Source organism: Lycorma delicatula, chromosome 10, assembly GCF_047948215.1.
Source record: "Lycorma delicatula isolate Av1 chromosome 10, ASM4794821v1, whole genome shotgun sequence".
NCBI classification, from domain to species: Eukaryota; Metazoa; Arthropoda; class Insecta; order Hemiptera; family Fulgoridae; genus Lycorma; species Lycorma delicatula.
This window is the reverse complement of record NC_134464.1, coordinates 36,102,514-36,246,692: the sequence shown is the minus strand read 5'-3', so window position 1 is coordinate 36,246,692 and position 144,179 is coordinate 36,102,514. Positions and strand designations below refer to the sequence as shown.

At 29.2% G+C, this 144,179-nt stretch overlaps 1 protein-coding gene across 6 annotated transcripts; it reads right to left on the bottom strand.

The window, feature by feature from the left end:
• Window positions 1-28,136: 28,136 nt before the first annotated feature.
• Window positions 28,137-103,905, bottom strand: Sms (spermine synthase). Of its 6 annotated transcripts, XM_075376449.1 has the most exons (9): window positions 103,623-103,905; window positions 95,070-95,128; window positions 57,942-58,242; window positions 48,105-48,216; window positions 44,172-44,294; window positions 41,286-41,440; window positions 35,602-35,691; window positions 33,003-33,194; window positions 28,137-30,161 (listed from the first exon to the last, which is right to left on the bottom strand). In XM_075376449.1, exons 2-9 carry the CDS (start codon window positions 95,087-95,089, stop codon window positions 30,003-30,005), a joined length of 1,152 nt encoding a protein of 383 aa, XP_075232564.1. In that variant the 5' UTR covers window positions 95,090-95,128; window positions 103,623-103,905; the 3' UTR covers window positions 28,137-30,002. The 6 variants fall into 6 exon arrangements, with proteins under 6 accessions (XP_075232564.1, XP_075232566.1, XP_075232565.1 ...); XM_075376451.1 differs by lacking the exons at window positions 95,070-95,128; window positions 103,623-103,905 and adding an exon at window positions 81,939-82,022; XM_075376450.1 differs by lacking the exons at window positions 95,070-95,128; window positions 103,623-103,905 and adding an exon at window positions 75,158-75,285.
• Between the last annotated feature and the right edge of the window lie 40,274 nt (window positions 103,906-144,179).

Genomic DNA, 144,179 nt, shown 5'->3' with positions numbered 1-144,179 from the left:
GCTATGGTTTGAAAATTATACACAGAACTTTAAAGATAAATCTTAGTGCATAGCATTACGTTAATGTATAACACGTAAAGCTTTACTTTGTTTTACTAAGTTAATTTGCAACAAAATAAGTTCTTTACTTACTAAGTTTATAAATAGTAATATAAATATTACTAAGTTTTTTAGGTTAAAATTATTTCTCGGGCAATATCAGATGTAAAACTTCATCGTCATTTAAAATTAAAAAGGATTCATCATATAATTTAAACAGATTAGCTATCAAACATAATTAAATATTCATTTAATTTATAAAATTCGTATTTTTAAATAAACTATTATAGCTTGTCCAAGCCGAATTGGGACAGATAAGAACTAGGCGATGGTTGCCTAGCTAGCGTGGGGCTATAGTATGCTACGTAATAAATTTTACGGTACATATATATATCTATATAAAAACAGTGTATAGTGGACTATGTATGCGAGATTCATGGAACATTCATATGCGTGATGAATGACCTAAAGAGTGGGGTACACGCACCCCACTCTTTAGTCCACACCTCTCAGGACAAAGGCTGAAAAACGTAGCACAAACAGTAGACATCAACCTTGTGCGCGTTTGACTTTGATATTTTATACAGTTACAGAATTTTGAATAAATACATTTAGGGCTAAACACTAATCAGTAACAGCCGATTAGTCTGCATAATATTGCATAACATATCTATTTCATATATAATAAAGAAATAAATTATTAATTTAATAATATATAAACTCAGGATTAAATAAGTAACTAATAAATACAAGACGTGAATTTGTTCATCGATTGGAATAAACAACAGTCGTACCGTTTGTTTACATACTATCTTTAATCGAGTAGTATTATAAACCCGTGCTCGTTAGGCAGCAAGATATAACAGCTACGCTGTTCATCAGATTTGTGCCAATTCGGCTTGGACAAGCTACACCAATTTTTTTAAATAACCATTCTCCAAAACCAAGAGATCAGAAGATTTTAAAAATATATCTCTTATCTTTTTGGGTATTTTTTTATTTAATTTTATTATTACTTAAACTATTAATTTATACAGTTAATAATTATTTCATTTCGATTCGTTGTTAAAGTTTTGACAATCAAAAAACACCCTTTTTTCACATTTTTAATGTTCTAGTTCCGAGCTTATTGTATATTACATTAGCTGGTAGTACTGATGATAAAAGACAATGTTTTACAAAGCGTAGGTGTAACCAACATATTCCTTTTATAAAGCACTGTTTTTCACCATCAATATCATATGATAACAGTAACGTACATATCGCTGTCATTACTCAAACATTAAAGTCATCCACTCATGGAGCTATTCAAAAGAAAATGGAACTGGTAGCTGACTGAAATCAGCAAATTATTGTTAACTGCTAAGTGACGCAGTTCCGCAAACACAGCTAGACAATATTAACAGGACATGCTTCATTAGAATGCATGCAACGTGCAAGGCAAAGCTTGTTTTTCGTTGTAATCATAATGTCAAGTACTGATTTCAAACATGAAGATTATTAACAGAAAACGATTATCTCGAGAAAAAAAAACATCCCCTACAGACTAATTGTAGCAGCAAAAGATCTTCAACAAACTTTAAATTTGTTGTCTTCTATCTCATACAGATATAATCTTGCAACTGATTGCTTTTACCAGAGCAAAATACAAACATGAGAGGATTCATTTGAGACAATCTATGTCCGACGGATGTTACTAAGGAAATTGAAGCAGCTAGGTAACTGAGAAACATAATCGCTTGGAACTAATTTGTAATGGATTACTAATAGGTAACTCATTCTGCAGCATTCCAGCGAGTTGCATTGCAAGTGATTCACAACTAACTGATTGAAATCATTTACTTTTAAGTAGCGCATGGGTATTCTAGTAGTCATTGTTCTTTAAAATGATTTCCATCTATAATGTTATGCATCAGAGGGTAACTTATTGTTTCCAACAATATTATAAGTTAATAAAATTCCTATAATTGTATAAATTAATAATTACAATAATTTAGTTATGATAAATTAACTTCTGTTTGAAATAAGAAAATTAAAATTTTAATAACCTACCGGGTTGGTTTGATGAAATCAGCTGATTTCGAAGTCGAGGATTCTTAGGTTCAAATCCTAGTAAAGATAGTTAATTTTACTCGGATTTGAATACTAGATTATGAATATCGGTGTCCTTTGGTGGTTGGGGTCCAATTAACAACATTAATTAATTTGTCTTAACGGTCAGCCTGAGTATATTTCAAGATTTCACGTTTACAGTTACATTTACCAATGGCTTTCATTGTATTTAATTTTACCAATCCTTCTGTGAACGGGTTTACTAAATGTTTGTAAATAATTTATTTTAAAAATTAAAATTAACATTTACTAAAGTTTAGATGTAGACGCAAAGTGAAAAAGTAAACGGAAAATATATAAAAGGGGTCGCTTTGTTTTAATTTACAAGAATATAATGAGATGAAAATTACCGTCACTTTTTCTTTTTTTATTCTCGTTACTAATAACCTAAATGGTTCAATCTGCTCCGTTTTATACATTACTATAGTGTTACTCAATGAAGCGTATAGCTGATTACATGATGATTTGCTCTCTTGAGTAGTAAAGAAAAGATAATTAATTTTTTTGTTTAATACAAGTATAAAAACAATTCAATACTTAATTTTCCAACAAATGAATATTCATTTTGTATATAAAAATTAATACTCTTTTAAGTAAATAATTATTTCAAATTAAAAATGAATGATCAGGTAAGTTTTTCTTAATCAATAACAAGAAAATGAACACAGCTGTTTTTAATGCACGGCTTACACACGCAACTTAATTAAAATACTTATCATTTTATTTAAATATAATATTTTATCATTTATTTAATTCAATGAAAGCGCTCGTGCCTACCGTATTTAATTCGCGAGGGTGTGGCGATACTAGCGGTGACGGTCGGCACTAATTAAATTAATGTAATTCCACAATTATATAGAACAAATTTCGCTTGTACGGTCGGCAGACTGGTGTAGCCGCGAAACTTAACGTACCAGGTACTGAGTCAACCGGGCAGTCGAATTCAAGACCCAACCAGACGGAGTTACTTTTTTACACTTTAAATATTATTCATTCATTTAATTCTACCGCTCACCTGTGATACCACAATGTAGCAGACGACTACAATATTATTTTTTAGGGTAGCGAGTGCGATTCTGAAAATATTATTTTTTGCAATTATTGTCATTTTTTAATCGCTAACAAATGTCTACGAAAAATATGATCTTAATTAGGCGAAATCTTGAAATACTGAGGGTGACCTTGCTCTACAGCCTCACCCCCCTGACTTTCAAAGTTGAAAATTTAACGGCATCAATGCCCCGTATATAGAAGTAATCTCACCAAGTTTGGTTTGCTTGGTTTTCTTGGCATTTCTCCCGCCGCCACCCGATTCGGTCGCCCTAAAGCATAAGACCGAATGTCTGTGCCACAAACGGCTACTGAGTCACGAAACATTAGCGACCATGTTCTAAATAGCTCCTAGAGTTTACCTAACAGCGTGAGCGGACTAAGCGCGGTGCCATACACCACCGACTTACGTCTCCCAACCGCTCACTTGTCATACATTTTACTAAAATGGGTAGGCGACCCCGTCCACTACTAAAAATATATACGTCATTCATAAATTAAAATTTACTTCGTCTAGACAGCAATTCGCTGGTACGCCTAGGTCGCTGAATGCCAAAAAGTACCTGTCCACCGTATTAAAGCGCTTGGAGCCTTAATTGACTGGTGGATGTGACCACGTTTGATCAAAATCAGTCCAACAGTTTTGGAGATATAAAATGATTTAGAGGCCAACATCGAACACACCTAAATACGAACATTGACATTCGCAAAATTTTTATCTTGTTTTTTGTGTTCTTTAGATATCAAAAGGTCAAGATCTGATGAAAATCGCATATGCTCAACTTAGACCGATTATAATATTTTCGCTTCTGTAATTATATCTCTGCTGTAGCACTGTCTAGAAGGGAAAGTAAAAATTGATCATGAACTAAAAACTAATTTAATCGTGTTTCTATACGAGAAAAACTTCAAAATTCATTTAAATTAAACAATTTTCTTCTACAAATATATCTTTACATTTTTGTTATTCAAAGTCAATAAAATTCTAGAATAATAATTTTCCTTATTTTAGCACATCATCCTCCATCAAATATTAATAAATTATTTTCTCTTTTCCATATTTTATCGCTTTCACAAACTTAATGTTTATTTTCAGTTACATTCAGCGTTAACCAAAATTATTAAATTTTATCAGTATTAATATACCGAGCCGTTCTTCCATTTAAATGATTGAATTTAAACCCCTACTGTTATACAGTATTAATCCAACCAATCATTTCAATAGCATATCGTATTGTACATATGACAATACATTACCTGCACTATGAAGCTGTCCCATCGACAGTTAAATAGTACAATAGAAATGCTTTAATATAATAAAAGAAATATAGCCGTTCGTAATATTAACCTTTAAATAAAATGTATTCAAGTAAATATTTTCATATTAGATTACAGTCTGGAAAAACAAATTGTTCCTCAAATTTAAAAACCACCAAAAAAGTATTCGCTAATATTTCCGTAGTAAAATCGGTAGCACTACAGAAATCCAAATGGAAAATACCAGGTTTGAATCTAAATCAACATTATTTTCATACTTATCAAATGCAAAAGATTCAGGAGCCTCTGGCTAATTTCCTGTCGGACATGTTTTTGATTTCCGATCAAAAGTCTTGGAACCCATTTCACAAAAACTTAGTGGAATCGCGGTGCTTAATGATATTGAAATACCCGATACTGAAGCAATTTCATCAATCGTAAGATGCCGATCATCTTCAATTCAGTCACGGATATTGAATTTTGTAATCCGTCACACTAGTACTTGAACGTCTTTTGGGACTTTTAATTTTCTATAAATTCACATCTATCGTTTAAATTTATTAGGGGTAGAATTGGATACGTTTCCACCACATACTTCCAAACTGTGCACGTTGTCTGGCCAAAATTTCGGAGAGTTTGACGCATTCGTTACAAACTTCACGATAACACGTACCGACGATGAAAAACGTTCTTGCTCTGACATGATGTTACTTACTACTAAAGAAGAGTTATTCAATAAAATACGAAATGCTATTAAATTTTACGAAACGATTCTGAGATAAGGAAAACCACCGGAAATATTTCACTTCGGGCAAAGTGCTTTGTACTTTGTGAAGAAGGAAATTTCGAACTATTTCTGTAACTTAAGTCTGTTATTCTGTTACCATTTATCATTTCATTTCTACTTCCTTGTGCTTTATACAAGGAAGTATTGTAATCGCGAAAAATTCCGGTTTTCAGATTTCAAACGGAATTATCCATTCTGACTACCCCTGAATCCATTTTGAGTAATTTCAGCGTGACGTTTGTACGTACGTACGTATTTCGCATAACTCAAAAACGATTAACCGTTACAAAATCAAAAATTTCAGCGTTCTAACATCTAGTTGTGCGTCTTCCCTTTTGATTGCAATCGACTAAACCACAAGTGTCCAAAAAACCCCAAAATACAAAAAATTTGGATTTTATCTTCACTGTATTAATAAGCTCTCATTGCGAGTTTTTCAACGATACATCATAAGTAGTACTTATCTTGGTTCCAAAGTTTGTCTCACCAAATATTTGTATCTTACAAGGGGAAGGAGCACATCGGTTCGAATCAGACTTCATTTCCTGTTTTTTAACTTTTTTTTTTAATTTACATAAATTTATTAATAATTATTAAACTCTGATTATAAAAAAAGTTTTACAATAAATAATAATTCAATAATAACAAAAATAAAAATAAATAACTTTTGGATTTCAGGCTTTTTTAGACACTTTTGGTTCAGTCGGTTGCGCAATCCAAAGGGGAGGTGCACAACTAGATGTCGCAACAGTTCTAAATCCAAAATTTCAACATCCTACGGCTAATCGTTTTTGAGTTATGTGAGATACATACATACCTACGTACAGACAGAGTAGTTTCAGATCCCGCTGAAACTAATCAAAATGGATTCAGAGATGGTTAAAATTAATATTTCCGTTGAAATCTGAAAACCGAAATTTTTCGCGATTACAGTAATTCCTTTACTTCGTACAAGGAAGTAAAAACAACAGCGACTTTATACAAAAAAAAATAAAAATAAATTTAAAGTATGGTTACAAAATAAAGAATATAAGTAGACAAAGTTTTCAAAATATTTAACGGACACTTGCATAAAAACTATCATTAATTATTCATATATGAAAAGCTCATAGCTTAACAAAGAATTTTCATGTATAGTTGTTACTACTGTTATTATTTATTTTGTATTCTTTGTTGGGTTAACAAAAGATGAACGCTTAGTACGTATTTCTAAAGTAGTTGTGTTACACAAAAGTACTGCAGGTTTTATTCATTTATACGGCTATTTTTCTTTTACAAAAGTAAAGTAAATAATACATTTAATAATTTCTAAAGTTCATTTTAAAATGAATAAAAAATTTTACGAAAACAAAAGTAAACAGATTTTCGTGCTTGTTAAAATCTCACAAAAAGGAAGTTTTTCCAGTGAATGATCTGAACAGTTAATGTTGCTTACAAAAAACACACGCGCGTACGGACACACACACATCACAAAACGTATATAAAAAATTCCCATGACATATGACCTCCTGTTTGAAATTGAACGACGGTCAAATTTGAATTATAACGATTACCATAATGATAAAAAGAAAGAAAAATCGCCTTACTAAATTAAAAATAAACACTTTTTTTACAGATTTTTATACATTTCAATCGACTTTATTATCAGTACCCAATCATACTTATTTTGAAATAAGTATCAATTAAATGACAGGAATTAATGCAATAAACACCGATTATAATCACGTAACAAAGAAATTAACGAAATCCCAAAACGTCAATAGACAAAAAAGGACCTCGCTTTATTGAGGTCAAAAATTAAAACTAATATTCTCAAGGAAATTATAAAGTAACAAGAGAGGGATATAGAACAAACTGCGATATTAAAGAAACCAGGTTACATACGGCTATTACAGTAATGGAAAATTTATTGCGTTTCATGATGACGAAACAAAATAATTCACTGATACTGCACGAACTGAATAAAAAAGAACGCCGTGGCGAAATGTCGTGTACGCAATATCAACGTAGTTCACTTAAAAAGCCACGAAGTTTAGAAGACAAAATCCAAACACCTGATAATTGTACACGAACATTACCTGGTGTACAACGAGAATGTTTCGAACAGCTTGAAAAATACTTAAAAGATGGATATTAATTATACATATAGAAATAATATTATGCAATAATTTTGTTAAGCATAGCCCGTTGGTATAAGTATATATAATTTAAGTTAATATACAAAAAACTGCTTATCAATAATTTAATTCGAAACGTTCAAGCCCTTTCGAAATTAAATTCGATCTTCAGGAATATTCGTCCTATTTGTAATATTAAAAATTCACATATAAATTATAAAAAAAGTGATCTTTGTTAAAACAACAGTTTGTCGTCATATGTTATAAAATTATATCAACGTAAACGTCCTGTCAATTTGGTGGTCAACTATTGTGACTATTCCTGCCAACTATTGTGACCGGGTCTCAATATGCCTGACCGAGATTCGAACCCAGGACCTCCGGGTGAAAGGCCGAGACTTTACCATTCGCGCCACGAAAAGCCAGCTGAATATGAACTGTATAAACCGATCATTTAAATTTTACTATTTAACTTTGTTATTGTTTATAAAAGAAATTCTATTCTTAATATGAATTTTTCATCAGGTATAAAATATTTTTTTTTTTTTAATTAATTAATTAACTTACGGTACAATCATTGTATTTAACATAATAAATGAATATTTTTCTACTGAACTCATGCATTATTTAAAAGAAAATTAAATTTAATGAAAAGAAAAAAATTATAAAAATCTTTAATCTGTCTTTCTTTTTACTCAAGTTACTTTTATACAGTTTAATAGAGTGCATTTGACTCCAATTCAGTAAATAAAAACAAAAAAAAGATATCTCTAAGAAATATAAAAATTCAATTAAATTCATCCAAGTGAAAATTCAGAGGGGTTTCATATACTATATGATAGTGTAAGACAATATTCTGTCTCGGTTTCTTTCCTTTTTTAAACCTTTCTTGTTAATGTAAAATTAAATGTTAAATTACATCTTTTCTTACTATTTCTAATATTAAATTATTTTTACACTTTATTTCAGATTACTAACTTTTAGTAATATGATAAAACATAATAATTATCCACGTATAAGACAAATTCAATGAAACTCATTTTGAAATAAATTAACCCTTTTTATATAATAACATATTAATTACAATAATTGATAATCGCATTAAAAGTCTTACGAGTTTAAATGTTTTCTTTTGAGAATAAATTAATAAGAGCACATCTGCATTATTCTCATATCTCTTTCTGAAATGTTACTCTATAACTTAAGGAAGTAAAAATTCATATTTTATACGCTAAATTATCAGAAGGAATTAAGAAGCATAGAGCACTTCAAAAATATGTTTGGTGGTGACATATCCTTCTTACAGTTAATATTATCAAAAATTATAAAGGGCCAACAATTAAATCATGGATAATTTTTAAAAACTTAATTTTTTGTATTTACAAAAAAGACTCCATCGTTATTTAAAAAAAAAAAATAAATAAATAAAAAAAATGATTTTCTGCATCTTGCTTATTTTTCATTTTATAATAAGCCTTTTACTAATTTGTATTGTATTATTATAGCTGAAAATGTTTACTATTTGCCCACAGACATTAGTCTATTGATAGTAACCCACTGGGTTGATCTAGTGGTGAACTCATCATCACAAATCAGCTGATTACAAAGTCAAGAGTTTGAAGGTTAAGATCAGGTTAAGGCAGTTACTTTTATATAGATTTGAATACTAGATCGCGGATACCGATGTTTTTTGGTGGTTGGATTTCAATTAACCACATCTCAGGAATGGTCCACCAGAGACTGTACAAGACTGCACTTCATTTACATTCATATGTATCTTCCTCTGCAGTATTACCTTATGGTGGTTCCAGAGGCTAAACAGAAAAAAAAGACTATATGTAGTAATTCAACTTTTTTTATAAGTTAAGTGTTAGTTATAGGCTGAATATCTGCTACATTACGGTGGGCTCAACATGTCGATAAACAATATTATATCTGATTCTATGAAGAAGGCAACATTAAGCTATTTAACTATTCAATTTTGTTAGAAAACCTGACATTGGATGCTTATTATTCTTGATTATAGCTATGTCATTTGTGAGAGTGATTTGACAGACTCTTAAAAGTTGTGCCTTCAACCGTTAGGTTATCACAAATAACATACAGCATATATTAAGGAATGATATTTGAGCTATTTTATATAAAATATAAAGGAAATGCTCCTGTTTTCCCATTATGGAAAAAGTTATTAATGGTCATTAATGATCTCGACATGTTAAAAATACCCACCAGGTTGTTTTAGTGGTGAACGCATCTTACCAAATCAGCTGATTTGGAAGTCGACAGTTCCAGCGATCAAGTTCTAATAAAGGCAGTTATTTTTATACGGATTTGAATTATAGATCATGGATATCAGTGTTCTTTGGTGGTTGGGTTTCAATTAACCACACATCTCAGGTATAGTCGAACTGATACTGTAGAAGACTACACTTCATTTGCACTCACATATCATCCTCATTCATCCTATGAAGTAATACCTGAACGGTAACTCCCAGAGGCTAAACAGGAAAAAAGAAAAAAACATATTAAAAAAGATAATTTATAAATATTAAGAAAATCCAAAAACCAATTCCTCAGACACCCCATATTAACCATTAGTAAGTTTCTTTATAATTAAGATTTACAAAATTAAATAAAATGTTTTAACAAGATGGAATATCAATAATATAAACTTTCCTTAAATTTCATAAAATGCCAAATTTACATTACAATTATTAATATTTAAGAACCATTTATCTACCTTTATGTTTTAATTCATCATACTTGAACAAAGCTTAACTGGAGTATGATAAGTAATTTTTATTTTTTCATTATTATAATATTTCAACAGGTAGAAAACAGTTACAAAAGAAAATTAATGGAAATTATATAATTAATTAATAATTAGCTGTTCAAACTTTAGTAGAACAAAATAACAAGAATAAGAACAACTATGTAATGCTTGGGTATTACAGTTAACACTTTTTTTTGGCTTCGTAATTACATCATAATACCATAAAATATCTGCTTAAACAATATTATGTATGTTAAGTTGACTTATTAATTAAATTAACTTAGTTTACCAAAGTTGGCTTCAAAGTTGTTTAATAGATTTTGACGTAACAACATTAATAATGATTTATAACAACTTTTTTATGAAGAATAAAAAATGTTCTACTTTAGAATTAAAAAGTGAAAGAAAAAGCTTTCTACACAACATTATATAAAACTAAGTGTTACGAAGAATTATCGTTATATAAATTGAAATTCAGTGAAACTCATTTTGAAATAAATCAATCCTTTTTATATAACATATTAATAATAATAATTGATGACTGCATTAAAAATCTTCAGTTTAAATGTTTTCAAAAACAAAATGTACATTTTGAAAGTACATTTTCTGACTTTTCATACTAAACCAATCATCCATGTTGAATGGTTTAGTATTTACCAACATTTTTAATAAACTAACAATTAAAACTGCACATGTGTACAACTGCTAGTTCTGTTTAGTATTAATGTGTTTTTTCACGATAAAATTACAATTTTATAATTAATCATTTTTTGTATGAAAAAGAACAAAAAGAACAGAGGAATCTTTGACAATATAAACAAAAAAAAATCATCTAAAAATATTTAATTAGATACAATTTATATACTTTAACAAAAGCTTGATTATATAAAACATACTTGATTATAAAAATGCAATATATTTGTAACACGAGGAATATGGGTCTTATAAGTATTGACTTTAGAAAAAACAATGTATATATCCATACATATAAAAATATCATGTATAACCATGATGAAAATTATTATATTTCATGAACTAACGACACTGAAAAAAATCACTCTTCAGAGAAATGTAAGACGACAAAAAGTAATACACCAGAGCAAGACAAAAAGTAATCCCCCAAAGTTCTTCATGACTCCTTCTGGTTGGTAATCATCCTGCCCAGAATTCTTCAGGAGATCAGGGTATCTTCATATCTTCACCCAAGTTGGTAAACAGTAAAATGCTGATTTCCTTAAAGGAGGTCAATTTAAAAAATGTTGGTATATAAGTTCTTAGAATCACAAGATCTAGTAGCTGAGGAAGGTTCCCAATCTTTGAAAAGTAGATAACACCACCTTGATGATTCTATCTTACTTCCCACAAAGATCTGTTTCCATTTCTTCATGTCTAAGAATTTAAATCAAAAAGATTACCATTGAGCCAACATTAATTAGTAAGTAATAACAAGTGTTTGTTACACTTGTCAGTTGAGTTTGATGTAAACATCACTGATAGTGATTTAGTAGACATCCCACCTGAAGTCAATTTCTTGTGAAACTTAATTTAGCACACCAGGCAGCACTTTTGCAATTAAGGTAGTGCTTGAACTTTTGTGTTCTGAAAAATCAAAAGGAAGGGCATGACAAACACTTGATAATATAACCCATTAAAACCAATTAACTGGAGCCAAGTCCAGTGGGACAAATAGGCAATGTAATTGAGCCAGTTAAAGCTATTCCATCGATTGGGCAAACAATTACTGAAGTAATTTAGTGAGGTTTATGTGAGGTAATGTGTAATGTCCAGCTGGAAATTATCATCTGCATCTAATTGTAAAATGAGAGAATTTTCTACCGTATCCAAGGGCACAATACCATTAACACATTCAGTGCTGAGCACTGGTAGGCACATGGTCTATGCATATATGCAACCTGCTGACCACGCACATATGCATGGTAGTACAGCAGCTTTTCTATCTCTGCTGGGGGGGTTCAGCATGTTGCTGTTAACTTGAAATCATATGTTAGCGCATGAGAAAAGTTTATATATTGCAACTGTGCAGTTCATTTATAGTTTAATTATAGCAGCGTTTTTTGATAGAATTTTAAATTTGCTTGAACTTTCATCACTTTTTAAAGGGAATAAATTTATAATACATTGATTTAATTTACAAATTATTTGTATTCAGTTAGTATTGATTAGCCAACATGTTTTAATTTAATTTTATAATTATATATTGGTACTATTTTCATTTTAAATTAATACTTTTTGGAATTATTTATATCCTTTAAAATAAAATGTATGCTACATAAATGATTTTAATTTTATTATTTCACTTTTAAACAAAACCGTTAAAATATACAATGTATTATTTCATTATATGTTTAAAACATATATGGTATAGTTACTTGACTTGTTTGTCAGATCTATTCTAAAACATTTAAAGGAATTTAAGTAAAAACTAATTTTCAGGTCATTAACAACTCAGATGATAGCTGAAAATAAACTGTAAAGAAATTAACAGATACAAAAGTAAAATACAAAATTCTAAATCAATTATTAATATACAGAATAAATTGAGGATTTATTGCTCATAAATTTAGCACAGACTTTTACAGGTAAAATCCACAAACTTAGGTCTTTTTTTTCATAAAATGAAGAGATAAATTATTTTTACCTAATTAAAAATTAATTAGCATAAAATGAACAAGTACGAGATTTATGAAACTCCCAACCATGCATGAGCGATTGTTCAGCACTGATGATATAAATCCGGTGCATGGTAAATAAATATTGATAACCAGAACACAGAGTTAAAAACAAAAAAAATAAATCTGTATGGATGGTTAATACACCGATGAAACGCAAGCAGTGAAATGTGTTAATGCTGTTCTTAATGTTTAGGAGAGGTAACATACTTTAACATGGCTGTAACAGCACAAAAGAGTTTCCCACTAGTACAATCAAGAACATACTTCAATGAATCATGTTGATTTTAATGCCCAGATATGGTTAAGGATGTTCTTTCATCAATGACATGAAATGCTGACTGAATCACCACTAAAAATGAAATTTTCCAAGAAAGCTTGTTTCCCTTTATTTGACTTAATATTTATATATAAAATTCACAATGAACCATCTCATCTGTCTGTAATTTTTTGAACAATGGTATATCTGTTTGGTTACAAGTTTAAATATTTATGTAAAACATGTCAAATGTTTCTAGAATGGCAGTTTCATGTGTAACAGGTTGTGTTGATTTATAAGGGCTACACACAAAGCTCTCATTAGTCTGTTCCACAGCAACAACAGAAATATACCAGCTATCTGTTGATGTTTCTCTTCCAACAGAACAAAAACAACAAAGTATAATTTGCCAATTGTCATTAACTGGAAATCCCTTATCCAACTAAGTAAAAAGGTTATGTTGAACTGTAGCGGTGGATTTTGATTCTTGAACCAATATACACAGCAGGTATGCTACACACCAACGATACTAGCCATTTTGCTAGCTGAACTGAGTGAACACTACTAGCAATCATGGTGAAGAAATTTGTACAACAGCATTTAAAGACTGAATTATAACTTGAAATGTTTTATTACCAATTGGGACGATTCTTATATTTCTGTATGTTTTAAAGCTATAAAAAACTTTTTTTGAATAACCTGTAACTTACTTATTATACTACAATATTAGATAAAACATAAGATAATTTAACTAGTAAGTTTGGGGAAGTATAATTAGATGGAGAAATAGAAATAACTAAGTAGATTAGTATATTCAATAATACACCTGAAACTACTTTGAGAACTTTGAAAGACAAAGCATGAAGACAGACCCACTTAAAATATTCAAAAAGATTGCTGTGCAATCTTCTCTCTGTACAATGTTACGAAATCACTTAACATTATACATTTAGTTAACATTTCTAAAGTTGTAGAAATTAAAAGATTCATGATCTTCAGATTACAGAAGTAAAGAGATTCAGGTTCAAAAGTACATAAATTGGCTGAATCACTACTGGAGAGTAAACAAAAGACCCTCACTCTACCACAAGAATAAAAAAAATGACAACTATGTACAAGATAGAAAATACTTTTAAAACTTGAATTAAGTTTTATCAGGTTAAAGGACCTATTATATAGAGCGAAGACAACAATTAAATGTAGAATTTTCTAATCCCATTTAACAAGTACTTAAATAATACATATTCAAATATTTTTTCCAACCATTCAAAATATTTACATTATTTTTGTGCATTACAGTTTTACATTAAGATTATTTCATTTGATTCTTATTTTTATGTTGTAATATGAACTGTAACAAATTATTTATTTTAATTTATTAAATTTATATTTTGTGATGCTGTTTTGATTTTCCCATAAGCCTTACTAACAAGTTTAATTTGCAGTGTAGTTTTTTTTAATATCTATAGAGTATTACTATACCTAAAAATTCCAGACGTGACTTCTGTGACCCCTATGATGGAGTGGTCTTTCACCCAGGAGATTCTGGGTTGAGATCTGTCAGGCTTATTATTTTTTGTACCTTAGAAAATTCATTTCTTATCATTAGAAATGTATGGAAATAGTCTGTGAATAATAAATAAAATAAAAATTACATACAACTATCATTTATTAGACTAAAATAAGTATTTATTTACATGTCTCCGGGCTGTAAAACCTTAAATTCAGAGAATAGATTTTTAAAAGAGATTTGTAAGTAAAATTAAAATTGTTAAGAACACAAAATAACAAATAATTTTCAGTCATAGTCATTACCAATGGAAGATTTAGTATAATACAAACTTCTAAAATAAAAAAATGTATTATTTTGTTAAATCTAAATTTCAATTAATTTTAGACAAAAGGAAGTCTTGAATACAACCTCGTAACTCACTTTCTTGCAAAGCGAATAAAAGAAAGGAGATCTACAGTATCTTATACATCATCCCTCTACCTTTCTTGCAATATATAAATATATAGAGCCAAGAATTATATTTTACAGAACTCTTCTTTTTATATCAGTCAGTCTACATCCTTGAAATCAAGTTTTCCTATATCCCCCACCTTCTTTCCTTTTCAGGCCAACTCCACTTGAGAAGTATTTTGATCTCATTTTCCCTTCTCACATTTGCTGAACATACTCACTCCACCTATATATACTTCAACTTTAATGCTAGATCTGTAATATCAGTACCACTTAACCCACACACTTGATATGATTACATCATCACAAATTCAATCTAGAAGTGTCATTTAACAACTTTTCAAGTACATAGTGAATCTATTTCTAACGCTCTATTCTTAATCCCTTTTTTGTGCTAATGTTGTATATATCTAACCTATCCCAATAACAATGATAAAAAATTTAGTTTTCCTCTTTGTTTTATAACATTAGCTAATACATAATGTTTCCCATGTAATAGTTTATAAATACGTTTTTAAACATTTATGTACGTATTTCTGTTCAAAAACACTTACAAATCTGAGAGTACTTTTAACAATTTACATCGTCTTCAGTGAATAATTCTTATAACATTCCAAACAATTATTTTCAGTTGTAAGAAGCTTTTTTAACAGTTAAACATCTTTTATTATTGTCATCTTAAGATCTGATGTTTAATAAATATATATGAGGTGTGGCAGAAAAGTAATGAGTCTTTTTTTCAAAAATTTTATTTTATTTTTATACATCAATGTATCACCTTCAAAGCAGTTTCCATGCACAGCTATACATTGGTAGAGGCATTGTTTCTAATCTTCATAACAATGCTGGAAGGCTTCAACTGTAATTGCCACCAGCTCTTTGGTTATACTCCACTAGATGTTTTCAACAGTAATAAAATTACATCCTTTCAAGCCGGTTTTGATCCTGGAAAACAAAAATAGTCACACAGACAAAGTTCAGGCGAATATTGTGGGGGGGGGACTAAAGAACCACTGGTATCTCATTATTCATCAAAAACTGGTTGATGATGGAAATGGCCATGTGACAGGAAGCATTGTCATGGTGGAGAAAACCAAGTATTTGAAATGTCCAGTCTGACACAAAGCACATTTTTTCTTAGCCTTTCGAGGGCTCTTTATAAAAAAAACAGTTTGTACTTGGGGCACAAATTCTGTGTGAACAATCCCCCTACTGCCCAAAAAACTAATCAGCATAATTTGATTTTCTCATGTGAGCTTTCTTTGGTGGAGAAGTGTAAGTGTGCTACTCTTGAACTAATGTTTTGTTTCTGGATCATACTAGAAAATCCATGACACATCACCAGTGATCACACGACTGAAGAAACCTGGGTCATTTTGATTCTGTCGAAATCAACAAGTACACATTCTTCCATTGATGTTCAATAGAAAGGTTTTCTGGCACCAACTTGGCACACACCTTTCTCATGCCCAAAACTGATGAAGGGGTAAAACGATTCAAATTTAACACCCTACTCATCAGTCTCAATGTTAGTTGATGATCTGACCTCATCTCTTTCTACATTTTCCTCAGTTTTCAATGTTGAAGACCTCCCTGAGTTATGTTCATCTTCCACTCCTTCCTGGCCCTCCAAAGATGCTTTGTGCCACCAAAAAACTTGTGCTCTTATTAAGGAATGTTTCTTAAAGGTTCATTGCAACTTTTCATAGGTCACATTCGCAGATTCACTATGTTTAACATAAAATTTGATGGCACACTGCTGCTCCAAATTTCCCTGTTCCATTTTTGTAATGCACTACAAAAACACAACTTCACTTATCCTGCTCTAGTGATGTAGTTACCACACAAGGTTGAAATTCTCATTGAGCATATAGGAGTGGCTGACACACAAGCTATGTAAAGAGGGAGCCTGCATCATTGCCAGTTCGCTCCCAGTGTTGCCAGTCTCTTACTTTTCTGCCGTACCTCATATATGCATATATGTATAATATATAACACATGTACACATGCACACAAGCAATAGAATTCACATCTTCAGCTACAGTAATTTTATAAAATCTTACAATGCTGAAATCTCAGGTGAACATCAAAACAGGTCATTAAATATAGCCTGAAAAATGTCAGCTTTTTTTACTGCAAACAAATAAATTGACAACTTTTCTAAGTAAATCTACATTTCAAAAATATAAGTTTTATTTTATGGCAAAATAACTACCATTTCTACTCATAAAAAAAAAAAAAATAATAAAGATCTGTAATTGGGTGTATGCTTATACAGTCAATAAATTGCTGACAAAATAAACTGAAATTACATTACGAGCAAATTATTTTCCAATAAATGTAAAAATAAAAAACTGGAACTGAGAAAACAACACTAACTGAAATCCATCTACAACTATACATAAATAAATGCTTTAAAAATAGCATTCAGAAATGCTTGAAAAATCTCCTCAGAATTTGACAAATTTCTTCTTTAAAGACCTTCTTTGAATTCTTTTTTAACCCAGAAGAGGTAGCTGCAGGTCAGTGACCCGCATCGCAATTTTTTTTCTGTTCCAACTATATTGTAGGTGGCTCTTTTAGGCCACTCCTTGTACCTTCCTACCTCCCCCAATCTACACAAAACACACTTGTTCATTTAGTTTGAGTAGACTGTTGATCAAAGAGAAACCTGTGTGAACCATGACCCACAGTGACAGTTCGTGTCTATTGAAAACCTAGCAGCAGTGTGTTATATTTTTTGCTTTTGCCTTTGCTTTAGCGACTAAATAGTTATTTTTTATGCATATTTTATGATTATATATTTTTTTTAATTGAATATTATTCACTGATTACATTTACAAGATTTTAGTAACATGGATGTCAATCAATTCTTCAGATCAATTTTGGAAAATGACAAACTTTCAGAGGATGATTTTTCAGTGGAGATATGTGATATTGGTAGCGACACTGATCCTGAAGAACAAGAAGCTGACGATCATGAAAGAAATACAGATATGGAACAGAGTTCATAGGAAGTAATACAGGATGATGACTCTGCAGATAATAGCACCTCAGAAGAATAAATTCCTTTAGCCTACCAAGGATATTATATTGAAAAGGATCATACCAAATGGAAAAAAGCTAAGCCTACACAATCAGTGCACACCAGGCAACAAAATATAGTTTTTCCCCTGCATGGTTGTAAGGGCGTGGCAAGACAAGCTAATACTCCACTGGAAGCCTGGCAGTGTTTTCTACTGATGAACTCATTAAAAAAAAAAAAATTAGTTTATACAAATATATACAATGATTCCATAAAAAACTATGCACAGGAAAGGGATACAAACAACACTTGGTTTGAGGAAAGTAAAGCCCACTTTGAGTTACTTTACTATGCAGGGATATTAAGATCTTCACACTTGCATACTGAAGAACTCTGGAATGCAGAGGGTACTGGTGTGCAAATTTTTAATTGTACTATGTCACGAAAGCAATTTCAGTTCTTCCTAAGAGCCCTAAGTTTTGAAGATAAAACAGACTATAATCTGAGATTGGCTCAGGAAAAATTTGCTCATTTACATGAAAGATTCGAGAATATAGTTGTACAGTGCAAGGAGAATTTTTCAGTGGGTGAATGTACAACAGTTGACAAAATGTTGAGAGGATTTAGAGGCAGATGCTTTTTCTGCCAATGTATGCAAAATAAACGTGCTAAATATGGACAGTGTTCTCTTTGGTCGATTCTCTATATTTCTTTGTATTAAACATGAAGGTGTACTTAGGTAAACAACCTGAGGGTCAATATCATCTAGTGACTTAACCCACCGAATTGGTCTAGTGGTGAATGCATCTTCCTAAATCAGCTGATTTGGAAGTCGAGAGTTCCAGTGTTCAAGTCTTAGTAAAATCAGTTATTTTTACATTGACTTGAACACTAGATCGTGGATACCAGTGTTTTTTGGTGGCTGGGTTTAAATTAACCACACATCTCACGAATGGTCAAACTGAGACTGTACAAGACTATACTTCATTTACACTCATACATATCATCCTCTGAAGTATTATCTGAACGGTAATTATACCAGAGGCTAAACAGGAAAAAGAAAGAAGAATATCATCTAGTGTGAGCCAGAAACCAAATTCAGTTGTTCAGAGACTTAATGAATCTACTAGTGTGGGAGTGGGCAAAATGTTACTCACAACATCTAGTTTACCAGCATACTCCTTTCTCGAGATCTACTGCAACAGCACAATCTGACCACTGTAGGGACTACAAGGAAAAATAAAATAGAAATCCCCTTGTGCTTCAAACAAACTAAACAACGAGAAGTAAAATCTTTAATGTTTGGTTTCACAAAAAATTCTTATGTCACTGTCTCCTATGTTCCCAAAAAAAGGCAAGGTTGTGCTATTCAAACATGCATCACAGTAAATCAATTGATCCAACCTCTGCAGATGATCAAAAGCCAGCAATCATAACATTTTACAACAGGACCAAAGGTGGAGTTGACATAGTCTATGAAATGTGTTCTATTTATTCCATAGCTACAAAAACTAACTGATGGCCATTTAAAGCCTTTTATCATCTTTTGTGTGTTGTGGGAGTAAACGGATAGTGATTTGTGCATGGAATAACTATGTCAAACTTGTGCGGAGAAACTGGCTAATAGATCTTGCCAAGGAATTTGTTACACCACACATGCAAAGCCGTCTGATACGAACTAATATTCTTCACGTCTTGAAGGAAGAACCAGCAGCACCAAACCAAGCAGACGAAGTAGAAAATGCAGTTAGAAAAAAATAATAATGTGGGCTGTATGATCGAACAGGGAACAAATCATACCAGACACGTGCACAATGGGATAAATAAGTCTGTGGCAAGCATGCCAAACTTGCGTGTCTTAACTGCCTTTAATAAGGTATTTATGATAAACTGTTATTTTTTTTTATCAGATCTCTATTTAAATGTTTTTTTTTTAATTAATTAAGCAAATTTTTGGACTTTGCCGACAGCAAATAATGTCTTTTATGTTTTATTTACACAATTTTTGAAATATTTTTATTAAAAAAAATGTTTAATTAAACATAAGAAAAATTTATGTTCTCAGTTATCATTTAAATAACTTTTTTTCAGTAATATTTCATTCAATAATTTTTTTAATTTTTAGAAAACTTTGTAACTTCACCAGAATGTTTTTATAAAATAATTTTGTAAGGGATTTTCTGTGTAAAATTTAAATTTACGTAATAAATAAGAAACTTTTTGAGAATGCATTTTTTATTTATTTAACCCTTCAAGCCAGGTATTTAAATTTTTAAAGCCCTACCCTACTGCCGGTAATTTAAATGTCCAACCGGCAGCTGTATTACAATACTAAAAGTAAAAAATTATTGCTTCAAAACTATTACACCAATTTAAACCAAATTTTCAGCTGAAGAATCATCCACGTTTTCCCATCTCCAATCTGTGTCTTTTCTTGTACACTTCAATATCGTATTGTATATCAATATCGTCATCACTATCGCCACTACTCTGTTCAGAATCTTCTTTATTTTCATTACGATTTTCTGGCACAAAATCTTCATCACTTTCGCCACTATCAAATATTCTAATGTTACTGTCACACATCTCATCTAAACATTCAATAATTTGTTCCGATGTAAAATTACACGATGTGCTTGACCCGGCCATTTTCATTTACTCACAGCTGACTGAAAGAAGAGCATTCAACTTCATAGAACAAAATTGTATTTCATCACCGATATGCAATCCTACACAGTTATAATAACACGGAGGGGAAGAACAAAACCTCGTGATAACACAGAGCCAGTTGTTCAAATAAACATTACCAGATGGCAGTGTTATGAAGTTTTGAAGCAAGCACTGAGTGCCGCGAGACTGTCACGTCCACCCCACGACACATACAACTTAACATGTGCGTGACCTTCACGTGCTCCCTGCCTGAAAGGTTAATATCCCAAACTGTGTAAAAAAAGTAATTAGATAGCAAAATACAAAAATAAAGAAGATGAAAACAAAAATTCTTAATGTGGATCAACCCTGCAGCAGCCCAAATAGGTGACATTTTTTTTTAGGGCGAAAAACGGTTGAACCTTATCATCGCCCGGATTTTTATTTTATTAAGAAAAAAATAAATAAAAGTAATTAAAGCTGTTAGATAAAATTAAAACTTAAAACTACTATCACAGGAAACAAAATCCGGAATGGGTGTAAAGGCCCATTCTCGGATAACAAACACTAAAAAAAAAAGAAAAAACACTAACATGTAACTTAAAACTACGTTAAAAACTAACATATTAAAAATAAATAAAACTTAAAACTATTATGTTTAAAGACTTACAACTAATATCACAGACGAATTTGTATAACATAAAAAAAAAATATGAATATAAAATATAAATATGAATATATATATATATAAAATTAGACAAATTCCGATAGGGAGTGTAAAAGGTTCCCTACTCGGATAACAAAAACAATACATAGGACTAAAGTAATTAAATTTTTATGTTATGTTAAATTTTTTGTATTAACCCTATACTACGCAAAAACAGAAACATCCGGTTTAATACCTCTTTATCATTACACAAGATACCACGGATGTTTCTGGGTAGTTTAAATTTACACGCAATGCCGCATAACATATGCAGTCCACGAGTATGTGGCGCACAGACACGCGGCAGTTACATCGTGCGCATAGGGGTGCTTGTCCTCTTGTCATCAGGTACTCGTGTGTCCTACCCGCAATCGATAGAGAACTACTTCCTCACGCCGAGGTTTTCTGTATGAGGAGTCCCATGGTAACACAGAATCTTTAATCTGACGGAGTTTATTATCATCGGTAGCCGTCCAGTCACCTTGCCACCTTGCTCTTAGTGAATGTTTTACATAGTTAATAAAATCAGAAGTAGCAACTCGGGTGGTGAAAGGAGGCTGGTTACATGCTTCTTTGGCAGCGGAATCTGCATGTTCATTACCTGGAATTCTTACGTGGCTAGGGACCCAGCAAAAACTTACTTCTGTGTTGCGATTATTCAACTCTGCGATTGCGTTGTAAATTTCAATGACGATAGGATGTATGGAATAAAAGTTTTTTAAGGCTTGGAGAGCACTGCAAATAAGAATTTTTCTATATTTAGGGTTAACGATGTTTAGAGCCTTATTTATAGCGTATAGTTCAGCGGTAAACACACTCGTATTACCGGATAGACCAAACATATAAGTTCTTTCATTGACAACAAATGCACAGCCAACTGTATCGTTTTGTTTCGATCCATCAGTGTAAACAACCGCGTCTGGTTTCATCTTGGAGAGAACACACTGAAACATTTGCTGGAAGACAATAGGTAGTGTTGATTTTTTATTGTATGTCGTAAGGTCAAAAGTAAAATTTATAAGGTTTATTCTCCACGGAGGATATGAGCAAGAATACGTAGGAAAGAATGACGGTGTGTCAACATTTTTATGCTGCAGCAGACGCCGGGTACGGACAAATACAGGTGCAGTACGACGTGGATGGTCCTCATACTTTCCTACATTAGGATTTCTAAAGACTGAGTCAAAAGCCGGGTGATTTGGCTGTCCTCTGAGACGAGCAAAATAACATAATAAAAGCTGGTCTCGTCTATCCCAAAGTGATGGTTCACCACAGTCTACAAGTAAGGTTGCGACAGGATTTGATCTAAACGCGCCTGTGGCAAGCCGAAGGAAAGCATGATGTACACTATCCAGCATTTTAAGCACGGTTTGACGAGCTGAAGAGTAGGCGACACAACCATAATCTAAACGGGAGCGAACAAAGGAATAGTAAAAACGTATCATACATGACCTATCGGCTCCCCAGTTGGTGTTAGTAAGGACTCGCATTAGATCTAGAAGTTTGGAACATTATGTTTTCAATTCTTTTAAATATTTGACCCAAGTAAGACGCCTATCAAAAAATAAACCTAAAAACTTGACTAAGTAGAGATAGTAATAATCTCTCCGTTCAGAAAAACTTGCGGAATAGAAGGGTTTCGTAGCCGAGAAAAAAATTACACAATTTGTTTTTTCGGCTGAAAATGTGAAACCAGTAATCCTGGACCAAGCTTCAAGGTGAGATATAGTGTTCTGCAGTAGTCTCTCTGCTGTGGGTGTTGAACGGCTTGCAATGTAAATAGCAAAATCGTCAGCAAATAGAGAACATGAGACAGGAGCCTACACACATTTGGTAATACTGTTTATGGCTACAGAAAATAAGGCAGCAAAATAAGGAATACACTACCTTGAGGCGCTCCATTCTCCAAGATGACACTATCTGAGAGCGAATCATCCACACGAACACGAGCCGTTCGGTGATTTAATAATTCCAGGATAAAAGCAAGCATATTGTCCTTGATTCCCCATTCTTTGAGAGTGTTAAGAATACCACGTGGCCAGGCTGTGTCATACGCCTTTTTTATATCGAAGAAGATAGCGACGAGGTGCTGGCGATTGTGGAAAGCGTCTTGTATGGCTGTTTCTATTGACACTAGATGGTCAATGGAAGATCGTCCTTGTTGGAAACCACACTGTTCTGGCGATAGAAAACCATGTTTCTCCAAGTACCATGTAAGCCTGCGGTTTACCATTCTCTCCATTATTTTACACAAAACGCTTGTTAATGAAATAGGGCGGTAGCTTGAGGGGTTGGTTTGGTCTTTACCAGTTTTTAGTACTGGTATAATAAATGCTTCTGACCAGCCGGGTGGGAAGACTTGTTCGGAGAATAAACCGTTGAAAATATTCAAAAGTTGTTGTAGTGCCGAATTAGGAAGGTGTGAAAGCATGGAAAGGCGAATGTTGTCCGGTCCAGGGGAAGTGTCCCGTGAGTTTTTAAGTGCATGTAACAATTCCTTAAATACGAATGGAGTGTTTAATTCACCAACCGAATCACCAATGTTTAACGATAATACTTCTATTTGTATCTTGTACCTTTGAAAATCGTTATTATATGATGAGGTGAGAGACACCGAGGGGAAAGATTTTGCTAGATTATTTGCCACTTCCGAGGGTGATGAAAGGAGTTCTCCTTCATCAATAAGACCGAGAATAGATTGTTTCGGTGATCCGAAAATTGCACGAATTTTCTTCCATACAGTAGACGTGGGAGTAGTGCTCACGTATTTCGTCCATGAATTCCTCTTAGCGTTCAAGAATACCCGACGACACACCGCTCTAGCCCTGCGGTATAAATTTAGATGTTCTGCTGTAGGCCTATGATTAAATTTGCGTAGTGCCTGCCGTCGATTCCTAATAGCATATTTGCAATCATCGTTCCACCATGGAACGAAAGGACGTCTAGGATTACCCGATGTTTGTGGGATATATCTGTTGGCATTCTCAAGTATCATGGATGTAAAAGAGGAATATTGGTCGAGGATGTTCGCTCCATCGTCATACTGCGATTGGAATGCTTTATGGTATCCATTCCAATCTGCCTTTTCAACAATCCATCTCCGTGGCCTTCTTTTAATCTCGCAGTCTACACCGAAACCAATAATAATTGGTCTATGATCACTGCCGTGAAAGTCATCACAAACAGACCAATTAAAATGAGGTAGCAAATTCGGTGAGCATATGGAGAGATCAAGGTTAGATGCAGTACCAGATAATAAGGACATTAATGTGTGTGATCCATTATTCAGTAGGCATAGGTCAAAGTCTTGTCTCACTCTGTTTATCATATTTCCTCGAGTGGAGCAGAAAGTTGAGCCCCAGGAAATATGATGGGCATTGAAGTCTCCTACTATTAACGATGGAGATGGTATTTGCGTGAGATTTGAGACATCTAAAGCACTGAACTCAGTGTTCGGTGAGAGATACAGATTGCAGATATGCAATTTGAAGGGAATAGAGACCTTACTGCAATAGCAGGAATGACAGTGGTTAGTTGAATTCTTGTAGCCGACACCCCATTCTTCATGAAAATCGCCACTCCACCACTCTCTCTACTGTATACTAGGCAGTCGTATCTCTCACAGAAGTATCCTCTGAGTGTAACTGGGTCATGTTGTAGAAGGTGAGTTTCTTGGAAACACATGATTAGTGGATAATGTGCGTGGGCTAGTACTCTAATATCTTCAATGCGGGACCGAGTACCTGTAACATTCCACTGAATAATGTTCATAAGTGTAAAAAAAAAAAAAATAAATAAAAAAATTAAATAATTAAATTTCGGAAATTATATAAAAATTAGCTGTACGTGATTCAGTTTTTATTTGTTTTATTTTTTATTTTAAAGAACTCCGATGCCCTAGGGTCGGGTGGTTCTTCAACCATATCCTCCAGTATATGAGGTGATGGTGGAGGAGATTTATTTGAATGGGATGCTGCAGTTAACATCCCAGAGGGGGTGGTTATGTGGGTTCCCTTTACGTGGAGCTTATTAGGTGGCTTAATGCCAGCTGTGATAGTCGCTACTCATGCCGGTACGACTTTGGGAACAGGAACTTTCGTATGTATCACACTGTTGGATTCACTAACTGCGACGAAAGACTTTTTATTCATCTTTGTCAGCTCTGAGATAGTGGCTGTAAGTGAAGCTACTTGATCAGAAAGCATCTGAACAAGTTTTTTAAACTCATTGCAGGATCTGCACTGCTGATTATTAACGTTTGTAAGAGTTTGTCTTGATGTAGCGGTGGCAAAAGATACATCTGGTTTAACCAGGTTCCGTGAATAATTTAACTTTTTGTATTCTCTTCGTGCGGCTGGGAATGATAGCTTTTGCTCCGTACAGATTTTATGAATTGCCTTTTCTTCTTTAAAGATTGGGCAATCTCGGGAGCGGGCTGTATGTGGACCACTGCAGTTTGCACATTTTTCACTTTCTTCGCAGTTAGTGTCATTGTGACCTTCTTTAGCACATCGAGCACAGATCTCAGTTTTCGTGCAAGATGTTGTAGTGTGACCAAAACCTTGGCATCTGAAACATGGCCGTGGGTTGGGTATGAATGGTCGTACCCGAACCAAGAGGTAACCCACTTTAATCTTCTCTGGTGGAACAGGGAGATTGAATGTTAGTATAAGACACGGTGTCGGTTCTTCTGTTCCGTTCTGCCGTTTCATAATACGTTTCACTTCAAAACATCTTGGTGGCAAAGCTCGTCAACTATTTCAGTGATATCTATATCTAAAAGGTCTCGACAAAAAATTACACCCCGGCTCGTATTTAAAGTTTTGTGGCTTTCTGAACTTATATTTATACCACACATATTACGGAGACGTAAGATAGATCGACCCTGTTCGTCATTGAATGTTTCGTTCAGAATCGATCCGTCACGTAATTTCCTGATGTTCTTCGGGGAGCCACTTTCACCTGTTACAGTTTTGTTTATTAAGAAAGGTGAAACCTTTTGGAGGGAGCCACCTTCCTGACTATTTCGGAGAACAACGAATTTAATATTTTTAGAATTCAAGTCTAAATATTTGCAGTTCTCTTCGGTAGGACTTTTATCCTCGTCAGACAAAGCTGATCGAGGTCTCTTCACAAGACTTAATTTGGTGGTTTTTTTCAGATGGACCACCAACCATCTTTGAATTTATTATAGGAACTGAAATTTTGGTCTCACGAGTACCGGCGAAAAATGGACCACTCCAGCAGACCTAGAGCTAAGTACAACTGGGTTCACCCTGGTGCCCAGAGGACATCGTTCGAGACTCACTACGTAGAGCCATTCACCCATCGGCACGATTTGTTCCCACCTTGGGTTACGGTTGCATTTCGTAAGATGTCGCAACACCACCGAGCGTTAATGTAAGAAATATCAGTGTAGGATGTTGTTGTGTAATTGTGTAAGTGTGTATGTTGTAATTTATGTAGTGTTCTTGGTGTAGTATATGTGCATGATGTAAAGTGTTCTGCAGCTCACTGTATAGTGGGAAGAATAACTGCAGAGGCTAGGCCCGTGGGGACACCAACCCCCAAAGTCTTAAAGAATAAGACTCCCCGTCGGGGAAATAGGTGACATGGAGCATACAATTGCTCCCAGGTTAAGTAATGGTATTTTAATTATAAAGTACCACACACTTACACAAAGTAAATTACACACATTTTATACAAAGTAAACTATAAATTACCTAAAATAGCTCCATAAAAACATATTCATTAACATACGATTACTTCCCAGGTATTAAACTTAATGAGTCTGTTAATTTAAGCTTGCCATACAAAAAATTGATAATTAATATATATGAATAGGTGGTACAAGGCATGACTAATTTCCCCTTCAAGGGGAAATAATTACAAAAATTGGAAAAAGGGTGAAAGGTGTTTTGTACAAAATAAAATTTCAAATCTTTACTGAGACACTTTAGTAAAAACCTTTTCTTACAAAAGTTGAAGTTTTTCTTTATCCAAACCACAAATTATCAAACGCTTTAAAATTCATCCCCTCACGAAAAAATTACTTAAAAATTTTTTGTTATATCTTGCTTCTGTCTATTAACTCCTGATAAGGAGTTAATGGTTTTTTTTTTCATTTAAACCATTATAAAAATTTCTGGTACATCCCACTTCAATAATGATTTGTGGTACTGCAAAATATTTTTTTGAAAATTAATTTTAAATTTAAACTTGCCTTGCATTTAGAAGTAAAAAAATTAATTTGTTAATAGCACTTACTCTTTTAGTAATTTTGAAAAATATATGACAAAAAATTTTCATCCCCTTCATAGAAAATTACAACTTTGTTTGGAATTATGGCTCTATCTTTATATTTTTAAAAATAATTTAAAGAGATTTTCTTAATTTATTATCACCACTTAGGGATTATTCTCTTAAAAATTAATTTTACCGGAATTCTAACCCCCTTAAGTATGAGAACTAAAAAAATTGGAAAAAAGTCTTGTTTTTCAACTTCAAATTTTTAATGCTCAAAACATATTTTGTTAAACAAGTCACTAAAATAACAACACTCTCCCATGATGGGAGAGATCCCAAATTGTAAAAAACAATATCAAAATTTTTTTTTGTCATGGATAGATTATAATGCCATCATCATCATGGCCAATATACGAATAAAGGATTCAAAATCAATGAAAATTAAATAAGAACACAAATAAAATGTTAATCAGTATGTTCACAAACATATTTTAATTTTAATAATCAAATAACATTTAACAGAAAAATAATTATAATCATCAAATAACAATTATACAAAAATTTATATAATAATGAAAAAAACTATCAAAAAGTACTTCAATTACAATAAAGATGCTATTCCTTAAAATGAGGTTAAGATTCTTGTAACTAAGATATGAATATTTTTTTAAACATTTAGTATAAATAATAATTACATAAAAAAAACAAACAAAAAAATTATTTTAAAGCATATAATGGAAGAATATCTTATATAATCTATTTATCAAACGTGATACAAGACTTAAAAATAAATGTGGTAACACAAAACACAAAAAGAAAAAACCGAATTAATAAAAAAGAATCTAAACAAATATGATTTTATGATTTATAAAGGTATGGTTTCTGAGAGAAGCAGCTCTAGGTAAAAAAAAAAAAAAACAGCTTACCTAAAAAACATATACAGTAGACTTCTCCTCACATATAGCCTACAAAATACATAACTTACACAAATTACTTCCTTTTTTTCATAAAAATATAACAAAGTTGGCTTTCACTAACACAAAAAGTAAATTAATTAACATACATATATATTGCTTTTATTTTACAATCTAAAAAAATAAGTGTAATTATATGTTGTACACAAATATCTTATATTTAAAACAGTCATAGGACAAGACTGGGTGTTCTGTTATCAGTTATTTTAAAAAGCTCCACTGTAGGAAGTAGAAGCTTAATTGTAAACAATACTGTAGCTGTTGCAAGAACATGAGAGCAACTTAAAATTCACTACAACAAATGAGTATAATATAAGAATATTATAAAAATAAATTTGCATATTTATTTTTAACATAACAATAATATGAAAGGGTTGACAAATAAAAAAGAACAATTTATGATAATTTGTAAAATGCATTATTATTTCCACATTGTAAATTTAACACATATACAATCAATACCTTGTGTATTAGGAGTATAAATTTAATATCTTTGAAATTTTTTTAAAAATAGAAATGGCACATTAGTCAAAACTGTAATCTGAATATGATATAATCTAATATGATGCATCTGATAACTTTATGTGATGTTTTTAAGATTTTTTTTTAGTAATACAAAAAGTTGAGAACTTCATTGTACTTCTTTCTTTCAATCTTACACTACTTCTTAATGTCATAAGCACAATAGTCCTAAGAATCCTTACACAAGACACAAGTTAAAGACAAGTAACCTGATTAATAGGCACAGATTTTTGGGGTATACGTAGAATAAAAATAACTAATTAATATAAAAAAGAAAAATTAAGCAGTAAAATTTAAAACTGGAAAGATCAATGAAACCCTGCCTTTTCCCTGAAATGACTGATGATGAAGTGTTTACAATGTAGGTAAATACAACAGAGTAGTAGTTTGGAATGTACTACAAATTAATACGTTAAGAAATTCAGTTATTAAAAAACCATTTTCCTAAACCATAGGAAACATAACCAACTACCTATGACTCAAAATGAAACCATACATAATTTTACTCAAAAATTAATTAAACTGATGTTAACATACATTAATAACAACTTATCAAAAAAGGCATTTAACAACTTAAATAACTATATAAAGTAATACTGTGATGTCGCAACAGTAAAGCTTTTAACATGATAAAACACAAAACCACAATTGAAAAAAAGCAAAAACCAAACTAAATAAAAAATCATATTTCCGATGGATTGAAGGCAGGACTTTTTAATTACTTATTACTTTTTGCCCTGGACGGTAATAATAAAATATCATCTTCCTTTGATTCCAGATTTTATTATTTCATTTTTTATTACTGATAAAAAATATTTAAATGAAGTATGATGCTAGTTGGGTAGTGGTTTTTGCCATACTTGATAGAATACCCAGTCTTCAAGAAACGAGGGCACAAATGCTCGATCCGTCTTATATTCCACTGGTACTTTAAGATTGTTTAACTGGTCTTCAAACATTTTCAAAGAGCTCGGACATGAAGCACCGTTACCCTACATAAAATACAATAAATGAGAAAAACATCATTAAAAAGTAATTATACAAAGACAAAAAAATGTGTAATTTTTAATAACAACTTACTGCATTCATACAAATTATCCTAATTTTTTGAATAAAAAGAAAAATAATGGAGTAATGAAGTTTGATACAGAAGTTAATTTTTACTCGCTCATTAAGTAATCAAAAGTCGTAGCATGTCAATGATGCAGGCTATTAAGGCAAAGGTGAAGATATAATTCATTTTTTTCCAAATATCTTTATTAAAAAAGATATAAAAGCTTATATTTATAAATCTTACATCTTTGATCAGTGTAAAATAAAATTTGACTATAATTTATTTTGAAATAGTATCATTTTTAAAAAAACTGTTTTTAAATTGTTTATACTTTTTATAGTAAATTTTCTGAGCTTTAAGATGCTATTTTCTTGTCATTTTTACCTAAAAAAATTATTTTTGTGCTTAAATTTAATCAATTTTATAAATACGAGAGTAAATCAAATATAAAGGGGATTTTATTATTTTTTTAATTTTATTTATTGAAAATAAAGGCAAATAATAATTTATTTTTCTACATAGTTTCCTGCTTGAGAGATACATTTTTCCCAGAGAGAAGGAATGTTTTTTTATCGCAGCATCGTAGAATGAAGCTAGTTGCATCAGGAGCTAATTACACACGAATCCATGCCATCATCATCTTCAAATCACTGCCCTCCTGGAGCTTCTTTAAGCATCCCAAACAAAAAAAATCACAGGGCGATAGATCCAAGCTGTAGGGAGGATAATTAAGTTGAGTCCAGTGCATTTCTTCTAGTTTTGAGACCATTAGAGCTGCAGTATGCGGCCTGGCGTTTCATGGAGGAGGATGGCCTTTCCAAAGAATTGGTCTTGTCTTTTGCAGTGATATGCAGCCCTAACCCCATTCAACATCTCGCAGTAGTAAGCAGCATTGATTGTGCGTCGCTAATGCAAAAAATCAATAAGCAAAATGCCTTGCCGGTCGAAAAAAACAGATGAAAGAATCTTGCCAGCTGACAGTCAAGTCTTGGTTTTCACTGGGGCTACCTCCCCTTTCCACCATCACTCCATACTGGCTTGTTTTGACTAGAGAGGGTAGTGGTGGACCCACATTTCATCATTGGTGATGATCTGACTCAAAAATGCATCACCTTCTTTTGCTGTAAGCCTCTAACAGACCTCAAAACATCTCAATTTCTGATTTGTGGTCAAAAGGAGAGGGACCCATATGGCACAGACTTTACAGAACTGTATGTCGTTTGTGATGATCACTTGACAGCTACTACTATATTAATATCAAGAATTTTATGAATTTTCATTTATTACTGATTCAATTTTTCTTTAAAAAAATATACTTTATGAAATTTTAAAATAAAAACGTAAAATAGATTAATTTCAGATATGTACATCTAATGTTAATAAGCAAATTGCTAAATTATCAGCATAACATATAAGTGTGAAGTGATAGGTAGTTCATATTGGTGATAAAAGTACAAAGCAAGTGACATTTTAAGGCAAATTTATTAACTCTGAAAATCCTAGTGAATCTGACTTGATCTATTTTATATTATATAAATATGCACTCACTGAAATGGTTTTATAAAAAGTTATCAAAAACGCTAATAATATTCACATGTTAACTTAAGATCAACTTGAAAATTAGTTACAATATTTTTTTTTCTGAATGTGAACCTTTTTGGGAATTTTTAGCTGTAACTTTGGCAAATTTTTTTGTATAGTAATGGGACAGGAATCAAACTGAAGCTAACTGAAAACTTAGTTGTACTAATTACAAGCTGGCTTTACATACAGAACCTTCTTTTATTTCATATTAAACTTATGAAAATTAATCAATAATTATTAAGTGTTATCATAAATAGTCTAAAAGAATATTTCAAAACTTTATATATAACAACTTTTTTTGTTGTAAATAGATTATATTAAAGGCAATTTTATAAGTTTTACAAAGGTACAAATCATAAAACTGTATAAACATTTCTTGGTAAAACACTTATTTGAACACATAAGAACTGTTCCCACCATATCTGCTCTCACAAAACTCTCTTTTTCAGTAAGAATAATTAAAACTGAACATTACTGCAAATTTTCAGAGCTTTATTACTTTTCTCTTTTATTGTTCCACAATTTCAAATACTTCAATTAAGTCTTACTTTTAATCTTCTGATAAAATTGATCACTAAGAGAATATTTAATTTCAGAGCTGGGAGAAAGTGTAAAAACAGAATTAAGACAGAAAGAGATATTCAGTGAAAATTAGAAATTATTTAAATAAAAAAAGATTGTAATATTTTATATTGTTCATATCACTGTGCAAAATAAAAATTTTGGGTATCAATTAAAAATCTCTGGTTACAATGTTGCTTAATTTACAGTCAAAAGATACACTGTTATACAATTTTAAAGTCAACTTTTATATTCAACTTCTCTATGTTAGTTGAATAGTTTATAATCTATAATACAAAAGCATCATTAAATTACAACAACAACAAATTACAACAAACTACGAATCTCTCATTAAGAGACAATATAGTCTACTCCTAGATGTAACAAAATAATTATTTTAAAACCTCTCAAAATAGCCTCACTAGAAAACCACCATCAACTATGACCAACTACTATCTGAAATGGAAAAATCATAAAAATTAAAATACTACAATGGTTTTTATTTTCACACAATATTAAACAATTTTTTTTTTTTAATGAAAACTAGTACACATTTTCATCACTTTTATGCAATGTACGAAACAAATTTAAACAAAATTTATCAGAATTATAAACATTAATAAAAAAAACTTACATGTGTCATATATTTTCCATTTGGTTTCAAAACTTGCATTGCAGTATTGAGTATAAGTCTTATGAAATCCCATACTTCACCTTGAGGAGTAGTTGATACTGGAATATCAGTCAGATCACCAAATACAAAATCGACTTTTTTTCCTTCTCGAATCATCTTATCTAACGACTTCACACAGTCATCAACTACTATCTGAAATGGAAAAATCATAAACATTAAAATACAAAAATCATTCAGCAGATTTTCACAGAATATTAAACAATTTTTTTAAATGAAAAACTGCTCTACTTTTGACCACTTTTTATTAACAGTACGTGGAGTAACATTCAGATGCAGCCTGGAAAGTCACATAATACATAAAACTTGTTTTTACATACTTTAGTCCTGCTATAAAAAAAAATGCAGGCCTTTATTTCCAAAACGATAAAAAAAAGAAAGAGAAAAGGTATCAAATGAATCAATCCTATGTATTGCATTTTATAAAATTAAAGATGAAGTTTACTTTATATTCTTTACATATTAAAAAAAAAAATCGAACACATTCTCACTATATAACCCCCCCATTTTAGATTAATTAACAGTTTAAAGTTGTATCATTAATTAATTTTCATTAACGTCTTGCAAAGCACTACATTTTGTAGGAAATCAATAGAAAATCTGACTGATATTGATTTATTAATATTCATACCTGTGCTTGAGTTTATTCTTCTACTATTAACGTATACTTAGTAGTATTATAATTTACTTATGTTTAAAATAGTGTTTATTTACAAAAATATATATATAATCTTGGTTTAATTATAACTGAACGAATACATTTTTTCAGTTAATACTTTTCACAGTTATTTGCTGATAACATTTCACCAGTTGGTATTTTTCAAAAAATCTTAAAAAGTTTTAAAATTCATTAGAAGAGAGAAAAACATTTGACAGAATTTGTAAAAAAAAAAAAGATTAAGACTGGTGGGCCATATATTATGCTGCTCAACTGAATTCTTGAAGAAAGTATACACAATAAAAATAAAGGGAGATAACGATTAGAATGCATCAAGCACATAACTGAAGTTGTATGGTGTAGAAGGTATCATGACAAAAATCTCATAAAATATAAAGAAACGGAAGGTGTATCAAACCAATTAAACTACTGATAACATAATAAAACTGTACTGATCAATTTATTACATTCAGGAATACTAAAGGCTTAAAAAATTTCTTTAGTATAAATTTCATAAATAACATTTTTATGTGATTACATGATAAAAAGGACAAAAACTTTCTCAGTCAGTGAAAATGGATTTGTTCCCTTGACATGCATGCATGCCTAGGCAATATTAGAATGATTAAATAAAAAAATTAAAATGTAAATATAAATTTATAATGTAATATTTACATTATTGAATATCAGAGAATGTATAAATATGGAGGAAGCTAAGTAAAAGTGCACTTATTCTTCCCAAGAAGTAACTTAAAAATGACAAAGAAGAAATGCTGTATAAAAAATTGTTAGAAAACCAATCTGATGATGCTTTATTATTTAAAAAAGTATGGTAATTAAAGTCTCAGATCCAATCCACCTCTTGGGCTTAGAATTTTTCAAAAGTATAAAAAATGGCAACTTTCCAATTTTTTCCTCAAAACCTTGCATTGAACAGCATCTGTTATAAACTGAAGACCAATTATGTAGTACTAACAGTTTGTCCTTGAGGAGCATAATCGTAATGAATCATGCCTTGAATAAACAAAAGACTATATATAACCACAAAATTCATCTCAATGCTTCATGCCCATTTATTACAACTTATTCAGAGATTCTTAGCGAAAAACCCGATCAAACAACTTCAGCAGGCTCTTTACTCACTAGAAATGGCTTCCGGCAATTATTTGCTCTTTTCTAAAGGAAAGAAATTTGAAGACAGAGAAGAAACCAAAACAAATGTGACAAGAAAACTAATGGAGCCACTAACAATGACTTTGTAAAAATACATTCAACAATGAAAACATCGATGGGATAGGTGTGTTACATCAGAAGGAACCTACTTTGAAGGGGGTCAAGTCATTGAACTAAATAGGTTTTTTGAGCCACGGTCAGATACTTCTTAATTACACCTAATATGCGCATGCGTGCATGTATGTGTGAGATGACAATCTAAGTACATCTTTTCAACCATCAAAATCAATTGTATGTACATATATCAAGCATCAAACTGTCTATAAGAATACATTTATCAAAAGGCTGAGAGGTTTGGATGAACAGCTTTGCTTCTTTCCAGTACATTTTATTTTTTCTTAGTTAAGTACTTTTGTGGCAAGAGTGCTTTAAACAAATATATATACTGATGACCACCAATTTACTTCTTACATGTAATTTTAATAACTCAAACAAGAACTTAAATATACTGCATGTATTCTTTTTTTCTTCACAGTACCTGTTACTATCGATGCTCACTATTGATTGATACAAACCAACATCTTGATTGTATTACAACTCTAATTCTATAAAAAAAGTTTACTTCTATATTTCCTAAAGGAAATACTTTATATACATTAATTTTAATGAATTTGACTTATTTAGCCTTTCCAAACATTTAAAAACACTTACTTCATAATTATCGCCCTTCAGCTGATCAAGACAATCACCACAACAGCCCCGAAGATGTTCACGACAGGCTCTCAATACAACTTCATCCAACTGAAAAAGATAGATTATTTATAAAAAGTACAATTTCTTTCTAAATAAATTATTTCTAAAATTGATAAAACAAACAAAATACACAGTAAAACATGAGTTTTACTGTGGATTTTTGGTGGAAATCATTACACCAAAAATAATTCTCCATTATGAAAAAAAAACAACTACTACTATATCTTTCTCAGATGGGGGCAATGCAGAGGAATGATGATGAGATAATTTTCATGGCCAATGCACCGCTGAAAACAGGATGAACAACATAGTCTTCCCCTTCACTCCTAATGTCACGCAATATTTTAGTCGCAGAATAAAATTGGCAATGGATGCATATCTAATTATACTAAAAAATATGCAAGCTCTCATACATAACACTAAAATGTAATATTTTGAATAGCCTTCTACAGTACTATCTTCAATGGATTGAACATTACAACAGTATTGGTTCCAATGCTCTAAAACTTCACTGCATGTAACAGTAATTTTATAAAGTTAATATTATCAAATTCTGGGTTTACAATAAAAATCTGCTAATGAAGAAAAATTTAAACTGGTTTTCATTAAAACTCCTTAAAAATCACAAATACCCAGTCAGAAAAAATTAACACTATTTACTAGAGAAAGTATTAGATCAATAAATGATTGAAAAATTAAATTACGATTCAAGTAAAACCAAAACACTTATAACAAGTACTTAATAAATAATGCAGGATGAGCAACATAAAAGCAAACTGAGCTGGCTTGAACGGCAATTATTTGAGTATCATCTTCTATTACTAGCAGCACTATTGGTAGTGTATATGTTACTATTTTCATCTATTGTTGTCAGCTGTAAACTGCTCTTGCTTCAGTGCAATACAGTTTTGTTCTACGCATATTTGTTTTTCTAAAATGCCTTACTTGATTGAGAAAAGGATTGCTATAGTGAAAGCTTACATGCTTTATGGATCCTTTCAAGACATGCATCAAATATTCATGAAAAAATCTCTAAATGCCAATATCCCATCAAAGAGTAGCATAAATTATTCAATGAAAAAATGGTGTACAAAGAGGTTAGTTACAAATGCAAAACGAAATAGGCTTCAAAAAACTTCTGTTAGGGTTCCAGAAACCACAGAACACAGAACAGTGGTGGTGAACCTATGACTCGTGGGTCAGACACTGACCCACAAAGGCGTTTTTAAATGATCCATAATAGTCAAGTTACCTACAATAAGCAACAGATTTAATAAGCAGCAACAGATTTCACATTAAATATAATTTTATCAACTTTATTTCATATACATATATCTGTAACTATGTTTATTATTAAAGAATATTTCATAATATATATGCACTTTTCTTTACTCCTTGTTCATTCAAATACTAAGTGCAGAGGCACCACTAGGCATGGTGTCACCTGGTAATTGATGGTATAACCCCACTGATTACAACCAAAACAAAATGGTTACTTAAACCTTTTTAGAGGATTTTTAAAATAAGAACAAAAAAAGGGTCAACTGTCAAGTTTTTCTGTTAACAAATTTTTGGTGTTTCCTAATTATTGGTAACTTACCACACCCTCCCCCCTTTCCAAGAGAAACCAGTGACTTAGTGACCCACGAGCTAGTATTAAAAAAAAAAATGAACAAAATTTGACCCACTTCTCAAAAAGGTTCACCACCTACTACAAAAATAGATATACTACAAAAATTTCTGCCAATCTGAAAAAATTTCTATAAGCAAGTTATTACAACACAGTGATGTAAAGTATCTTGCTTTATTTTTGTGTTTTTTAGTCAACTGAACAGAAATAGCACTACAGTATTATTAAATTATAACATAACATATATAAAAATGAATGTCTGTTTGTCTCATATGTGTCCCTATACCATTCATCCAACTGCAATGAAACTTTAGTGAGTTGTTGTGTGTACGCCCGCAAAAGGTTTCTGAATTAGTTTGGACCCGCTATGTGGTGCTGGCATCGAGATATTTCGAAAAATTGTATTTATGGTCTGATTTGGCTTGTATTCAGAATATATATTAGTTAAATGAAAGAAATATTTTTTGCAAAAGATGGACCTGCTAGGTGGTGCTGGGGGTTGAGATATTTAGAAAAATTGCATTTATGAATTGATCTGGCTCATATTCAGAATATATATTAGTTAAATGAAAGAAATTTTTTTTGCAAAAACTATACTCAGTAGATGGCGCTGGTGTCGACATATTTAAAAACAAAAAACAATATAGACTTTCTTCTTCTATATATATAAAAGGCAATGTTCATATGTGTGTTCGCTATGAAGGAAAAAATTGCTAGACCGATTAATGTGTGGGTTTTTGCAAAATGGTCCGTGTTGTCTGGAGAAGATTTACAGCTATTGAAATCCTCGATCTGACCAGTAAAAAGAAAGTGTGTTCTGACTACTGTGTTTAGAGAGTAATTTGAATTAAATCCAGTAGGTAGTCCTCTTTTGCCAACTAGATTTATTTAAAAATTTTTTTTCATTCTGACTTTTATAAAGTGTAAGGTTAAATTTTGTGAAATTCCATGATGTTTTTTAAGTTTCTTAATATTCAGTATTAATTGTGATGATTTTGCAACCCTATCAAACTTCTAATTGTGTTCATTTAATATATATACTCAAATCTAGCAATAGCAAAGCATTGCCGGATCTGTTAGTTATAACATAAAATCTACAATTGAAACCATATTTACATCATACAACCACACCTACCAAACGAAAGCTTTTTATGGTACTAAATTCTGAAATATTTCATTTTCACATAGATTTATACAATTATATCATAAAGACATAAATTAGAGAAAGCAAAAATAAGATGCTATTTTACTAAAAAAAAATTAAAGAAACTGGCTCAAAATGACAATGCACATTTACTGTTCAATACCGAATATTAGGCTAGACATTCACAGAATACTTCCATAACTATCTAATTAGAATAAGAAATTAAACCAATGAAAACACACATTAACTCTTCAATATTGCAGATTAGGCTTAACATTCACAGCCGTCTCAGATTATTTCCCCAACTATCTAATCAGAGTAGGAAAATAAACCAGATTACATACATTCACTCCTGTTGTTGAAAAATTAAGTTATCTATTCCTAATTGGGCTATTGTTCAAACAGTGCTGAAATCAACTGAAACAATTGTCCAGCTTTACTGTAAAGATTAGATCTGCATTCTTTTTTCAGTTCAAGGTTTACCTTTTTTTACTGTAATCAACTTGAAGAAGTAGTGCTTTTAATTTACAAATTAATGTTGTGATGTATTGATAGAGTGGTCTACTCATGAAATTTATATTTTTTTGATATGTATAAAACTATTCTTAATTTGATCATTATTTGATTAACAATAAATATATTATCATTGATTAATATTATGTAATAACTGCTTCTTTTCTGATGTTCTAAGATTTGATTAATGTAATACGATTTTGTAATTCAGAATTCCATTTTAATTGGTATTTTAAATTAATATTTGTACTTCTCAGTTTAATCAATTTCATTTTATTGTTTCTTGTGTGTTTTTTTATTAAATGTGTAAATGTAAAATAGTACAGTGTTATCAGGTTCTATGAAGCCAGTTGTGTTCAACTGAAATAAATGTAAGATAAAATAAAAGCAAAACAAAAAAAAAAGGTAAGCACTACAAAGATGGAAATTAAAAAATTATCTGCTCTAATATGTTGTAAAACACCTCAAAATCGTTATGCACGTACTAAAATAGTAAGATTAAAATAAAATTAACCAATTAATAAAATAAGCTACTTTATTCATCATAAGTTACAAAATACTATAAAGTCAGGTAATGAATTACCATTATTACATTAAAATAAATAATTGAATGACCTACTGATTTACATATTAATTGCATATAAGCTACTTATTACAGATATGCCAATTTAAATAGTTCATGATCTTCAAAATTTGCTTGTTTATTTGTGTGTTAATAATAAATGTAAATATTTTTCTAAATGTGCAAATTTATTATTTATTTCTAAAATTTAAAAATTTTTCTCTATATTTGTATATGCTGACATGAATTGAAGTAATCAATGATATTTGACAATTTTTTGTTCTGTTTTTGTGTAGCTTTAAATGTTTAAAAAGATTTTTTGTTTAAAAGATTCATAATTGTTTTTTAAAGCTCTTTTCTAATATAAAAAACTGGTTTTTTTAACATGAAGTCAATTTCTACTTTTTAAAATCATAAATCATTAAAATCATTCTCTATTTAACTCTTAATACTACAATGTTATTTTATTTATTACTTTTCTGACATCATAGCTCTACTGCTATGCTGCAAGAAAGAAAACATGGTAATCAGTCAAAAAATTAAGTTTTGAGTTTTTTTTCATTTCTCAATGTTTCATGACCCAGGGGCTTAAAAAAAGAAATAAAAAAGTGGGGGTAATGTTCGTATGTATGTGTGTTGGCGTGTTTAAAGCTTAATTAATAGATTTTGACTGGATAAACAGATTCTGATGAAACTTGGCACAGACATGTATATGGGGCAGTTTTTTTCGTAAAACTTTAGGGTCAATATCTCCAGGGTTTGGGGTAAATTTTCTCAAAATTTTGCAAACATAAATTCACTTTATATTAAGCTTAGTGCTTAATAAAATGAATGCATGCATGCATTAATAAAGTGTATATGCATGCTTATATTAAGCATGAATATGTGCTTATCTTACAATTTAAAAAATAATTTGCCCTAAAATTCTTCCCTTCCCCACCCAAAAATGTAAAAAACTTATCTTTTTATTTACTTGTCTTCCTAATATTTAAGAAATAAAAGTACTAGCATAGTAGTTGTGAGAGGAGCAATATTGGGGGTGAGTTATTGAAGTTTAATAGCACATTTTTTAATTTTTTAAAATGTTTTTATGTGTTATTTTTCTACAAAATAAGAATAAATAAATCAATATCAGGAAAGTATATCAACTTTGTTTTGTATAAAATACAAATGAAAAAGACCATCTACACTGAAGAAAAGAATGTTATAAAAATTAAGTTCAGATGCTAGTCAAATTGTATTTAAAAATCTAAAAAGTGTGTATTTCTGCCAAATGGTTCAAACCTTGGCAAATATATAGTTATGTACAGTATAATTGGAGTCCAGCAGCAACATGGAACAGATAAGCTGATCAGCTGTGATGCTAGAACTCACAGATAGTGTATATTATTACTATAAATTTAATTAACTTTGTGGAAATTCAAATAATTTATCAACATACTGACCACTGTGCCAAATAACCTCAATAGCAACAAAATAACCACCAAAAACAGTAACACCAACCTAAAACCAAAAGTTGACTTTCACAGAATCCCACACCATCACTCGGTACAAAATTCCAAAATTACATCAAACAAAAAATAAAAATGTTAATCAATATAAACCCTAATAAACCACAAAACAAAAGAACTCAATGTCAACTGGAATGAAAATAGATTTAAAACATCCTGCAACATTTAAGTTTTTTTTCAGTTTGTTTTTTAGGTTCTGTTACTGTGTTTAGTGGTTATTTTGTTGTTACTGAGGCTAATTAAGTATAAGTGAGATTAAACATTGAAAATCAATTAACAAACCTCCAACATTGTAACAAATTTTGGCTTTTCTTTAAGTAATTCATATAGCAGTGCTCCATCTCCACCTCCTAAAATTACAATCTCCTTATCGCGATAATCTTCTTTGCCTCTCTGCATTAAAGTCTCGGTATAAATTAAATCTCTCTCTGACATATCTGAAAATAAAAAATAAGAATTATTAATTTCACTTTAATAAATATGTATTCCAGTTTTCCAGCTACTGCTCGGTCCGAGTTTGTGTATAGGCAAATGCAATTACTGTTACCGGCTTGCCAGGCTATAGCTGCAGATGTAGTGTAATGTAAGCGTAAATGTGCCGGTAAACATGTAGTTTAGAACAGACTCAGCTTGACCACTCCTGAGATGTGTGGTTAATTGAAACGCAATCACCAAAAAACACTGGTATCCACAGTCTAACATTCAAATCCATATAAAAGCGACTGACTTTTCCAGGACTCAAACCTTACAATTCTCAATTTCAAAAATCAGCTGATTTTGTGATGACAAGTTTAACCACTAGACTAGCCTGACAGATTAGTCTATTTTCACGTGAATATTGATTAAAAAAAAGTTGTAATCTGTATTACCATGTTCAGCATATCAATCGTGTAGTATTATCATGTGATATATGTAACAGCAACATTCAAATATTTAAGAAATAACCAGAAAGTAAAGGAAATTGCTCATAACACCTCACACATGTGGCCTTCTACCAATGGAAAGTCAAACCTTTTTTTTATATCAGCTCAGTCTTAGCCAAGTATCATCATTTTTAATGGATATGAATCTTTTTCTTTGTGTTTCAGATTCATAAAAAAAAAACCAGAAAATCCAACACAATTTCATTTTAAATGCAAACAGGTTTATTTTAAATAGAAGAAAAAATTGTCTTCCTGAAATTATGAAAGTGTAGGGTGATGTGGATTATAAACAAACGAAAAGTGGAAAATGTTAATTTATGTGTTAATAATGAAGAATTTTCTGGGTAGCCTCTTTTGTGACTAAAGCATTAAAAAAAAAATTTACTTTGTAATTAGTGAGATAAACCATTCAAGACCTGATTTTTATTTTGCTGGTTTTAAATGTCTCTTAAATAAAACAATATTTTCCAGTAAAATATATTGGATATAAAAAATAAATATCATATGGGTTTCTCAACTATTGTGAGTTGAAGACAATTAGAAAACAAGTACAGATGGCGCTCTAATTTTTCAATAAATATAAATGAAAGGGAAGATTGATTAATTATACTAATACTGATGAGATGAAACACACCTCACAAAACTTTGAAGGTAAATGCCAATCAATGAGTGGAATGTGGAAATTAATAAGGCCTCTTACTTGATTTCACACAAAATGATACAAAATAAATCCACAGACTTGTTTTGAAATACTGAACTGGTTCTATTGCTGAATACAAAACAAACATGTGGCCTATTATCAAACAAGGTTGCTTTGTCTCATCATTATGCTCACCAGCACTAAGTTGATCTACTCAAATGGTGCTTCAAACTATTGCCTGGCAAGTTTTTAAACACCCTCCAAACAGCCCTGATCTGGTATCCAGTTACTTTATTTCCTAAAAAAAAATTAACAGTAACAGCAGCCATTTTAGACATGATAATGATGTAAAAATAAGCCGTATCTGAGATGTTGATGAAAGCAGTTAAGGTGGACTTACAATAATGGAGTAAAGATGTGCTTAAATTATTATACTCAAATTGTTCTTCAGTATCCAGTCGGCCTTTGTTTAAAATATACATTTAAACAGATATACAACTGAGTTTCAGCAAGTGAATGTAAGTGTATTGTTTTAAAGGAGAAAGGGAGTAATTTGTTGCTTTACACTAACTTCCCAGGTTTTCTTATGCTTGAGATATATGTATAGCACTACCTTACTGCTTTAATTTTACTAAGAGAAATGATATTCACTAAACCCAATCTCTGAAGCAAATAAAGTAAAGGTGTTACTCTTAGAGATGAATAACACCCGTGTTTCAATAGGCTTGGCATGCTGATTGTGGCCATGAATTCAGCTCAGTGAAAAATGCAATGGGAAACCACTTCACTTCTGACTTTCCACAGTAAGCTTGGAATTTTGTTACTATTCTTTTTGTTACAATTAATAACGGATATGCTTTTTCCAGAGTGACTTGTGACTCATGACACTATTAATCATATAAATGAAAAGACAAACATCCCTAAAAAATATATTATCCAAATAACCTAACTGAATAAATATAAATGTTTTTTCTTGTTCTGCTTGAAATACCCTTCAAATAGTAAATGCTTACTATTTGAAGGGTACAAATAGTAAGCATTTCGAAACAGAATGTCTGAGAATCTGGACTCTTTAAATATTCTCCTACAGTGAAATCTAAATTTAGATCTCGAAACAACATTTGGACTGATTTTAGCTTTCTAACAAAGGTCAATCATGCTCTAGTAGTATTACAGATTTCTGTAAAACTTATAGTCACAAAATAGTGTGGAAGTGTAAAACCAGAAATAACAACGATCAAACTAAGCGAATAAATAAAAATTAATTACACATTAATAACAATGATCATACTAAATAAACAAATAACAATCACATATTGGTGAACTATACATAAGCTTTTTAAAGAAAAACTTATTTTAATTTTTCTAGTTATTCTGAATTTAGATAAAGTCTGCACAGAATAATAATTACATCACTTACATTCATGTTGCAAAATTGTTTTAAATTTCCCTCTAAATAGAGTTGTCAATTCTAAGTTGGTACATATTTTGTTTTATATTGTAAGAACACACATTAAAAAATAAACTTTATTTATTGTTCGTGACCTATATAAAAAATACAGTGCATTAATAAAATTAAATATCAGTCTAAAAAAAATAACTTACTTTGTAATTCATCAAGGATAAGAAGATTTCCAAGACTCTTCGAATGGACAATTTGAACTTTCTGGTAGGGAGAGTTCTCCTCAAACACAACAGAATCAATATCGTACTCTAAAATTCGTTCATCTGTAAAAGTGTAACAAAAATTAATTTTTATAATAAATTACTAATAAAAATATTGTAAAAAGTAAATTAAACAAATCGGTTTAATTTATTTTATTATTTTATCTGTTATTATTATTTATAAAAATGTTCATAGGTATAATGTGCTGTGGTCATAAGCCACTAATAACAAACTGAAGGAAGCATTGTTCAATGTGTAGAAATTTATCTTAAACATCTTATTCTCTCTTTATTTCTTAGTTATTTTAAAAGATGCTATAAAGCATTCCAAGTGTTGTGGAACCATTTGCATAAATATATAAGGAAAGGGATTTGTTATTTTGCTGAGGACCTGAATCGTTTTTTTTTTTTTTTTTTTAGCTGCATATAAATCCTTTATCTTGAGATCTATGTAAAAAAATTTTACACTCTAAAAACATGTGCTTATGAATAATGGATACATCTAAAAACAATTCCACTATTAAAAAGAGGAGTATGTATTACTAAAAAAAATAAACTTATCAATACTTCCATCTTTGTTTCAGTACAAAATGTGTGTAGAGATCAATAACACCCAATAAAAATAAATGCCATCTCTTTCATGTACTACTAAACCTGAATTGCTTCTTACAAATTCAGAATATCCTAAATAATATTTGATACTGTAAGAAAAAACTGTAAACTGTAAGAAAAAACTGTAAACATCATCTGTATGTGTGAATCATCAAGAACTCAGAGTTACAGCATTTTATAAAATTTTAAAAATTATATGTATGACTGCATTTTGTAACAATTGCAGAATCATTAAAAAAAAAAATAAAATTTATTATTCATATAGATTTCCATTACATACTTTTGGGCTAATACCAAAACTGTTGAAAATTTATATAAAAACTATGTATCATAGTACGGGTTTATGAAGGGCAAAAAAATTTTGTTAACTAACATACTGATTATTTAACAAAACTTTTCATAAGGATGAGTGGAGCATGCCATTCCATCTGAACTCTGTATGTTTAACACTTCATGATGGAGTGCTAGCAGCTCATTCTTTCATCCGTAATATCCTGAGTTCAAATACCAGTCAGGCATGGTATTTGTCACGGACAATAAAACTTCAATTCCATATTCCAAGCCTTCAAGCTTATGTGGTGATTTAATTATTAACCCTGCTCCAAAAAAAAATTCAGCATTAATTTTCACTGTTAATAAAACTTACAATTTAATTTGGCTCAAACAAAAATAGAACTGTATTCTAAGATTCGGCTGAGGTCTCATTTCATAGCAAAATACATAAGTTTTGACTCGCATAATTCATTAGTACTGAATTTGGCCACAAGTGTTATTAAAAATGCATACATTTACTGGTGCAAAACGTTCTTTCTGTGTGTTCTGGTTTCATGAGTTGCAGACAGCAACTGCAGTTCAACGTAATTTTCATAGAGTACAGTAGGGAGCCTCCTAGTAGGTATACAATTTTCTCTTGCCACCAAACCTTCATTAAGACAGGTTGTTCTGCTAAACATACAAAATAACCAGGACACCCATCCATCTCTGAAGTTCTCTGGGAACACAGAGAAGGCTTTACATGTAGTCTGAAAAAATCAATTCACATGTATCACATGAGACTGATATCCCACAAATGACTGTTGGCGCATATTATGTAAACAATTGCACTTGAAACCAAACAAATTAGCCATGGTTTAACACAATACAGATTATGATAAAATTTCTTGGCTGTATTTTTGTGTGGAAATGATGGATAGAATTGCAGACAATGATATAATTTTAGACAATGTAATTTTTAGTGATGAGTGAGCGTGTCAAATATGGGGTAGAGAAAACTCATGAAACTTTGTAGCCCATTCCTGATAGCCCTAAAGTCAATGTTTCTTTCCCTAAACAAACAAAGGCTGTATGGCACCGTTCTTCTTCCAGGAGGAAACCGTAAATGGTGTCGTTTATCGGGACATGCTTCAAAATTTTCTAATTCCTCATTTAGATGAAGACCACGATGGATGCCATTACTCTCAGCAAGATGGGGCACCACCTTCACTACCGCCTAGAAGTATGAGATTTTCTTGATATTCAATTTCCAGGTCGGCGGATTGGTTGTGAAGATCCAATTGCAATGCCACTTCACTCCCCAGATTTGACCCCTCTAGGTTTTTTCTTGTGGGGTTTCATTAAAGATCGCGTTTAAGTACCAACTTTGCCTGGTGATCTTGTTGAGCTAAGACTTCTAATTAACACAGCAGCTGAAGAGATAATGCCCGATTTGCTGGCTACAGTCTGGAATAAGATCGACTTCAAGCGGGATATATGTCACATATCAAATGGCATATCGCTAAATCAAAGTGAATATTGGGTGACAAACTTATATGTTTATATATGAAATGAGACCTCAACCAAATCTGTAAATTATCTTAATAAAGTTTTTTATGCTTTCAAATTTGTGAAGTCCTTTTTAAATCGCTCTGCATAATTTGAATTTAATCTTTTAATTCCGTTTTACTTCACTTCAGTTTTCATTTCACTATATAAAAGCATTAGATTAATCATTCACTTAACAGAATTAACTACAAGAATTAAATATTTAAACAAACTGATAAAAAGATATTAAAAACTAAGGCAAAAAAAAATTACTTTTTTGTATCAATACATACTCTACAATTATTTCAACCAAAAATTAAAGAAATGACTTTATTTATACAGTTTCTTTCCATATAACATTTCTAATTACTTTTCATAATTTTGAATTTTGATAAAATTAGGTTTATTTCTCAAAGTTCCTTAAACTAGCCTCAAAAAAAAAAAAAATGAACTGTTTCAGACAGACTTATTAAGCACTAAAATTTCATATATTTGTACAATTTCATGTTAACATCAATTTACAAGAAACATAGCACTTATAAAGCAGACAAAAAATTTTCAGTGTATATATTAAGTAGGGTTCTATTTACAGTGAAAGTAAGATCTGAAAACCAGGGAATATAACATAATTCGGATTTTTTTTTTTTTTGTAAAATGTATGAGTTAATTTTACAAAATTAATAATTTTTCTCCGTATTCAGTTCCTGTAAGTTACAACAATTCAACCTTGTCATTTTCAAACAGTTGATAAGAAATCATACAAAATTTTATTATAAACAGACATTTAATAAAACTGACTTTTTTAATAGCCAAAACAATTTTTTTTTAACTAAAAAAATGTTTCCATATTATAAATATCAAATAGGGATAACAATGTGTTATTTTAGGAGGAACGTGAGTAGAGTGGCCAGATAATTAGGGTTAGCCTATTCAAGTGGAAGGTTAATAGTTTGACCTTTATTAGGTTAGCCTGGTCAAACCAGTTACACTTTAATGCTAATGGTTCCTCGATGCATAGTATACTAAAAAATTTAGAATATCAGATGAATCAAATGATGAAAAATAGGAGCAACATAGTATATGCAATCTCAGTAACAAGTCACTAATTATTATGATTTAAAATGTTATGTTGCTCCTGATACTATATCTTTTTTACTAAAATTAAGCACAAAATGAATCTTTGATATACCTTTTTTCTTTTTTTAATAATAAGCAGCAGGCTACTAAGTTACCAACTAATAGTAACTTGATAATTCAGAATCTAGATGAATAATAATCCTGAATCAACTAAGTTTTTTCTAAGTAAAACTGTAGACTTCAGTTTATAATAGTTTCCAGTATAATAAAAAATAAACATGCTTAAACAGCAACAAAATAAAAAAAAATTAAACACTAAGGCATACTGAAAAATCAGCTTTAAAAAGAATTTGCATAATAATAAATAAATAATTAAAAACTTACCAGCAGTTAAGAAATATCTATCATCTATTCCACCTCTTTTAAATGGAGGATACTTGTGAGCACGTTCACATTTTAACTTTTCTACAATAGCGTTTGATAATGATTTCACAGACTGTATAAGATAAAAAAAAGTTGGAAAAAAAATAAAACAAAGGTAATAAAACAAAACAAAAATAATAAATGAAAAAAAATAGAATTTAAGCTAAAAATTATGTTACAGGTTGTAAAATAGATATGCTGCAGTTCATGTAAATAAGTCTAGATTATTTGTAATTTTTTTAGCAATATGTATAAATATAAAATCAAATTCTATAAATGTAAGATTAAATGTTAATAACTGAACTGGCTGTTTACGTTAAGGATGAAACTTGTTTTCTTTAAGTGTCCATCAAACCATCGAATGCAAAACTCCGATCTGGTCAGAAAAACGTCATGTTTTGAAACCTAGACTGCGCTGAACTCTTTCACGAGCCTTAACTCGCAAATGAAACAATTTAGGACATACGTTTATACAATCTTTTTCAATTACTTTCACGAGAAGAATAAATTATTAAAGTCCCAGGAAAACTACGTGATACACCCTATATACACCAAAAGGTACAACATTTTATTATTTAGGCAGTAAAATTACTAAGGATGAATAAAGAAAACAAGACATTAAGAGTAGACTGCCACAACTCGGGAAAAATCTATGTGCTGAAAAGAAATTTCTGCTGTTCCAAGCATGCATTAAAAACTTTTAAAAATATTTATATGAAGTTTAGCATTTCATTGTGGTGAAACATACAACAAGGAACAAAAAAAGTTATGTATAAAATGATGAAAAGAGAAATTTACAGCACAATCTTATTAAAAAAAAACAAAAAACTAGCAGGTTAACTAAGAGGACTACCTGGATGGAATGTTAAATACTACTAAATCTTCCAGACAGTCATCTTATTTAAGTCGACAATCTCCTCCAATGCAATAATTTCCAGTGACTGCTTACCATTTCATACATGTACAATGTATTCCTTTACTTACTAGGAAGCTATAGATGTCATTAAAGTTTGTTTGAATTACTTGGTATGTATAATACCAAGTTTGAATGTAAAATCAGATTTACAATTAATATTTCAACACTACAAATATGCAATGTAAGAAAATTATTTAACAATTTTGTGAAGCATGCAGTAAAACCATGGTGGATGATTAAGATATGATTCAAGATGCTTAATGAAAGGAAAAGGAAAACACAAATGGATGTCCATTTTTTATAAATGGTGATTCAGTGCGTAGTAAAAGGTTCTAGTAGTATTCTGAAAGGAAGTTTTTTAATAGTATTCAACAATTTCATATATTTATTTTTATTTCATATAGATATATTTACAAATAAACAGCCCTACGTGCAATAAAGAGTACATAAAATAAAAAGAAATAAATCTTGCATAGTTCTGTGCAAGAAGACAGATTTATAGTTAATTTAATTTAGTTTAAATGATTTTTTTAATTTTTGTTTAATATTGATAACAATAGATAATTCATTTAAAGAAACATCAACGTTCCAACTTGCAGCATCATAATGAACCATACTTCTAACTTCCCCCACTCAATTTTTTCAAATGGGCGTAACTCTTCAACGACTCATCCAATCTTCATAAAATTTTCACATGCACAACTTCAGATATATTACTACAAACAACATAACTAAATTTCAATATAATTAATCAAGTAGTTTTGGAGATATTTGAGCCACAAAATTTTGTATGTAAACAAACTATAAGGAAACCCAATTTTAATTAAAACATATATATTTGTACTCCATCTCAAAAACTAAAAAAAAAATTAATTTTTACCCTTGCTACTCCCACTATGCAACCAAAAATAATATCATTTTATTTTTAAAGGTTTGTAATAAACAAATGAAGAACAAATCATTCAAACAAAAAAAAAAATAAATAAATAAAAAATGATTTCTTATAATGATTATTAAGATATAAAAGTAGTATTAAAAAGAAGAAAATATTTAAAATAAATTAAAAAAGTATGTACATAAAACAAATCACAGTGAAACTGTAAAGGTTCCCTTCTGAGTTAGAGAAAAATTAATAAAATAAATTTTATTCTTAAAACAAAAATTCTGACAGCAATCAAATAGCTTTCAAATACCTCTTTTCACTCATGTTAAATAGGATTGCACAAATCCAAGTCTAAACATAATAAATTTTGAGATGTTCATCAAACTGATCCTATGATGTTATACTTCTAATAGAATAATTACACAATGAATTCAAATTAAAAATTTATTTCATTATATTTTCACTAATTATCAATTAATTGTCAGCACTAAGTATTATTATGTCAGTAATAACCATTATCATACTATTATCAGGAATGAACCTATATGACAAATTTATATTCTACTGAATAACTATAAGTGGCTGAAAAATTTATTGCAAGATTTAACTGAAAAGACAGAAGTATGAAAAACAGTAAAAAAATTTAATTTATTTCAGAAAAAAAAACAATTCAAAATACAATTCGATGGTTATCCTGTGATTTTGTTAACTTACCAAATGTTCTTTTGGTATCTGAGATGTATATAGTTTTCAAATAAAAACTAGATGAATTATGTACACAAATTAAAACAAAAAGTGTAAGCAAAAATTCCAACAATTAAGTTCCTACTAAAAATAAAAGTGCACCTGAATATTACAAACTTTTAATGAGCCAGTTCCAATGGCAATTAATTAATCAATAAATATTTTTAACTTTACAAATATAAATATGCAAAATTTTATGCTTTAGAAAACAGAAGCAAAAATAAAAATATAAATACTGTACAAAAATTAAACACTCATATTCTACAGAGATTTAAAATAAATTGCAAAAAAAAAATCAAAACATTACATGCATCAACTGAAGTCTTGATTAAAAAAAATATTAAGTAACGAAAAATGAAGAAAAAAGGAAACTAAAAAGCGCAGAGTTTTTACGGTACCTGATGAGCTGAGGTACACGTCTAACTGAGCGCCCCGCCGAATTGGCGGAAACACCTTGCTGCGTGAAGCACTCATCGCAAAGCACAACTGTGAATCCAGCGAACGGTTTTGCTGTAGAAAACCATTCATTTTCATGTTCAGTGCGCTGTTTATGATAATTAATGTTATGTATGAGTGTGTGTGAATGAATAATTAAAAATATTTTGTAAACTTTTTTCAATACTTTTAAATATAAATATTTTACATTAAAGATATTTTACTTTAATAAATACTATAATTTTCTAAATAAACTGTTATATCAAAGTGATGTTCTCTTATGAAAATAATGATTATAAATTGAAAAATAGTAAATTATTTTATATTTCTTTCAAAGTAGAAATTATTAAAAAATAAAATTTTTTTTTTAAATTTTAATATTTTTAAATATAATGTAATGGTACTTCTAGTACCATTTTAGAAAAAAAATTTAAATTTGAAAATAATAAAAACAACCACCAAAAATATTTAAGGTAATACTTTTATACTATTTGTAACTGTTACTAACACTGCTGCCAATTTTATTTACGTATTAATTTCCAATCCAATAATAATCTCTAAAATGATAGCGTAAGATACAAACATGATTTGACTACAGTTTATTTTTTTCTTTGTTCATTATTTCATCAGTGAATATCTAAACTAATATATAGTGAATTTTCCTACTATTGACGAACCTTGCTAATTAATTTTACTGATAATCCTACTTTCCAGTTAACATTTAACTGCTTTCTCTCTTATCATTGCACATACCAAATTGTTTAATATTGAAATGAAAACCTGAATAAATGACAAGTTTTATTAAGTCATATATTTTTTAACACATTTAATACAGATCTAGTTCTTGTAAAGATACCATGGTAAAATGATATTTTCATCCCCAGTAATCAGTGATATTGAAGATGTTTATTTTTCAATATTCTATTCATTTCCAGAACAGTCCAATGATATAATACAATGAAAACAATCAAATATAGCTAAAAGTTAGTAGCCCTGAATTCAGATGCACTGGAGGCACAGGAAATGTTTTATAATCAAATAAGCTTATAACTACTACCACTTCAGAAAACAAAAAAACATTTATTTTTAAACATCTCTTTCGAGACAACAGTAAATAGCTATCAAATGTCAGCCAGAAAGGCTTTCTATTCATTCTGGAAATACCCATAATAAGTAAAGAAAATATTCTAAAAGAACTTTAAACATAATCATCCAGCAAGAATTTATCTTTCTACTATATAAAGGGGAAATGTTTGTATGTATGTTAGCAAAGGTCTCAAGAACCACTAAAGCTACCAAATTAAAACAGTAGCTTTATCATGTAATCCGGAGTGTCATAGGTTATATTAAGATGAAAAATCATGTATTAAAGCATGTAAATAAAAATAATAATTTGCAGTGCTGCAAATTTGAACTAACTGATTGCTTCAAATTTGCTGGATACATTTGTGTTATTACAGGGAAAGTTTTAAGCCACAGTACGAGGCCCTAACTCCCTTGAAGGTTAGGATATTAAATATTAAAAATATTCATTATTTCTTCACCCCCAAGGAGGTTGAAGTTGTAAATTAAACATATTCATTAAGAAAAAAGGATTAATCTCTTTACTTCATTATTATATTTCTGCAACCATGGCAAAAAATAACTTATGAATTTTTCGTCATCAAAGCTGTGTGTACTTTAGTTACCAGTTACTATTATTCTGCCTTTTGTAATTTAGTTTCTTTTTCAGGTTTCTATAAAGCCAGAATAATTAGTTATCTATCAGTATTATTCACACAACCATGAGGATAATGAACAGTGCAGGGGTCCACGGGAAGGGCTCTCTAGATAGACAGGAATGGTGAGCAAAGCAAGCTCTGTGGCCCTGGTTTAAGTCCCAAGGCCTTGATGAGCCCCTGAGTTGGCTCCGAGGTAAGTATACCTGAACCTGAGGTTAGTAGGTCAACCTGGGCCCCAAGGTTTCAGGTTCTGGTTAGACAGGCCAGCTAATTTTTCATTCAATGATTATAGTCAGATGAAGCATCCTTCAAACCAAATGACCTGACAAACCGTCATAATTGTGTTTACCGCACTGATAAAAATTCTTCCATAATTACAAAAAAGTAAGGTAATTTACCTAGAGTTCATGTATGATATGGGATCTCAAATAAAAAAGGATGTTATTTCTTTGACAGAAGAGTAAATTGATGTTGATTCCTATCTTGAGGTATTACTCCAGAGCTATTAAACAACCCTATATTTAACATAAGTCATCCCTATATTTGGCAAAAAGAATGAACAACTCAATATGCATTTTAAATTAAGACTTTCACCATCAAACATTTTTACAGAATGAACTGGATGTCCAACAACAACTGATTGGTCACCACTTTAACGTGATTTGATATCTTCTGATTTTTCATGCTAGGGGATTGTCAAAGACATGGTATTTTCTTCAAACCCAAATGACCTGAACCTGCTGAAAACTAGTTGATTTTGTAAAATCATCTTGGTTTCCAAAATTATAAATCAACTTCGGGACAAAAATTTATTGGAAAGTATGGATAATTCAATGGTTTAAACACTACAAAAAATGCATAAGCATGACATCCTCCATAATAATAAACAATTTTTTAGACTCTTTAAATTAATAGTAATATTATATATAACATTTTAAATTAATAAAATATTATATATTAATAGTAATTGAAAAAACTGACTTTAAATACATCTGTTCTGATTTTTTAATCACACAGAAAACACGTATGTCGTTCAACAATCTATTTTTTAGGACTTCAATTTATATTCAATAAAAGTAAAAATTTAATTAAAAAGAATTTTTTATTATAATAAATAATTAATTTTCAGTATTGCTTACTTATAACAAATTACATAACATTAAATTTATTATAATACAAGAAACTTCCAATTTATAATTCAACTGATAATTCAGAGATGACACTAACCAGGTTTGCCAAACCAGTTCCATAAAGAACTGTTTGCAATAAACTTAAATTATATTTATGAAAATTTTTAAATATACAAGTAAAAAATATATTCATATACAAGTAAAAAAAAATGGCTGATATGATATTAAGAAAGTTTTAACAAACATAACAAAAATAAAGCCAACAAATAAAAACAATTTAAAATAGTTAACAAGGTAATTTTAATAAAAATTAGTAAACAGATAACTCTTATGGTTTCTGTTACAAAGGCCAACAGAACAAAAAACTTTTCAAATTATATTATAATTTAGATCATACATTTTAGCACAATTTAGAAGAAGAGTTTTATAACTGTTTGAAGTAAATTTACAATAAAAAAATCATCTTTAAGACACCCATTTTCCACTCACTTCTTATTCAATCAAGTCCAAAATTTGACAATAAAACTGTCCCATCTAATTCAAGGAATTTATCATAAAGAGATATATTAAGTCTTATTGGGACTAACATACTTTCCTAAATACGTAAAGGTTTCTGTTAAGAGGAGGTTTAAGATATCAAGAAACATAAATGAAAAACTATGGAGGATATAATTTGGTTGCTGGTATGAGTCGGGAAAGTAATACATAAAACATTTCTGTTTGCAATTAATACTTTACTACTACAATTTTTTAAAACTGCTAAGTTTACTTATTCATGAGACACAAATACTTGAAGAAATCTGTAAGTTTAAATTCACATACATGTTTAACTTTTTAGTCATTTTTCAAGTAAAGCCATAACATTTTTATTATAGTTTATTAATGTATTAAACCCTTGGTATCTTCACAAAGTTTAAATTCCACAGTAAAAATTGAATAAAAAATTTTCAATCAAAGAGCTACAAGAGAAAAATAAACAATAAGAGGCTGATTTTATGTATTATCTGACAGCTGTATGGTGTAATAAAAAAATATAAAATATTCACACAAGATACACAATATAATTTTGCATGTTATTTACCTACTACTCTAAACATAGAAAAAGCAATAATCATTCAATATTACTGAAAAACCCATTCAGTAATTTGTTAAAACAAACCACACATAAAAGACTCATTTTACCTACTTAACAGTACACAAACACTTACAATATCACAAGATCTTTTTTTGCTAATTTTTAAAAAAATCAATTAGTTTTTAAGAAAAAGTTAACATCAATTTGTAGATAGTTCGATATGACTCACAGACATATATAAAAATGAAATGTATTCAAACAGCCTTTAAAATATAATTTGTACATGTAGGTACATATGGTATTATTAAGCACATAAAACAGTCAGCACCAAAATTCAAGTGTACGCAAATAATAGAGTTTTTAAAGTTAAAAAACAAATTTTTAGGCTCACCAACCATAATCAGAGGCACAATCCCTTGTATGGGTTCAGTCACCCCTTTTTTCTTCTTCCCTAAACTTTCTTTTCCTTTATTTCTTTTTCTTTGATTAGTGCCATGGGAACTGGATTAACCACTACTCTAGGTTCAATCTATGCCTCATAATTTTGACACTTTTCGGTAACTGGCACAGAACCATTTGTTCAATGAAGTACAATGGTATAGTGATCCTCAATGTCTATGGAACTTGTCTTTATTCAGGAATTGAAATAAAGACAAAGTATATGTCTATTCGGTAACACCAGGCTTACTATTCCTTATAAAATCTAATCTAAAATCTACACATAGGACTTTTCAGATGGTTCAATTCACCAGATAACCTTGAAGCTTGTTATTATAAAAATATAAAATGAAATTTTTGTAGCACGTAAAAAAATAGTCTAAAAACTAAAATTCGTATTCACTATCAATTAAATAAACAGCAAAGAACATTTTGGTATGGAGATAACAGCATTCCAATGTTATTAAACTATTTTTAGGATGAACGTACAGAACTCTATTTTAACACAAATGAGGTGTTGTATAACTTAATTAAATTGATAAAATTTTTAGGAGTACAAAAAATATAAAAATAATAAACATTAGGACCACAAAAAAATAAAAATTTAATAAGAAATTTTATTTAAAAGGAATGTTTTTATGTCTTTACAAATGATATGAGATAAGAAAATCCTAATTTGGCAAGTTATCAGAAACTGGTATCATACAAATTAGTGGAAAAGTAGGAAGAAAATAATTAGGCATTTATTCTTCAGGCATTTGGGATTACATCACAAGACCCCCTCAATCACTTGAGAAAGAATTAAAAATAATATGAATAATAAACTAAATTCAATGTACCTGTAAACAACTGAACACATCAGTTTTTTAAAAATAAATTAGAATACATAATTAGTCATATTTTTCTAAATTAAACAATTATTTACCTATTCATACGTACAAATAAAACAATTACTAGTATTAAATATATTCAATGTCATGTATAAGTTCACAGATTAAGGGCAGGCAACACAAAACAGATATACTATAGATTTGTGTAACTATCAGTTCTGCAGTCTACTGTTCATGAATCAAGTAGCAAAGTGACAGCTTTCCAACTACACATATTACTCAGTTAGGATTTTTTTCCATGAGTTAATGGTTCCCATGGTTGGAATGAATGCTACCTAGCATTGTATCAAACTTTATTCCAAACTCAACAAAAATAGAATCCTAATGAATTCTAAATAGTATGACTAAATAGAATACATCCCAAACAAGAATTTTTCTTTGGGTAAAAAACACAGTCAAAAAAAAATCAGGATTATCAAAGGCGAAAGGTGGATTAATCTTCATTAATATTGTCATTATTTGAATATAAAATCAGTATAATTATGAAAATGAGTGAATATTTTATAAATCAGAAGACAGATCACATAAAAAGTTGTATGTCACAGGATAATGATACATGCCAACATATCCAAGAAAAGCTACTGCAAGAAAATTCTCCAAAATTCTTTAACACAGTATACGATAAAGTTTGTATGAATGTAGTTTCACTCACGTTACAATTAACCTAAACTTTCTAAACAACAGTATAGATAATTGGTAATAAATCTTAGGTTAACATATATAGCCAAGAAATAAAGCAGCAAAAAACTCTCATCATCCCTGCAGCCGAAAAAGTCTGCAGTTTACAGAACAATTCTTTAATATTAAACCAACTGCACAAAAGGAATTTGTTCAAGTAGTTAGATACACATACAATAGAAAATTTTATTGTGATAAATCGGCTAAAGAAAAATGTAGCCACAGATATTCCTTGATCTTGTCAAAAAAATAAGTAAGACAGTTACTAGGAATCAAGATTACCAGTTTCTTGTTCTCTTACACTCCGGAACTCAACTCTGATTTTTGTATAACACAATATCTAACATCATGATATAAAATGTACAAAATACACTTTAGAGATGAAGGAAGGAATTAGAAAAGGATTTCAGGAATTATATGCAACATAAAATTAGTAGCAATGAGGAAAAAAATAAGTACAAAGAAAACTGTAATTTTATGTGTAGCACAAAAAAAGCAAAAAAGGCCATTAATACCACCAAAAAGAAAGTAAATGAGCTGTAGAGGAAATATCAAAAAAGAACAATGAGATGGAATGGAAGCTGTGTTGGAAGTCAAGTAATGGACCAAGGAAAAGGAGATTGTAAAAGAAAAAAAATATTAAAAGTATCTTACGAAGGAAGAAATGAAAAAAAGTGATAATTTATAGAAGTACAAAATTCATATTTTCTATTAAGTTTTATAGATATAACCAAAAGACGCCAAATTATAAATCCTGAAAGTTCATTAAAGCAACATTCATTATGCACAAATATCACTAGAAACAGTTTTTATTAATAATATAAAAACATTGTAAAATAACAAGTATTTTATAAACTATTTTTCTTAACATATACAATAAATACCAACCTGAAATGACAACAGATGTTCATCAGAATCACCTTTATAATATTCAATATTAACTGAAATAATTCCTTGTGGAAAACCACGTAATGTAATAAATGTACCCCTTGTAGCACTCAAAACAATGAGAAAACCACCTCCAGACATTTCAGTTTCATATTCTAGTTTTAATTCAGACACAAAGGATGATAATACTTTTTGTACTGATTCTTTCAAAACTTGACGTTCTTTATTATCAGTAACTTTGGAAGCACTTACTGAGAAATCCAACATAATTGTATTTACCGCCATGTCAGGTATAACAACTCTACAACAGAAAAACAAAATTGGTAAATAAAAATCTTTAACACTTAGATTTAAAGGAAAATAAAATTGGAAATGAAGAAATTATAATTTCTTAACTTTAATATTATAATTAAATTATTGCAAGACTAAGACTAAATGAAACAAAATTTAAAGTACACATGCACACATGTATATATACTGTCACTTTCCAATACTTATTTTCAAATATTAGCAATAGAAGCATTTACACCTCACACATGCGCGTGCACACATACACACACACAATCATATATATACAGATGTGTTGTGTGTATATGTTATGAAACTCCTAATGTATAGTGTTTAGAAATTCTTAAAAAAAAAAATAGCTAAAAAAATTATACAATATCTTTTTAGATAAATCACAATGTGCATGTTATAATGTAAACCACATGTACTGATGTTTGTCTAGAACTCAGGAACTGCTTAGCCAATTTTATTACTACCATTATTATGAACTGATCTGGATATTTTAAACCATGAACAGAAAGTATGTTGTATTTTACATCACATCTTTACGTTCTTTGAGTCACTAACCAAATCATGCCATATAAAAAAAAAAATAGCAGCCTGATTCTAACAAGTGAAATTTTTAAAATAAATTTGAAATGATTTATTTATCGTAGTGCACGACAGTCAGGTTAATTATTACATGATTTTTTTTTTTTTATAGAAAATTTGATGCAACTTTTTTAATAGTGAGCACTACCTGTTTACTGTACGATATAAAACATGAAAATTAATTCTGTCAAGTGATATGGAGCATTTTATTTCCATGTTAGATGTACTTCATGCAAAAGTTCAATGTGCATATTTCAATTATGCACACTACAAAGATTTGTGTCTTGTTTTTCTGTGTGTTCAGGATTATACTTGGTTATACTACTATTACAGGTTATAGTATTAACCTGTTTTAACAAATCTCCATATGAACTTATTTTAGCTTAAAACATTAATTAACATGATTGAAATCTAAGAGTAATGTCAGATATTTCTTGGACTGAATTATTTATCAGCAGGCTGCTGCTCAGTTATCCTACTGATAAAATATATTTTTGACATTTATATTTACGATGAAAAAGATGTTCTCCCCGTTTTTTTTTTAACAAACAAAACAAGGAAATGCATTTTTGATAAAATGTTATTGTTATTAATAATGTTATTAATACATAATACATTACATTATTAGATTAATTCTGTGTAATGTTATCTAATAATGTGTACTGGCACTACTGCTTTTTATGATTTACTACCTCTGCATTTCAATAAAAAATAATGAGCACTGAGAATCACAGAAAATAAAACTAACAATATTTCAACAATTTTTATTTAAAATTCAAATAGATTGATTTTTGTAAAAAAAATTTAAGATATGAATTTAATTGAATGAATTATGATGATGAATTTATGAATAAAATTTAAAACAAAAATTTCATATTTGTATAAAAGTGTAATTATGATTGAAGGTTCTATATGATAAATAGCATCTGATATCCTGAAGAACACTTGATAGTTGCTTTATGAAAATTACAGAAAATAAAACAGTAGTAATTTTTCAACCTTTTTTTGGAAATATTAAACAGGTTGATTTTTGTAAAAAAAATTTAGAACATGAATTAAAATTTAAAAGAAATTTCATATTTGTATATTTTCTAATTTTGATGACGGTTCTACAAGATAAATAGATCTGATATCCTGAGGAACGCTAGGATAATTCAGTTTGTATATAAATAATACCAATAATTATTTTACAAAATATCAAGCTCTTTTTATCTCAATATTATGAATGTCAGTGAGTAATGCAGTTTAAAAAAAATACATACAATGAAAAATAAATGTCTTTTCCACAGTTACATTTTTTAACAAATTATAGTACTTTTAACATAATACAGATTAAAACAAAAGTGTATATATATACTTTTCTTTTAATATGTATATTTGTACTTTTAATTTAATCTATATATATATTAAACTTACAAACATTAAACAATAAAGAAAACAATACACAGACAAAAGTATAAAAAAAATGAAACAATACGAAACTTGCTTACACAATTAAGGTCGGAGCAGAACAATACTGTAGACAAAACAAATTAAATAAGAGATAGTGACAGAATAAATAAAGCTGGATTGGGGACCCATACAGATTGGAATATATAATAAAATGTATTTATTAATAAATGACCTTGATAATAATAGACCACTGATGAACTAAATCAAACATTAATGATGAACAATAGTATAACAAGAAAATAAAAATTTCAATTAAGATTAATACTAGGAAAAAATAAAATGATTAAAGAGATCAAATTATTACTGTTAAAATGTAATTAAATATAATAACAAATAATTTATGTAGCATCATAAATAACAAAAAAAAAAGTTTTATATAATAAAAGTTATAAAAGTTTTTTATATTAAAGGAAAAAAATTTGCATGATTATCTGACACAATTTTATGTCTGATAAAATCCCCATTTACAACTGACATACTTGCACATAAATACAAATGCATACACATTTTAAAAATATATAAGCAGATAATCATTATCTTTTTTTGATTCATCCCAAAAATTATTTATAATTACTGCAAACTATGCTATGAAAAATTACCAATGGCGTAAAGACTGTACAAGAACCAACCTTCCAACACGATGACTTAGAATGATTTCTTGACTCGATGACATTATCAATTATTTTTATAAAAAAAAAAAAAAAAAAACAATGCTTGCAAATAAATCTTATTCTGATAATGAAAAAACAAAAGACCTTTATATAAACAAGAGAACTAAACACTAAGTTGAATGCAACTACAGATTATATAGTTATTACCTTTTTCATGTATTTTCATCAATCATGAAAAATCATGATCCTAAAGTTTCTTACTTAGAAATACAAAAATAATTTAGCAGTTATAGACTTCTAGGAAATGCTATAAAAATATATAGTTTTCCTTAACCTTGATGGATTCCCTGGGCAATTTATAAGAAATAGAAACATATGAAAGATACTAAAGCCTTAAACATCATCCAAGCAGAAGGAATACATACTCCTATCAAGCTGCCTGCCGGGTAACCTCCAACTGTCATGATCCACAAAACACTTGTGTAACAATTATATCATTCTTAATAATCTTTGTTTTCCTCATAAGAAAAAGTACAAATGAATTCCTGTTTTATTTTTAACTTAGGTAATTTATCTATCAACTCATGAAAAATATTTATTAAATTATTATTTGAGTTAATCACTTAGTAGAGTTGAACCATTTCTGTCTTATACAAAATGTTCCAGGGTTGAATCCTGATCCAGTATGACACATTTTCACATGCCACAAATGTTCATATCACAATCTCCCTAATTGGTTTGATGTGATAAACACCATCCTACCATAAAATTTTGTCAAATTTCCCTTGTCTAACACCAAAAACTGAGTAATAAAAAATTAAATACAAGTAATAGAAAATTGTAAAAATATTTACTATTTTTTTAGTTAAGGAGACAAGGAGTCAAGGAGAAAGTAATAAAATCTTTACATTAAATTAAACTGAAATGAATCTACCTGAAATCGTTTGTAATATATTATAAACAAATTAATAACCAGTCTGAAACTGCTTTCAGAATATTTTTTTTAAATGAAAATTTTTAAACATTTTTTTTTAAATTTTTTAAGAAAAATGTCTTGAAAAATATTAGTCAAAAAGAAATACTGAAAAAATTCAAGTTTTTTTTTATTGTTTACTATAAATATCAGGTCAAAATTCAAAATGACATGCAATATGACCAATTAGAAAATGTTTAAAAAAAAATATTACAAATTGTACAAATGAATTTAGGCATATACAATTTTTTTTTTCAAAATCAGCCATACTGCATTTACCAACTTAACTGCAAAAAAAAAAAAAAGTATAATAAATACTGTGTTTTACTATTGTTTCTTTGGCATTTTGGAAAGAATACTTATTTTTCAATTAGTATTAAAGTATCATGTACTTTTGCACCCATGTACACGTAGACATTTTATTGTACGCTAACGGACCCGGAATGATGAAACTTCACAAAATTTAACATTTACCTTTCCATTTTTCTGTTTTCTTTTTCCCAATTTTCATTTTTAACATATTCCCTTTCCTTTCCCCATTCCCCTTTTTCCTCCCCTTTCCCCTTTTCTTTTTTCTTTCCATTTCCTTTTCCCGTTTTCCATTTTTTTCTCCATTTTCCCCTTCTACCTTTTTCCCTGCATGTAAATCAGTCCAATAGTTTTTTACCCTGTTTTGGAAACATTGAAAAGAATCGTAAAATATTTAGTATAGCGTGTGTTGCTTTAACATCCAACAGATAGCACCTTTTTTTAAAAAACAACATGTTTTTACCTGTCACAGGTATGACATTTTAGATATATAAATAGTAGGTACATAAAAACATGCGCGTATTCAAATGCAACGTTGTGTCAAAATTTCAAAGCAATTGGTGAAGAACTTTCGGAGATTTAAGATTTTGAACAATGAACATTTATATTTTTATTTATATAGATTGAATGTACCCATTTCTCAGACATTTTTTCTAGTTTATTAGGGAGAATGCCTCCAATTTTACATTAAAAATAAAAAGTGACTTTTATTCATAATAAACTATCAGATGATATTAAAAAAAAACTATTTGCATGGATTCAAAGTAGAAATAAACTTTATTGATAAATAAAGTATTTTTTTTTTATTTGAAAAAAAAATTTGTTGCTTTATATTTATGCTCTGGTTAAAAGTGCTAAATTTTTATGATGTAATTAACTCTTGCAAATATTTTTTATCTTGCTTCCTCAATTATACATATAAATTTACCAATTTTTCAATTTAAACTTAAAATCATTACATATTATCATTATTTTCTTAATAATTAACAAATTGTGTTTCCAGTATAATTAATAAAATATACCAACTGGAAGCCGTTTTTCCTGACTTTTACTGACCAATTTAGCAAAGGTTTCCTGGCTCTCTTAACATTATTGCCATTACACCCCAAAACATATAGATATTTTATTTCTTTGCAGCCTCCACCATCCCCATTCTGCCCAACTCCTGCTTTTTTTATTATTTATTATTACATTCATTTTTTAAGTTTATTTTTTTACAATATAAATTTAAAATTAGGCTATTTTTTGTGATAAATTGTTTCAGTAAATTACATTGCAAAGTAAAAAAAAAAAAAAAAAAAAAACAATATTTAATACATTTCTTGCATAAAACTGAACATCATGGTAACTAAACGTAACACAGATAAGAAATTAACTAAAAATAAAATACCTAAAGTAATTTTTTAAAATAACTGGCTCGCACCTAACATTGCTAAACATTTTTTCACAAAAAGCCAGCCTATACTTTGCACAGTAAACAAAAAACAATGTATAACTTGGTTTGCATAAAAATGCTAAGAAACACAGATTTCAATTTAACAAAAATTATATATATATTATTACAATTTAAAGGAAAACTAAAATTGCTGTGATAATACAGATAAGAAAACTAAAACAGAACACCTTATTTTGTACAGAAAACAAAGGTTATTAACATTAACTTGAAAAATATTTTGTCATTATTATTCTAACATATTTGCAAAATGCCATCTATGTATAGTGCAAGGTGATAATGACAAAATAGCATTTAGTAACTCAAAGCAGGAATTTCAACGCTATACAACTATCAGGAAACATAATTTTAAAAGGTGCACTCAATATCTTATTTTGTACAATACAGAACCACATAATCTCTGCCTTAGAAAAATCATTTTTATAACAAAAAGAAGTAACTATATTGTCATTTTGCATAAATGAAGTAGAGGATTGAAATTTATCATTTACTGCTGAAATGCTAATACTCTGACCAGAAGATTCAGGCAAAAAACTCACACATGTATCACAACCACCGTTCTCACAACTGTTCATCAAATGTAAGTAAAAACAGGACATGTTGATGGCTGCTTGATGTACGTAGTTGCAATGTGCTGGGCAATGGGGTCGCCATTTCCCGATGACAGGATAGTATATCAAATATATCTTGACATTACTTAAAAAATACTTTTTTAATAACATGTATATATATATATATATATATTTAAACAACCATCAAACACAATAACAGAACCTAAAAAAAAGAAAAAACTAAAACCAAAAGTCGACTTTCATGAGATCCCACATCAACAGTCAGTAAAAAATTACATCATGGAATTATAATAAATCATTCCAGTTGGCAATGAGTTACGTTATTCAAGTTTTGTGATAATTACGGTTTATGTTTTCTAATGTTTTTATTTATTTTTTTGTTTTTGTTTGATGTAATTTTTGAATTTTGTACAGACTAATGATGCAGGATATCATGAAAATCGACTTTTAGTATTAGGTTTTTTTTGAAGTTCTGTTTCTGTGTTTTGTGGTTATTTTGTTGTCATTTGATACATATTTTTAGTCTCACAAATATGGAGAAAACAAACCCAATATGACTGGGAAAGGAATATGATAGTGATAATTTTGAGTTACGAAAAAGGATGTTTGTTGAATAACCTGAACTAGTAGTTTTAGAGTATAAATTATCTATAAACTGCAACGTTATCCACAATGTTTAAGTGATAAGTAAAATAATTTAATATTATAAATATGTTAAGATGTTAAGCGCTATAAATATTTTAGGTGAAAGGAACTGACATTAATAACAAGTCATTCCCAAAACTAACATATCCTTTCTTAGGATAACTTCATCTCACGCCAACCTTATTAAGGAAAAAAATTAAATTAAAAAAGTCAAAAAATTAAAAATCAAATTAAGGAAAGAAAGTCAAATATACAATCCACACACCAGCACACCACACTCTCCATTCAAAAGGAATGGCATTATACAGCTATAGCACCAACACCCGTCATTCCGTTAACCAGAGACAGGATGAACAATAAGCAGCATTACTCTAAGAAAGTGAATCTCAATGTTTTTAGCTCACGATCCCCAACAAATTAAAAAAAAAATATATATAATGAATTTCATCACCCCCCATCAACAACCCAATGAAACCTAGTTAAAACTATTTAGATGCATTGATAGTGACTGGTGTGAACTTGCATGCATAAAATGTACAAACATGAGCTATTTAAAGGCTCCACCTTGATGTGTATGCTCCTTGAAATTTGGACAAGGAGCGCAAATATACAACCCACACGCCAGCACACCATACTTCCCCCTCAAAAAGAATGGCATTAATCATAACAACTCCCTAACAGCAACAGCAACTCCCTTCATTCTGTTAACCACAGAGACTGGATGAACAATAAACAGCATTACTCTTAAGACAGTAATTCTCAACGTTTTTAGCTCCACGACCCCCAAAAAATATATACATAGTGAATTTCACAACCCCCCCTCCCCAACAACCCAATAAAATCTATTTAAAATTATTCAGCTGCATTGATAGTGACAGGTAAAAACATGAGTGTAGGAAGTGTACAAACATGAGCAATTTAAAGGCAATTTAAATTAAAGGCATGAGCAATTTAAATTTAACCTTGATGTATATGTACTCCGTGTAATTTGGACTGCTTGCATAATATTCGCTGTTGAGCATCATGTTTAAACATGCATATAATGTGTTTGAACACACTGTGCTCTCAGTACTGGTAGAATAAAAGAGGCGTAAGGGATTGAAGAAGATCAGTTTAATTTTGAATGCAAGCACGCATCTGGTGCCTTTATTTAAGTTTTTAAAAGCGTAGTTTCACTGAAAATAATAATTGAGGTTTCGGGTTTTTAGTGTGTGTTCAATCAGTGTAACTCTTTTTTTTTCAATTAAATTCTTATCCAAAAAGGACAAATTTGTGAAAAAATGAAGCAAGCAAATGGATCTACATCCAGCAAATCGATTGGTAAAAAGACAAGAACGTACAATGAGTTATTTAAATTAAAATTTAACCTAACTGGATAGAAAGCTACAGTGCATTGTTAGTTTTAAAGGCCTCTCTGATGAAATCACAAAATTAATTCAACAATTGGAAACTAAACATCCGCATCATAAAAGCAAACCCTTCGAATTTTTCGAAAGACAATTACACACTTTGAGAGATCAATAAGCTTCTATTTGTAAATCAAGCCATACTGATAAAAGTAGACTTGAACCATCTTACCTCGTAGCAGTACAAGTAACTAAGTTGTCCAAATCCCATATAATTTCAGAAATCCTCATACTGCCTGCTACAACTGATATGATCAGTGTTTTAATAGGTGTGGAAAAAGCAAAAAAAAATTGAAAAAAATCTGCTTTCCAATGACACAGTATCATGGCGAACTGATGACATGACTGCCGATGTTTGCAATCAGATAATTCAGCTAGTGATTTCAAGTGAATTTTTTAAATTCAATTTAATGAATAAAAACAGATGTGGCAAAAATGTCAGAATCCTTATGTTTAAGAACATTCATATTTTGTAAAATATGAATGCAATAGGACAATCACTTTTTGATGTTTTTTATGAACTTACTAAAAACTATAGCATAGATTGGGCAAAATGTATAGTATGTAATGATGGTGCAAAGACAACAGCAAAGAACAATGGATTTCTGAAAAAAATTAAAAAATTGTCTTATACTACGGACAGAATAGACGCACTGCTTCCTTCACAGTTATGCTCTTGCCACAAAAAAAAATATCCTGAAAATCTCTAATTCTTTGTAAAACTGTAAAAATGGGTAATTTTATTACAAACTGACTATTACAGAATAGGCTGTTTACTAAACTATATGATGAACTGGACGAAAAAATAAATCTCTACTTTTCCATACAGAAGTCAGATGGTTAATGCAGGGGAGAGTAACCTTGTTATTAGAATAGAAAAATTAATGAATTAACGCTATTTTTCCAGGATAAAAAAAACACCATTCTTAATTTTTTTACTGGATAATGAGTATATGTTGCTAAGGCTTATTTAACTGATGTATTTTCACATTTAAACAATTTGAATGTGTATTTAGCTGGAATTGATAAAAACATTTTATTAATGACAAAGTTCATGCTTTCATTAAGAAGCTAAATATCTGGATTATTCACCTTCAAAGCAAAATGTTTGATCTGTTTCCACTTACTTTTGATTATATTGGGAAAAATTTGGATTAACACATTTATGTTCACTTCAGTTTGAAAAGTAAAAAGATGCATTTGCATGAGCTAAAAATTCAGTTGGCGAAGTACTTCCCAGATGTTAAATAAAAATGATTTCTTGAAAAGATAAGTACTGAATCCATTTAGTGAAAATGTTGTTACAGCTGCCAAGTTACCAATTGACATTAATGACCAGCACATCAAAATGTCTGCCAATAAAGCGTTATAATTACAATTTTCACAACTGAAAATTTAGATATATTTTGACTTCCTCATTGAAAGTAAATATGGAAATTTAGTCACAGAAGCATTGAAAATATTAATCCCTTTCACCATATCTTAGCTCTATGAAAAGGGTTTTCGTCTATGGTTGCACTAAAAATTAATATAGGAATCATCTTTTATTACTTGAAAACAATTTGCTTTTGTGTATTTCTAACATAGATCCAAGTATGGAGAAACTTTTTAAATGAAAAACAAATGCTACCATCTCATTAATTTATTTTACTTACATGCGTACTTATAAATGTAACAAAAATGTTTATAAATTATTTTTTTCTCATAAAATGACTTTATTATTTTTTTTATGTGTAAAGTTGTAGGCTAATTTCGCGACCCCCAGATTGAGAAATGCTGTTCTAAAAGAAAGTAACTTTACTACTGCTACTTCTACAGGATGCTTTATATATGTTACAACTACAAAAAACTGGTAGTTTATCTGCACAGTGTGATGCAACAAATTAATGTACCTCTTTCTATTATGACAGAGTGTATTTCCAAAAATTGCATTCAATTCAACAAGAAAAATAGTGTTATGTCTAAATATAATCAAACCGCAACATAAACAAAATATCTAACAAATAATTTACATTATGTGTGAACAATTTTAGACTGATTATTCTTGGTCTCGTTTGATGTAAGAATATTATACAACATAAAAGATTAAAACCAAAAAAAAATATTATTTTATGTATAAAGAAACTCTTCTTAATGATGATTTTAAATAAGCAGCTTTTTGTTTCCTTTTATTTTAAGAACAATTAAAGTGTTAGTGGGGAAAAATAAATAATTTTTTGTCCAAAATAGTTGCAAATGTACAACGAGTACCAAACAACATTCATATCTTTAAAAGGATTAATGAATTATTAGTATTATCAGAGTTCTACAAAAGTATTGGAAAGTAAATAAAAATTACTTAATTATACTTATTGTAATTTATCAATTAAAAATAAATACAAACCTGACCAATTTCTTGGGATCGTTTACAGTTATCTTAAGAATTGAATCCATAATTCTTAATCAGATATCTCAAATTAATCCCAATTAGAATTAATTAATAATTATTTAAAAACTGTTATCATAAAATATTTCAATTGATTAAATTAGGCAGAAACATGTGTTAGGAAGAAATATGTATAATCACAAACACAGTAGAACAATATATTTCTCGCATAATGTAAAGTACAAGACTAAAATGTTATAACAGGCTCAATAATCTTATCTTCATTTTATATAAATAATATAATTACTGTATGATAATCAGTAAGATATAAATAATATATCTAAATTTACATTAATAACAACAGAAATAATAATAGCAATAATAAAAATGATAAGATTCGTCGTAGTTAATATAAAATACAAATTAATAATAAAAATTTTAAAAATCCATAATAAGTAATTAGTAGCAAAATAATAGTATTGAAAAATAATTTGTTTCAGTTCATTATTCATTAATTTATTCAATACATTAATAATAGCAATAAAATAAACATATGATAATAGTACGTAGAAAATCAATTACAAGAATCTAGATAAAAAAAAAGTTATGCGAAGTAAATTAACTTGAATGTTCTATGAATACTATTAATTATTCTTTATAATTGCTACCAAGAGATTGCAATGGAATTATAAATAATATACAAGATAAATATTTAAGATTAGAAAACATAACTTCCAAAAAAACATTGCTCTTTAATATAGGGTAATTAGTAATATAGAAAAAAAATATATATATATTAAAGAGCATGTGGATGACAATTTTCTACATAGTATTTGTATACAGTAAAATTTTTTTCAACTATTTTAAATTTATTTAAATATAAATATATAATATATATTTATATAACCTATGACACTCCCAGTAACATTAAGTATTCCAATGCAAGGTTGTACATCTAAATCAATTTAGCCATTGCGCTAAAACGAACATACATACAAACACCCTAAATACATAATCCTCCTTTTTGGGCAGTCATGTAAAAATACTAGTAAGTCAACTTCACAGTATGAAATACAAGGTTTCCAAATCATTCAGAATGAAGCGTTGATTTGAGAGTTATTCAAAAACAACTTGTTCATCTGAGTAATTATTTAATTTTTTTTTTTTTAATTTATTTAAACATATATATATATACACACACATAAATTTTTATTTATACATCCTATAATACTCTCAGTAACATAAGAATTTCAACGCAAGGTCATACATCTAAATCAGTTCAGCCATTAAACTACCATGGTGCAACATACATACACCCTAAATACATTACACCCTTTTTAGACAGTCATGTAAAAACCATATATCACAATGCTGTCAAAACCTGAAACTGGAATAAAACCTAAATAATGAAAATTTTCTGAAAGATTTACTTAACATTTCTGGACCTCTTCTTATGTTGAAAATAAATTTACAGAAATGTTACATCATTTATTGTTTCATCTTTATTTATCCATGATAAATTATTATGTAATCAACTTTTTTTCTATAGTAATTTTGCTCAAAGTTCAGTTTTAAGTCTTATAATAACCATAAACAAGTTTGCTAAGGAAAATGTAATTGTATACTCAAATATGGCCAGTTATGTTTTTCTCTCTTCAATAACATATTATATATATATATATATATATATATATATATATATATATATATATATATATAAATTAAATTAAATATAAAAAAAACAATCGAAATTAAAGTGCAAAGTTTCAGGAACTTCTAATTTTATTCCAGGTTTCAAAAATTTATTGCACATGTAAATCACAGTTTACAAGTACCTTGCAGCATAATCACCCTCTTATAGAAAGGTGCAATAGCAAAATGAAAAAAGCATATCATAAAAGCAATTTTTCATCATATTAAAAGGATCTGTGTTAAAAATAATGTGTTGACTAAAATAAAATTTGATTATTAAGGTCTTTATGTGTTTGAATAGGTTTCATACAAATGTTATGTGCTCACAATATTTTGTGAATATTCTTAGAAAAAATGTTGAATTTAATTTATAATAAATAAACATTTTAATATAAAACAAGACAAAAATAAATCAAGTTAAAATGAAAAAAAAAAGTTAATTTTGGTTAAAATTCTTCAAATTTTGACTAAGCTGGCAACAAATTAACAGAACTACCAACAACTTACTAACCCTTAATTTGGAGCTAACTTCAGAATGCTGTTATTTCAAGAAAACTTATAAATGTATTTTTATTTTCACATTAATCTTCTTTTTGTTTTTATTTTTATTTATAACATAAAAAGCATAACAAAAAATTATGCCTGTATCAAACAAACCATTCCCAACAACCGCAAAGTGAAAAAAGTTGATTCTTAATGAAATATGTAAAATACTGCTAGTGAGCAAGAGTTACGGCTCTTTGCTACACAAGAAAACAAAATAATTATTTTTTAACCTAGCCTTTCCAAACAACTTTTTGAAATTTCACATGAAAATATATTTAAAATACTTAATCTTTCATATATTTATTTTATTAAAAAGAAAAATTGTTAAATAAATTTTGATTGAATAGAATAATTCAATTCAAAACTCCTTAGATAATTTTGACAATGTTTTAAAATTTCTAGATTCTAATTAAAATTAATTATTTTCTTCTGAATGTTAACATTACACTTGAAATTTGAAAATAAACTACAATCAATTAAAATGATATATTTTAACTCTTCAGTTATTACAAGAATCCTCTTAGTCAAGTTTATTTTAACTTAAGATAATGAACTTTATTCAATAACCTATAGCCCATTACAATAATAAAAATATTTAAGGACAGAAACAATTGCATCAACAAACCCTACTTAAACAAAGACTTTGTTTACATCAACAAACCGAAGCAGAGGCTGGTAACACCTATTATGTTCCTATATTGCTAACATCTAAGGGGAATGTAGTCCTTGTTCATGTAATTATTATCAATGGCAACCTTAAATTTTAAAGCATTTAATAAAAATTTACACATTTTAAAAATGGTTTGTTCGACAATTATACATTTTAAATCTGTAAAATTTAATTAAAAATTTCTTTGAATTTTAAAAAAAAAAATTTTATCTATATTTAAAAAATAAAGTTTGTCAGAAAAATGTTTAAAGAAAATTCAGTATCACAAAATGATTTATCACCATTATGCTATTATTTGTTTACTGGTCAATTTTTTTTTTTGAGAGCATTAGTCAGTTTACCAGTAGTAACATTAAACATTATTCTCTACTCCTTTCTGTTCTGTGCTAATCATTAACCTCCACGCAATCACTACATCCTTCAATCTCAATTACCTTCTTGTTTTACATATTTCAATTTTATATACATCAACCTTTGCTTTCCTCACAGTTTTTACGTTGCAGATTTCCCTTCTCTCTGATTTGTATTAAGATCTCACTTCATGCTTTGTCAAGCCACCAAACATTAAATTAAATGGTTACATTACAATTCAAAATTCTAATTTAGTATTACATTTCAAAGACCACTATTCTTTTCTCCTTTATATTTCTTAACATCCATGTTTCACTACCATAAAGAACGAATTTATTTTTTATATATAAATTAGATTGTTTTATAATCTACTTTTTTAAATTAAACATTACATTAACCATTTTTAAAGCAACGGTTCAGAATTTAAATCCTACGAATTATTTCCTACCTTCCACAATTCTACTGCAATTGTTTTAAAATAAATAATTAATTAATACATACAACCAATACAATAAATAAATAAATAAACAACCCACCCAATTATTAGTCTCCATATAATTCTTTTGAAAAAAATGTCACTCTTAATAAAAGTAATAAATTATTAATAATAACAGACATAAACATAAGTGCTTCAAAAGAATATTTTAGAGAAAAAGCTTAGTAAGAAACAAAAAACTTAATCTGTAAAATCAGAGAACGCAATTCGCACAATAATTTCAATGTGACATATGAGTATACTTCACAAAAACAAGTGGTGATCTGTAAACTGCGAAATCCGTGCATCAGTTTGCAAAAATGCATTATTAAAAATATTTATCATTACTCCATCACCTAAGATTTTTTCCTATCAAAATGTTGTAAATCACGAAATGAATGTGGATATTTTCAAATAATGATACAGATCTTAGAGCTAACTTGGATTACTTGACTTTAGAACTGGAAACAATGTATAAAAGATTATTAACTTTATTCGCCAGAATGAACAATGCAAGTAATAGCCTACCCAGGACATAATTGTTATCTAATCACAACAGCTTAAAATTTATAGATAAAAATAGTTTACATTCCACTAACACAAGCAATCTAGCACAATTTTTTTTCTAACAGTGATTACTCATGAAACAACATATAAATAAGCATATTATATAATTTAATAATAATTTCTTATTATACAGAAAAAGTCACTCAATCTAAAAAATAACTTTTAGCAAAAGTGTGTTATAACTCCTGTTTTTATTAATGAAAAATAATAATAATAGTAAATGAAAGGTTGGAATTTTCTCCTGTATGCAGAGTTAAATTCCATATCTGGTGGGAAATTTGGGTTTTGCAGTTGGTATAAACCAGCTGATTCACATAGCAGTGTAAATCAACTGACATTACTATTCAATTCACCAATTAATTTTTTTTTGAATCTATACTGAATATAATTACAAGATGGGGCTCATCTGACACTGACAGCTTTTTACTATGGTCTCCAACTAAGAATAAGTATTTTACTTATTTAACAAGTAAGAGTTACTTAAGAAGTAATAATTTGATCAAACCTTTCTTAATTGTATATGATGGCAAGGAACAAACGAATATGCCACATAATTATATGATTTAGCACCTTCAGTATTTCTATTCAAAGAAATCATAAAAGACATGATATTTTCTTAAAATCCAAGAGATCTAAACTGCCTTCAGCTCCTGATTGACAACTCAATTGAGTTCATAAATCACATAAAACATCAAACAAAAAAAATGTGAAATTACACAGTTAAATCCTGCCCATAAATGTACAAGGACAGATGAACAACATTTTGAACACTTCTTCTGGTGTGTATTAAATATTTAATAACATAAAACTTTTTCTATCAACTGTCTGTTTTTAACAGTTTGACAAACACAAATTTTTAATGTCTTTTTTAACAGTTATAGCATACACAATTAAGTTACATGATGAATTTAATTACCAATATTTAAAAATAATTTATTTTTATGCAGAGTGTACAACACAAAACTATCAATGCTTACAATATACACATCTAAATACAAATATGTGGATAATCTCTTATCCTGAAGGATACATCTTACTTGTTTGTAACATCTAAAATAATAATTTTTTTATTTACACCTTTCTTTAAAATGTTTTCTGGGTTAACATTCTGGTTAGATTTTTTGAAATTATTCTGTTTAATGGACTGGGGGTGTTTTTTATTTTTCATTAAAACAAAAGTTACAAGTGAATTCATATGAAATGGTATATTATCTCAGAAAAGACTTACTTTTCTGGCAATTTGTATCTTCAGTTTTGTGGTTAACGGGGAATAATTACATGAAATCACAAGATTATAAAAGTAAAAAAATTGTAAAGTGACAAAAATTAAATATGCTGATATTTCATTAGAAAATTAATAACTTTACATTTATTTAAATTCATTTAATAATTTTCTTTTATAAAAGAACTAAAAAGAATAATTACTAAATCTAACATGTCAATAACAGTAGAAACTAGTGCTATTTATAATGGTATTAAAATAAACATAAAATAACATGAATATATATCAAACAACCACAATTATAACAAGAGAATACTTACTGTAATTAACCCTATTAAAAAAAAACTCCTTTGTAGAAAAAAAATATTTTTACTGAAACCAACATCATCCCAGATTTAAAAAAATTCAAGCAAAGTTAAATTAAATCGCAACACATTTTTATAAAACACTATACATAATGAACATAACCTAAAATACATAAACAAAATACATAACCTCAACTTATATCAATTAACAGTATACACATGCTCAAAGTTAAACACTAAAATACAAACTATTATTATTATTTATCATAAATGCTTTCAATTATCATAACATAAAATCTACTAGTATTGTCAAGATATACATATAATTGGTTATATAATTAAACATACTATTTGAAAGTCTGAGAAATTCATATCAACCACTAGAACTCACTACAAATTAAAGAAATTATAAAATACTATCAACTAGATTAATGAAATTGTAATTAACAAATAGCAAATTAACATATATTGTGTAACATTTAAGTTAATTAACAAAACGTTTTAAAATTCACTCAATCGGACTAATAATCGATGTCGCGGTATAAATATATATGATATGGAAATAGATTTACATACAAAAATAGAATTCTGCAGTCCACCCCAAATATATGGGGCAGGTCTCAACACTTGCCCGATTCTTCTTTTCAAATTAAATAACTATTCTTTGTATTAACAGCAATAAATAATTAAAATAACAATTCTTCATAAACAACTGCTACTTACCTTCAAATAAAAACAACAGTATTGATCCTATTAACACTAATCAGTAAAACCGGCGAACAGAGAACGGAAATTATAAGATTGAATAATACCTTGCGGCTTGCGCAGGAAACCCTATGCTCAGCTGTTTGTGACCTTCGCGCCGGGCGGAAGTGCTTTCAGAAAATGTTGTTTTAAGAGTTTAATTACGCAAGAACTAATTATTATTTGTATTTAAAAATATGTGATAACTAACCTGGTCAAAATAAATATAAACCCGTTTAACTTTTGATTAAATAATATTTTTCATTGTTTAGAAATTACTTTTTTAAATCTACACAGTTTTCGTTTGTATTAGGTACAAAAACAAAATAATATGATTTGGTGTCTTATGCAAGAAAATGTGCGATATTCTAAAGAAATCAGATTTAAACTAAGGTATGATTTAAAAGGCATGTCTATAATCTTGTAAGCGCCAAATATAAAAGTTATGGCTGATCAACAACGTTATTTAGTGATAAAGAAATTCGGCAACCGAGTTACATTTAACTCAGATATATCGATATCAACTGATCCTTTCTGGAAGTCAGAACCAGCAATTTCAGATAAACAGTAAAGTGCTTTTGACAAAGAAATAAATTTCTGTTACCAATTAATTACAAAACATACACATATTGAAAAACAAATATTTTTAAAAAATTGCATCAAAGTTATATAAAAACCCATGTCAATAGAATATTTGAATAATTACACGACCTAATAAAGTAAGTGGAAATTATTTATGAATAATGGTTATTTTAATTTGCGATAACTTAGATTTTTTTTGTAGAAATTACTATAAATTTCTTTGATAAATAACCACACAAACAAATTCATCCCTTAAAGATCATGTATTTTATTTTATCTCTCATAATTTACACCCATTATAGTAGGTGCTCAAGCAACAATACAAGTAATGATAGATGTATGGCTGGACAAGTTAAGACATTGTTCTAAGAGGTAAATTTAAACACAGTCTTATTCCAACCATTTCACCATGATTACCTTATAAATAAACAACAATGGAACACTCACTGTTACAGGTACTGTCAGACATGAAAGATTCACTCTATTAGGAAAGGTAAAAATTGTTGATGGTACACCATGTAGGTTGTACAGAGGTTATAAAGACAACTTGTCAAACTGCTTTGGTTTATTAACAGATGAAGGATTTCCAAAGAAAAAAAAAACTTTATTTGACTGTGTTTATGGGAAAACTCACAAGGAGAGATTAGAAAAATACTACATGCAATAGTTCAAAAATATTCAATGACTGCTGTGATTTCATAGATCAAGTAGTTCAGTTTTAAGTACAATAATAAATACTGCTTGTAAAAGGATTAGCAAAATATAATGGCATTTTTCATGTTATGAAAAATGTCAATCCCATATTCTCATACACAAACTTAAAAAAAAAAAACAGTCAGAATTTACCAGTTTAACATAAAATATAGCTATGTACCCGGATTTATATTAAAAAAAAAATATTTTTTTGTAATTGATGTAAATAACACTAGTAAACAGAAAATTTGTATACTGCTGAAAATTTGCTATTGAAATTATGTTACTACACAGATTTTACATAAATTGTAAATTTGTAAAATTTCTCTACAATGGGCTCATTCTGATCAACTACTGGTTACAATTAAGAATACATTTACTTTTAAACAATATGCATAAATTCTTAATGAAGAAAAAATAGATAAATATACACACTGTATCATGAGAAGTAAACACATACAAATATTCTGCGTAATATCATACAGACACCTGTTGTTGCCTACTACAGAGCTTAAATAAAATCTTATTCAGTCTAGCTTCACATGTCTATACGGTGTATTATGTTTCACAGCGTTATTAATGTTTTGCTATATTTTCATAAATTCTTTTAATACAAAAGTGATTTTTCTATTTTTATTTGCTACAAAATGGCTTCTGCAAAAGTTAATGGATGTTCAAATTATCCAGTTAATTTTTGTTTTGTCTGTGGTAAATTTACATCTAAATCTCAAAGAAAGAGAAATTCTGATTTGATAAAAACAGCTTATAAATTTTATTTTGATTGTGCACTTGGGAATAAAGATAAAATTTGGGCACCTCATGTTACTTAAATATCATGCTCAGTTAACTCTAACTGAATGGTTGAAGGGGAAACGACAAGCCATGTCATTTGCTGTATCGATGGTTTGGCGTTAACATAAGGACCACTTCACTGACTGCTACTTTTATATGACAAATATATTTGGATTTTCTTTCGAAAATAGAAAGTTCATGAAATATGCAGATGTATCCTCAGCTCTAAAGCCAGTATCACACAGAAAGGTTATCTGTACCTGTACGACCATCTAATCTGATATAGCTAGAAAAATAATTTGAAAATGAAGCAGACGATGTAGAGGACATTGAATAATAATTTCTTCCTATATCTGATAAAAAATTTCCTCATTTAATGCAGCAACATGAACTTAATGACTTAGTTTGCAATTTAAAGTGATCAAAGCAGCAAGCTGAAATTTTGGGTCTAGACTGCAACAGCAGAATTTTTAGCAGATAATACTAAAGTTACTACATTTAGAACACGAAATAAAACTCTTTCAACTTATTATGTTATGAAAAATTCATTTTGTGTTTGTACTGATGTCAATAGCCTGATGAAAGAAATAGGAATTCAGCATATTCCTGAAGAATGGTGTCTTTTTATTAACTCTTCTAATGTTAGCATGAAAGCACTTTTATTGCATAATGGTAACAAACAGCCATCCATTCCATTAGTTCAAACAGTCGATATGAAAGAATCATATGAAACTATAGCATTTTATTAGAAGCAATAAAATATAAAGAGTATATGTAACAAATTTGCAGTGACCTGAAATTTGTTGCGTTACTTCTTAGTTTACAAGGTGGGTTTAGAACTATTGTTGTTTTCTTTGTCTTTGGGATAGTCATGATACAAAAAGTCATTACCAAGTAAAGAAGTGGCCATTGCGGCAGAATTTTGTGGCCGGTGAGAAAAATGTAAGGCATTTATAATTAACTGAAAGTGGTAAAATCAAACTGCCGCCACTTCACATAAAACTTGGACTCATGAAAAACTTTTTAAAGGCACTAGATAAAGAAGGACCAGGATTTAATCATTTAAAAATAAGTTTCCCTAAATTGAGTGATAGTAAGCTCATGGAGGGTATATTTATTGGTCTGCAAATCAAGAAACTACTAAAGGACTCAACTTTTGATGACAAAATTAGCGAATGCGAAGTAGCTGCATGGAAATCCTTAAAAGACACTGGTTTTTTAGGCAACAGAAAAAATGAAAACTGATTTTTGGTTAATAAGCTGTTAGAAAACTACAATCATTTAGGATATAGGATGTCATTAAAAATTAATTTCCTACACTCCCATTTAGACTTTTTTCCCAAAAATTTGGGCTCTGTCAGCAATGAGCAAGGAGAGCATTTCCATCAGGATATTCTGACCATGGAGCGTCGGTACCAAGAAACATGGGATCCTGGAATGATGGGTGACTATTGTATATTTTTGTTTAGAGAAACCGATCAAACATCACAAGCAAAAATGTTTATCAACATATTTTAAAAATTAAAAGTAAGACAATTCCAATGATTTCAACTTTTAAAAACTGTTATTCTAAAGACATTTTGAATTATTTAGATTTTTAGAAACTGTTACTCTAAAATTGTATTATGTATTTCAATTTATCTGTGTTTGATTAAATAAAAATTTATTTGATTTAACCAAATTTTAAATGAATACACATAAATAATCATATTTTTTTTAAATATCTATTTCACAGTGATTATGCATTTATTGGTAAATAGATTGTATATCTAAATCATATGAATCTAAAAAATGTGACATATTAAACAAATTCTTATAACAGTTTTGAATTCAGTACCCCAAAATTAGTGAAAAGATTTTTTTTTTGGCTAATGTAATTTTTTTACTGGTTTTTTTTTTTAACTCCAGATAGTAACAGCTTATCAGTGACCATTGACATTCTTGGAGTGTCAGATTAGTAAATGCTTAAAACTTTAAAATATTTAGTTTTATAATTATTTGATAATAATTTATTATTATTAAATAAACTTGATAATAATAATTAATTGATAATTATTTAATAATCATTTACTGTTTAACAGATTTAACGAAAATTGGAAGTTTCTTCATTTCAGTCGGTATGTATATATATTTTAGAATATTTATCTATGCTCAAGATGATTTATCAAATGCATACATATTGAGATGGTTCTTTTTATTTTAAAGATTGTTTTCTTTACAAATCCATGAAAGACTGGATTTTCTTTTTATAAATATGTCAAACAATAAATAACCTTTGGTTGGCCATCCTACCTACCTGTAGCTGTTCAAAAATGGTGAATATTAATTAAATTAATTAATAAACTGCCTACTTACTATTTTAAAATATTTATAATAATTTACTGCCACAGAAGACTTCATCTCTTAAAAATTATCTTCTTACATCTATATAATATTGCTCTCTGAAACAAGATATCTCTTAGATCTTGTTCAAAAAGACAATTTTTTTTTTAAATACAAAAATATTCTATTTCCAGGAAGAAATTGTTAATTTATTCTTAACAAATGACATTATTCTCCTCTGTCAAAGTAGACAGCATAACAGTTTTGATCCTATAGCTAATACAGTGTAAGAAGGTCCTTTTTATTATTATGTTACCTTTTTTAATAAATTACTAACCCATCAAAGGTTTTTCCCACTACATCAAAAATAAGATTAATATATTTTCTTTTATACAAAAAATATTACTCTGTAGATGAGCTTTTAAATAATACTTTTTTTTTAAACCCTAGAGTTTCTAAACCTCTGTTTAAAGTTTGAATAAATAAGAACGAAAATAATTTTCATTAAGACCTTATTTGTTTTTTTCCTTTATTATTGTTTCATGTACTAATATTTTAAATATAAAATGTAATATTTATATAATATTACAAAAATCAATATTTATTTAATACAAAATTTAAAACATTTTACTTAATCGTAAAAAGTAAAGAAAGTATTGTGCTAACAAAAAATTTGGGGTTTCAGATTTCAATGGAAATATCCATTTTGACCATCCCTGAATTTATTTTCACTAGATTTAGGGTAATGTCTGTACATACGTACATATTTACCTTGCATAAATCAACAACGATTAGCCATAGGAGGTTGAAATTTTGGATTTAGGATTGCTGTAACATCTAATTATGCACCTCAACTTTTGATTGCTATCAACTGAACCAGAAGTGTCCAAAAAAGCCTAAAATTCTTTTGAAATCAAAAGCCACAAAAATTTGGATTTTTTACTTTTTCTTAAATGCAGTAATAAGCCCTCATTGAAAGATTTTCAATGATATACCATAAGTGGTATTTACTTTCATTGGCTCCAGAGTTATAGTCAAATGAAATTTTAATTAATGAAATATTTGGATCTTACAAAGGAAAGGCTTTGTTTTTTTTTAACTTTTATGTTTTTAATTTAAATATGTTGATTTATTAATAATTATTCATTTCTGATTGTAAAAAAAACTTTTACGATAAATAATAATTCAATAACAATAAAAAAAAATAAAAAAATATCAGAAGTTATTAATGAAATAAAATTTTATGTATTTTTCATTTAAAAAATTTGTATATGTAATTTAATAGGCATGCAAGGAAGTCATGTGGTGTCCACATCAGATTTCTTTACTCATGTAGTACCAATTCCTCATATCAGTTGTAATGTATTACGATCAGAACAAAATATTTATTTAATATTCATTTTATTCTACAACATCGCATCCTTTTATACAAGATAAAAGCTCTCACTTTTGTGTCATATGTTGTAAAGTAAAAATTTAAATGTTGTTTCAAAAAAAAACAAAGAAAAACAAAAAAACAACAACAAAGTAGCACTAAATATATAGTATAGTATAGTATAGTAGCACTATACTATAGTGCTACGAAGTTAATAATTTTATTAAGTAAAATAAAATTAAGGAAAAAAAATTGAAAATTATTATAAATATAAGTTACTAATGATTTTAATCATTAATATTATAAATAATAGTAAATATAGCATTTTTATTGCTTCGGCTGACCAGGTATAGGAAAGAGATTTGACGCACAATTGGAAAAAATATCAAAATGGGATGATCAAACTTGTCCAGATTACTTATGAATACGGGGCATTAGATGGCATTAAATTTTCAATTTAAAAGGTCAAGGGTATCATCCCTTCACACCTTTTCAGGGTATCATCCTCAGTATCTCAAGACACCTTTTCAAGGTATCATCCTCAGTATCTCAAGATTTTACCTAATTAAGGTCTTATATTTCTTAGGCACATTTGTTAATAATTAAAAAATAATAATATTTGCAAAAAGATTTTTCAAACACCCCACCCCAAAAAATGCTCTAAACTGGTGGCTACGTGGATAATTTGTGTCAATAGTACCTCCTCTCACTACAAGTAACACTAGTGTAGCACTGACATACGCTGTATAAAAAATAGTATATTTAAATAAAATTATAAATATTTTAAATTAAGTTGTGTGTGTAAGCGTGCATCAGAAAAAGCCACATGACAGGAAAGTCCTACAACTCTTTCATCAGTTTTTTTATTTTTTTATTATTACTCGTATGATAAAAATAATTTAAATCAACTTAGTTCAAACTATATCAGAAATCAATATGGGCAGTAAAATTAAGGAAATAAAAAAAAAGTTGTAAAAATAATATTCAATTAATTACCTTTAAGGAAATCTGTAGAAAACAATACTTCCAAATTTGCAAATTAACTTGAACATAAATGTTTGATTATGCAGAATGACTGCTTTAACAATGAATTTAAGTAATATTACCCAATTATTTAACTAAAGAACATTATTATCTAAGATAATTTTAACATATGTACTTTTATATCACCCTGGCTTGAAAGTGGAAATATACTTAGATGATTATAGCAAGATAAATATAAGCACTCTAAAAAAGAATCTAAAATGATTATTACTATATATAACTGATAATTATTGTACATTATCTATCACCTGACTGATTTTTAAGTCTACGAAAATTATAAATAGAAATGTTATCTAATGTTTTATTAACTGTAACTGAAATATACATCCACCATATTTTTTAACCATTGAACAAATTTTTAAATTTTAAAATAAATTAAACATTTCAATAATAAATTAAACAATCCATTGTACGTAAAAACTATATTTAAAAAAAAAGTGTTTACTTGAATACTGTTATTTATTAATATGAAATAATACTGAAATAATAAAATATATTAATCAGAAAAAAATCTACTGGTTATGAAAGGTATAAAAAGAATATTTCATCTTTTCTGTTTCCAAAATCAAGTTTTGGTCTAAATATAATTAAATAAATAACTTTTTATCTTTTTTTACCAAATATTCCTATTAAAAAAAACAATTACAATTTCAAACATCTTTACTATAGATTTTATGTTTTTGTCTATAGTGGAAGTAAAAATGAACTTAATAAAATTTACCTAATTACCATTTCTATCACATTTCTGGCTGTTTTCATTTACTAGAGCTTCAGTCACTTTAACTGATATAATTTATTTAATAGAGAAATCTGTTTAAAAAATAATAAAGAAAGTTACTTTTTAATTAATTTGACTTTATACCCATGCAAAATGTATAAAAAAAATCTAAAACTATATCCGGTTACTAACTACAGTCAAACCTTTCTATAAACTATTGCAATATTATGAAAACCTCGATTTTATAAATTTTTCTACTGCACCATGACATTTTAATAAAACTACATATAAATTTACTTTTATTTAACGTATTCATAGCTCAATATAATAAACTGGTAACATACTGCATATCAACATAATACAGTATATTAAGTAACATACAGTAATTTTTACAAAATTTTTTTAAAAATAATGACATTAAATTTAGTTGTTTGGACATCTCTATGAGTTTAAGGTGGTTATTCTTTTGATTTCCATACCTAAATTGTACCTGTATACAAACACAAAATATTCTTGACTGTTGTCAAGAATGACAGGTATTTTTATTGATCTGGTAAAGCGAATATTCCTAAGATTCTCTTATAATCCATTAACAATAAAACACAGAATACAACAGAAAACTCACTTTATCAAGTAACAAATTCATATTGTATTAAAAATTATATACTGTGAACATTCTCTATCAATATATAAAAACTAAAGAAAGCATTAGGATTAGTATTATTTTAATCAATTTAAAAAAAAGTTAGTGTATTCATTTGCTGTGTTATTGTTGTAAAAAAATATGGGCTAGAAATAAAAATACAGTGTGGTAACCTACATCCATTCTAAGAACAAGGTAAGTCCTTACCTGGATATATACTTTTTATACAGTATACGATATATTTATATATTTTATACTATATATACGATATATTAGATTAATATATAACACATGACAAAAAAAATACATTTACTTTTTTTTCTATAGCACTATTAAGAAAAATAATTATACTTAATTTTAATTTATCATAAAATGGAATTAAAACATTTGTAAAAAAAAAGTAAACTGGGAATTCTTACAACAATGTAACGAAAACCTCTATTTAATCAATTTTTCCCGGGATTCTCAATTTCGTTACATAGAAGTTCAACTGTAATCATTTTTTTTTGTCTTTGACCAATTTTGTAATACAAACTATTATTGGGAATTTTTTTAAGGAATAGCTATACTAGACAGGAATGGTTATTTCTTTTAAACAAATTAACAAATCTACTCTAGTAATTTTGATAAACTTAATATGAATATAAATATAGCATTAAAAAACAATTATTATTACAGATGAAGTGATATTTACACAGTTGAAAGCTACATTAAACTGTAAATACAAGTAGCTTTTTTTTAAAATGAAAGTGAGACCTGGCTACTAGGGATTGAAGAAAAGAGAAAGTTAAAATCACTTGATATGTAGAGCTACAGAATGTTATTGAAATTACAACGATGGATCTACAAAATTAAAACTGAAAAAGCTCATTGTAAAATCAAGACTAGAAAAATAATATAAAATATGTTGTAAATCACAGAGAGTGACTTTTTATGGCTTTTTAGCAACCTTTACACGACTTAAGGGAATTACAAAATGATAAAGTTTATATTGAGGGAAGGTTATACAGAGGTTAAAATGAAGGTTGAAAGGGGAAGGTTATAAGGTACTGAAGAAGTTTATAAGAAAGGCTGAATGGAGGTTATATTGAAGGAAATTTGGAAGGAAGGTAATGAAGGTTATATTAAAATTACAGAAAAAATCAGAGACTTAATATATAAATCAAACAATGAAAGACATCAAAAGACATCAATATTGCAGTTCAAATGAAAAAATGAAGCAGACGACTCAAAAGTTATTAGTATGAAAAATATTTGCAACTGATCAACAGGTTGAGAATCAAAAAAGAATCCACCAATCTCCATGGTGGATTGGTAGCATCTTGGTGTTTCATCCAGAGGTCCTGGGTTTGAACCCTGTTGAGGCATGGCATTTTTCATTCGCAATAAAATTCCATTTCCATATCCCATGCCCAAATTTCAAGCTTGTGTGGTGATATTTAAAATTTTACAACATTACAATTTATGTATAATAACTTTTGCAAAGAAATTATCCACCAATACTAGGAAGTTTATATAATTGTGGCCAATAATAGGACAAAATGTATTATTACACGATTAACAGTCCTTTACTCTCTACAACAGTTGTTTTTTTTAAATAATTTTTTTTCAAATACCTTCTTATAATAATTTTATAATTACAACAACAAATTATAAAAACAAAAAAGAAATAAAAATTTAACAACTATACAAGTACATATATATTTTTCAGAAAATCTTAATGTAGTTACAGGTAAAGATTAATATGAGTAAGTTACTTTATTCAGTACAATTAGATATTTGCAACTAATATTTATATTTATTAATAATAAACAACTATTATTACTAACTGATTAATTTATTTTGAAATTAAATGCTGCTCTAATAAAAGGAGGTATTAATTAAATTAAGCATATGCCAGTCAGCTTGGATTCATTAAAAAAACTCAAAATCAATTCTTTAATAAATTAATCAATTACTAATGACTATGAAATAAAAAAATCTAGCTTTTTTATTCTAAAGATTAATTAAAAGACAGAAATAATAATTATAGGTAAATAATACATTAATTATTCCATGCTTTATACATTTTGTAATATTTTTTAACTATATTTTATTTGGTTTGAATAAAATTAATATTGGGGGTATTTATTTTAAATACCCCCATAATAACTACCCCCATGCAATAACATGCTCAGTGTTATTTATTTAAAAATAAATAACACTGAGAATAAATTTTTTTTGGTACAGGAAACAAAACATGTGATCCTAATACAACTTTTCATTCTGAATTCAAATATGTAAATAGGTTTCCTCCATTATCCACAATTTTTTTTTTTTGTTTACACAGGTAAAGTTTGAAAGAAATTTAAGAATTTACATGCATGCAGCTCACTACTCAAAGTGACCTAAAATGTGGTGGTATTTGTTTTCCTTTTGAGTTTAGCATCTGGAACATCCATCTTCAGCACCCAATAAAGCTTGTTTCTTAAAGCTTTAAGAATATACTTGCATTCTTGCCCTTCACTGTCGCTGTTAACTGTTTTCCATGACTGAGGTTTATTGGTGAAGTGTTCTTGTGCTTGTCACTGATGGAATGAGATTAACCAGAAAAGAAAACCAAGTGTGAATCCAAGAAAGAAAATTTTCTTGGACTGAGCATCTTAGTGTGGTTTTTTTAATACTCTTTTTGGTTCTTTCTCTTTTTAATTGATAATTTTTTATCTAAATGTTTTTTATGATTATTTTAATTATTTATTTTTTGATTTTCTTGTTAATAATTATTTGATGTTTTTTATTTTTTTCCTTTTACCCCATATGTTTATATGACTGTAATAATCCACCTACAATGTTAGAATTATTGGGGACTTATGAATTCTTAAAAATTCTTCATAACACTTTTAAATGATCCTCACACTGACTTTTTGACCTGGCACAGCAGTTCTTTGAATTGACCATTTCTAATCAAAGTTCTTATTTGGCAACCCAAAAATATTCTTTCATTGGTTTTAGCATCACTAATACACGGAAATTTTTATTTTAAATAATGATATCCAGCACCATTTTTATCCATCACCTTAACAAAGTTTTTGAAAAGCCCTAAATTTGATATGCACTGAAGGTAGAAGAAACATTTCTGAGTTAACTAGTGGGAATATACAGAATATTTCTGTAAAGGGGATAGTGCTTCACACTCTGGCCATTTCTTTCTGATAGAATGACTTCTCTTGTCTCTGCTGTCTAGCCAAATCCTCCTCTCAAAAATAACCATAAAATTCAGTGTAGTCAACCTGCAAACCCATTAAAATAATAAATACAATAACTTTTAAAATATAGCTTAAGTCTGACGACATTTGTTATACTGAATTTTTTCTAACAGGACTTTCATATGTTTCTTTCATGTTATTTGTATAAGCCAACGATGCAGAAGGAAATTTGTTGCCATTGTGCAAAAGAACAGCATTTAAACTAGTTTTCAAAGAACAGTCTCCATTTTTTAGAGTTATACTGATGATGTGCACTTATGATGACAGCACAAGTAGAGTTATAGTTGTCTCAGCCTTTCGACCAGAGGTCCCAGGTTCAAATACCGGTCAGCCATCGCATTTTCACACATACTACAAATCATTCATCTCATCCTCTAAAGCAATAACTAACGGTGGACCCAAAGGTTAAAAAAAAAGTAGAGTTACAGTACACTAAATGGTTTTCTTCAGAATTTAAATCATGAAACTCTTCCTGACAATTAGAAACTCACTCTATTAGAAAGAAATTCACTTTAGTGTCAGTATTAGGTTGAAAACTTTCAGCCTAGATTCCAAAACCTCAGCTTCGTTTTTCAACAAGATTAAATCCCAAAGTAATAATTCCCAAATTAATTAAATTTTTTTTAATTTTCCCAAATTAATTAAATCCCAAAGTTATAATTCACCTTGAGTTATCAGTTAAGCATCATTTATAAGTATCATCTTGCTTCTTATGTTGAACTTCAATGGATACCTTATATTTTGATTCATCTTTTGAAGTCAGTATTTTGAAGGATGTGGTACAGGAAAGTCCTCACATGAGGAACTGCTCTTATAGCAGACAGTAAATTCATGTACTATACTGTATGTTTGGATTTACTAATTCCTTTTATCTTTATAATAAAGAAATAACAGTCAAACAAATGATATTTTGGTTCATGCCACTCCTTCAGTATGCCAAGAATCATGCTGATTACCCCTTGCCCAGTCTGTCAGTCGTTTCACACATGTTGTACAGCAGATATGAGGGACCCAGCTCTTATCTTGATTCTCAACTTTGCAGCCAAAATATATTTCTTAACATTTTTTAACTAGTAGAGTCAAATTTTATTGTTCTTTAGATATAAAATAACAGACACATGTAACAGAAGTTATCCGTTTCTATTTTGAGTAGTATTTACACGTTTCTTAGCTTCACTTTTTTATAATGCATTTTGGAACCATTCCATTGACTTATTGTACTGGTAATTTTAAATTTTTGTAATTCTTTACATTTTATTGTTACATTTTAATTTAAAGATCTCTATATCTTCTGTAAATGTTCATTCTTCTTCCTTTAACACAGATGTGAATTAATTTCATTGATTCTTCCATTTTCATTGGGGGGCTTTTATTAAATGTGTTGCTAATTAGAATTTTGTTTTTTATTTTTAAAAGATCACACACATACACCTTCATTTAAAATATTTATAATTTTATTTAAATATAATATTTTTTCATTTATTTAATTTAATGATTCTAACTAAAACGCATACCGTATTTAATTCACATACCTGTGGCAATAGTAGTGGCGACAGTTGGCACTAACTAAACTAATGTAATTTCACAACTTACCTAGAACTAATTTCACTTGTACAGTCGGCAGACTGGTGTAACTGCAAGGGTTAACACACCAGATTCCAAGTTAACTGGGCGATTGAGTTCGAGACCCAGGCAGACCGAGTTACTTTTACTCACCTTAAATATTATTCATTTATTAAATTCTACTGCTCACCTGTGACATCACAATAGCAGTAGTTTAGAACATTCTTTGTGGTGGAGTGCGATTTTTCAAAATTTTCTTTTTGCAAATATTATTTTTTTAATTGTTAAAAAATGCACCTATGAAAAATATGACCTTAATTAGGAAAACTCTCAAGATACTGAGGATGACCTTACTCTACAATCTCACCCCTTTTCAAAGTTGAAAATTTAATGGCATCAATGACCCATAAATAGAAGTTAACCAACATTGGTCAAAATCGGTCCAGTAGATCTGGAGATATAAGGTGATTTTGAGGCAAACACCGAACACACACATGTACTGTACACATACGAACATTAACATTTAGAGAATTTCTATCTGGTTGATTGGGTTCCTTAGGTGTCAAAACATCTAGATTCGATGAAAACTGCATATGCCTAAAATGGAACAATTATAATACGTTCCTTTTTGGAGCTATAGTGTTATCTAGACAGGAAAGTAATAATTGGTTAAAAGGTTGTCTAGTAAAAGGTAACTAGTTGGTCAGCAGAGTTGAGATTCCTTCAGGCTGTTAAAAGGTGGGATGGACTGGATAAGCTGTAATGAGGAAATTTGAACTATGATATAAATAACAAAAAGGTATAAATAAATGTGAGATAAATGCCATTATGGTTAATCTCTCGTCATGAAATATGAAAAGGAGGAAAGGATATAGGCTAGCTTCAGGAGTTGAACAAAATAAATTTTATAAATGTAATGTACGAGCCAAAACAAGAACATTATCTGTTTGTAAATGAAGAAGAAGAGATAAATGATGGATACAGATCTCATATACATGGAAATATATAAAAAAAACTTTCTTTAGAGTATCAATAGTAGTTATGGATCTCCCAAACCTATTTACATTTTTTTTTTAATTTATTATTTTTAGCAAGTTTCATTTTTGGTTATCCAAAGAATATAAGGCATTCCTCCTACAAAAAAAAATAGTAATTGTGGCTGAAATAATTTTAAAAAATCATAAAATTATAATATGTAATATTAAATAATAACCATAAAATATGTAATGTCTTGCATTGATTATTATGAAAAGGAGTGTCATTAACGCTTTGTAATCATGTACTTTAAAGGTAGTATAGTAGGTTGCTAAATACAGCAAAAGAGCGACAGTATTTATTTACTTTCATTGCGTTAATAGTGAAAGTAGCAAATAACAGTAGAAGTCCATTTCCTGTTCTGTTCTAACAGAACAACATAATATAATATGTTGCAGCTCATTAATTTTGCTATTCAGGATACTGTCTACTATTACACATGTATGACTTCACGGTAGTATGGTACTGCTAATAAGTTCACACACATACATACAAAACATACTGATATCCTGGGAGTCAAGAGTAAGAGAGCAAGGTCATACAACTCTTAAAAACTGGTTCTGTGCAACACATCAACTCCACCCAATGAATTTGATCATATAAAACAACTAAAACGTTCAACAGAGAAAGTCACATTATCCCATTTATCATGCAGTGAAATTAAATTAAAATAAATTGAATGGTTAAAAGAAAGTGACAATAATTTTAGTAATTGTTTTACAATATTATCCAATAAAAAAGTTAAATGATGACATAAATATAATATTATGTTGATGACTTAACACTATTATTTTGATAATAAAACTAAAAATCAATTTCTTAAAAATAATAATACGATATAACAAGATAAGATATAAAGTAAATCAGATTAAATAATATCAATAACTATAATTAACAGTAATAATATAAAGCAATAAGATAAGAAGCAAATAGGATAAAAACAACAGCAGTAGTAACATAATTATTATATACATTTCCTGTACCATAAAAATTGTATATTTTTACCAAAATGTTTGTGCATTTTTTTTTATAAAACAAAAACCAAGTGAAAATAAGATTCTTGAATTATTTAATTTTATTACCACTATATACAAAATCTGTCCAATGGAAAAGGTGACTGACAGTCTTTGTGTAACTAGCAGTGCCATCTCTGATGGCACATACATTTGTTATGTGAACAAATACATTTGTTATGTGATTACATATTTGAGCTTTTTACTACAAAATATGTCAAGGCGCTAGCATCTTTTGTTTAGTTGTAATGACATAACATGTGACATTACATTTTGAGTGCTGGTTGTTCAAAAGGTTTACAAAGTGGAGCACTCCAAAGATATGAGAAGAACAGCTGATATGGATCCAGACTTAATTTCAAGAATCACAACTGGTGATAAAATATGGTGCTTTCAATATGAGCTAATCGCAAAGCATCAGAGCTCGGAATGGAAGAGTCCAAAAAAACCCAAACTGAAGAAAGTGCAAATTTATAAGAGCTGAATCAAGACTTTGCTCACAGTTTTCTTTGATTCCACAGGAATTACCCATCAAGAATTTATACCAAAAGGTCAAACGGTGAATGGCGACTATTACTTTGGCATTATGAATCATTTACGTACCAGGATTCTTTGACTTAGATTCGAATACCAGGAGCAAGGGACATTGTCTTTGTTTCATGACAATGCACCGGTGCTCAAGTGCAAGATTGTACATGATTTTTTGGCTAAAAAAGGGTCATGGTGCTTGATCATCCTCATATTCACCTGACTTGGCTCTATGCGACTTCTGGCTATTTCCCAAACTAAAACTGGCGATGAAAGGAAGGCGTTTCAACACAATTTCAGATATCCAGAAGGCGTTGACTGTGGTTTTGAAGGCAATTCCTATGAATGAGTATCAGAAGTGCTTCGAACAATTTTATAATCGTTTTCAGCATTACACTGACTCACAAGGGGGCTATTTTTAGCCCCCTTGTGAGAAGGAGAATATTACAAAATAGCCAATCAAATAAATTGCTGTACTCAATTTTTACTAATGTGAATAAGGATGCATACTCAAAATATAACTACAAAACATCTCTATAAATGTAAGGGTTTACTTTTAATACATCAATGAAAGTAATATTGAAAACAACTATGACACTATAGAAAAAAGGATTTATATGATTGAAAACCTAATTAGAAAGTTTCAGATATTTAAAATAAACTGAGTGCAAAATACAATGGCTATATCTGTCATGTTAGTAGAAAAAAGATTATGCTTTAGTGTACAGACTGGGGTATCACTGCACTTTTAATTTTATTGCTATTTTTCAAAATTAGTTCTTCTGAATTTTCTTTAATTTGCTATTATGACCAATTACGTACACTAATTTCTTCTTTTTTTTTTTTAAATAGAGCTTTATTTGAAAAGAATAATAATTTTACTTTTTTCAAAAATGAAACTCATAAACTGAAAAAAAAATGACAAAAAGTCTTTGACCAGTTATTATTGAATAAAACATTAGTAAATAGACATATCTTTTCTTGGGTAACAAGCAGACCAAGTCCAATTACAGCTATCCAAAACCCTTTTTTAAAAATGAGAAATGTGTTATTTAGCAAATGAAATAATGCCAAACCTAATTGTAATTTGAACATAGAACCTTCCAGATGAAGGCAGAGACCTTACCACACCAACATGAGGTTGAAAATGTATCATAACAATTTCATAATGGTTATTACATTTGCAGTGAAATAAGTAGTAAAGACATGAAATCTAGAATTACGTTTTTAAAATTTCAAAAAGAATTAATCTAAATAATGTTTAAACATGTGATTATTAAAGAAATTCCTTACCAGCAGACTGCAGACATAATGACGTTATACATTTGTGCAAATACTGAATCATTTCCTCTCTGATATTCACAACACACTAACACCAGCATGCACAAAATAAAATACTTATAATAGTTAAGTAAATAATAATTATTATTGTGGGGCCGCCTCAGTAAAATATTTTTATGAAAATAAATACACACAAAGTAACAAAATATAGATCTACTAAAATATTTCGTCTGTTTTTAATAAATATAGTTAGTGTTACTTTCTGAACTATAAAAAAATGAATACGGATTTAGACTACTATAAAAACACACAGAAAAACAGCAATGCAGGAGTATATCAATTAAAACACAGTACCTGCACTAAATACTATATAAGGCAGATTGAATAAACATTCATTCATAGATAAAAGAACACGTACAATAACAGAATTCATACTTTTCCAATCACCTTGTAGAAACAGGACATATACATAGGTAATGATAAAATGCAAATTTTACACAAAACACATTAAAGCTACAATCTCAAAATACATGAATTTTGTCAAAAAATACATATTATGTGCAAACAGATTATAGAAAAATATTATTTGACCTGATACTAAAGGATTTTCTTTACAATTTCATGATGGATGCCATTAACAACAACGTTGGTAGTTCTACTGATGAAGGAGCTGTATAATTAGCTTTGAAAGATGTACTGAAAAACTCTCTCTCTATATATTTTAAAAGTTAGTCATTACATTTTTTATAGAATACTTCTCAGAGAACAGAGTGTTTATAATGAAAAAAATTTAAGGTTATTATTACTTTCACCCAATTCCAAAAAAATTGTCAGCAAATGTATACGAATTAATCTCAAATAGATTGTTTAGTGAATAAAATACTTCTCTAATGTATACTTAATTAATTACAAATTACTGAACCAATTAATTATAAAATTTATTTATCATTAAGAAAACTATTTCAATAGATTTAACATACTGTAATAAGATCGGTATAACATACCTCAGTAACGGATTCCTACCAATTAAAAAGAAAGTAGTAGGAAAATATAATAATGGGAGGAATCCAGAAAGGGGCTAAAATAAACCCTCTTAGTAAGGGTAAAAGGTCCATTTAACAACTGTCTTTTGCAATATTGCACACTAAATCTAAACAGATGTTCGTTCTGTGAGAAGAGTTATCAAACCAAGGTTAGGAATTTATGGGAACGAAAGGGCTCAGTCAATCGTTTTCACCCTCAACCGGGGTGCAATCAGACAGGTAAAGAGGCTTGGAGTATAAATACTCCAGGGAAGACCAGTTAAAAATCAGTTCTGCAAGATGAAGTCTGCGAATCAGTTCCGCAAGGAGAGTCTGTGATGTTAGTCTGCGAGATGTGTATTCTGGAGCAGATTAGTCAAGCATCAAATTTTGAGTGCAGATTCTATGCAACTATGGTGATGCCACAAGTAACGCCAATACACAAAAACAAGCCTGACATGAGTTACAAGTTACTCCCTAAAATATGATAGGCATTTTCAAGAATTCAAATCACTAAGTATTCTATTTCCAAAGCTTACAGAGAAAGTAAGAAGTGAAATGGCTTACCAGTATTTTCCTATCTCAGCTAAATATACTGTATTATGTAAACATGCCAAAACCACTTAAATACAGGCATTATTGAGCTTTACAACAGACTGCACACACTTTGGCACATTAATAACAAAAAATAAATCTGAGTTGCATTTAATTCAGTAATGCTTAATTTATGAAACTCTTTTTACAAATTTATCATTATGCAAATTATCATAAAACTTTACCACAAGGATCTATTTCATAAAATTTTATGTAATTTATTTTTTGCCTGTTTTCTCTAAAATTAATAGAACCATATGGTTCTTGATATCCAAGCCATCAACTACTTAACCAGTGCTTTTTTTTTAGTGTTATGTATAATTTTGACAAAATTCATCCAAGTAATTTTTGGATTATAACTTCTAACCAACTGAATGAATTTAAAAAAAATTTCTTTTGTTGGCATCTTTAAAATCTAACATATATTTATCTACGGTACAATATTTTAACCCACCGAATTGGTCTAGTGGTGAACTCATCATCGCAAACCAGCTGATTTAGAAATCGAGAGTTCTGAGGTTTAAATCATAGTAAAGGCAGTTTAGTTTACTTTTATATAAATTTTAATACTAGATCGTGGATACTGGTGTTCTTTGGTGTTTAGGTTTCAGGAATGGTCGACCTGAGACTGTACAAGACTACACTTCAGTTACATTCATACATATCCTAATTCATCCTCTGAAGTAATACTTTACAGTAGGCTAAACAGAAAAAGAGAAGAGGGTATAATGTTTTAATAAATTTCTCTGGATAAAAAATTTCTGAACTTTGCACGGCAAACTACAAAACGTAACTAATGTCTCATACTATCTTTGTGTTGTTTTGTAAAAAACCAGAAAACAACTTCATGTATGTGTACACGCACACATATGTGTGTTTGTCTACTCCCCCTTTCATTCTCTCACTCATATATATATATATATATATATATATATATATATATATATATATATATATAGTGTGTGTGTGCACACACGCACACACGATAAAAATAGAAAATAAAAAATAAGATAAAAACCTTAACATAGGGTTCTCACAAAAACTGATCAAAAAACACTAATATCAGTGCTTTATGACACAATTAAACAACTACTTAATACTTAAACCACTGAGTTTGGATCAACTTTTATATTCTTGCTGGCAAACACGGAAGTAAAGAATTCACTAATATTATAAATATCAATAGAGTTAAAATATATACCTATTCATTTTGCAAAAAAAATACTTAGTTTAATTTGTCAAATTTTCAAACAGTAGTATCACTACTACCTAGGATTTATTTTATCATTAATCTAACATTTCCGAATGTATGTATGTATGTATAGAAAATAATTTTTTATGTCCTGTTTCTATCAGAAATAATTGAAAAATATAAGTAACAGTGTATTATTTAAAAAAGAGATAACTCACAAACAAAATATCTATTAAAAAAAAAAATTACCTTCTATTGCAAACCTTCATGATGGCTTTAATCAGTTTCTTAGGATTTCTTCTGAATAACTATTAAAAAAAAAAAAAACATTATCAGACCAAGTTTTATTTTATTTTTTTTTATAATATAATTAATTTACAATGGTTAACAAAATTATTAATTATAATCTTAATTCCTCATCCTACTAATAGGATCAATTTAGATCAATTACACTAACTTGGAATGTTTTTGTGGATGACCATTTCTATTCATTTTGAGGGAAAGTTGCATCAAATTTACCTTACATCATGATTGTTTTAATATATAGAGTTGCTTCTATTGTAGCTAGCAGTTTTTATTAGTTGGAATCCAGATATATTATAATGCACCAATGTTTTCAACAATATTTTAAGAATTCTACTTTTTCACACACAAACATGTGAGAGAGAGAATGGTGGCTTAGGACTGTATTAATAAGTCAGTAATGTTAAAACATATTTAACACATTTAAGTGAACAAAGAAATTCAACTGTAAATTAAAGAACAACCAATCAGAAAAAGATCCCTTACCCAGACCTCAAATTATCATTACTCCACTTTGGAAAGCTAGCTACTTAACTATCTTTTTAATATCCTGACCTTGTAATAGGACAATTGACCTTGCAATAAGACCTTGCAAATAGGACCTTGCAATGATTTCGGTTGCCACAAGCCCCTCTCCATTCCTAGCCCTGATGAGCTTTACTGGATGTTGTTTTATTGACTCTGAGACACTAATTATATATCAGTCATCAACTAGGTCTCTGTTAAGATGTCATCGATGTAAAAGCCTCGGTAGACATTTCCATAAGTGAGTTTAGCTCAACTATTGCTTACATACAGACTTCTTCAGACATCTTTGCTCTTCTGTCCTACTTTGTAGCCCTTACAACTATTTGACCAAGTTTATGGAAGTGGTATTCTTGTGCCTCATTCTAACACTGAAGAAAAAACTAATCACAACTAAATAAATTTTAACAAGTTAGACTGTGATAATTAACTTATAATTAATTTGAATCTATATATCATAGGACTCTTTTTCATACTGCAGAAAATTGTTGATCGCAACAGCGATAATGTTGACCAGCAACCACCCCAGGTACATTTTAAACAAATACAGAAATAAACAAAGTGAGAAATCCTTTCCACAAACATCCTTATTTCAAGGAGATTCACCGACTTTAACTAAAAACCTCTAATCTGGTCTGCTATCGGAAGCGAGGTCAATGACTTTACCCTTTCACATCACAGCTCCATCACAGAATCCTCTAACCATCTAACTTTCATTGTGATCTATTCTCAGAAGTAAGGTCTGTGTTTTCACCCTCCTAACACAGCTCCATCATAGAGGAAAACACTTCTAAGCTAGCCAGAGGTCTTAACTACTGTAACATTTTAACAGAATTAAAGTTAAATTTATATAAAAATTCAAAATTTAATTTAAAAAAAAAATGTAATTATGGCAAGTACAAAAAAATGTAGAAAATAATTTGTCAACTCAAAAATAACTATATTAAAAATAATGACAAAACAATATAGAAAAATTTTATATAGAATAGAAATATATTTACAAGTTTAAATTCAAACAAAATAACTAACCACTATTTAATTTAAAAACAGATAATTTGTTTAAGTTGGCAAAAGTTACAGGTTGGTGGTACTATGGGAAAATTCAAATGTTATGTTGGCTATTCTTATTTCATATTTTGAGCCCAGAATCTCAAAACCTGAAATTCAATACCTTTAGTGTATAATTAAATGCAATTTTCCTATTTATTTTTTAAAGTAGATATTATTACTGCATTGGGCCTTTTTATTTCTTTCACTGCTATTTTTAATAAACTACTAATTCATTTTAAAGATCTTCCCACTAATTTATTTAATAGTTATTTAAAACAAAGCTTTTTTATTTAATAAAGCCAACATTATTTTGTTGAATTGTGTTTAAAAAATAATAATAATATTAATTAAAAAATAAAATTAAATGCATTAATGAAATTTATACATTTACTGAAAATTTTTGAATTTTGAAAATCTTTCTTTTTTTTTCTCCACGGATAGGCTTCAAAAGATCATGCAAATGTTTCATGTAGTTCCACTGTTTTTTTTCCAAAGTTCATCATTCTTCAGACTGTTTAGCTCTTCTTTCTTCAGTCCATTCTCCTCTGCTGAGTCTTTCCTTTCATCTTCGGAAAACCTTAAATTAAAAAAATTTTCTTTCTGAATTCTTTTCAGTTTGTACAGTCTTTTTCTGTAATGTTGAATTTTTTGAGCTCTTCTTTAATCTGTTTAACATAGCCACCTTGACCTTTGTAGTTTCAGAGTTTATTGAAAATTTGTTTGTTTAGCCTTGATTCATTTGGACCATGCATCCATAGAATTTTAGTAGTCGTTTTCTTATTGTTACTTCCAGTTCTTCAATTTTATCATATATTTTTTTATCTGATCTCACTCCGTATCTTTCCCTGCATTTGATTTCTTTCTGCATGTTTATTTAATACATAAAAATAATTTCCATTAATTGTTTTTTTTTCACAATTTACTTATAATTATTACAAATATGAACATTAAGTACTTTTTCTTTTTCTTTTTTTTTGTATTTTGTAATGTTTCTTTGATCAAGCTATCATAAATTGCAGAGAATACTAATCTGAGTAAAAAAGTATATATTTAAAAAAAAAAAGATATCAAGTTTAGGCAGGTACCGCAGGATGTTAGGGTCTTGCCTAATAGTATAGTAATTAATTATCTAATTATGTTATTACAATAACCTATTAATTAGAAAACTTGACATCTAATCACATATCTACCAGTTCTGTGTTCATTTGGATCTCATTACAAATTATTTCTTGAAAATCAAAATGTCATAATTAAACCCAAATGTTTAATATAGAAGATAATTACATTGTACTTCAACTATATATACATAATTATGTAAGAAAACTAATTGAACCAAGTAACCTAAAAAAGTTATGGACTATTTTTTTCAAACACGAATTTTTAAAGAAAAAGTCATACAAAGTTAATATTTATCTCTAAGTTATATAAGAAATTCTAGAAAAGAAAACCTTTTCTACAAACTAGAAAAGAAAACCAGTAAATGAAGAACAAGAACAAGTTACTATCTTTGAAAAGTTGATATACAAAGATTTGCTATTTTTCAAGAGTTGCTTTATATAATTAAGACAGTAAGTCATTTATTACATAATCTCATAGCCTATTTAATGAAGAAACTATGTTTGGATATTATTCATAATAAGTTTCAACCCCTGTTCTTAAAATAACAATATACTTATAGTTTTGCTGCATTCTAGGTTTTGAAAGGCTATAATAGAGTTTTGAAAGAAATATGATAATTAGAACTTAACAAAAAATGATCAGCAGAAACAATTGAGGATCTGATAAGATAATTTTAATTAGTATTTCTTGGTCTTTTAATCTGTTGAACTTCTGTGTAAAAGACAATGCATAAACATGTTTATAAATTCTTTTAAATTCATTTAATATGTTTCATATAATAAGATGATTTAAATTTTATTTGCATGTTTGGAAGAAATAGAAGTATTATGATATAAATAAATATAAATGATTAGTTAATAATAATATAGTTTATCTCCCATTAGTTAAAGAAAATGTCATATTTTATTGTTTCTCAATAAAATGGATACTCTAATTTGTTGGTTCACCTATTGACCTATTGAGGCTTTCTTTTGGCTCTAAGGCCTATAAAGCATTAGTACAAGAAGCACTTGTAAAAATTATTTTCTTTGAAAGTAATTATTTTAAGAATGTAGTCAGTTTCCATGGTAAATAGAATGAATGTGTTACTTGTAGATCTGAAAATCTGCCTTTTAATGGGCTTGACAGGCTGATGAGTAATGCTATATGTGTGGCTCAGTAAAAAAAAAAAGCAACTGGAAACCACTTAACCCCAACACTTTCACTAGTAAGTCTGTGTATGTTGCTTGTTATCTTGAAAATATCTATGCTATTTTCATATGACTTTTATATCACATCACTTACAATCATTTCATTAATGGCAGCTAACATACATATAGTCTTATTTATTTTAAGACATCAATAGTTTAATAATTTTAAAAAAATCTAGAATATCTACTCAGATAACTTGATGTTATTATTATTATTAAATAATATTTTATGGTGATGTTACGATTTGTGGTTGGAGGAGGAGTTAACTAATTGAGATTTATGATCCCGCTGGAATTCTGACATTACTGCGAGGGTCATAAGCTACATAAATATGTATATTATTAAATTTATTTTTTTAATAAATTAAAAAAAAAATAATTATACTATACACAGAATTGTCACCTGCACTCTCTCTAATTATGCTATATTAACGATCATGTTTGTCAGCAATGTTTTTTTTGGCAGTCGTGTTTTTTACTTTTTAATATTTATCTTTTTTTAAGAGGTGAAAGAGAGACTTGTTCTAAAAATGAATTAAACATACGTGTAAAACACAAGTCATTCATCTTCTATAGACAATTAGAATCCCTCCTGGCAATTGAAACAATTCCATTATTAAAAAATTATTCAAACTCAGTGGGAGTTAGGATTATGTACATGAAAATATTTCTCAGTTATTAAATGAATGATTACAAAATGTATTGTTTTTTTTTTGTTTCTGTATTACTTATTGTGTGATAATAAAAATTATATTGTTAGTCAAATTACACATGCCAAAAGTTCTATTTATCATAATGCATTATTTTAATGCTTAGAAGACCACACAGAGTTGCAGCAAAAAAAAAATACATATAGAACTGGTTTTATTGTAGCCTTTTGTTCATATAATATTCAATTTATTTCATTATATAGTTTACAGAAATGAGCTGTTTCATGAGTAACCAAAGGAACTTCACCAACATTTGTCTAGAAGGATCAAGAAAAATCATGGTAAACCACAATCAAAGTACATCACAAAATACAAAATTAATAAAAAATACAAAGAAAAGGTTGTAGTGTATATTAATAAATGAAAATGGTTACAATATTTAAAATTACAGTGGGGCACATATTTCTGTGTGAAGAAAATATATAAATAAAATCAATATGGAATATAAATATATATTTTTTCTAATGTGCAATCTGTTCATTTTTTTTTCTTGTTTAACCTCCCGGACCACCATTATGTACTGCTTTAGAGGATGAGATGAATAATTTGTAGCATGTGTAAAAAATGCCATGCCTGATCAGGATTCGAACCCGGGACCTCTGGATGGAAGGCTGAGACACTAGCACTCATGCCATGGAGGCCGGCACTAACAGTGAACAATAAGCAACTCCATGGCCCAATGAGATGAGCTGTAGCTTGTATAGACTCAGGCCAACCATTCCTAAGACATGTGGTTAATTAAATCAACCACCTTTGTGGTTAATAAACCTTTGTGTGAATTATAAACCAACCACCAAAGTACACTGGTATCCAGTATTCAAGTCAATATAAAAGCAATTAACTTTTATTTATGGTATAAATAATACAGAATAAGGTAACATTTTTGAAGGTGTTAATTGAAAAATTATTTAAATATAACATAAACATAAATAACATGAGAAATATATAAAATAGAATGAGAGTGTTAGAGTATGTTTAAAAGCCATATGAATCTGAAAGTTATTATAAGTGCAAACTTCAGGATGAATATAAATTTTACAGTTCTTACTTAGAAATCAAACCTTGAAATCTTTGTATTAGCACCCTACCATATGTGTCACTGAGGTGATCTCAAGTTTGTTTAACTATTATTATTAAAAATAATTTATAAAATGGAATCTTTTAAATAAATTGATTGAAAGATGTTTTTAGATAGAAAGGTAATTTGTAAATAAATGACAATGGTTAAAAAAATAAGGTACTTTCTCATACATTGAAATAATGTTGAGTCATACAAAACCAGTTTTGTTTTCTGGTTTGACAAAAGATAATGCTAGGACTGGTCTTGAGAAGACTGTGAACTCTCCTTGTATTTTAACCTATCCTAATTTTATCTTCGTTGTTTTTTTTTTATTCTACATCCAATCTTCCCTGAATAAGTATAACGTAAACTGGGTGGGATGATTCTCTGAATCATTTCTATATAGCAAAAGAGGCTGTATTTGTGACTGTTATTTTTATAGGAGGGGGAAGGAAATACTGCTTGTAGTTTATCCTGTCAGCTTATTTTTTCCTGATAGGTGAAACCAGGTCTCTCTTGTGTTATCTAATATCAAACATCCAACCTATTCAAAAACTATATGCAAAAAATAAATCACCAATTCTTCTACTGTGTTATTACAAAATGTTTACATTTTATTTAGATATAAAAAGTTTTAAATATATATATATATATATATATATTCTATTATCTGTATTCTATTAATAAATATTTTGAAATTTTATATTTCTTCAGTGAAACATAAACTTAATGTTTTACATAATATAATCATTAATAGTTCACCAAATATATTTATTTATTTCAAATTAAAAAAAAAATATATATATATATATATATATATATATAAATAAAACTTTTGTATCATTATTATTGCTATAAAGTACTGAATTGCAATTAATTATACATTAATAGATTTTAACTGATGAATAGAAAAAAAATGAATTGCGAGGACTGATTATTAGGCTGTAAAATGAAAATAAATAAACATTGCAATATGGTCTATAATGCAATAAGGTCACTGCTTTTACATAATTCAGTGTTAAAAGGTATATATAAATGAAAATTGAAAATAAAAGTTATAATAAATAATATATATATATATATATATATATATATATATATATATAAATGAATATTAAATACCCCTGTGAAAATTATGATAGTTAACCTTCAAATTATATATTACATTAATTGATGATGGAAGCAATAGTTCCATTCAGCGAATCCAATATGATCTACTTTCTTTTCTAGCAACGTAAAGGGAAAGAATGATATATTCCCAAATAATAAATGATGCAATATAAAACATTTAATATATTTCTTATGCTATATTAATAAATTTAATATAAAAAAATAGATACAAGGTCAGATTTATAAAATATATATTTGTATGACTTAATCATCTGGCTTACCACCAGATCATTAGTTCAATTATGCAATTGAAATAATATATAATTCGTTTGTCGAATAACAAGCAAGATAAACAACACACCCACAAAAGATGTTTACAAAATAATGTACATTTTTTAACCTAACTTGCTTCGTTCCCTTTTTTCCCTGTTTAGCATCTGGTAATTACCTTTCAGATAATACTTCAGAGGATGATATGTATGAGTGTAAATGAAGTGTCTTGTACAGTCTCAGTTCAATTATTCCTGAGATGTGTGGTTAATTGAAACCCAACCACCAAAAAACACCGGTATCAACAATCTAGTATTCAAATCCGTGAAAAAGTAATTGAAATAACTTTTTTCTTATTGCAATACAAATAATAAAAACGTTTTACAATAAATTATGCTAGGTTCCATACATGAGATACCATTTATTACAAAAAAATACCATAGCAATAACAATTATATCATTTCAGCCTTATTAGAGGCTGAGGAGTTTAGAGGTTTCCATTGCCACTTTTCAATTAAGTGAATGTGAAGTAGCAAATCTTGTTGAGTCCATTGAAATGAAATTATAAATAAATTCTTTATGCAGATTAGTGTTTAATAATAAATTATACATAATGTCAAAAATGGGTATGTGTCCTACACCATCGATAAAATAACTGCTCCAGCTCTATCTGGAGAGATGATGGGAAACTATGGTAAAATCTTACTTGATATTTATGTATTATAACGGCACCACTATGGTTGTAAGATTATGCATAATATAAATTAAATTTATTATAAATTTATATAATCTAACCAAACTTAACCTTCAACAGTGAAGCTTAGCGAGCGTAGGTTAAGTTTGGTTAGATTATATTTACACTTTAGATTTGTTTATTTATATCTAAACACTTGTATATTTATTTAGTATTCATATAATAAATAAATAAATAAATATATATATATAATAAATATTTATTTAGGTGCTTGTTTGTTGCAACGCCATAATAATACATAAGTATGTCTTGCTCAGAGCATATATCTTAAGACACATAATTAAACAAGAAATAACACAGATGTGTTTTCCATTTATTCATTCGGAAGAACCCAATAAAGATCAACAATTAAAAGGAAAAAATACATTCAATAATTTTGTAAAATTTTTTAAAGTGAAATGGTTTTATAGAAAAAATTAATGGACCCAGTAATGCTTCGCTATTGAGTGTATCAATTAAAACAATTTTGTTATTACATTTGACATATGAAATCTATTTCATTCACTTCGTTGTGCTGTTTCATTTCTTTTGTATTCTCTAATTCTAATTACTTGAATTGTGTGTAGAACAATATTTTGTCGTTTTGGACGCATAAATTATAAGACTTAACTTCTATACATTAATATTATTTACGTTGTTTTTTTTTAATTTTTTTAACGTACGAAAACAATAAATTATCCAATATTAACTCATTTTTTTTTTTTTCTTTACCTCCAGAACCACCGTTAGGTATTGCTTCAGTGGATGATAAATGATTTGTGGCGTGTGTGAAAATGCCACGCCTGACCGGTATTCGAACCCGAGACCTCCGGATGAAAGGCCCAGACGCTACTACTCGCACCACAGAAGCCGGCGGCATTAATTCACTATTAATTTTCTTTCTTTCTTCTCATGACCCCCGGAATGTTTACCACAGTTCAAATTTCACTACTACATAAATCATACAAAAAACGTATAAATAAATAACCTAAAACTTCTTTCATTAAATTTAATATCGTATATACAGAAATATATCGTCTACATCGAATATCATTGTTTACATCGATCAATGTAATAGTGTTATCGATATAATATTATATTCAATGTAATATTATTTTAGGTATTTTAAAACTGGAAGGGAAAAATAATTAACGTATCATATTTAATATTTATAGGTTATCTTTGTTAAAGCTTTAAATAATTTTGCATTATCACTTACTTTATAATTGTGTATCTTTCGTTTATAGAACCACTTTAGTCAACTGATTTTATCAAGAAATCTCCGTAAATAAATAATACTGATATAATTAAAATAATGTAAGTAGGAAAAACGGTAATTTTTTTCTAATTTTAACACCACCTTTTGTGTATAAAATTTTGCTTTCACTAATAATTGTAATTTTAGTTATTTATTTGTATTTTTTCTTAAGTTATTTCCTTGAAATTTAATTCAGTTTAAAAGGCATCTTGTTTTTTTTTTAATAACTACATAATTTTTTTCAGTTTTACCGTAATTTTTTTCAATACCTACTTATACAAACATAAGCGTGTATATATATAAATATATATACCAGCGGCTACCCACGATTACGCATGCGTACTTGACGTGTAGCTTGAGTTAGACGCTCGTTTGATCTTCAGCTTCAGCAGCTCTGGATGCTGCTTGAAGTTCAGCTTACGGGTTTTTTTAACCTAAGATTGAGCGAATGAGTCTAATAATGAGGTGAAAAACGGGTGAGAAGGAAATAGCAGATGTAATTGTAACTCATAATCACAACGGGGTAAAGAACAAAACAGTTTTGCGCCAATTTTCAGCTTTGATTGTTAACAAATTCGGATTGTTAGAAAGCTATCAGAGCTGTATAAATTGCATTTTATAGAAAATTTTATGGTCTTTCAGAAAATCACTTCCACTTTGATCAATTTCCTCACAGTTTTTTAGATGTTTGCAAAAACTACAAAGCTACGCGTTAAAACCTCGTTTAAGAGAGTGGAACAAGGCAGTGCGAGTAGTTTTTTCAAAATGAATTACTATTTTTGTAGAGAATATAGGTATAATTATTGAGATTTCGATATCAAAGATTAGGAAGATGGTTACAACTAGAAAGAAGTGAAAAGTAGAAAATAATATTCCTGTTGTTTGGAACTGTTAGTGTGCAAAAAATTTCAACATGATCGTAATAAAATTGTAGATAAAAGACAAACGGACACCACAAATATTTTTCTTTATATAAAGAAGAATATTTGTATCACGATATAAATAATATTATAATATTTAATATAATACTGAATGTATCGCGAAGTTTTCCAGAGATATTAATAACCTATTCTACTCGTGAAAATAATTAAAAAAGTTCATATAAAATATGTCCTAAAATGCTTCGTTTGCGAGTTACGGCTTTTGAAAAAATTCGCTCGGATTTCATCTACTGTGAAATGAGGTCGTACTGAAATTTTAAGGACGTTAATTAAGATGTAGAATTAGTGATTTCTTATGGTTTTAACCTGTAAAATCTAATAAAGTGGATCCCAGAACCGTAATTGAAGTATTTTTTTAAGAAATATTGGATAAAATCCAATAAATTGAATTAAAAATCCCTGTTTTTTATGTTTGACGTATAATAAGTTTGTTAAACGGGTAATAAACCCATAAAAATTTTAAAAACAACCTTTGTAGAGAATTTAATTCTCAACAAAATGGTATAAGATAAAATGAATAAAACAAAAAAAAAGTTTTCAGGGAATGAAAATATCCACATTAAGTTCTGTTAGTCTTGCAAACAAAAAACACGTAGCATCACAATATTGCATTTTAAATTACGAGACTCGGTTGATAAATCTTGCACACTAGCGTGCTAACGGAGACAAAAGGTACTATCGAGTTGGGCGTGGCAGCACATAATAGCTAAAATTCCCCTCTACAAATCTGCGATAATGCGTTGAAATCCGTTTACCGGTTTGTTTTCAGTAGCAGTACAAATGAAGTAGAGTATGGCCAATATGTCAACACGTTTGAATTTTTAACAGCAGAAAATATAAATATATGAAAGACGCACTTCGCAGCGGACGACCAGTTTCTGTAACTGACGAGTAAAATCGTAAGAAGGTGGACGATTTGCTTCAAAGTGACCGGCAAATTACCCAGCAATGCATCGCTTTTCAGTTAGGCATATCCAAAGAACGAGTAGGCCATATTATCGAGAAATTGGGTCACTGTAAAATCTGTGTACGATAGGTAGCGCGCGAACTCTGATGGCTCTCCGCAAGCTGAAGTTTTAGCCTATTCCGCATCCGCCATACTCGCCGGATTTGGCTCCGTACGACTTCCACTTCTTTCCTCATCACAAGAAGGATCTCAAAGGTAATCATTACACCACCGACTATGAGGTGAAGGAAGCTGTGGACTCTTGGATCCGAAAAAGACCGCCAGAAGTTTTAAGTGACGGAATGCAAAAACTTATCACACGTTGGGAAAAGTATATCAGTGTAAACCGGAATTATATTGAAAAATAAATACTGAAATTTGAATCTGAGGTATTGTACTTTTATTCATTTTTTATTTCATTTCAATATCTCTTTTCATTTACGCTTACGAGTTTTGGTTATTAAATAACGAGATTAATGTTGTAAAATATTTTATTTTAAATTTATACATATTTAGTTATTATCTCCTTCAATATACACCCCTCCTCTATCCCTACAACACTCCATGCGCATTTTCCATTATTCGAAAAAGTGCTGGAAGTCTTCTCCGAGCTCTTTGACGCGTGCCGCTTTTTCTTTCGTTTTCTTTCGCAGCTTCAACGGTCTGAAATCTTGTTCTTTTTAATGCAGATATGACCTTGGGGAACAGATAAAAATCACATAGTGCTAGGTCAGGCGAATAAGGCGGACGGTCTACGACTGAGATGTTATACTTGGCTAGAAACGACTTGACAGACAATGCAGTGTTAGCCGGTGCGTTGTCCTGATGAAGAACCCATGACTTGTTCTTCCACAATTCGGGTCGTTTTTTTCTTTTTTTTCACGGAGTTGAGCAAGGACTTCAAGGTAGTAATGTTGATTAATAGTTTAACTTACACGAACCCAGTGAAGGTACAAAATCCCATGAATATCGAAAAAAACAATCATCATCGCTTTGAATTTTGATCATCATTTTCAACGTCTTCTGGGCCATCTTGGAAACACTTAAAACTGAAAAACCCGCACACGTAAAAAAAAATTCATTGCCATATACTTTTAATAAAAGATAACTTTCATTAGCGGTTTTTCCAACTTTCGTAAGAAATTTTACGACGATTCTTTGCTTTAATAAAAAACCATTTTTTTTTTTTTGGCAAAACAAAGAAAACTGATGTTATCCAAACGAAGGCCACAGCCAGACTAACTGTCTACAGAAACTGGAGTGGAAACAATCAAAAGAGAAGGCTTCACGTTACACAGCTGTCGGTCGTAAAAATTTGGCGCATGCGCAGTTTTTCTATAGTAACAGTCTCGTTATTTAATAGCCACACCTCGTATATGTGCAAAATTTATCAGCCGAGCTTCGTATATATTTCCAAAAAGCATGCAAAAATGCCGTTTTATCTGTGTAACTTTACTTAAACTGATTATAATTTTATTATTTTTTTATTTTATTGCCAATACAGAAAATATGCTATCAGATTCAAAATTTATTTGTTCACTTATGAGTTTGAACCGATTGATTTTTTGTTTTTATATATTTGTAAACTTTCCCATGGGTTTATACTATAATCATTATTACAAGCAGCTTTTATTATGTTCTATGTTTTAACAATTACATTATATTCATGTCCCGTATTCAAAATATGATGTGCACAATTTGATTTTTTAAGCTGATTCAATTTTATAGCAGCCATAAGTTGTTTGTACTTATTTTTAAATTTCTTTGTAGGCCTACCTATTTTCTTTATATTAAAATTACATCATCAGTAATTATCATAATATTTGTAAAGATTCCTGATCCGAGATCTATTCCAGGAGGTACATTTGGGTACCACTGTTTTACAATTTCATATATTAAATAAAGATGGCTACGGATTACATCCCTGCCTCATACCTTGATTTGACATAATTTCTTCATTCAAAAAGTGAAGAAGAACTCTCCAGTTTCTAAGTTTTAATATAATTTATAAACTAACAAGGAAGCAAAGTAATTGACATTGTGATTACGTAAATTTCTTTAAAGATATAACAAAATAAAAAGGAAAATTCGAAAAAATGTAAATTTTATCGTACGTTCAATATTAATAACAAGGTAATATTAGATTCCGTATTAATAGTCTAGAATTATTGATTTTAACATGTAGAGATTTTTTTTCCGTTTTGAAATAAATTTTATACAGATTAATTAAAATTACTATCTTTTTGACGGCCTAATTTTCTTCTTTTTTTAAATTGCGGATAATAAGCTTTTTTTATGTATATATTATACAATACTATTAGAATAAATGTAATAAATTAGTTCTATGGTCGTAATAGTGGTTATTTAAAAGCTTTCTTATATAGTAAATTTTATAACAATTTACTATTGTATCAGCCCATTCACTTAAGTAGTAATTCATTATGATATCATATCCTGTTTCTATTTCCATAAATTGTGAGGAAGGTTGAAATAAAATATGTAGAAAAATCTTTGGTAAATAATATACATCAACTATTATCATTCGATAATTAAAAAATATCATTCTTTACTAAAGTAAAAAAAAACATTAAAAGTACTTTTTAAGTTTTCTTAAAAGTTAAACAAAAAATGTAAAATCAAAACATAAATTTTAAGATTATGAACCAGGTTGATCGTAATTTTACTAAAAAATTATAAAACGATAAACTAGATAACTAACATTTTAGAATGTGTTTTTTAACTGTTTAATACATTCAGGTGAGAAGAAAATAGATCGATAATAATTACGCTATAAATCTTTAACTAGTATAGCTTTCTAGTAAGGCAGGATTAGACTTTAAATTGCAGTTAATAAATTAAAATTTATAGCTTTTTTTTAATAATAATATCTAAATAACTTAAATTGGCCTAAATTTAGCATATACTTATTGTAAAGGCTATAAGTATAATAAAAGGAAAGAAACAAAACGTTAAAAAAATTCATCAATATTTTCTTTGTAAATGAAGCACAACACAAAACTATAAATAGTTTTGTTTATCAATCCATTTCTCTTTTTAATAACAGAATAACAAATTAAGTATTGTTCGGGCTAAAGGTATCGAAAAGTAAGTGGCCTGTATTAAGAAAATCAGTCGACGTAATCTTTTAAATTTAAGACTCAATCGACAAGAAATATCTCCAAGATTTGCTGATTTAACAGACACCTTTGCTCTCTCTGATTCCTGCAGGATTCAGTTTCCAACAAGATGGTGCTCCATCACACTTTTATCGAGATATTACCATGTCTTTGAACAACCCCGGTTGTTGATCCAACAACCGGGGTTATTGGATCTTCTCGTCCGATCCGGATTAAGAGATCTAACTGCATGGCCATCTACATCTCCACTTCTTTGGACTTTTTTGCATAAGGATTTATTACAAGTCGTGTGTTTCAAAGAAAAATTCGAGATTTCAATCAAGATTTAAAATCGAGATTTAAAAGAGAAAAATATTGAAGCTGTTGGATTAACAACATTGCAAATGCTCCTAAACACTTGGTAAGAATTGGATTATCGTCAAGACATCTGCCGAGATTCAAAAGGTGCACACATTGAACTTGACTAACCTACATTAAAACTTGGTGAGTTGGTGTGTTTATTTTTAAAAAAAAACAACAAAATTATATTATTTAATTTAAATATAATATTAAAATCAGCTTATCAATAGATTAGTTAATTCCCTGAAACGTTTTCGGCTATTTCGCCATCTTCAGGAGGATTGATCTTATAATAACTTAATATTAAAATATATAAAATTTACAAAATATAATTATTAGTAATAACAATTCCAACACGTACGTACGTACTTACTTTTATTTTAAATTTACAATTTTTACCTTACGATGATTAATTGTTATGATCCTAACAATTTTTTTGTTGTGTTTAGTCATTTGACTGGTTTGATGCAGTTCTCCAAGATTCCCTATCCAGTTATCTAAGATTCCAAGTGCTAGTCGTTTCATTTCGGTACACTCCCTACAACCTACATCCCTAACAATTTGTTTTACATTCCATGTTGTCTGCCTGCACAATTTTTTCCTTCTACCTGTCCCTCCAAAATTAAAGCGACTATTCCAGGATACTTTAATATGTGGCCTATAAGTGTGTCCCTTCTTTTAACTATATTTTTCCAAATACTTCTTTCTGATTTGCCGCAACACCTCTTCATTTGTCACTTTATCCACCCATCTGATTTTCAACATTCTCCTATAGCACCGCATTTCAAAACCTTCTAATCTTTTCTTCTCAGGTACTCCGATCGTCCTAGTTTCACTTCCATAAAGCTACGCTCCAAACATATACCTTCAAAAATCTTTTCCTGACGTTTAAATTAATTTTTGATGTAAACAAATTATATTTCTGACTGAAGGCTCGTTTCGCCTTTGCTATTCGGCATTTTGTATCGCTCCTGCTTCGTCCATCTTTAGTAATTCTACTTCCCAAATAACAAAATTCTTCTACCTCCATAATCTTTTCTCTTCCTATTTTCACATTCAGTGGTCCATCTTTGTTATTTCTACTACGTTTCATTACTTTCGTTTTGTTCTTGTTTATTTTCATGCGGTAGTTCTTGCGTAGGACTTCATCCATGCCGTTCATTGTTCCTTCTAAATCCTTTTTACTCTAGCTAGAATTACTATATCATTAGCAAATCGTAGCATCTTTATCTTTTCACCTTGTACTGTTACTCCAAATCTAAATTGTTCTTTAACACCATTAACTGCTAGTTCAATGCAAAGATTAAAAACTAACAGGGATAGGGAATATCTTTGTCGGATTCCCTTTCTTATTACGGCTTCTTTCTTATATTCTTCAATTATTACTGTTGCTGTTTGGTTCCTGTAAATGTTAACTATTGTTCTTCTATCTCTGTATTTGAACCCTCATTTTTGTAAAATGCTGAACATTTTATTCCAGTTATCGAATGCCTTTTCTAGGTCTATAAATGCCAAGAATGTTGGTTTGTTTTTCTTTAATCTTCCTTCTACTACTAATCTGAACCCTAAAATTGCTTCCCTTGTTCCTATACTTTTCCTGAAACCAAATTGGTCTTCTCCTAACACTTCTTCCACTCTCATCTCAATTCTTCTGTATAGAATTCTAGTTAAGATTTTTTATGCATGACTAGTTAAACTAATTGTTCTGTATTCTTCACATTTATCTGCTCCTGCTTTCTTTGGTATCTATCTTTGGTATCACATCTCAGTATAGTGTCTTTAAAGCTACCCGGCTATTTAACTTGTATAGTCTTGTACAGTCGTCATTCCTAAGATGTGTGGTTAAAGGAAACCCAATCCCCAAAGAACACCGGTATCCACGATCTAGTACTCAACTCCAAATAAGCAACTACGGATTTGAATACTAGATCGTGGATACCGGTGTTCTTTGGTGGTTGGGTTTCAATTAACCACACATTTCAGGAATGGTCGACCTGAGACTGTACAAAATTATATACTTCATTTACATTCATACATATCATCCTCTGAAGTAATACCTTATGGTGGTTCCGGAGCTAAACAGAAAAGAAAGAAAGGCTATTTATCTTCCATACCGAATTCATGCATCACATTAATAACACCCACTTGATTATCCTGCTCGACTCCTCTACTGTCAATAGTTTAATCAGTTTGTTCGGAGAGGATGTAATATTTTTATTACAGATGAGGCTTGGTTTCATTTGAGTGGTTACGTTAATAGTCGGAATGATCGCGACTGGAGCTCCAACAATCCTCACATCATCCATTTATGACCTCTACACCCACAGAAAATTGGTGTGCAGTGTGCAATTTCCAGGTGAATAATAACTGGCCTCATATCCTTTGAAAACATTCTTAATGCAGACCTATAACGAGAAATTGGAACGCAATTTATTGCAAATTTAGAATTAAATGAGAGAGATTCGCAGTTTCAACAAGATGGGACCATGTCACACGGCAAGTGCAACAATGGACCTTTTCAGAAATTTCTTTGGTTAAAGAGTAATATCGAATGGCTTACTGGCCATCTAGGTCACGTGATCTTTTTCCTACAGATTTTTCCTATGGGAATATCCAAGAAGCAGAAAGAAAGATCAACGTATACATTCTTTCCGAATTTTTCAATGCTAATATTGTGTCTTTTATTACGAAAGAAATGAAACTAACTTTAGGAAAAAGAAAAATTAATTTCATGCAAATGAATTTTCTGAATATTGTCTTAAACCCTAAAATATTATTAAAATCCTTAAATTTTTACTAAAAAAAATTTTCATTTTATTTTGATTAAAAAAACTTTTCATCAGTTTCGATTAAATTAGTTTCATCAGGAATAATTTCGAAAGGGAATTTCTATCATTACATGAATGATGATAAAATCAATAATACTAAATTTGTTTTGTGCATTAGAAGTAATAAACGTATTTATTTTTAAATATTCTTATTCATATTACGGGGTGATATCAAAAGGTCATTTGGTAGAAACGTTTCGGACGTATACAACAATTTCTAAATGCCTAACATTTTTACAGGTTTTTTAAAAAATATCAGTTGATTGACAGGTTTTTTGCTTTTCTTCGTTCCTTACTATTTTGTGGCGATCTTTTAACCTTTTACTACATCCTACGTCCTGAATTACGTTTTTTATATACTCCACTCTTCATTTTCCTCTACAATTTTTACCTTCTTTGTATCTTCTATTATTAAATTAACTAAACCAGGATGTCTTAATTCATGATTCACCTACTCAGCCAAGGTCTCACAATCTAATTCTGCCAGAAACTTACTTCCATTTCTATAAAGCATAAGAGGAGACTTCTTTATTCCGAATTTTATTTAACCGTCTAATTTTTTAAATTGTTCTGTAATATCAAACGTTAAACCCTTCTCTTTTTCCTTTTCCGTTTAATCCACATTTCATCACCGAAAGGTGTTATATTCATATAAATATTTTCAAAAATGTTTTTATGATTCTGGGATGCATATTTTTATTTTTTATAATTTGGATGGCCTACATATCACCCCTTCCTTATAGCCACCCCGATTTCCACAAAAGAGTACCTACTCTAAACGGGGAAGTGGAGTGAATTAACTAATGTAGAAGCAAGTGCAGTAAGTCAGTTGAAAATCTTTAAGTACTACACTTGACCCATTGTGAAAGGAATAATTGTAACAAAACTACCTAGAAAATGAAAAACTAATCTAAAAAAAAAATCACTAACCTAAAAGATATAAAAATAACAAAAAATAAATTATTCCTGCAATTTCTATTAAATTTTTTTATAAAATTTCGGCAAACAGCCTCCTCTCGATTTCACTGAGTCTTGAGATAAATATATCCACGTTACTCTGTCTACATATGTCAGACTGAGCCTGATTTTAGGTAGATTTCAGAAGAAAGCTACATATTGTAATGTGCACCATGAATCGACTTCCGGAAAATTTCAACAGATCTTTGCGTTTCACATCCCCCAGACTCCAAAACCACCATCAGTTCAAAGGTTTATATATATATATATATATATATATATATATATATATGTTTCACTCTCTTGTAGACACGATAACTCCCATAATTTTGCGCCAGTCACTTTCAAACTGATACATAAAATATAAAGACACAAAATCTCGGTTGAGTTTGTTAAAATATCGAATTCGTTTAAAGTTCCTACTATTCTTTAGATAAGAGCTTGAAATTTATAGAAATAAATGGTTTTGATATCACCAACCATTGGCCCATGGAGCGGAAAAATGGGGTTTCAAAAACAAAAAAATCATACCTCCCTAAATAGGAACAGTATCAAATCGGTTTAAAGTGGTCGTTAGTCCTCTGCATTACCTAAAACTTTTGTCTGAAACAATTTTTTATATGATCAATCATTACGACAAGGAATGACCAAAATGTTGCTGGAATTGTAAGAAGATAGGGCTTGTCGTATGGTAAACACGTGAAATCTTTTTTCACATGCAGCCATATTCGTATTGAGTAAATTTGAAGTTTTTCTTAACTTTAAGGTGAAAATCTTTTTTATTCCCTACTTATCACCAGTGAAATCTAGTCCTAACGAAATGTAACCCACCGGATTGGTCTAATAGTGAACGCGTCTTCCCAAATCAGCTGATTCGGAAGTCGAGAGTTCTAGCGTTCAAGTTCTAGTAAAGACAGTTACTTTCATACGGATTTGAATACTCGATCGTGCATACCGGTGTTCTTTGATGGTTGAGTTTCAATTAACCACATATCTCAGGAATGGTCGACCTGAGACTATACAAGACTACATTTCAATTACATTTTATACATATCATCCTCATTCATCCGCTGAAGTAATACCTTACGGTGGTTCCGGAGGCTAAACAGAAAAAGAAAGGGCCGTCCGTTTATATTCAAATATTTGATATTTACTAAAGTATGTTTCTACTATTTCTATCATTTGGCAGATGGTATTTTATTGTTTTAATTTAGATTATTTATGTAATAGTTTGTTAGGGGTGCTTAGCACACTCAGATATTCCATCTAAATTTAATAAAATTTAGATATATTATTAAAATACTGAAAGTTTGATTGAAATCAAGTGTGATTAATATTTAACATACATGTGTAGTTAAACTAACATATACATATATATATATATATATATATATACTTTCACCTTCTATTGCCAGTAGATTACTCATAATTCTAAATATACAAAAATGTATATGTATCGTTCATGTCACACAATTATATATATATAAATAAAAGTAAATATATATATCTGTTCTTTATTTTACTTGGTACTAATTTCAAATCATAATTTGGTGTAATACAACCGCAGAAAACTTGTCTATTAATATAATTATTTACATATCTTATTGAATTTGCTTCAATAAACTTGCGTGTGGGTGTGTATGAACGCGCACCGTAAATGATTGATAATGATTACACGTAGGAACATAAGAAAGTTCCAAGAAATAAAATTTCTTCACTCACATTTTAAGTGGTTTACATTTAAATTAAATTATATGAAAGGAAATAACTAACTTAATGATTAACTCTTATCTACTAAAAGAAGAAAAAAAAATATTTCCACAGTTGGTGGTATGTTATTTCCGTTCAATATACCTTTTTAATAATACGACGTATTGCAAAAAAAGTTGGATTGAGGGATATAATTAATAATCATTAAAAAAAATTGCAACGAGCATACAGTGAACTGCATTCAGCGTTATTTTCAGATATATACGAACCGGTTTGGTGAATTCGGATTTAGCCGTTAGCATTTATTTTATATTTCATATCATTCAATTTCTAAAATGCAACTCTCTTAAACGTGGCTGGTTTTACGTCTATTCAGGACCCTCCATTTTTTTAATTTATTTCCTTCATTATGGCATTATTATTTAGTAAAACCTAATATAAATAACAACTTTTTTTTATCAAAGTATTTACGGTGGATTATTTGTCTCCTCCTGGGTTATTTTAAATGGAAATTTAAACATTAAAAGCCATTTTAAAATTAAAACAAAATAAGGAAAATCAGTACCATAGAATGGTAAATGGTTAATATTTGTCTTGTATTATAAATGTACGGAAAATGAGTTTTAAAGATCTATTTAATTTTGTTTTTAACGAAACTGTTTTATTTGTTAAAATGTTAATTTTAAAATTTTAAATATTTGAGTGTAAAAAATAAATACTACTTTTTTACGACATTCACTCACACAACTTATATCTAAAAACTACTTATGCTCTGAAATACCTCTCTTTTTCTGTTTAGCTTCCAGAACCACTGTAAGGTATTACTTCAGAAGATGAAATGTAAATGAAGTGTAGTCTTGTACATTCTCAGGTCGACCGTTCCTGAGATGTGTGGTTAATTGAAACCCAACTACCAAAGAACACCGGTATCCACGATCTAGTATTCAAATCCGTATAAAAGTACCGTCTTTATTAAGAATGAACTTTACAACTCTCGACTTCGAAATCAGTTTATTTGCGATGACGAAGTTAACCATTAGACCAACTCGGTGGGGTATCCTGAAATACCTGGATTATCTTAGTCGTATTCTAGGATTGAAAGATATTAAGTAAAGTTAAATATTAATGACTAAAACAACGTTCAAAAACCAGTTATCGTAGATCACCGAAGCTAAAAAAGCTAAAAACGTATGCTGTAAACGTAGGGCTAATGACTGCACCATCAGATGCCATTATAAAGAATAAAAAAATTATTGAGAAGTTTCTCAAAATGATGCTTCTGGTATCAGCCTGAAGATTAATCAGAATACTGAAAAAGAAACGTCGCTGTTAGTTAAAACGCGTAAATTAAAATCTAAGTTATTAATTATTTTATCGTTCTGGAATATCATGAATATATTTCGTCAAAGTTTAGAAAACTTAAACATATAAATACGATTACTCATAAAATTTTACATTAAAATCATATATCACATGTTCATCCATCTTTCTAATTCAAAAAAAAAGGGTTGATTCCATGTGGCGGATCCAAGATGGCGGACAAACATTTCACATAGATCATAAACTAGTAATTTTTCAACTATTTAGATCTGAATACTAGATCGTGGATACCGGTGTTCTTTGGCGGTTGGGTTTGGTCGACCTGAGTCTGTGCAAGACTTCATTCACATTCATACATATCATCATTATTCATCCCCTGAAATAATACCTTGCGGTAGTTACGGAGGCTAAACAGAAAATAGAGAGAGGGACAAAAATCTGAAGTTATTTCTACCTCTTAGTATCCATTAGTTTTGAAATATGAACTCGTTTCCATACTTTAAATATCACTGTGTATGAACCATCTTTACTTTCAGAAAAATAAACTCTCATTATTGCATCAAGTACATTTATGAATATTCCCTCTTTTCAGTAAATCAGATTGATTATTTTTACTTCCTTTACTTCGTACAAGGAAGTATTGTGATCGCAAATAATCACGGTTTTCAGATTTCAACGGAAATATCCATTTTGACCATCTCTGATTCTATTTTTACTAGTTTCGGCGTGACATCTATATGTACGTATTTACGTCGCATAACTTAAAAACGATTAGCCGTAGGATGTTGAAATTTTGGATTTAGGACTTTTGTAACATCTAGTTGTGCACCTCCCTTTTCCATCGCCATCTACTTACCAAAATTGTCAAAAAAAGCCCAAAATCCCAAATATTAGGATTTTGAACTTTTTCTTAACTGCAGTAATAAGGTCTCATTGAGAGCTTTTCAACGATATATCATAAATGGTAGTTATTTTCATTGGTTTCAGAGTTATAGCCAAATGAAATTTTAATTAATGAAATATTTGGATCTTACAAGGGGAAGGCACATCGGTCCGAATCAGACTTCATCTCTTTTTTCTTTTAACTTCTTTTTTTTATTTAAATATTTTAAATATAAGTCCAAAATAAATAAAAAATTGGATTTTGGACTTTTTCTTAAATGCAGTAATAAGCCCTCATTGAAAGCTTTTCAATGATATATCATAAATGGTAGTTATTTTCATTGGTTCCAAAATTATAGACGGCTTGGTCTAGTGGTGAACGCGTCTTCCCAAAGCAGCTGATCTGGAAGTCGAGAGTTCCAGCGTTCAAGTCCTAGTAAAGTCAGCTATTTTTACAAGGATTTAAATACTAAATCGTGGATACCGGTGTTCTTTTGTGGTTGGATTTCAATTAACCACACAACTTAGGAATGGTCGAACTGAGACTGTGCAATACTGCACTTCATTTTCTCATACATATCACCCTCATTCATCCTCTTAAGTATTATCTGAACGGTAATTACCGGAGGCTAAACAGGAAAAAAAAAGACCTATGTTTATAAGAATTTTTTCATTATTTTCACCAGTAGCAAATACCCTGAAAGTTTCTTCTATCTTACAATTAAAATTAATTGAAGCACTTCATACCCATTTAAATACTATACTGTATAAGAATGGTCCTACAATTTGGAACGGAGCCAAACACTACTCTATTATCTTTTTATGAAAATATCTGTACCGATAGTAATATGAATTCTAAACGAGATTATCTTAACCATTTTTCAGTCAATCAAATACTCTAATTTATCATATTGTTCTTCAGTACACAAGTTGGAGATGAGTATAATAATAAAATGTAAGTAATAATAGTCTTCTTTGAAGAAAAAGCAATCTACTGAAAAGGTCAAAGTAATTTGACTGAAAAAGCAAAAGTTTTTGCTTGCTTTTTTTCCCGCGCGTAGATCGGTCCAGTAAGTAGTTTTGTAGTCTATACGGACACATATATCGGATAGATTGAAATGAAATCGTAAAATATCTAGTATAGCGTGTGTTGCTTTTACGTCCAACAGATAGCGCTGTTTTTTTAAAAAAAACATGTTTTTACCTTTCACAGGTGTGACATATTAGGTATATAAAAACGTCCGCGTATTCGAATGCAACCTAGTGTTAAAATTTCAAAGCGTCGGTGAAGAACTTTCGGAGATTTAAGATTTTGAATAAACGAACATTTACATTTTAATAAGAACATTATATATATAAGATTTTAGTATAATGTGTTGTAATGTTACTAATTATTATTATTTTAAATTAATTTGAATAAATAAAATTAACTTTTTGTGTATTTATTTTTTAAATAAACTTTTTTTTTCAATAATTAATCCAAACCATTAATTCCATTTATTAACCCGTGTTTAGGGTAATTAACATATTGTAATTTTTTTTTTTTATTCATTTACTGTAACTTTTGATTCAATATTTTCTGAGTATTTTTAATAAAAACAATATGATAAAAAAATAAACACAAAAATAAAACTTAGGTTTTACATTAAGTTTAAAAAATTATCACATTTCTCTTTTGTATAAATTAAAAAAAAAAAAAAATGTATATAAATATTTTCTAATAATTTCGTAACACTCATTAAAAATATTAAAGTGATATGTCTATAACTTCGACACTGATATTATATTTTGGTACTGATACATGATGACTTGTCGGAAGATATATGAGAGCGGAAACATTTTTAAAGTCAGAAAGAAAAGAATGATATATGTATAGTAAAATAAGCATGAGATAGAGAAATTGATAAACCAAGATCAAATGATGCAGGAGTCTGTCTACATACATATATATAACTATGTATATATAAACACGCGATTGCTCCATTACGTGAAAGTTTGACCGCCTACAATAAAAAATTATTACCACTAGATTCTTTTGAAATGACTGTGCTACTAATTATCTTCCACGTAAAACATAATTTATTAAACACAATTAATAGTATTAGTTGATTATTTTCTTTAAATTATTTTAGCTTATTTACTATTTTATTCTCTCTCTCTCACTCTCTCTCTCTCTCTCTCTCTCTCTCTCTCTCTCTCACTCCCCCTCTCTCACACTTATTTTAACTCAAATTATTTCTTTTAACTTCGTTTTTCTTAGCCACTTTTCTTTTATAAAAGTCAAAAGAATGTACTAACTAACCTTAGGGCTTAATTTTACCTTTTGAAATAACAGATTTCAAAGAATTTGTCAATCACGTTGTCTGTTCTAGAAAAAAAAAAGTAGTTCAAGAAAAAGATAACTTATAAATGCATAGCATGTATGTAAAGTCTCATGCTATTCAATTGTATAACAAAGATAATTTACACAACAAACAGATTACTGTAAAGAAATAAAACAAAAAATAAACAAACAAAACAAAACAAAACTGTAGTTTCTTTTAAAATGGACACTCGGACTTATTTATGCAAAAAAAAAACATTTCTTATATGCGTACGTTAAAAGTTAATTCTTTATCTTTATTCGTTTTGTATATTTTCAGAAACTGATGGAAATAAAGGTTAAAAGATAAACTGAAAAAAATCTAAACCATTCGTTCTCAAAGTGGGCAATACCGCCCCCTAGTGGGCGCTGGAGGCCTTCAGGGAGAGAATGGTAGAAGACCCTCAGAAAATTGGGGCGTTAAGGCGGACTAGGAAGACAATGGCTGATTAAAAAAAAAAGGCAAAAATTATGCTTTCCTGATATTTCAAACTAAAATGAAATACTACACTAGTAAAAAAAATTAAAGGGACTCCTATTTCATGATATGATTGTATTCAAACTACTTTTCAACCAAGAGGTTAGAGAGTAGAATAAAAAAAAATTAAAGCTTGAATACTCTACTTTTTGACAGTATACTTCAGATTTAAAAAATCATCAAATTAAGAAAAATCAGTGAGGAGAAATATTTAAAAACTCTTTCTTCGTGTTTGATTGAACGCATGAACGAAATTGTTTTCAGTAAACTACATTAAAATCGTTTAAAAGCTTAAGACTTTAGATTTAATTTATTTTTTTTAAGTCTCTCTACAATTTTTTTGAAGCGAAATATTCCATTTTAAAGAGAAAAGGCCACTCTTTATTTAAAGTTTAAAAATGTTGGGGATGCTAGAAGACTTTTGATTCTTAATCTGGGCATTGGACGAAAAGGTTTGAGAATGAATGATATAAACAGAAAGAAGACGAATTAATAATCAATTATTTCTATCAAATAATCAAGATGTACATACCAGTATAACTGATACAAAAGTACATATTATGTATACAGTACTTGGAAGTAAAACTTTTGCAGTTTATTGTTTTATTATTTACTCCATTGTTCATATTATGTTGATTGTTTCTGGATCAGAAACAAACAAAATTAATACAGTATCTATGCTAACAATAATTCTCCCATACATGGTTCTGTTTATATAATTAAAATTCTGTTCCCTAGCTCTTGTATTGCATGGATCTTTCACAACATCCAATTACTGTGACAACTTGACCGATTATGACCGAAAGTAGATCAATGTCCTATACACAGAAATCACTGAGCCAAAATTAATTCAAATCAGTTCATCCAATCTGGACGTATAATCTTTCCGGAATTTTCAATGCTAAAATTGTGGTTTTCGGTTAGGGGAGATCATGAAACGTCAAGGTCTGAAAAAAACCCGTCATGTAAATCTTGACCTATAGCACACTTTTCCTTGTGTAATATACGTTACATAGTATACAATACTTCCGGGAAAGTAAAAAGAAAAGTTCTGGTAGTTCGTTTTGATAATTTGTATAAGTATGTAAATACAATACTTAAAAACAGCTAGGGATGAGGTAAAGGACCTACCGGCCTGGTCTAGTGGTGAACGCATCTTCGCAAATCAGCTGATTCTGAAATCGAGAGTTCCAGCGTTCAAGTCCTGGTAAAGGTAGTTACTTTTATACGGATTTGAATAGTAGATCTTGGACACCGGTGTTCTTTGGTGGTTGGGTTTCAATAAACCACTAACTCAGGAATGGTCGAACTGAGACTATACAAGACTACACTTCATTTACACTCAGACATACAATCCTCATTCAGGAAGTAATACCTGAACAGTAATTCCCGGAGGCTAAACAGGAAAAATAGAAAGGGATAAGGTAAAGACAATGTAAGATTTGGAAAAAAAAATCAACATAAACTGGTGCAGGGAGTAATAAAACTGAAATTATAAACTATTAATACCATTAAAGTTCGATTCGTACAACAAAGCGCCGGTATAATTCTTTGTTTTATATATATATATATATATATATATATATATATATATATATACACCACCCAATATTATCGTGTAAATATTTAGCCTCATTTTTATTTACAAATATCACTTCATCGTCAATATATACAGACCGTTCGGAAAGTTGCTGTGCACTGGAATTATGGAAGTGAAATAAAGAAATTTTCTTAATATTACTTTGTATTCTTATTCTGTTGTTTTATAGAAACAGATGTTAATAGTAACTGGAATAGTTTACAAAAAAAATGTTAAAAATTACCTCCTCCAACATCAAAACAACACTGTACATGTTTCAATTTGTTTTCAAAAGTTTTAACCAGATGATGTACTGGAAAATCTTGTACGAATACCATTATTCCGGTTTTTAGCGCGTCAATCGTATGAGTCTATTGTGATAAACTGCTTGTATCGCTGCCCCCATAGAAAGTAATGTGGGGGAGTAGGATAAAAAGATCGGTGCAGGCCACAAACCCTTCAAAATGATTCATTCACCAAAGTCATTGGCCTGTTGTTTGTGTTCGCTGTGGCGTCACCTTGTTGAAACCAACTGTAACTGATATCCCCTTCTATTAATTGACTAATGAAGTTTATTAAAATAGCACAGTAACGATCATTATTAACTGTATTTTCAAAAAGGTTGTACCCACAATGCGCATTCTTTCCTTTTTCTGTTTAGCCTCCGAAACCAACGTAAGGTATTACTTCAGAGGATGAATAAGGTTGATATGAATGAATCTAAATGAAGTGTAGTCTTGAACATTCTCAGGTAGACAATTTCGGAGATGTGTGGGTAATTGAAACCCATCTACCAAAGAACACCGGTATCCACGACCTAGTTTCAGATCCGCATTCTACTCACACCGTCCAGACTCCAATTTTCGCGTAAAAATCGTTCCTGTAATTCATGGGGGTTATTTGTCGAACATTCGTGTATTTTGTGATCTAATTTACCCTCCCAGATGAAAACACGGTTCATCTGTAAAAAACGTAACGTCGAAGATACTACGGAATTCTGATCAATAAAACGTTAAGACCATTAACAATAATGTGGCCTTTTGACTTGATCAGAAGGTTTTAGTTTATGAACACACACTACTTTGTATGGATAAAGTTTTAAATCTTTTTCTTACAGCTTTATATGCGGTAGCAAGTCCGATACCTGGCTGCTATGCTAACTTACGCGTTGACTTTGACGGAATTTCAGCCGCAACATCTGAAATATCAAGCAGCATCTGTTCCTTTAGTTTAGGGTTCAGCGTTTTCAACAGAGCCTGCTACCCGAAATTTTTCGTCAAAATTCGAACCGCATTGTGATGAGGAATAGCAAGCAGTATTTGGAAACTTTTCAGAAAACTTATGCTTCACTAAATCAGTATAATTGTCACCTTCACAAAATTCACGGTCAACGAGAAAATGCGTTTCTCTACTGAAAGAAATATTACGTTCAATCACAACTCAGTGACTAACGTCTTGGTTTGTTACTGTGCAACGGCCAACGAACTCACAGGACAACCAACCAGACGCCGAAAGAACAGAGTGCACCACATAATTCTAAAGCATATTGCACAGCGACTTTCCGAATGCATTGTATTACTACTATTATTATTTCACGGAATAGTGAAACGACTAAGTCCGGTAGGGAAAGGCCACTCTCCGGCGCGTTTAGGAGAATCATCGCTAATACCTCCCTTCTGTGAAGTTAAATCATTCACACTGCACATACATTTGAAAGTAACCGGTCGGTTGGTTCTCGCGTGATGCAATTATAAACAAACAGACAAACTTTTATATATATATTTCCAAACGACCGTAATGTGTTAGATCGAGAATGTACCTGATGCATACAAAAGACAAAAGTTAGCCTTCAATCTACTAACAAATAACCCGTTTGAATTTTGAAAATCGAACGATTATTTGCAAGGATTTTATAAGAGAACCTATTATACCTCCAAAACAGCGCCCCTGGGGCATTAAATTTGTTACCGGTTGATGGTGATGATTGGTCTAACCTCCAACGAGATGCTCGTATACCTTACCACTCTAGCCTTACACGCAGTCCCCACGGGAAGCCCAATATTGTTAAATAGAAATGTTTTAAATTAATTTAATATTACTTAACGTAAATTTAATTATTATTTTTGTAATAATATTCATTCGATTGACTCGAATCATTCAGTTCAAACCCACCTAACACAGTGATAGAGACTTACAATCAACAGTTCATTAATTCAATTCTTTAAAGTTTGTGCTTCAACCGACACACTACTAAATACACAGAATGTTTCTAAAATGGTGGGCTGGCTGTAGGTTTTCGGATTTTAGTTGTAAAATTAAACATAAAGTATCCTTAGGAAAAATGGCAATTTCTCCTTCGTTCTCATCCTGTCCGCCATTTTTTTATTTTTATATAAAACTTTATATATCAGGTTGGGATAAAGGAATCACATTATTATTTGGTAAGCGTCTTGGTAATAAAGTTTTAAAATTAGCAAAAAATCAGGAATTAAATACCTTCGCAAATTACAAAATGACGGCTATGTTTATTTTTCAATCCGTTATATCTCCGTAAATATTAGTTTTATCAAAATTTATGTAAAATATTAAGCCTTTTATTTTGAACAAAATGTCATTTTATTTTTTTAGATCGGTTAACCGATCTATGGCTAACCGATAGATCGGTTAGCCGAATTATGGCAGAAAATCAATGTTGTAATTTTGTGTCTGTTTTCATGTCATGAAAGAGCTCACAGAAGAAGACTTCCAGCACTGTTTTGAACAATGGAAAATTCGCATGGAGCGTTGTAGAGGTAGAGGAGGGGATAATAACTAAATATTTATAAATTTAAAATAAAATATTTTACAGCGAGACTAATCGTTATTTAATAGCCATACTTTGTAAAAAATTTATTTACCTATATTCATAACAAGAAACTGGAAAAAAAAAGAAAAATTATAACAAAATCAATTTCCTATACACGTCATTATAATTAACGGTTCGTCAAGTTCAGAATAAGAAAGTTTAATTAAAAAATGAAAAAAAAAATAGTAATGAAGAATGTATTTTTAATTAATTAATCAATTAAAAACATGATAATCGTTTTTTTTTTACCGATATTGAATTATGATAAAATTACAAGTCGACCAGGCTTATCCGTGTTTTCAAAACTTTTAGAAAAACAACCATTCTGTTTAAGTTAAGAAAAAATAGATAATCACATCAAGTAGAAAATTAAATAAAGAATTTTCCTGTATTATGTAACTCAATAATAAAGTTAGCGAGTGAAAAGATAATGTACAGTAAGAAAAACAAGCAAAAGGAAGACTTTTTTTCTTCTTCGGAAATATCAATCATCAGTAGTAGCGTTAAGAAAAATAGTAATAATGTAGCTTTTTACTTTTATTGGTTTTGTGGTTAAATACAAATATACCAAGCGTTGAAAATCGGAATCATATTATGTGTTTACTCACCGCCGACAACTAAAGCATACAACAATATCATTAATATGCCAGTAATAGTAGTATTGTAATTTATTTTTTTCAATTCTAAAGCAAATCATTCACCATATTTCACGTGGACAATGGATATTTTATTATTATTATTATTGTGAAATAGAACCGGATCAATGTGAATTCTGTTGTAAATCCTCATTTTATTATGTATTATAAAATTCTTTCCAGTAAAATAAATAAAAATAAATAAATAAAAAAATTCTAGTTATGATGATTTAATTATAAGCTATACTGTTCATACCATACTTAAGAAAAAATCTGATGTGGACATCAGATGACTTCCTTGCACGCCTATTAAATTACATAAACACATTTTTTTTTTTTTAATGAAAAGTACATAAAATTTTATTTCATTAATAACTTCTCATATTTTTTCATATTTCTTTTTTTGTTATTGAATTATTTATCGTAATTCAATAACGATTTTTTACAATCAACTGTTTGGACCGTTCATGTTACCTTCTTTCTTTTTCCTGTTTAGCCTCCAGTAACTACCGTTTAGATAATTCTTCAGAGGATGAATGAGGACGATATGTATGAGTGTAAATGAAGTGTAGTCTTGTACATTCTCAGTTCGACCGTACCTGAGATGTGTGGTTAATTGAAAACCCAACCACCAAAGAACACCGGTATCCACGATCTAGTATTCAAATCCATGTAAAAATATCTGGCTTTACTAGGACTTTATGTTACCTGGTGGCCGCTTAAATGCTGAGGTCTATTTGCATGTTCTTCTAGAAGAATTGCCACAGCTGCTTGAAGATGTTCCTCTAGCGCTGACATGCAAAGTATCCTTCCAGCACGATGGCGCCTCACCACTTCTCTTGTGCCATTTCCACTCACTTAAATCATTATTTTCCTGAGAAATGGATCGGTCGTGAAGTTGTACATTCCTGGCCATCAAGATCGCCTGAAGTAACACCTTTACATCTTTTCGTCTGGGGATGTATTAAAAATATTGTATAAAAACAAAAATACATTCTCATGAGGAATTAATTGTCCGCATTATGGATGCGACTGAGCAAGTTAAGTACAGGCATGAACAACTAAAAAAAGCATAAAAACAACGAAAGCAGCATAGAAACGTGCCAAGAAATGTGTTGAAATGACGGGATCATTTTTGAACATTTATTATGAACTGGTACGTATATGCACTTTGGTCTGGTGTATAGTTTCACAAATAAAATTCGAACTTTTTTAACTTTTCTTTGTTTTATGTTTAGAATTACATTTTCTATAATTTTTTTTTAGAGCTTTTAATTGTTTACTACCCATTTAACAAAATTATTCTATATTAAACAAAAAAAAAGGGGGTTTTACTCCAATTTATTGGTTTTCACTGTCCAGATTTCTCATAAACACTACAGCTACGGTTCTGGGACTTATTTTATTTGATTGTTTAAGTCAGAAACCTTAAGAAATTACTAATTCTACCCCATAATTAACGTCCTAAAAATTTCACTACGACCTCATTTCACCGGGATAGCTGAAATCCGCGCGAAATATTTCACTAGATATAACTCGCAAACGAAGCACTTTAGGAGATATGTTTATATCAACTGTTTCCATTATTTTTATGAGTAGAATAGGTTGTGAAAGTCTCGGGAGAACTTCGTGATACATTCTGTATGTATACTTTATTTTCTATTCGTTTTTTGCTACTTATCGAAATTCTTACATTCTTCACTTTTTCTTCTTTACCGTTTTCTCTCTTCCTAATCTTCTTTCATTATTCTCTTATTATTCTTTGGGTTTTCCGCGTATTTTATATTCAGATTTTCTTTTATTTCCTTTATTCTTTTGAACTCAACAACGCCATAATTTTGGTTTTAAAGGTGTCGCTTTTTTAAATATTTTATATATTTTTATATGTTTATTATTTATTTAATTTAAATTTAAATACTTTTTTTTTTTAATTTTTAGCTCATTTTATTTCTGTTTTCTTATTATTTAGAAAAAAATAAAAGATTTGCTTCTTTAATCTTGTTTTTAGTCATTCTGAAAAGATGATATAAGAAAATCAATCTTCGCTTTTTCTTTGAGTTCGTTATTTTTTCTAGATTATGATGAATTTCATTCTTGCTTCCAATTTCAGATTCTTTTCTATCCTTTACGGGACCTAATATTTTTCGAATGATTCTCCTTTCCAACTTTTATGTGTATTCCATATTTGCCTTAATATTTAAGCATTTACATTCATATAAATACATAATATGTATTTCATTTTATTTATTATTTTTTTAAATTATAAAAACAAAATTATTTAAAAAATCAGCGAATTTATCAGTAATAAATTGTCTCTTTCCATTTCTAAGAAGATACGTATAATTCAGTTAGCTTAACAAAAGGATACGTTAATTTTTTGCTTTACACTAGTTTTCCCTGTTTTTTTTACATGTGTGATGCATATAGAGCATCTGACTTCACTGGAATGCTTTCCCTGAAAGTATGTGGGCTTAATAAATCTGAAAATTAATGATGTTCTTTCTACAGCCAATTCTTGTGGTGATCAGAATGATATGTAGGATTGAACAGCAACTGAATTTCAGTAGGCTTGGAATATTATTTGACTCATTGTAAGACGCAACGGTTAATCCCTTCATTCCTTTTATTCCTTAGTAATCCTGGCATTGAATGATTGTTATTTATAAATATGGTAATGTCATTTTTATGAGTGATTTGTGACTCCCATTAAAATAATAGTACTGAAGATATATACATGCATTTGTATAAAGTTCCACTTACCTCCAATTTCAAAATATATTTCCAAGTACGTTCGGAGCTGTTACTCCATCATCAGAGATTCCTTATAAGATGTAAATTCAAAATTCATATGTCATATGTGTAATATATTTAAATTAAAATTGTTACGTCCATAACAGTCGGTCGTTAAGAAATAAAAATTAACTTATACGTCAATAAGACTGTAACGTCATGTCCGAAAGATGTTTATGACTAATATGAAATATAAATTAAATAGTATCAACCTATTAATAATTAATTAGTGTGTAATTTGTTTATATAGGATATAATTATCATATTTGACTTGTTCAATCATTAATTTATTATTATTCAAATATATATGAAATTTTTCTAATATTCTGGCTTTATAATAATTATTAATGTATTCTAATATTTGTTAGGGTTATAATTACGTCCAGTTTCTAAAATGTGTTTAGCGAAATTAGATTTTTCTTTATTATTTTTAATTATACAATTAATATGTTCTTTAATTCTTATGGTAAATGAACGATTTGTCATTCCAATAAATTTTAAATTACAGTTTTCGCAATTGAGACTATACACTCCTTGTTTTTCTAAATTATAATTATTGTCTTGATTTATAGTTATAGAAGGGTCTTCTCATTATTTATGTATTTTTATTGCTTTATTACTTGTTTATATGCTGTTTTTAATTTAAAGACATTAAATATTTTATTAAATTATTATAATTTATATTGTATTCAATTTTAACGTATTCATTTATTATATTATTATTCGTTAATTTTATGTGTATTTTATTTTTTATTCTGGTGTATAATTTATTTATTAATTTAGTATCATATCCATTATTTAAAACTATATATTTAATATTATTTCATTATTTAATTTTATATTATTATATTTTAAGTATTTTAACGTTTTATAAATTAATGAAATGAAGGTAGCCATTTTTTGACTCCAAGGATGAAAACATTTGAATTTAGAAAATTATATACACACATGTTTAAAAGATCTTTTGAAAATCAATTACAAATTTTTAATTGTATTAAGCATTCGTAATTCTTAAAATAATACTACGAACAATTGTATTTTTTTCTTAGAGGATTTAGTTGTATTTATTTTTTCTTGAGGACATTCTCGGTCAACGAACCTTTACTAAATTAAAAAAATATTTATTTTTAAGTCTTTAATAATATTTTAAATCAATTCTAATTGTGACATGACTTTGTTCATGTACTCTTTAATATGAATCTAAGTCAAGATACGTGAAATTTTACATTATAATTCAATTGAAAATAATATTGCTTATATATTTTTTTTATGATTAATTCATCATATAAAATTCTAAGTTTGTGCATGAGTATATGAAATGAAAATTTTGTAGCGTATGAAAAATTCCATACCTGATGGGATTCGAAACCGGGACTATACTTTAATTATTCATTTTATTTAATAATTTCTTATTTAATTTAATTTTTTTTTACAGTATATGTTTTTTTACTAATTATCCTTATCTAACCTAATTATTCTGATCAGTAAAACGTTTTTTTTTACACAAAACAAAGTTTTATAAATTTAAAAAAAATTCATAAAATTTTTATTTTACGATAAGAAAATTGTTAAGAGATTATAGAGATCATTTTCATTTATAAATTTCTAGCGGTTTTTATTTTATTTAAATAAGTTAACTGTTAACTAAGGTTAGTTTTCTCTTACCACAAACAGTCATCCTTCACGAAACACTTTTATTTATTGTTTATTTTTAAAAATAAATAAATTTTCTATTAGTTAATATTAATATACTATATATTTAACAAATAGAATAAGGAAATCTCATAAAATTTTATTTGTTTTTTTTTTAAACATTTATAAATCGGATTGAAAATACTGATTAGAAATCACAGTGCTGATTTATTTAAATTGTTCCATATGAATAACCAATTTCTTATTTTATGAACATCGGTTCGAATCCGACTTCACCTTCTTTTTTTAACTTTTTTTTTTTTAAATTTAAATATATTGATTTATTAATGATTACTAACCTCTGATTGTAAAAAAATGCAATAATAAATAATAATTTAATAATAACAATACAAAAAATATGAAAAAATATCAGAAGTTATTAATGAAAAAAAAACTTATTTACTTTTCATTTGAAAAAACAAAATGTGTATATGTAATTTAATAGGCGTACAAGGAAGTCATGTGGTGTCCATATCTGATTTTAATCAAGAGACAAATATCACCCCATTATTTCGGATTGTTTTTACTCATACGGAATTTTTTTTTAATATAGATTTATCTAGCACGAAAAATATTAAAAATAAAAATAATTAAAAAATATAATAATTTACGAAAAAAATAACACTGAAAGGAGCTTCTTCAATTGTTACGAAAATTTCAAAGGTTGGCGCCAAAGTACGGGTTAGTATTTTTATGATATTTATTATCACAATGTGTGTGTGTGTGTGTGTGTGTGTGTGTGTGTGTGTGTGTGTGTGTGTGTGTGTGTGTGTGTGTGTGTGTGGGGGGGGGGGGAGGCGCATATATATATATATATACACACACACACACATACACTATATAAGCATATATAGTATATGCATATACTATATATATATATTATATATACATAATATATATTTCACTATATTATATAGTATATACATACTATATAAGCTGACTACAATTTTGTTCACTTTACTGTTGTGATAACGATATCACAATTTTCAATACAGTATTTTTTAATAGCTTGTATTTGATTTTATAAAAGATAGAAATTATTATAAAACCTGAAATTCAGCGGTATATTTATTTGTATCAGTAACTCTTCAGTTAAGTCATACTGAATGTATGCAAATACTTCCAAATATGGTAGTTTTTGTTTTTGTATTCGAGTGTGTGTTACATTCGAGGACACCTTATAACAATTTTAAATACAGGCTACGGTATTTAATTCTGAAGAAAAGACATACGTTTAAATACTTCCCATATTTCACGTAATTAAAAGAAAAAGGAAACAACATAAATTCTACGTCGCAATCTTTATATAAAGAGATCATTACGGGTAATTATATTAACCAAGAAAAAGGATTTAGATTATTTGATTACGATAAGGAAATACTATGAAAATATATTATTTTTCCTTTACGGAAGGAAAGGAACTAAATATGAAAACATTAACGGGTATAATATATATATTATAATTATTATCATTATTATTATTACGTAATAAATATCATTATATTAATGCTATTGATAATAGACATGTAATAAAACAATCGTTATAATAACTCAGGTAACTGTAAATGCGTTAGAAAAGATGTTACTTATGTAGGAAATGGTTCGGGGTAATTATAGTGATTGTGAGTAGAAAAATGTTTTTTAACGTGTTCACGTACGCACATTATAACAATTCGCTCGTTTAATTTTTAACTATCACTTACTTTTCTAATTCAAAAATACAGTAACTACTCGTACATATAATTCTATATGCAGATGTAATAATAAACACAGATCTAAACCATTACGTAGAGGTTTTATAATATTTAAAGTTAAAATAAAAAATATTAAAAAAACTTGATAAAAACCGCTTTTATATTAAACGAACTAAAAAGTAGAAAATAAAAAATACGTAAAAAAATGTTTAAAACACCAGTCCTAAATTAAACTCATTAAAAGGTAAAAAAAAATTATCTTAACATTTTTGAAGCTATGACTTTCACATAATCTTACATATCACCATCAAAGCCTGTTGTCAAATCCATTCTGAGATACCATCCTAAAATTATTTTTTACCTTTTAGTACGTTTAATTTAAGAGTGGTGTTTTAAATATTTTTTTACATATTTTTTATTTTCTACTTTTTAGTGCATTTAATATAAGAGTGGTTTAAAGAATATTTTTTTTAATGTTATTTTTATTTTATACTTTTAATCTTTATAAGTTTATACTTTACATCTCCGCTAGCGCACAGGTTTGAGCGTACTTAGCAAAAGATCGGATCAGTACGTTTTACGGTGGGTGAGTGCAATCAAAACATAGGACTAAACGATTAAATTTCCGTATAACTAAGATCCGGTCGATCAAGAGTGTACCCGATGCGTTAAACAGAGCTCCGTCGACCTGCTGATACATACTCCGTTTGAATCGTGAAAATCGGACGAGCGGTTGCCGAAATATTACGGTGACACTCTATCGGACCCCCCTCACAAATTTTTGAACGGCGCGCCAGGGTTATTTGAAAATATTATCATTCGACGGATACCACTGGGAGCGGATAGGAATCATCGCGAAGATCAAAAAAATTGTTCAAAGAGCTAGGACCGACGGTTTTCGAGATATTTGAGATTTTCGTCCGAAAATACAGATCCGGTTAAAAAGTACTGAAGTTTCCCAAAACTTCGGTCGCTACTGTACAGAATTTATAGTAACAACTGTATACTCTAATATATATATATCTCACTTGTTTATAAAACTAATAGCGTGTTATCATTTAGTTCCAGTCGGTTGTTATATTCCTACGTTTTGGTAAAATTATGTATTTCAAACGCGTGCGAATTTTAGATCCAAACTTCCCAGAAACAGGCTAGGTTATCTTTCAGAAAGAAAATTTCTTTCGCTAAGAAAATTTGCATGTAAACCGGGTTGCATATGTTCAAGGGGAACTTTGTTTACCTAGCATCTTAGCATCTTGAAAATGTTGCTAAAATGTGTTATCAGGAGAAAACACCTGAATGCAAAATTTCAGAACGAATGGGTAAGAGGAAGTGTTTCAAAATTCAACTGAAAGGTTACGTACCATGAAGCTCACATACATAGTCCAAAGGCGATTTAATATAAAAATGATTATAAAAATATATGTTACTTCAAGTGTATATGTATATATACATACATATATGTATATACACGAGTATATACATATATACACGAATGGATTTGAATCTTGTACAGTGGTAAAACATTTGTATTCTACTCCTGTATTCAATTTAATCGGTGTTTCTATGAGTAATATTTTTTTATTTATTACCCTGAAGCGAAAACTCAAGAGAAAACCCCGAAAAATGTTTCATTTTAGTTTCCCGACGAATATAGCTAGAATATATTAATTATAAAAGGGAAAGGTATGGTGGTGATCACGTCAGAAATTGGGTATCGGGTTTTTTTGCAAATCTTTACTTATATAGTCCAAAAAAAACATATATGTGTACCGATGTACGGATGGTCGCACTACATTTTTAATCTTAAACCTTTTTTTTTTCAAATTTGGCTCAAATATTTCTACATATGGGCCATTGATCATATTAATATTTTTTTTTAAATTCGTTAAGGGGTAGAGAATATTACGAAAAATAATCAATTTAAATTTTCTTCATGGGTAATTTAGATAAAATTTACTTTTAGAGAAAATTTGTGACCGACATTGCATATAGAAATAATTTAAGACAAATTTAAAGAAAATCGGCTAGGTCAATCCTGAGATATGCGGCTAAAAGACATAAAGTACAAACTTATACACATACATATATGTTTTTTTGGTCTAAATGAAATAGTTGGACTCTAAAACGTAAAGATTTGAAAAAACTCGATACCCCATTTTTGACACGATTTCCCTTTAAATATAGCTTTTGCAATGTTGAAATAATGAATAATAAACAGTCCCCCCCCCCCCGTGGCCCAGTATGATGAGGATGACATGTATGACATGTAAATGTGGTGTAGTCTTATACAGGCTCAGGCGACCATTCTTGAGACATATGGTTAACTGAACGCCAACTACCAAAATAAAACTGCGATATCCACTGTCTAGTATTAAAGTCCGTATAAAAGTAACTTTTACTAGGATTTCAACCTCAGAACCTTCGACTTCCAGCTGTTAAATAACTGATTTCCGACGACGAGTTAACCACTAGACTAGACCAGCCGGTTAGCTAATTCTAGCTATATTCGCCAGGAAAGAAAAAGTATTTTTTTTAAGAGTATTTTAAAAAATGATGTGGACACCGTATGACTTCATTTTACGCCTATTAAATTACATATATACATTTTTTTTTAATGAAAAGTACATTACATTTTATTTTATTACTAATTTCGGATATTTTTTCATTTTTTTTTTTTTTTAATTGTTATTGAATTATTATTTATCGTAATTTTTGTTTACAATCAGAGATTAACAATTTATTAATAAATCAATATGTTTAAGTGAAAAAAAAGGAGATGAAGTCAGACTCAAACCGATGTGCCTTCCCCTTGTAGATCTAAATGTTTCATTAATTAAAATTTTATTTGGTTATAACTCTGGAACCAATGAAAATAACCACTTATGATATATCGTTGAAAAACTCTCAATGATGGTTTATTACTACAGTTAAGAAAAAGTCAAAAATCCAAATGTTTTGGATTTTGGGCTATTTTGGACACTTTTGGTTCAGTCGATTGCAATAAAAAGGGGAGGTGCACAACTAGATGTTACAACAGTTCTAAATCCAAAATTTCAACATCCTACGGCTAATCGTTTTTAAGTTATGCGAGATACGTACGTACAGACTTTACGCCGAAACTAGTCAAATTAGATTCAGGGATGGTGAAAATGGATATTTCCGTTAAAATCTGAAAACCGAAATTTTTCGCGATCACAATACTTCCTTTGCTTCGTACAAGGAAGTAAAAATTTAAGGAGTTTAATATTTCGTCGTGATTTTTTTTTTGTTCTAAAATGAGCGAATAAACATCAAAATATAACGTTTTTTAATAAAAGTTTTCAGTAAAAATATTGATATAATAATGTCAATTAGGGTTGAAATACATTTTGTTGTTTTGTAAGAGTCGAATAGGTCGTTCAGATTAAACCACCGGGTTGGTCTAATGGTGAACGCGTCTTCCCAAATCAACTAAATCTGAAAACAAGAGTTCCAGATTTCAAGTCCTAGTAAAGTCAGTTATTTTTACACGGATTTGAATAGTAGATCGTGGATACCGGTGTTCTTTGGTGGTTGGGTTTCAATTAACCACACATCTCAGGAATGGTCTAACTGAGACTGTACAAGACTACACCTCATTTACACTCATACATATCATCCTCATTCATCCTCTGAAGTATTATCTGTAGACAGTTATTATCTGTCAGAGGCTAAACAGGAAAAAGAAAGAAGATCGTTCAAATTAAAATGCAGAATTAATTTGCTTCAGTTTTATATAAAATGGAATTAGAAAAAATTATACTTTATGAGTAACAATAATTAAGGCGATATTATGAATACATATGCAATACAATGTATTGAATACAAGGTATTTATTTATTACAATTTACATTATTTAACCAAGCTTTTACTATAATTTTAACGCAGATAAAACAGCTGAGATATAAAAGGCACTAGCCAAGAGGTTATTTTTTAAAATTGTAATGATGTTAGCCAGTCACGGTGATGAATAGAAGGAAGGTGTCATTTGTCAGCTGTATTTCGTTAATACTTCCTTTTTTCTGTTTAGCCTCTGGGAATTACCGTTCCGGTATTACTTCAGGGGATGAATGAGGATCTGTAAATGAATAGTGAACATTCTCAGATCGACCATTCCTGAGATGTGTTAATTGAAACCCAACCACCAAAGAACACCGGTATCCACGATCTAGTATTCAAATTCGTTAAAAGTAACTAACTGCCTTTACTAGGACTTGAACGCTGGAACTCTTGCTTTTAGAATCAGCTGATTTGGAAAGACGCGTTCACCATTAGACCAACCCGGTGGGTTATTTCGTAAGGACTGGCTATCACACGTGTAACGGTACAGTCTGCTCACTGAATAAAACAACAAGAAAGAGTAAATACGCTTAGTAGATGAAGATTAAGAAATTACTTTTTTTAATCTTACTATTACATACAGTAATTTCTAGTATTTAATTCATTAATTTATCATGTAATTATTTTCTTCAATATAATTAATTTTCAAAAAAACCTGTCTTTTCTAACTGAAAAAGATCTCTAAAAATACTTATGTTATTAAAGCAAAGTATGAATTTTAGTTAACCGGAAGTATCTGTTTAATTAGATTTAACGTTTTTTAACCATTTTCATAGTTTATAAATAAAACAATGTCGAAAATATAATATGCTATTTTGCGTAAGAAGTTAAAAAGATGATATCTCATATAATACTGGAATAAATAACGTAGTGTGTAAATTTGAAACGGTTAAAGATTTCACTTTTTTATCAGGAAATTAATAATAAAAATCTATTTTATTAATATATTTTTGAGGTACTAATAATAAATACTATAATTTTAAACCATTAAATTCTCTGTAGATTTTTAGAAAGATTGGACATACAAGCAGAAACCATTATTTCTTAACGATATTAAATTTTATTGCATTACCACCTCTGTTACTGAAGTATTAGTTTCAGTCTAATCTTAATATATCTTATGAAAAATTTTATCGCTTTTAAAATGCAATAATAAATATTAGTAACTAAAGAATAATGTTTTAGTGAAATTCTATTTTTTAATTTAATTTTTTCATTGATTTTCGATTAAAAACATGAAATTATCAACTTCAAATTTACTCACGACTTCAATTTTTCGGATATTGTACAATCAGAAAACCCAGGATTTTTTTAAAATATATTTTTCTAAAAAAAAAAATATGATAATAATAAAAAAAAGTCCATCGTCCTGACTATTTCGTAATAAGACTTGCACTGATTTTCAGAATACAACGCACGACATACGTTCGATTAACGAATAGACCAAACACACAACTATCGACTTTCAACTCACTACTCACTCACCCACCAACGGAACGGAACGCAACAATGGCGAGAGTTTCAATATTTCTCCCTATAGATCGCAGAGCCTGGACAATGTCCCTTGCTGCTGTATTTTTCTATTACCGGGCGGGTTTCATGGGTTATTTAGTAGCGGTTATAAATGTTAAATTTTATTTATGGACCGATTTGGTGATTTGCGTTCCTATCCGTATGGACCAGCGTGAAAATTATTTACTGGGTCTAACCGTGGAAGACTAAGCTTTTGAGCCTCGTGCTCCCGGCGTTATTCCCTTTCAGTCCGTCCCCTGCTTTAGGTAACTTATGATCCAGCAGGAATTCGCCTACCGTGGCCCTAGCTATTTGGAGGGAGCAGTGAGCCCCCTTCTCCGGAGGGAGTCGCATGTACTGGTTGAATTAAATTGTAATCACCCCCAGTGCACCACTGTGACTCACAGCGCGTATGAAAATACACCAATATACAGTCGATATTACCTCAAATAGAAGTTATGTTATTCTGTTGCCGATCTTAAATTAAACGTAACTCAGGAACGATTCTACCACTCTTTATCAAATTTTCACATGCACAACTTCAGTTATACTACTACAGCATATATAAATTGAAATGAAATTAATTCAGTAGTTTTAGAGATTTTTGAGCCACAAAATTTTATAATTGAATGTATTTTTGTACTTAAAAAGGTAAATAAAATTCATTTTCACTCCTCAATCTCAACAGGAAACCTAAAAATACTTCCAATTTAGGTTATACTGTCGATTGTCGACCTTAAATTGAGCGTAACTCAGAAACCACTCGACTAATCTTCGCAAAATTTTCAAACACACAACTTAACTCCTAAAGCATCTCCAAATTTCAACGAAATTGATTTTATAGCTTTGGTAATTTTTGAGCTACAAAAACTTTATACGTAGGCTTGTAAATATATAAGAAGACCCCAATTTAAGTGAATGATCAAGTCTTTTCCGTTTTTCTTCCACAATGGTTGTTTTTACGTTACGTGTTAGTAATTGCTCATGTTATAATTAGATATGGTTATAAATTTATACATATAAACTAACCAAAATTATATAAATTAAGTTTCCACTTACCAACAAATTAAAAAGTGTAAATCCTAGTACTTTCGGAGCTGTTACTCCATCTTCAGGGATTTTCTAAAAGATGGTAATTTAAATTCAAATAAATAATAGTTTTTAAATTAAACTGTTATGTTCATAATAGTAGGTCGTGAAGAATAAAATTAATTCTTTCGTCAGTAAGACAGACACCGATTACTATGAACATAACAGTTTAATTTAAAAACGATTATTTATTTGAATTTAAATTTGCATCTTTTAGAAAATCCCTGAAGATGGAGTAACAGCTCCGAAAGTACTAGAATTTACACTTTTTAATTTGTTGGTAAGTGGAAACTTAATTTATGCAATTGTATTAATACCAACGGTACCAAATGCTTAGTATATTATCCAAAATTAATTTTTAGTACTATTATTTGTTGAAGTCCGTTTTTATTTTTTATAAATTATTTTATAAAACGTCCTTTTGTACTGTTCGAGCGGTCAGCGGCTAAATTGTAGAACCGTTTGATTTTTTGGTATTTTCCTGAGATTATCATCTGATTTGGTTGAAAATTATAGGGGAAAATTCCGAAAGTACACTCTTTCGTTTAAAAAAAATTATCACATCGATTTACTAACTTTGGAGATATTGCGTTAACCTTAAAAAAATCGGTTTTTTTGGTATTTTTCATAAGATTATTATCAGATTTGGTTAAGATTTAAATTGGGACCTCCCCGATTGTATACTAACGTCGGAGATATTGCGTAACATACTTTTAAAAAAGGTTGACTAATTGATAACTTCCTTTTATGAAGTTGTTAAAAATTTAATTCACTTTTTATTACACGAAGTAAAACCGATGTGTTATATTAGAAAAAGGCTACCAAATGTTTCTGTAAAAATCTCCTTCTGTAAATTATCTTAGATCTACAACCATAAGGTTACCGTTATATACTACACTTAACATAAAATATTTACATATATCCATATTAGTCTTCTGGATTAAAAATATTTTCAGTTACGATGCATAAAAAGTTTCAAATAAAATCTATATTATTTAAGAATCCTGTTTTTAAATGTTACTTCCTAATGAATAAAGCGGAAATTAAGTCTGCTAAACTCGTAAACCAATAAATTGGTGACTACATGGCCCGGGAGTTAGTTATAAAATAAGTGAATAAATAAAACTTCATTTTTTATCATCCATTTTATAGAACATAAAAATAAACAATTCAATACAATCAAAGGAATTTTTTATTTTATTTATCTATTAAAAAAAAATTAAATCTAAAAAAATAAAATAGTTTTTAAGTAGACTATTGGCAAATTAAAAATCTATTATATATTTATTAAATTAATGTAAAATAGTAGTTATTGAGTAAGTAAAACTTCCTGAATAACTAATACATCTATTTTACTCAAAAACTTCTACGAATTATTATAATCAACTTCCTCTGAAAATTATTTCAACATCCTTACAAGCAAATCATAATAACCTTTTTATAAACGTTCGACAATACAAATTCTGTGCCTGAAGACATTTGAATTTGACCACTTTAAAGAGAACGGTTTTATTTTAATATAAATTTCTTCAAAGAAGTTATATATACATATATATTTTTTGTTTAGAAATCTGAAATATTATTTCAAAACCTATTTTACTCGTGAAAATAATGGAAAAAATATGTCCTGAAATGCTTCGTTTGCGAGTTACGGCCTGTGAAAGATTTCGTTCGGATTTCAGCCACCCCGGTGAAATGAGATCATACCGAAATTTTTAGGACATTAATTAAGAGGCAGAATTAGTGATTTCTTATGGGTTTTTTTTGCAAAAATTGAATAAAATAGAACCGTATCTGTAGTAATTTTTGAGAAATCTGGGATGAAAATCAATGGATTGGGGTAATAAACCCCTTCCTTGTACAAAGTACAACCAAACCAAGAAGTACCTTTTACTTCCTTGTACAAAGTAAAGGAAGTATTGTGAAAAATTTCGGTTTCAGATTTCAACGGAAATATCCATTTTGACCATTTCTGAATGCATTTTGGCTAGTTTTGGCGTGACGTCTGTACGTACGTATTGTATATATGTACGTAATTATGTATCTCGCAATTATGTACGTTGAAATTTTGGATTTAGCACTGTTGTAACATCTAGTTGTGCATCTCCCTTTTTGACTGCAATCGACTGAACCGAAATTTTCCAAAAAAGCCCAAAAAGAAATTGGAGTTTGGACTTTTCGTTAACTGCAGTAAGAAGCTCTCATTAAGAGCTTTTCAACGATATATTATAAGTGGTACTTATTTTTATCGTTCCAGAGTTATAAACCAAATAAAATTTTAATTAATGAAATATTTAGATTTTATAAGGGGAAAGCACATCGGTTCGAATCAGACTTCATCTCATTTTATATATATATATATATATTTTAATTTAAATATATTCATTTATTAATAATTAATTATTAACCTTTGTTTGTACAAAATAATTCATGATAAATACTAATGTAATAATAACAATAACAAAAAAATGAAAAATACCAAAGTTATTAATGAAATAAAATTTTATGTACTTTTCGTTTTAAAGCATTGTAATAATTGTTTTTTAAATTGTAAATTTCAAAAACAAAATCAGTAATTTTTCTTTTTAAGAAAAAAACTGTTATTTGTTATTAGTCTGTTAAATAAACAACATGATATAAACATCATTCAATAAAAATTACTCATAGCGTAAAAAAATAAATCTTTATGACTGAATAAAATTCCAGAAAAAATCATATAACAACGATTTGAAAAGAAGTTGTGTTCTGGTATTTTTTGAGATATATAAAACATTGTTGTTTTTTATTTATCCAATAAGGATCAATTAATTTCATATTAGAATTCAAAGTATAAAAGATAAATACAAAAAAAAAACAAAAAAAAGACAAATCGATAAGGTACATAAAGGAAGAAATTGAGATTTTTGTACGGAAGAAAAATTTTAATTTTTATTAAAATTTTGCGTAGAAAAACATGAAAAACCTGCAATAAAATCATTTATGAGAATGGTGAAAAAATATTTATCGAAAAAGGTTAAAAGAAGAAATATTCCCATATATTAATTATTTTTCGAAAACATATGAATTACCAAATCTATACTCTTAAAGAACAAACAAGATATATTTTAAACTACATATACACCTATACTTCCAAAACAGCCTGACAAACGAATAATAAAAATAAATAATTTAATAAAGTTAGTAATATTAAAGTTAAGTTTTAATTTTGTTTTTAAATAATAAAATATAAAAGTGTCTATCAACAATAAATTTAAAATTTTTATCGACTCCTACTTCCTGGTACCATATGATGTGGTTTTTAAACCGTACTATAATAAATATTTTAAGATGTATATAACATGTAGTCAAAAAGATGACTGGTATTTCAAGATAATAATATTTTACATATTATTTTCGACTAGTTAACAGAAGATGATTTACATTTAGTAAAAAGTTGTTTACCAGATAACGTTTTCGCATACATAATACTTTATCACATATGAATTTCATTCTCACAAGCATACTCTGTTTCATACACGCACGCGCAAACATATTTAAATTTACAATACATCATCATTTGACATTCAATAATACTATTATTTTTGTTTTAAAACCAATTAGAAAAATTCATAACAAAAAATTTCTAAAAAAAAGAACAGAACTTGGAGCATCAAACTCATGAAGGCAAGAATAGTAGATATATTTTGTATTTTAGAAGGAATTAGGAAGTTCGGCTTTTCCTGATAAGCATTTCAGATATCGGTAGCTGCAACCTGTGAGCTGGAAGGATTGACCTCATCATTCTAACACAGTAACCGATCTGCGTGGCGCGAGTGGTAGTGTCTCAGCCCTTCATCCAGAAGTCCCGGGTTCGAATCAGGTATCCGGGAGGAATTTATGGCATTTTCACACGCTACAAAATTGTTATTTCATCTCATCCTCTGAAGCAATCCCTAACGGTGGTCCCCGAGATTAAAAAAAAATCTAACACAGTCAGGCTTAAATCTACAGAATTAAAAATTAGGAAAGGTTAAGATCTCAGTGAGGGTGACAAAAAATGATGATTTACCTTCAAAGTTTCATTACAAAAACTAATATCCAGAAGAAAGGGTATCAAAGACTTCTTAATGTATTGGATATTCATCTCGTCCACAATCTTTTAGGAAATTTGGGAATTTTGAAAAAGATGGGATCAGCATTAATTATCAATAATCAAGGCATTGACTCTTTTATTGACTACTATAAAATGTTCTATTCCAACAGGAATTTAACCAACTACCCAAAAACAGGTCAACATTTCCTAAAGAAAAAAATCGCCTGGATTGTGTGAAATCGTATTATAAACCAATTAGCTAGAACCGTTACCAGAGTTGGTAAAGTTTATATAATAGCATAAAAATGAATTTATTTATACCTGATGAGCTCTTTATTGGATATCCAATAGCAAAAAGTTAGGACTTTCAGGTAACTCCCGAATAGGAAATGGACTCCTTGCAAACAACAGAATTAAACACCAGAACTAAATCCTAAGAAAACTAATAATACTTTTTTTTGCCCTTCTTTTTTGTTTTTTTTTTTTTTTGCTCTTCTATCTTGAAGGAAGAGCCAATGTGAAATCTGAACGACTGCCATAATTTCTGTCAAAGAATACTTTTAATAGAAACGAGGATTGAATTTAAAATAATTACATTTTTCACCACACACTTTATACCATTTATAAGAATGATTTAGGTACTTCATATAGAAACCAGAGCCTGTTTTATTCATATTTCCTTTTTCACCGAAAAATTAATGAGAATTCATTATGTGGTGTAAAAATTTAAAAAATCTATCAAGTTTACAGACAATTTTCATATACTTCGTAATCTATAACCTACCTTTTATTTTTTGTTCCTGTTTAGCCTCCGGGAATTACCGTTCAGATATTACTTCAGTGGATGAATGAGAATGATATATATATATATATATATATATATATATATATATATATATATATGAATGTAAATTACGTGCAGTCTTGTACAGTCTCAGTTCGACCATTCCTGAGACGTGTGGTTAATTGAAACCCAACCACTAAAGAACACGGGATCCACGATCTAGCATTCAAATCCGCATAAAAGTAACTGCCTTTACTAGGACTTGAAGGTTGGAACTCTCGACTTCCAAATCAGCGGATTTGTGAAATTGCGTTCACCACTGACCAACCTGGTGGGTTTCGTAATCTATAACCTAGATTTATTTTTATCGACTTTCGAAGAAAAGTACGGTATTGCCCTTCAGGCGCATAGTGAGAGTGGTGATGAAGATGAATTTTCTTTAGGTTTTGAGATGAGGAATACGAAAATACCATTCACTTAAATTGTGGTTTCATTGTAAATATTTATAAGCCTATGTATAGAATTTTGTGGCTCGAAAATTTCCAAATGTAGCAAATCAATTTCATTAAAATTTAGATTTAGATATGCTGAAGTTGTGGGGGCAAGTTGAAACTTGGATCGTTATGATGTGGCAAGTTTAAAGTTGTTTTTTTATCTGCGGTATCTATTGTTAGCAATATTGTTCGGAGTATTCAGGTAGCGTTACCTAATTTGAGGGTCATGATGACTGGGTATGTGTTACTGCGGTGGGGAGAGGGTGTTCAAGAAGAAACATTAACGAAAATTCGGACTTCTTGAACAGAACTGCGAAAGAATTTTTTTAATAAATTTAATTCCGTTTTGATTTCAATGAACAATCGAGAAACGTTTTATTGAAATCTTTTTAACTATTAAAAGTTTGTAATGATATAAACTATCGCCAAACTCTCTAGGTGTTACAAACCTTTCTCCTACACACTAAGAATAAAAACGAATTTAAAAAATCAATTTTAAAAATTTTATTAAAAATATAATGTTTAATACAAACAAACAATTATATAACAATTAAAAAATTAAAAAGAAAGACAAGAAAATTATTAGGATGGGGCCCACCACCCCACTACACTTAATCGCACCCTTTCATTATCGGTTATGGTCCTACCATTTTTTTTTTCCTTTATTTAAATTAGATTACTTTTGTTTAATTTACAGATACCTTTTTTGTATTTAAGTTTAGGTTGTTGCAGAGGTTTCTATTTGTATTTCTTCTAATTAATCCTTTTTCCTCTGAAAGGTTTTTAAGTACTTTTTTCCTGATATGTAGTTAATTCAAGTAAACTTTTGTTGTAGTAACCTTTTTCCTGGTTTTTACGTAATTCAAGAAAACTTTTGTTGTCGAGTTTCTTATCAAAAGTTCTTTATTTAAATTAGATTAACTTTTGTTACTTTTTTTTGTATTTAAGTTTAGGTTGTTGTAGAGGTTTCTATTTGTATTTCTTTTAATTAATCCTTTTTCCTCTGAAAGGTTTTTAAGTAACTTTTTTCCTGGTTTTTACTTAATTCAAGTAAATTTTTGTTGAGTTTCTTGTCAAAAATGTA

Excerpts from the sequence above, each read along its gene's own strand:
- Sms (XM_075376447.1), bottom strand. The coding sequence starts at position 68,674 with ATGGATTCAATTCTTAAGATAACTGTAAACGATCCCAAGAAATTGGTC. Across the intron at positions 33,195-35,601 it reads TGAAGGGCGATAATTATGAA|ATAGTAGTTGATGACTGTGT; the intron begins GTAAGTGTTTTT and ends TTTCCATTTCAG. Across the intron at positions 30,162-33,002 it reads ATGGAAAATATATGACACAT|GGTAACGGTGCTTCATGTCC; the intron begins GTAAGTTTTTTT and ends TATTTTATGTAG.